The sequence below is a fragment of the Metopolophium dirhodum genome, chromosome 7 (assembly GCF_019925205.1).
Source record: "Metopolophium dirhodum isolate CAU chromosome 7, ASM1992520v1, whole genome shotgun sequence".
Lineage (NCBI taxonomy): Eukaryota > Metazoa > Arthropoda > Insecta > Hemiptera > Aphididae > Metopolophium > Metopolophium dirhodum.
In genome coordinates this window covers 22,567,316-22,671,184 of record NC_083566.1, presented here as the reverse complement: position 1 = coordinate 22,671,184, position 103,869 = coordinate 22,567,316, and the positions used below count along the sequence as shown (strand labels likewise).

General features: G+C 33.0%; 3 protein-coding genes across 4 annotated transcripts; 1 reads left to right on the top strand and 2 right to left on the bottom strand.

The window, feature by feature from the left end:
• Nucleotides 1-11,418: 11,418 nt before the first annotated feature.
• On the bottom strand, nt 11,419-19,305 carry LOC132949605 (uveal autoantigen with coiled-coil domains and ankyrin repeats protein-like). The gene is made up of 14 exons (XM_061020585.1): nt 18,825-19,305; nt 18,100-18,276; nt 17,898-18,023; nt 17,720-17,845; nt 17,481-17,615; nt 17,272-17,406; nt 17,044-17,178; nt 14,626-14,677; nt 13,695-13,755; nt 13,430-13,625; nt 13,180-13,288; nt 12,917-13,095; nt 12,527-12,711; nt 11,419-11,578 (listed from the first exon to the last, which is right to left on the bottom strand). The coding sequence occupies exons 2-14, from the start codon at nt 18,211-18,213 to the stop codon at nt 11,419-11,421; spliced, it is 1,713 nt and encodes a 570-aa protein (XP_060876568.1). The 5' UTR covers nt 18,214-18,276; nt 18,825-19,305.
• A 13,412-nt stretch (nt 19,306-32,717) lies between these two features.
• Nucleotides 32,718-81,544, bottom strand: LOC132949335 (neurogenic locus Notch protein). Of its 2 annotated transcripts, XM_061020183.1 has the most exons (19): nt 80,899-81,544; nt 74,941-75,028; nt 57,521-57,798; nt 55,395-55,593; nt 53,127-53,260; nt 49,902-50,258; nt 49,548-49,703; nt 48,150-48,332; nt 39,819-40,362; nt 38,969-39,735; nt 38,591-38,885; nt 36,961-38,514; nt 36,689-36,884; nt 36,450-36,620; nt 35,831-36,382; nt 35,422-35,760; nt 35,080-35,325; nt 34,733-34,952; nt 32,718-34,609 (listed from the first exon to the last, which is right to left on the bottom strand). In XM_061020183.1, exons 1-19 carry the CDS (start codon nt 80,987-80,989, stop codon nt 33,678-33,680), a joined length of 7,302 nt encoding a protein of 2,433 aa, XP_060876166.1. In that variant the 5' UTR covers nt 80,990-81,544; the 3' UTR covers nt 32,718-33,677. The 2 variants fall into 2 exon arrangements, with proteins under 2 accessions (XP_060876166.1, XP_060876165.1); XM_061020182.1 differs by having other exon boundaries at nt 32,718-34,952.
• Nucleotides 81,545-97,448: 15,904 nt separating this feature from the next.
• On the top strand, nt 97,449-103,385 carry LOC132949312 (uncharacterized). Its single transcript, XM_061020135.1, has 10 exons — nt 97,449-97,597; nt 98,179-98,300; nt 99,091-99,237; nt 99,307-99,399; nt 99,459-99,644; nt 99,708-99,823; nt 99,909-100,096; nt 100,520-100,697; nt 102,582-102,882; nt 102,969-103,385. The coding sequence occupies exons 1-10, from the start codon at nt 97,510-97,512 to the stop codon at nt 103,143-103,145; spliced, it is 1,596 nt and encodes a 531-aa protein (XP_060876118.1). The 5' UTR covers nt 97,449-97,509; the 3' UTR covers nt 103,146-103,385.
• Nucleotides 103,386-103,869: the final 484 nt, after the last annotated feature.

Here is a 103,869-nt window from a genome sequence, read left to right as displayed (position 1 = left end):
GATATGTGTTTGTGATATTCTTATGAGGCAGCAAAAATAATACACCATGTCCCTTAGTTCGATTCAATAGTTGTAGAAACACAATGTTAGTTAGGTACTATAATACTACTATTTTATTACTTATATTACGAGGCACATAGGTATACATATACATATACATCTGTATATATAAAATTTTTTTTCTCGATTTTATGAAATGATTGGTTACCATTTTGGGATTCCGTTAGAGTGTGAACAAAATATTACAAAAATGATTATATTTATAATTTTATAATGTGATTTATATTGTATTATAATATCACGTATAACTATATCGTATTACAACTATAGTTCCGGACTTGATTCAACCAAACACCAATAGCATGCTCCCCCAGTGTTTAAGTAATTAAATTATTCAAACACAAATTTTTGTAATTTTTAATCACACCTGAGAACCATATTTTCAATCAATTAGATTTGTTATACTATTTATTTTACTTTTCACCATGTGCATCGTGGCTATACACATTTAAATTTTCAAATAGGAATCAATCTATTTTACTGAAAATCGTTCAGGAAATGGTTTTTTTTTTAAATGTTTGAGTTAGTAAAATACGTCATATTATACTACAAAAGATAAGACTCCTTAAATGTTTTTACAAAATTATAAAATAGATATAGTATTGGATCTGGAGTATTTATCATAATCAGAATTCAAAATCATGTTTAATGTTTTGGTAGGTAGATAGGATTGATAAATTCATCATGACGGTTTTATTTCCTTTCTGAAAAAATATATTGCATTTTAATATGTTATTAAATAATGCTTGAAGTTTGTTAGGGTTTTTTTAATGTATATAATATTATGTAATATATGTATACTGTAATATTGTAGTTGTTAATTGTTGTTAGTTAGTACTCCGTCTAGTTGCGATCAAAAGTTTGTGAAAGACCCGATACAAACCACACCAACGTGTACAATTGACGTCTTACAAAACTCTCGTCATACTTGGTTAATATAAACTTGTGTAGTGATATTGAAATATTTGATTCAACCAAACTATTAATAATGGATTTCGTTGATGGATGTAAAATAGCTGATAATTCTGTATGGATTATTTTTTTGGATAGAAAGATGATGTGAAAAAACTGAAGGGTTATAATTGTAAATATAAATTGACTCATCATTTTCTGGTATTTGGATGTAATAATATTATGTTCATAGAATCGCCAATCGCAGTGGCTAGGTGACCAATATTCTGAAGAGTCAATTTAAAAATGATAGCCATAAATGTAACTTACGAATGGTTAGTTCGTAATTATAATGATTGTTTTTGTATGTTATATTGTAATTTGAAGCCAAGTGGTTTATATTTTTAATTTTCCGTTTTTTTTTATATAATAATATTTTTATACCAGCCTACTGATAGAATATTCAAAAAATCATATTGAACTGTGGGAGCTGCAGGGCGTAGGGTTTATGCTAAAACACGTTTTGGTATATTCTACGTAGGTTGCCGAGAAAGATAGAACTGCATTAAAAAAATATGTTTTGCGAAGATAGTTGATATTTTTGTTATTAATTGTAACTTAGACCAGGTCCTTTCTACTGGGAGTGATGACACAAACATGTTTTGTATATAATATATAATATATAATATAGTATAAAGTATATTATTATTTATTATAATATATAATATTATTTACCAAGATGTTTATTTATTAATATTTAAATACACATTTAAAAAGTATTGTTCAAGATCGTTATAATAAAAAAGCCTTCTGGTGATTTATATAAAAAATAAATTGTAACCATAGTATCTCAATTCAAAAAAAATGTATTGATGGATAAGACGTGAAATGGAACTCTGTATACAGTTTTATTTCAACAGCCTTGATTCTTAATAATAGTTTTAATTAATAACAAAAAAAATGGATTGTTGGTTATAGTTGCTGTATTGGCCTTACATTTGGTTGAATCTACATTAAACATAACGTTGTTCCTACGTATATTACGAATTGAATTATATAATAACAGAGTGTATGAAAAACGACAAAAATCCCGAGGCAATTTTCTCAACTATCCTTCGTTACAGATATTTTTATTATTCGATCAAACCCCCTCATAAAGAATTAAAATCAAATATTACGTGTACTGTGTACACAAGCCACAGGGTGATTCACTCCAATCATATTCACCCCCTTTATACTTTAGTAATGCATTCTTATTTTTTAAATTGTTAAGTAAACTTTAAGAGTTAAAGACTTTATTTTTAAATATGTATTTAGATTTTAAACCATTTAAGTATACGGCATTACAAGCTTCATTTTTCAATTGAGAACAACCTTTTTTACTGCAAATTGTTGATCAGATTTCATAAGCAACTTCTATACATCGCATGATTATCTTTGTTTCTTACAGTTAATGAATAAACATACTTTTAAAAATGTCTCACTCCAGGACCTAGGTACTGACCTATATACCTAACTATAGATATTATTTTTTCTTTTTAATTTAAGACTCATTTGATTTTTCACATAAATTAAATGGTTCATGAAATGTTAAAACCCTACTCTTTATACTACGTCAGTTTTAAGAAGCTAATATTAATACCTCTAATTTTTAATTATCATAATATCTTTTTAACTTATTATTGTGGACCATAATTATCCTTAAAGTAGGTTGTAGGAATTTTATGTTTAATAACTCAGAAACTATACTTATACCTATGCCCTAGGTAAATAAACCAAAATTCTTAACAATAAAAAATCATCTCCTCAACAATTTAAGATAAAACAGGTTTATTTTCGATTTGAAAAAAATTAAGTATGTATTGCCACATAAATACATGATGATCTTCTTTAAATAGTTAAATTATAAACAATCTTATCGTTCGTTTTCGTCATTAAATCTTTATTTTCACCAAATTATTTAAACAAGTTAACTATATCCCCAACAAAAACATAACAGTGAAAAAAGGCCAAGTTCCAAACTTCTCCCAAAAAAGTAGGCCTATCAAAGTAGTGAAATCTACATTGTGGCCAAGTCTGCTATTTTTTAATTCATAACCTCAATGCACTCCTACATTAAAGAGCAACACTTCTCTTTTATTTGTATTGTTTAACACAGTCAGTTTCTGAATGAGGAATAAACTAGACTTGGCCGCAATGTAGATACCACTACTTACTATGATTCGCTGTCTTTTTTGAGAAGAAATCTAAACCTTTTACTTTATTCTGAATCTTCTTCTCCCCATCACCCTCGTAAGTCATAAGTGAGCACATTCGATAATGATGTTTTTTATTCCTCATTCAGAAACTGACCAAGTGTTAAACAATACAAATAAAAGAGAAATGTTGCTCTTTAATGTAGGAGTACATTGAGGTTATGAATTAAAAAATAGCAGACTTGGCCACAATGTAGATTTCACTACTTTGATAGGCCGACTTTTTTGGGAGGGAGTTTGGAACTTGGCCTTTTTTCACTGTTATGTTTTTGTTGGGGATATCATTTATTTTTGCGGGCTTCAGCGTCGTGGACGACGTGTTGTTATTATTTATTTATTTTTTATTTTTTAATTTTAATTTTCTTAAATTTATTTTTTATTTTTTTTTATTTTTTTTAAATTAATTTTTTTATACGTCGTAGATTTTCTCTTGTAAGACCGTTTGGGTTTCTGTTGAGGAGCTGAGAAATTGGACTCTTGAGCGTTGTCAATACCAGGCAATGATACCCAAGTACGGTCTTTTATTTTTCGTCATCGAGACTTTTTAGATGGAATGTCTGTTAAGTCTGGCCTATACAAAGTTCTTAGACGGTTATGTTATATTATTATTTTTTATTTTTTTATTTTTTTTTTTTCGATCGTGGCTATTTCGGTAACTAATAATTCCATTCAATTCATAAGAGTATGCATTATGCAATTTGTCATCAATGTTTTTTGTGACGTTATCACGTAAAATTTCGTTCACAAACCGACGAATATTATTAGAATATTCTGTATTTGTATGAGTATATTATATTTTGTATTTGAATAAAATAAATGTACGAAAACATGATTATGTTTTATAAATATATATATATATATATATAAGTCAACTACAATTTCTTATTACCATATTGTAACGCTGTTTGAAAGTAAACGTGTATGCGTGCTAAGCGCGCCACTTCATACGTTTAGAAATACACACTCTGGAGAGCCATTCATTTTGAAAAAAAATTCAATTTTTAGATTTTTCCCTTTAGTTACATTGTAAAATCTACCTTTGTGCCAAATTTCACGTTTCTACCTATACGGGAAGTGTCTTATAATTTTGATGATCAGTCAGTGAGTGAGTCAGTCAGTCAGTCATTAACAATATTGCAAATTTTTAAATCCTGCCATTTTGAAATGGCACAATATTAAGGGCTCATTTTCTTACAGCGTGCTAAGCTACTAGAGGTTAATCTGTATTTTAAATTTCAAAAGTTTATCTTAAGAGGAAACAGAGATATATGGGTTAGAAAAAAAGGGCGAATTGGTTCGTGTAAAGATACACTGGCATTGCTGTAACTTGGCCTGGCGCACTTCCGTGCGCTCAGATACATTTTATTACTTTCTGTTATATAATTTAACCAATTTATACTATACCCAAGTCTAGAATAAAACAAGTTTATTAAATATTAGTACTATTAACGGATTAATAAAGGATTATAAACAGTCCGGGCCAGTTAACAACAGAAATCCCAAATAATATGGTGTCTTGGAATATGCGGTTTTAAATTGTAGGTATATTATTATCGGATAGCTGGTATGCGATCAGCTGCGAAATCTGATTTTTCTATTCCAAAACAACGGTGGGGGACACATCCTTGCGATGTCTGTACGTCGTACTAGGTCAATAAGCCCAGATAATTTATTGAGATATTACAATATCATGTTTGACGGGTTTTTCGCAGGGCACGCGTCCGGTGGTTTCAACGAGGAGGTCATATGGATCAGCATCGGCATGAGTATTGCCATCGTCATACTGATAACGATAGCTCTGTGCTATTTGGCTCGGCAGCGGTGCAAGAAGAGACAGGAGATAAGCGTACGCACTTAACATGGACAATATGTAAACACATACATCATACACATACCTAAGCATACCTACTACGACCACCTAAATACGAGTTCGTCGCTCGGCGGACTGCGTACACAGAGTTTATGTTATTTGGACCACCCCACTCGCGTTGTCATAACTAAATTATTATTATTAGTAGTAGTAGTATATTATTAGTGTCATTATTATAATTATTTCTATATTATTACTATCATTTTTGTTTTTACTATCGTTGTCGTATATTGAATGTTAGTCCTCGACTGAAGATCTGTATTCTTTGTCGTCCTTTACTTTCGGCGACCACGTGACACGTGTCTGAAAATCCCCCCACCCCCGTTCCAGCCATTTTTTTGTCAAAAATTGGTCACGCGGCATACTATTAACCTATACCGTAAGTCCCCCCTCCTCCCCCTCGCAAACATTTCCGTCACATAGTCACAACGTTAGAATAAATCACGTCACGCGTATAGTTACTATTGGCGACTGATAAACCCCAAGAGAACCGTATTTAACGCGAGACGTACAAGTTTCAACGTGTCACATCCTCCATGCGTAAATGAAAGATCCTTTCGACGTCAGACACGTCATTATTCGTTCGCCGTTTGGTGCGTATAATAATATACCTACCGGTGACATTATACATTTTGCAAAACACTCAAATATAATAATATAATGGCCATCGTTGTCACGTCGATATAGCACTTAATATTTATTTTACATAGATCATATTTTGTTATATTATATTCACGTGAAAACGTCACACGAATCCTAAGACATAGATTTAATATTACAATAACGATTAAAGTGATTTTATGTGTATCCCCCCCCCCCCCCCATACTTTCCGTAGTAATTAATAAAATATATTGATAGTATAATTTGTAATATTGGCTTATATTTCAATAGTGTTGTAAGCTGCACACCGCGACGAGTGATTATAAATTATTATAATAATATTATAGCACGGCACGCGTTTCTTTTTCGATTATAAAAATTTTATAATAATATGTATGCAGAAGACGAAAAATCATACATTTCAGGACGGTCGTACGGTCGTCGTTCCGTGAAAGCTTTGACGAGTACAATAAACCATGTAATAATAAAATATTTTACTATAGTAAATTGTCACCATTACCGCTGTGATGATTGATTTCATTTTTATTTATAATAATTCACATTATTCAATTAACGATTATTATATTTTACTTATTGAAATCCTGAAACTCCCGTGGCGTTACTCCACGTGATTGTGTTTAATATATTAATATAATAATCGCATCACCAAAAACGATTTATAAATGTAATACAATAGCATGTTAATAGCAATACTTCAATAGGTAAACAAAAAAAAAAATAATATTAAAAATTCATAGAAATGTAAGCGAAAAACGTTATATTATCTCCATGTAATCAAATTCAAAATCATAATGATATTATAATATTATGTAAGCACTGACAATTATAATTGCATGTATGTTTCGTATTGTATCCAAGTTCTGTAACATGCATATTTCGTATAAATCGCAGAATATAACTTTATTTTATAAGTTTCTTCAACGTTTCTATCAGTAGGTTATTCCAAAAGCTGTTACAAAATTGAAAAATATAAATAATACCTACTTTAAAAAAATTAGTTTAATTTATAAAATACAATGTACTAGTATTATGATGAGAGTGGAAAACGCATCCAAGCATAACAAATTAATAATATATTGTAGGTGTGCTATAGTTTGTATACTTTATACAACAACATGTGTACGTGTGCTGTGTTTATATAACTGTTTTAATATAATATACTAAGACCAATTAATATTAAAGTCATATTTTTAAAATTATTTAATTGTGTAATCTGCGATACAATATTATATATATATATTAGTGTATGTAATAGACATAAGACATATACTATTATAGTATCAACATATTGTAGTGGTTTACAATGGAAATTATAATATTGTCTTCTATGCCTAATAACATTTGATTGTAATAAATTATTATATTGTATTGAACCTGAAGCTGTCTGTTCGTTATTTATTCATAATAAAGTAAGCAAATAAACTAGCCAAGATACCTAATCAGTTTTCCCTAACCCCTAACGCCATCCAATAAACAAAAAAAATAATTTTTGTACCTGACAATTATATTAAAAAATACGAAGTCAACGATATTCTACAGTCAATATGACTGCTTAATGTGTTCTGCACTGGCCCAAATTTGTGAGTTTGGCAACACACGGGCGATATTTTACCGCACGACATTTTTACCGCGCCGTATTTTTACGGCGCGTTTTGTTAAAATGCATTAAAATGAATAGAGCACAACACACGAGTGTCGCGCCGTAAAAATAAGGCACGTCATTTCAAAAACTGTCGCTTGCACCTTGACTATACCGTCCGTTCAAAATAGCGCACGATAAGTATTTTCCGTTCATATGCACTAAAATAAATGAGCGGCATCACATGGGCCGTAATAATCGCGCGATAATTAAATAGTTTGTCATTTGCCTATTGTTGATCGTAGTAGTCGTACTTGTGCTTGTGCTGTTCAACATGTCTTCAGCAGAGGAAGAAATTCAGGTTCTTGACGAAGATATTTTGGATGTTGATCTTTTGATAACATTAGTAGAGGAAAATCCGTTATTATTATGGGATAAGACATTAGATTCATATTCAGACAGAAACGAAAAAAGGAAATGCTGGAAAGACATATTTTGTAAAATAAAACCAGGATTTGAAGAGATGGATATAAAGGATCAAAAAATTATAGGTAAATTATTAAAATTGTTTATATTTATTTATTTAGAATAGAATATTATGTTTTATTAGGTGTAGTGATATTTGAAATCTTAAAATATTATAATAATCACAAAATATTATAAAAAAAAAAATACTGAGTTTAAAATTATTGAACATAAGTTGATTAATTATTATAATGTGATAACTAAATAAATGGTTTTTGGACTAGGTACATTTTTTATAGAGTAACATTAGATATTTGAATAACATTATTTAAAATGTTTTTGTTCTATTTTATAACTTTTTTATATATCATGCTGCCAAGGTCCAACAGCTCCAACTGAAGAAAAATAATCAGCAAATGTATTCCTCATATCATTTGCTGATCGTGTGCCACTGTCAGATGTAGTGTTTACATCCTCTAATCCATTAATAGACAGAGTATCTTGAAAATGTATTCCGTTTTTTTCTCGTACATAGTTGTGTAGAACGCAAAATGTTTTTGTAATATCCACTGCTAATTCAGTTGTAACATTTATTGGCCGGTGAAAAATTCTCCATTTATTGGATAGTATACCGAACGCACATTCGACATACCTTCGCGCACGAGACAAGCGATAATTAAATATACGTTTATTTTTTATTAAATTCCTGCCTCCATAAGGACGTAATACATGTTGGGAAAGACCAAATGCCTCATCTGCTACAAAAACATAATCTGCATTGATATTAGTATTCAATATTGGACAACTTTCAGGAATATTAAGTTCATTTTTTTATAGCAGATTCCAAAACGTAGAATTTTTAAAAATTGTCGAATCTGAATCTTTTCCAAATCATCCTATGTCGACAAAAACAAATTTATAGTTAGAATCAACGATTGCTAGCAGGACAATTGAGAAATAATGTTTGTAGTTGAAATGTTGACTTCTAGTTCCCGATGGCTTTATCATACGGATATGCTTCCCGTCTATCGCTCCTAAACAATGGGGGAAATTAGCACGTTGTTCAAAATAATGTTTTCGTCTGCCATGGTTGACATGTCAGCACATACTGAAGAATTTTTGTTCATATCGCCAAGTTGAGAAATATTGTGCGGTAAAATGACGCTCGTGTGTTGTTCGATATTTTTACTGCGCGTATTATTTTTTGTTTATGCCGTAAAATGTCGCACGGTAAAATAACGCCTGTGTGTTGCCAGCCAAACTCGAAATCTACGATAATGTGTTACAAACTTGTGTAGAGTACCTTCAAAAGAAATATGATAATTTATTGTGAAACGAAATAAAACGAAATATACATTTAACGAGAATATCTGAGTAGGTGATAATTACATTATAAATTGTAATATTCAATGTATGTTACCGATTGTAATAGTTCCTAGACTTATGAAAAAAATTAAAAAGAAATACTACAAGAAGGTTAAATCCACGGGCATTCAATTTGTCACAGGATATAACGCCGTTGAGGATCAGGTAGTAATTATACAAAATAATAACTGATATCGATTTTAAAAAACTCTTATATCAAATATTAAAATATGTATTCAGTAATACAATATATGCATGCTTCCATAGGTATTAATCATAGTATTTTACAGTCGTTGACCATATTATTGTAATATATTGCATAATTCATAAAATTTTACTTAAATTTTACATGTAAAAGCATAGGGTCCTCCGGTATAGGAAATTCGTAGTACAGGCTCCTCCGAAACTTTTATTAATAACTCAATATAGGCGACCCGCAATAATGCGACTACATTTCTAAACAGATGGGAAGACACCTTCCGTTAATGATTTATTGAAAATACAGGTAATCGGAGCAGTGGTAACGTCGCGACAACGGCGCAGGAAATATGCAGAAATATTATCTGGACTAGATCCACGAGTGGTAGATAGCTAGTCAAGAGCGGAAAAGACCTCCTCTGTGGGGATATAAATATGGGAAGGAAGAAATGAAAATTGAGAGACTGTATACGTATTTAACTTGGTAATTGGGTTGACACGTGGTTTAATATAGACGGAAGAAAAGTAACTAGCGAATAGGTCGGAAACTCTATCTCCAATAATATAATAAGAAAACTGTATAATATTTTTATGTATGTCTATGTATGTATGAATGTATGAATGTATGTATATGTGAATGTGTGAATGTAGGTATGTATATAATATGCATGATATAGTCGATACAAATATACATCAGAATATTATATATATTATTTTTTTCAAGTGTAAATAAAAGGGGAGGTAATGTATTTTTGAAGGGGAAGGCGTAAAATATATGTCGGTCACGTGTCGGATCGGGTGACGGTTGTGTGAGTGACGAGTTGGTGTGTGTTGCGGGTTACCTATATTGAGTAATTAATAGAAGTTTCGGAGGAGCCTGTACTACGAATTTCCTATACCGGGGACCCTATGCTTTTACATTTAAAATGTAAGTACAATTTTATGAATTATGCAATATATTATAATAATATGCTAAACGACTGTAAAATACGAGCATAAATACCTATGGAGGAATGCATATTGTATTACTGAATACATATTTTAATATTTGTTACACGAGTTTTTTAAAATCGATATCAGTTATTATTTTGTATAATTACTACCTGATCCTGCACGGCGTTATATCCTGTGACAAATTGAATGCCCGTGAATTTTACCCTTCTTAAACTCCGTTAAATTTAAGCGACACAGGTTTGTAACATAGTTGTTTGAGTTGTAATCTTTCTTTTTAATTTTTTGCATAAGTCTAGGAACTTCTACAATTGGTGACACGCGTTGAATATTACAATTTATAATGTTATTATCACCTACTTAGATATTCTTGTTATATGTATATTTCGTTTTATTTCGTTTAACAATAAATTATCATATTTCTTTTGAAGGTACTCTACACAAGTTTGTAACACATTATCGTAGATTTAGAGTTTGGCTGGCAACACACAGGCGTTATTTTACCGTGCGACATTTTACGGCATAAACAAAAAATAATACGCGCAGTAAAAATATTGAACAACACACGAGCGTCATTTTACCGCACAATATTTCTCAACTTGGCGATATGAACAAAAATTCTTCAGTATGTGCTGACATGTCAACCATGGCAGACGAAAACATTATTTTGAACAACGTGCAAAATTTCCCCCATTGTTTAGGAGCGATAGACGGGAAGCATATCCGTATGATAAAGCCATCGGGAACTAGAAGTCAACATTTCAACTACAAACATTATTTCTCAATTGTCCTGCTAGCAATCGTTGATTCTAACTATAAATTTGTTTACGTCGACATAGGATCATTTGGAAAAGATTCAGAATCGACAATTTTTAAAAATTCTACGTTTTGGAATCTGCTATAAAAAAATGAACTTACTATTCCTGAAAGTTGTCCAATATTGAATACTAATATCAATGCAGATTATGTTTTTGTAGCAGATGAGGCATTTGGTCTTTCCCAACATGTATAACGTCCTTATGGAGGCAGAAATTTAATAAAAAATAAACGTATATTTAATTATCGTTTGTCTCGTACGTCTTGGAACTATTGCAATCTGTAACACACATTTAATAATACAGTTTGTAATGTAACTATCGCATATTTTTTTTTTTTTTTTTAGTTACTTTGGCATTCTGTTTAAACTGACATTTTTTTGCTTTTCTAAATATAATTTATCATATTTCTTTTGAAGATAAGCCAAATCCCGTATTACAGCCTTTAATTTGGATTCTAATTCCATATAGCCTTCTTCGGTATTCGAAAGACGTTTGAGCTTTAATCTAAAAATACAAATTCATATAGTTTTTATTTGTTTATATATAGCTGCAGTTTAAATATAATATAAACCCTTCTTAGTTAAATATTATACATTATACAATTTCATGATGCAATTAATGTGCAACACAGGCCACAGTTTTTGATTTTTTAAGTGAGAAGATTAATTGCGTAGAAAAATATTGATTAATCGTTGTACCCATCCATTCCAGTGGTGTATTTAGGATAGGATGGCTGATAAACCCGGTCACCCCCTTTTTTGTGTAGTATACAGGCCAGGCTTTATAATATTATATATATATATATGTGGTATTTAATCTAGTGGTTGCCCCCACCTTAGGAGATTTCTGGCTAAGCCACTGCATAATTTATGTCAAGTATAAAAAAAACATAACAATACTTTTATATTCATTTATCTGTTATCTTTATCTAGATACTTTAGGCATTTTTATCTATTATCTCTATCTACATTATATTTTAGTTATCTATTCCTAACACTGATTATCACCAAAATTAATAATCAAAAACCATATAGTAAAAAAGGTAGACTTAGACAAATCAAATAGTAAAATAACCCAAGTTTATAAATCTGTAATATTACCACCGAAGATAACTTTCTTACTAACCTAATATTCATTAAAAGTACTGAACTACAACATCTCAATTCTCAATTGATAATGACTCAATATAATGTTTCATTCATAATCAGGTTATTTTTGATTCATTACAGCTATTCATATAGTTTTTACTTGTTTAAATATCTATTCAAATATAATATGAAAAATTCCTAGTTCCTTTTTATAGCGATATTTAACATGTATAATATAAATTATTATAGTGTAAACAAATCTACAGTACTCTCTCCTACAGTACCACAGGCTAATTACCTAGTAGTCAAAGCCTTAACCCTAATAAAAATATATATATATATATATATAAATTACACTAATTACGTTAATTCATTTTTTTGGATTGACAATTTTGTGTTTTCACTTTTTGCATCTTTTATATTTTTAACTTGAATTTTGTAATTCAATTCACTGTCGGTCTGAAACTGCTTAAATGCATTTGTCAATTCTTCGTTTTTTCGTTTACTATTATTTAATTCTTCTTGCATTCTAAAGATTTTTTTCTGAAACTAAAATGTATTATATGTTTATTATTATTTAAGTATTAACTTAAATTAGCTGATTATTAAAGTAATATCATTTACATTATTCAATAATAAATAGATTTTTCAATAAGAAAACATTGTCTAATACTAAAATATATTAATAAGTACCTAACCTACGAGAATGTTTGTAAGTTAGTAACTCTATGTTATTTAGAGAAAATTGTTTTACCTCTTCAACAGTAGATTTCATTTTGTTCGCTTCTAATTGTTGAACCTTTTGGCATTTTTTATTATATTCTAATTGCCTTTTCATAACATCCGAGCATTTCTCTGAGTGTTCAGCTTTATATTTTAACTCTTCTTTGTTTTTCTCCACATTTTTAATGATTTCATTTACTCTCATGGAATCTGGAAAAATAAAAATAAACTATAATTTACACCACTTATTTTTATTATATTAGACAAATATTTAAATGACAAGGTAATACGTGCTTTTTCTCATGGAATATATTTTCTTATAATCATTTCGTACTTGTCTACATAGCAAAGTTGATTGTCTATTTGCTAATTTACGTTGATAATCACAACTATCCATTTGAATCTGTTAAAAAAAACACATTATTATTTAATGTATCTAACATAATCATTCTCAAACAGTTACAGTAAAAAAACAATAAACAATCAAGAAATTATTTTTTAACTACCGATAAATAGTTTATGGGAATTTGTTTTAAACATTTACCTCTAGCTTTTGAATTTTTGATTCTTTACCCAAGACATCCAGTTTATTATATATTATTTCATATTTTTGTTTTTCGAGCAATACTTTTGCCGCTTTTTCACTATCTTTTGCTTTTTTTGTATCATACAAGCTTTTAACCACTACGTCTCGATATTTTTTTTGTTCTTTCACTTGGTTATCAAATTTTATTTGCTTTCTATTGAATAAAACAAATAGCATATATAAAATTGTATTTTATTATGTATAATATAAGAATAAAACTTACGTTTTGATAATTTGTTCTAAAGCAAATATTTTATTTTCGTAATGTCTTTCTTTTATTGAACCTAGAATTAATAATTAATTCAACATTTAAAACGTGACAACAATCATAGAATAGGTATATTGTATAGATATGTAGGTATATATTGTACAAAAGTTCCTATCATTCATAACTAGGGCTTGAACTAAAAACATACTCAATATATACATGCAGTTATATACACAACTTACGCGCAAATTCAATATTAATTTAAGTTTACGTATATTTTTAGCATTGAAAATGATTCTAAGTTTATTTTTAATTTAGGTACTTTTTAAAATATAAAAAATATTAATTTGATTCCCTACTATTCACGCCTACTTACCTACGGCCACAAGATTATTATTAATTTATAAGTACTCCAAATAATTGTTTTATTATTATTTCACGATGTTTTTAATATAAATATAATGATACTATTAAAAGTTAGGTATATTAAACAACCAATAATCAAATATACACTAAAAAGTCATAAAATCAGAACGTACACACATAAAATCATAGTTAAAAGATATATTTAATTGAATAAAATGTATACAAATTCTTTAAAGTCATTAAATTTATTTCCATACTCTTTATCAATGGATAATCTAATAGTCACATAATTAATAACATGCAAATACAACGAAATTCAAACCCTAATTATGAAATAGTTTTTTAAAATTTTTATTAGAGAATATACAATCTATACACAAAGGCATAATAAGAATATTATGTACTACAATAGTCAATAAGTTTGAACATGAGGATAGGGTGAGGAAAGAAACCATTCAGTGATCGCATTTCTTTTTTCTTAAGATAAAATAGTTAACTTTTGAAATCAAGCTATTTACTAATTGTATATAATTATTATTATTATTGATAATATAGATGATAGATTTGTTATAGAACTTACCGCATTTTATTACCGGCTCCTCGTCTTCAAGTTTACCATGTTTTGACTGGTACTGTAAAGTAAAATTTGTATTACTACACTTAAATATCAACTTTCATTTTAAGTACCTATATAATATATAATACATAATATTATTATGTATGGGGTTTGGATTTGAAGGCAATATAATTAATAAAAAAGCGGGTCACTGTAATAGACGGTATTAAATTTGAATTCAATGATATAATCTCATTGTAAACGAAAAACGGTTCTCAGCGTGGACAGTTTATCAGCCTAGGATATTTTATATTGTATTTATATTGTTATTAATACGCTATAGCCAATTAAGTTGAATTATGCGTATTTGTTTAATATCATATTCATTATTTGTTGCAAATAGTTTGTACACAATAATATGCTTTAGCAGTTTCAAGTACCCAAAAATAATACTTTTAAAATATAACACAAAACAAAAATCAATATTCTTCATTTGAATATCTAATTTCGTCCAAATTTGAAAATAAAATATCTATAAAAAAAACAGTGATTTATATTTTTTAGATTTTTTGGTTACATAAGAACCCAACCTTGTTTTAAATGTTCAATCCTTAGCTATCAACGTTTATATAGGAATTGATAAAATAAACATATGGCGTAAATTTCAAGTATCTACTGGTACTCGTTTTATAATTACATCAAAATAATAAAATCGCTACATGACAAATAGATTGAATATTAAATGTTGTAAAAACGCTCATAAAAATTTAATTTACTATTCCAGTAGTTATTTTTTTTTTAGGTAAAGGTAGACATGAAGAATCTTGTATATAATTTTTAAATCTTAGATTTAAAAAGAAAATTTTTTACGAATTTCTAACTAAAATTTATCTAAAATTTGCAAATTTTTGTAATTTTTATTTATTTAGTCAAAATTTGAATTTTAAATGAAATTGGAAAAAATTAGATCAATTTATCAATTGTGACAATATATTTAGAGCCTTATATTAAGTTTTTTGACCCAAAAAATAACATTTTATTGACATTTAAAATTAAGAACTTAAAATGTTTGTATGTAAACAGTAGAAAACAAGTCAAAATATTTTGAAAATTTTATAATATTGTAAATAAAATGCTAATATTAACATTCAGTTAAATTATAATAACTTTAAATATAACATCGACAATGCGTAGTCATCAAAAGCTCCTATCGATTTGTTCTATTGATATATTATGTATAGAAAACTATCAGGTCAATTGATATTTAAACACATACAAATTAAAAAAGAGCAAAAAAACAAAAAAAGGCATATATAGGTAAAAAAATAAAAAAACAAAAAAAAATATTCACCCAATATCTTAGAAATTAAATGAAACACATTTTATTTTAAAAAATTATTTTTCTATTCTTATTAAAAAAAGGCATTTGCCTTCAAATCCTAACCCTAATTATATACATATGAAGTTGAGTACTCTTATAAGAACTATCACCTAATTCCAATATTCGCTTTTTTAACTAGGTGTTTGAAAAGAACGTCGTTCATGAAAGTCACTCGTTTTTTTTCAAATAGAACGTGAATGTGAACGAAGTTCACATATTTAACGAATTTGAATGATTTTTAAGACGTTCAAATTTATTTTATAAATATTGATTGATAATACTATTATGATAATATAAAATATATATTACGAATTAGAAAAAGAAGATGCATGGAATTCCAGTGGGCACGCTTGGACATAAAACAACAATAATATTATGATTTCCACGATTTTGTATTCATATTTAAACGATAAATAAAAATAAAATAAAATAAATTAAATGAACGACAAAATGTACGCATTCATATTTCCAAAGAACGTGATCGTGTCCATTTGAAAAAAATATGAATTTGAACATGAACGAGTTCCTTTTTTAAGCGCTGAACGTAAACATAAACGAATTCATATTTTTAGTTAGCGTTCCAAACTCTGATTTTACTTTGTTTTAAGATGTATATAATATACTTTTAAATTTAATCTGTAAACTTTATAAAATAAAAATATTAAAAATATCAAAACTAAAACATTCGTATATGAATTTAAACGTTTCAATTAAATTAAATAAATAAAAAATGTTAAATTACTTTTACGTAAAATAACCTTAGTTCTGATTCTTTTAACAGTAAACACTAGTTATTTCAAAATACGAAAAATATGTAATTATTTTACAATATATTTTGTTTTACACAATTTCAGTTTACTACAAACAATATAAAAAATATATATTTTCAGTGTTATCATTATTCATTATAGTTTTTTTAAGTTTTTAAATTTTTTTTATCGTACCTAATTAAATGACGGATATGACGGATAATACATTTTCCTTGATATACCTAGTAATTTCTTACGGATAAATAAAATAAAGATTCTACTTTCTAATAACTTGTTTGGATAATATCTTACGAAAGGACAATCAAGGTTACTGAATTTTTTTGACAAAATAAGATTCTGCTCCATACATTCTTCTAATTTCTTCTTTATTACTGTTATATCTTCTCCTGTATATATAAACTTTGTTTTTTGCTTCTCCAGTTCTCGCTAAAATACATATTATTATTATATATATATATTATATGCAATATAGGTAAGTTGTAAAATTAAATGTTTAAATGATTTTTTTTTTATTATTACAGCAATTTCTATTAATTTCTTATTTTCCAATTGCTCTGTGAATATTATTCGTTTAAATATGTTCATTTGTTTTTTAAGCCCACTTTCATTGTCTCTCAATATTTCAACTGTTAATTTCAATTGAGTTTCTTCATCCTAAAGGAAAATTTCATCAAGTTAATTATTTTATGATTATGTTTAGTAATTAAAATGTTAAATAAAATAATCACCAATTTTGCTTTTAAATTATTATTTTCATGAACTAGACTTGAATATTTAAGTTTGGAATCTTTGCATTCCTTATTCATATCTTGAATTGTTCTTTCCAGAGCTTTAACACGTGTTTCAGAATCACTCAATTTTTTCTGTAAAATTGGTTTGTGAAATATACTTAATTTGTTTCAAACATAATACACAATTTATTCGTTTGATGTAATATGAAATTGGGATACATAGTTTTCTAACTTACCAATGCATTCTCAAACTTAGTCTTATGAATTTTAAGTTCTCTATTCAATCCTGTTGCTAAAATATCTCTGGAACGTAATTCGCCCTCATATTGACTTATTTGTACTTGCAATGTTTTAATATGTATCTGAAATTATACGCATATAGTAATTGTTTACATTTTGAAATATCAAAAATACTTCAAGATTATCAGTCTTAGCTTTTTTTATTTCATTTTCAGCCTTTGTTCGAAGTTTATCTTTATGTTCTTGGGCTTTTTCTAGATTACATTTCGCGATAATTTTTTCAAGCTTTTGGTTTACAACCTATAAAGATTTATTTTATATTCATATCTTGAATAATATAATAGTTTGCGAATTGTGTTATATTATTATTTATTACTATTAAAGCTGTATTTTGCTCCGTAGTTTCTTTATATTTTTTTTCTATTTCTACACGTTTTTCCATCGAAAGTCTATTGGCCAATAATAAATTTTTTTTATCCGTGGTTAGCATAGATATTTCCTTATTGAATTCCGTTATTTTTGATTGATACTTCGGTAGTTTGATTGAATAATCCTAAAAAAAATGAACTAATAAATTTAATATATTATTATAATTCATCCGCGTGTACCTACGTGATCAACTAACTGAATAATAGCTATAGGCAGATACACGTTTTCTGATTCAATTTGTGTGTGCATTGTGATTATTAAAACAAAATGTTTATATTATGCTAAGAAGTGTTTTAAACACTACATTTTTTTAATCAAAATATTTTACTATTTTTTATTATAGGATTAATTTGTATTTATGTTATACATTTTTTAACAACTTCTATATAAATGTTTTTAATCAGAAGAAGAATACTATAGCAATTTAGTTTATGTGCGCGTTTGAATGGAACAACTTCGTTTAATTCAACAGTGAGTTATATATATTACGTTGATTATAGTTCAAACTTAGCTATACCTACACTGCGATTTGAATTATACGTAAGAAATATTATAGAGGTACCTACAAGCTACAGGTCAATACAGAATCTTTGTTGTTCTTTGAAAATATGTAAACATTAAATATCAGTATATAAAGCTACTATCGGAATTAGTATTTAAATGAATACCTACTTTATATTTTTTATGTAAGTCTATTTTCTCTTTCTCCTTTGTATTTATTTCTGTTCTTAATAGTTTATTTTCCGCATTAAGTTCGGAGCATTCATATTTAAGCTCAGCGTTTTCTTTTTTCACTTGATCTAACTCGTGCTCGAGTATTACAGGATCATAATATACTTCTGGTCTGAAATATTAATCAAAATGTTAAATCTTTGTTATACGGTTATACCAAACACAATATCACTACATGTAAATTTTACGAATAAAATAATAAACAGTGTATAATAAATGTATGGAAATTAAAGTTTTAAACGTCGGACACAATACGATCTACTTACGATTCTTCCCAAATAGGAATGAGTTCTCTTTCAAAATCCATTATTGTGTCATCCATCATTATAATAATACTTTATACTTAATAGGCAAATAACTAATACAAATTATTACACTTGTCAAAGCCAGTTAACTAATTAGATACAAATATAAAGCGATCTCATAAATCGCAATGCTTAACAACAAGTTATGTTTCAAACATAAAGCGTATCCATGGATATATTGGACTTTAAAAATAATATGAATCCGAATAAAAATACATAAACAATTTATTATTATTAAATATTTCATCGTTATATGCAAATAATACTTTTAATAAACCATAAGTAAGATAAACTATAATTAGAAATATGCTTGTACCTGATTTGCTCGATTAACAAATGGAAACCAATGTATAAATAAAATATTAATTTCTAACATTTTTTTTCTCCTATTACCAAAATCAATCATTTATAAACGAAAATGTCCATCGGAAATATCAAAATCCCTGTCTAACCTAACTTAACATCCCCGTGGTTGGACCTACTGGATCCAATTATGATTCTTAATCATCCCGGGAACCCAGGGCCGTCTTGGTGGATGTCGGGGCTATGTGTGAAATGTTTTTGAAAGGCCTATTTAGTTGGTGTTAGGTGTTACTTTATGGTCTCATAGAGAGTAAGCAACGAAAAGGTGCTTCAGGTGCCATGCCATCGGTCACAACACCAGTAAATGCACCGCAACCGACCGGACGGGGGTGTGTTGGAGATGTGGCGAAAAGGGTCACGCAATGAAGGATTGCATGGCTGGGGACAACCGCTGCCTGGCATGTGAGTTGGCGGGGCTGCAGAGAGCGATTCACCGGCCCGGGTCGGACGCCTGTGCAGCCAGAAGGAAGGCCGCAGGCTCAAAGACTTCCAACGATACAAATGTTTTTGAAAGGCCTATTTAGTGGGTATTAGGTGTTACTGTAGGGTCTCAGAGAGAGAGTCGGAATTCAAGCCTATATCGACGACTCTCAATCATTAGATGAATATATATGACTTATTATGGACCCGATAACTTATTTTTGCAACCGGTCGCGGGACGTTTCCATTTGCGGGGCCCTGTGACACAGCACATCTCGAACCGCCTTCAAGCCGGTCTTGCGGTCAAACTTCAAACACACACAAAAAGTGTCATCAAATTCGGTTCAATCGTTTAGAAATGCATAAAGAGCATACATTACAGACAAACATTAACTTATTATTGATATTTTTTAATAATTTCAGCCACGTAATTAATTTTTCCAAGTCAAATTTTACATTAAATCCTCCCCCGTCACTGATTTATTAGAGAAAACCTTATGAAAATCCGTTGATTACTTTTTGATATATGTGCGTAAATACAAAAGGTGCTTCTATTTTATAATATATAATATTTAGATAAATAATCCATGGAGCTTTTGTAAGATACGAGTTTACAACGAGCAGTTTCGAGCTCAAAAGGCTTGTCACCGGTCACGTCATGGAGTGGCTTCCTTGACGATAGATAGGATGAAAATAGATCGAGTAGGCTAAGATAATATAGTCTATAGACCATATACTACGAATAGGTATAAAATTATTGAAAAATCACGTACCTACATTATTTTTCAATAAACACCACTTTGCAATGAAAATCGTATCAGAGTTGAATGGGATGGAGTCAAACTTATTTCTAAACGGCTAATAAAGTAAGTATATCATAAGAGGATTTTATAGAGGATTTATAGTAGATAATCATAATACTATTATGATGACGACATTTGAACGATGATACTCTATTGTATGGTATAATAATCTAACGTATTACGTAATAGGCACTTCCGTTTAATAACAAACTAGATAATACGATTATCATCCAAATACCAAATTACAAGAACTATTTTGGTACTTTATTATTATATTATATCATAAATAGCTATTTACTAGTATCCGACAAACTTATAAATTATAGTATTAAAGAATTGACACGTATCACTAGAATGCAATTAATAACTATTACCATTTGAAAATGTTAACTCCTTATTGAGCTAAATAATTTGCCTTGTATATATTTTCTATGTTATATAAAAATATTATTAAGACTTAGTAATAATTAACCTTGAACTTTAATAAAAAACACCAAAGAAAGTTTAGAACTTATACGAATACAGCCATTCAATTTTAAATATTATGTATTATTGGTACCTATATAATAACGTGCATTAAGAAAATAACAATTGCGAGTCACTATATATATATAGAGAATAATAAATATTTCTTCCACGTGCCATAATTTTGATTAAATTGGACTATAATCCTTACTCCTTAGATCCAATCACTACAAAGTACATATTGACTCTGCTTTGGTGCTTATATAATATCACGGTGGTATTACTGTATTATATCACATCCACTGAAAGGAGGTCACATCCTAGAAGTAGGGTATTAGCTAAAGTGAAGTATAATAATCTGAAAATTGTAAAAAATGTTTTTAGTAAATACATAATGTATTCTTATAATAGGTACAGTCACATTTTCAAAGCCAAGTTTAAATATTCTATAGTATATTCGTTAAAAGTCAATTGAATATTACTGTATAAAAATCCTACGACCACGCGCGTGTAAAAAAATATTGTATTTGAAAACGTGCGACCCTTCAGGGATTCCAAATGATGATGATTGAAATAAGTTTGAAGTCGGTTTAGCAGTAAAATGATATATTCGTTTATTCTAGTAATATAATTCATATAGACATATTGTAATCGTATAAAAGTGTAAGTGGCTGAGTGTAGCGTGAAGTTGCTCTGGTCTTAACGGCTCTGATACATCTGCATATGCTGTGTTTATGGCCCTCTAATATATGACGCCGGCCAGTGGTGGTTATGGGGGTGAGGCAAGTAAGGCGGCGCCTCACTTGTAATTTTCAGGAAAATAAAAAATATATGTTTCTTTATATTAGTATCTTGTACTATTTTGAATTTTAAAATTTTAATCGTATACTTTAATTTTTAATTTTAATTTATATAGGTTAGGTATAATGCTTTAGAATTTAAGTTTAATAAACAACAATATTGAATATTATTTTTTTGTACAAAACTTGTACAGTTGTACCTACGAACGCGAGAACGGCTGCGCGTCGCTGTAACGTAACTTACGCGCCCGGTGCCGCCCCCACTAAAGCGCTGAGATCGACAGAGGCGGTAGCCGCCGTCGCCTAAGTTTGTGCATGCGAGGTGCGTCTACGCACGCACATGTAAGCTCGTAAAATCCATTATATCTTAGTCCGTGCTTAGCACAGAACACAGAGTAAGTTACTCTATGGCACAGAGCCACAGAATAGTTTTTATCATAACTGGCTAATCTTCCCGCTCCACGTTGATAACTCAATACCATTTAAAAATTTTTGTGCCTGTGGGCAGTGTTAGAGTAATAATGTATTTACCATTTAATATTTTTCCACCTCATGTAAAATTAAATGAGAAAACCGCCACTGATGTCGGCTCCTTTGGAAATGGATGGCTCGCGTATTTTGCCGGTGTCTTTAGATGTGGTCATTTCAAAAGTGGTTGTTTTCGTAGGGTTGTAATCGTTTAGCTTCTGTTGCTGCTATAATGCTAATTTTGTTATGTTTTCCGAATTATTAGAAGGGCAACTGGCTACATACCGTCATAAATTATAATACGCATTATTATATTATAATATATGTTTTAATGTTATTAACATCCTGCAGTATCATAATAATATTTTTATTATTATAATTATTGTTATAATTTATTACTCGGATAACGGATTAATAATTCAGTGGTGGCGGCGGCGTCTGGGAAAGATCCACGTATATGGATTTCCAAAAGTTACGCGTGAGCGATTGTCCTCTGGTAATCGATAATGCCGATCGAAGGAGGAGTGGCCGTCAAAGGTACACAATTCGGACGGATCTATCGACGGTAAATACTGATAGGTTAGGAGATTATTCGGCGCGTCGTTGTACTAAATTACTATGCGCCAAAAATTATTAAATTCCAGCTATAGGTATTTACTATTTAGTTATGGACTTTGAGCGGTAAATAGAGCCACAGGTTGCTTTTTTAAAATTTTTACAGGCATACGTAAGTGATATTCTCGTCAGGCACTATGCAGAAAATAATACACCGTGTTATTTAGTTTATTACAATTGCTTTAAAAATTTGTGTTGGTTACTATGATATTATTTATATATTTCACAACCATTATTACTACGATAGTACGATAGATACATAATAGTATATAATTTTTTCGTTTTTATGAAATACCTGTCGATATCAGTGAAACATAATATTAAAAATGTATACACTGTAAAGGTCTAATCCAACGATTATACTTCATGTTTATTGACATACCTACAAATTATATTGTATGTTTTGTACAACACACGTCATATTGCGTAAAAACACAAAATGTAAACTTATTTTATAAGATTCCAAAATCTGTTTAAAAAAAAAATATTACTTAAGAAAATTAGTTTAAATTAGTTTAGTTTATTAAGTATAATGCACTAGTATTAAGATGAGAGTTGCATCAAATCATAACATATTCATATATAGTAGGTACGTTATAGTTTATGTACTAAGACCAATTAATATTAAACTCATTTTTTTTTAAATTATTTAATTGTTTAATCTGCAATATCATATATTAAAATTATTCATATATATTAGGGTATGTAATAAACATAAGGCATATACTATTATAATATCAAATATTTTAGTGGATTACAATGGAAATTATAATATTGTCTTCTATAATAATATTTTATTGTAATAAATTATATTATTACAAACCTGTAGCTGTAGACTGTTCGTTATTTGTTCAAAATAAAATGGTAAACTATAAACGAGAAGAGAACACCGCACGAATAAAATAAAATAAATTACTTTTATGTTATCAGAAACACAAAGTTGACCACAAATTTTTATTGTAGTTGTTTATTTTATATTGACTGCTCAATGATTTTTGCAAGTGCTCAATCACAAAATATACGATTCATTGTATTTTTGTACACGACGGAGATGGTATATTATTATAATATAAATCCAAGTACTTTTACTATCCTAAAAGGTGATGACAGACACAAAAATAAAAAATAAAAAAAAAACACACATCTTTGTAAAATCAATTCATCCATCGCTTCGCTCAGAATCTAAAATCTATTACATAATACATAACGATCAACCTCATATGTATTAGATGTATACAAGGAATTTGGAAAAACATCCATCTGCAACTTTTTAATGGCTTGGTAGAGAATAAAAACAAAACCACGTGGGTCAGGGTTACACGTCAGAGTCTATGACGTGCATAATATATAGAGCCTCCGAATCGGACACACTCTCCTAACGCACAACTTCTTGATGAGTCAAAACGAACATCTATTATATATCACAGCTAATGTCAAAAATTCAAAAATTTCCGAAACCAATTCCACATCTCTGAATAAATGTGCCAAGCTGCTCTAGGGACTAGGACCGACCTTACAAGATACAAGAAACATAATTTAATTTCGTATCTCCGAACCGTGACTATAATATGATTTCGATATAAATTTAATATGAAATTGATATTACTATTATTATTAATCAACAAATAATTGAATTACAATTGCTCTAAAATCTATGTTCTTTTGGCGTAATAGTGTTACACATATTATAAAAGTGCCAAATTATACATGTTAGTTAAAATATATTGTTCTTTATAAGATTCATTTTATTATATTCATACTTTATTAGTACATTGTGATTGAAACAAAACAGAGAACATGGTCATTTAAAAAAATAGGAACTTAATATATCTATTATCAAAAAACAAACATAAGTAAATAATATAACCTATGTTTATTTTTTAATCATTTTTATCAACTGTCAAAAATAATTAGTTGAAGACTAGATAAATCTACACTATTGTTCCAACCAATGCTAAAAGTGAGGAATTTTCTTCTGATATTCTAAAGGTACTGGTGACAGACGTCTAATATAATATTATACGTACAGGTTAGTTTTATTAAAAACAATCATGTCGCGAGTGGCGACGCGACGTTCCGGCAGAACAAATACATATATCGTATATACTCGCAGATTCAGTTCATTTTCATTTAAAAAAAAAATGGGTTTGCTATGTTTATGTTGATATATTCGGTATTGATCTCACCGTTTGCAGAGATAGGAAATATATTTACTATAAAAGGTCACAGCCTCACTGGACGGGTTTTAATTTCGACGTGATTAAACACACTTCATTCAGTTACGCTCAACATTTTAATATATTTTTTTTAACAACAAACGAAGATTCCTATGTTATGCTATTATACGCGCACAAAGGCCAAATGAAGTTTGCAAAACAGTAATAAAAAATAAAAACGTGATGATTTCTAATGATCTTAGGACGTTCGTCTGCACGATGATACTCGTTCGAGAACTACGAAAATTAAAATAACTCTCCATAAACAAGACGCGTCAACATAATAAAATCCAGTGTGGAAGTTAATTATATATTATCTCTTATGAAATGAGAAAACCCAGAAACAAACGCTGTAATGAAAGAAATGTAAATCTTTCAGTTGATTATTAATAAATTTAAAATAAAAAATAAAATTAACTATTCATCAAGCCGCATATGTTTGGTAATCTCGTTGTTATAATCAAATATTCGTTAACATTTTTTTATTGATCATATTATCTTATATTAATTCTTTGGCAAACATATTCCATGATACATTTAATAAAATAATAGTTTGTTAATATAAGACGCTACACGATGGTATAAAATCTTAACGTTGAAAATATCATTGTAACATAATAGGTTTTAAAATTTGGATTAAATCATACTCTAGTTAAAATTGAAATTTTTTCAAAGGTAAATATATTAATATAGGTAATACGCATAAGAAAATAATTTACTGAGTATATCGTCGATTGTTTTTGGCGTTTAAATTTAAAATAAATTCATATTTGATATCTAAGTAAACATTAAATAACGAATTAAAATAACAAAAATAAACAGGGGACAGTAAATATTTTTTTAGTTTTCAAACTCGGTTAAAGGTATACATCCCATGCAGTATTATAATTTATTATATTAACTGTTCTATTACTAAAAATGTTAAAACAATATTATACGATAAGCGCGAATCATATCAATTTTCTTCAGTAATAGAATATTTTACATTCTACTGTATGATGGTTAATTTATCATCCTACCATATCTAAATTCGAACGTTTTGACAGACGTCTGTTGTATTTCACCTCATACGATGTAATATTATACAGACTTTAGTCACCCGTTACGACGTTAAGCGACATATTATATTATGAATACAAGAATACGAACATGTATGAAAGTATGAGACAGCAAGGAAAATCCATTAAATTGCTACTGAGTCGATCAGCTACATAGTTGGGCTATACAGTTTTTAAATAAAAATAAATATTTAAAATTCATTTTTACATTTTTATTGGGAACAAATTACGATTTTTTCGATAAATGAATCAATTTCGTATTTGAGATTATTTCGATAATCTAGATTATTGGTCAACGTGCAGACTACAGACCAACGGGCAACAACAACTACATAATCGCATTATGCAGGCTTGATGTTAAATAATTAAATTCTAAAAGATTTAAAGTATTAATGCAATTTTATTATTTTATGATATCTTATACATCACATTACCTAATGATTATAGTATATTATAAGGTATACCTAAATAGTATATAGGACGAAACGTAAAATAGACAATATATTTAAGTCATCGTCTATGATTAGCCAACGAATAAATTTCTAATGACATTTCATGGGCTCAGAACCAAAAGGTTGTATGTTTATTCTATGGGTGATATGTATCTCAAAATATAAAATTGTTCAAGAGAGCCATTTTAAACTATTTTAAACTTGAAACTTTATTATCTAAAAATTCACAATTTTGTTGTGCATTAGCACTAGCAAATTGTTTTAGATCCTGAGTGGAATGATGATTGATGAATGTATTGATTGTACAATGATGTGAGTTTTTTATTTTATTTTTTTTATTTTTGTGTCTGTCATCACGGTTTGGGGCAGTAAAACTGCTTCGATTTTCTTCAACAGTATCTTTTTTGATGGGAAAGTGAATCTAGTTGGTGCATAAGGGAGGTCAAATTTAAAAATTCTCAATAATTTTCAAAAGCGACGGGAAAAACAACATAAAAATTAAGGAAAACCGGGTTCTTTACAAATTCGTTTTTGGTTTTTGGTGTAACTCTAAAACAAATGTACATGACATTTTCACTGGTTGTTTATATTTGCATTTTCTGTACACGATAAAATTTTCAAAATATTTTTATTTGCTTTGAACTGTTTAGAAACATTTTAAGTTTCCAATTGTATTAGTCTTTTAGATTCTGAGCGAAGCGATGAATGTATTGATTCTACAATGATGTGTGTTTTTTATTTTATTTTTTTTTTTATTTTTTTTTTTATTTTTGTGTCTGTCATCACCTTTTAGGACAGTAAAAGTGCTTGGATTTTCTTCAATAGTAACTTTTCTGATAGGAAAGTGAATCTAGTTGGTACTTTGGGGGGTCAAAAGTAAAAATTTCCCAGTAGTTTTCACAAGCGACGTGAAAAACAAAAGAAAAATTAAGGAAAAACGGGAATTTTTACGCAAAATCTGTTTTCGAGAAAATCGATTTTGGTTTTTGGTGTAACTCTAAAACAAATGACCGTAGGGACATGAAATTTTGACTGAATGTTTATATTAGCATTTTCTATACACCATAAAATTTACAAAATATTTTGACTCTTTTTGAGCTGTTTACGGCCATTGTCAGTTTTCAATTTTTTTAGTTTTTTTTTCTATAAATATCAATAAAATTTTATCTGTTGATGAAAAAAGCTTGAAAATTTAATAGAAGGCTCCTAGGTTATTGTTTCAAAGGCAGATGAAAAAAATTAAAAATCCTTAGTCACAGTTTTTAATTATAAGCATTTAAAGTTCAAATTTTGACAAAATACGGAAAAATCACGAAAAATAGCAAATTATTTTGAGTTGAGAATTCATAAAAATTTTTCTTTTTAAATCTAAGATTTGAAAATGTAATATAAGATTACTCATAAGTTTGTCTACCTTTATCAAAAAAAAAATGTCTAGAAGAAACTTAAATTAAATTTTTATGAGCGTCTGAAATTTATATTTTTACAACATTTGATATTTACTCGATTTCTCATGTAACAATTTTCTTATTTTATTGTAATTAAAAAACGAATGACTGTAGATCCTTGAAATTTTCACTGGTTGTTTATATTTGCATTTTCTATACACAATACAATTTTGAAAATAATTTGACTTTTTTTGAACTGTTTACGGACATTGTCAGTTTTCAGTTTTTTTAAATTTTTTTTCTATAAATATCAATAAATTTTTATTTGTTGGGTAAAAAAGCGTGAAAATTTAATATAAGGCTCCTGATATATCGTTCTAATAGCAGTTGAAAAATATTAAAAATACATAGGCACAATTTTTTTTTATAAGAATTTAAAGTTCAAATTTTGACAACATTTATCAAATTTAGAATTTATTAATTATTTTGTGGTTAAAAATGTATAAAATGTTTAACTTTTATGGCTAAGGATTGAAAATTTAAAACAAGGCTCGACGTAAATAGGTTATATATAAATTACTTTATTCACAATAATATCATCAAATATACTTGGTAAAATCATAGGCTGACTGACTGTTTTCGCTCAGAATCGTTTTTCTTATACAATGATATTATATCATTGAATTCAAATTTAACACCATCCATTACAGTGACCCGCTTGTAACCTACTGTACAGCAGAGCGACATCCACTTATCCACCTTTTTTTCAATGAATGTCAATAAAACTTTATTTGTTGGCTAAAAAAGTTTGACAATTTAATACAAGGCTCCTAATATATTGTTACAGAGACATTTGAAAAATATTAAAAATCCAGTCTCAATTTTTTTTTATAAGCATTTAAAGTTCAAATCTTGACAAAATACGGAAAAATCACGTTAATTAACAAATTATTATGAGTAAGAATTCATAAAAATTTTTCTTTTTAAATCTGAGATTTGAAATGTAATACAAGATTATTCATAAGTTTGTCTACATTTATAAAAAAAAAAATGTCTACAAGCAAATCAAATTAAATTTTTATGAGCGTTTGAAGTTTATATTTTTACAAAATTGGATATTCACTCGATTTCATATGTAGTGGTTTTGTTATTTTATTGTTATTCAAAAACAAATAACTGTAGATACATGAAAATTTTACTGAATGTTTATATTTTTATTTTCTATACACCATAAAATGTTGACTCTTTTTGAGCTGTTACAAACATTATCAGTTTTCATTTTTTTTTAGTTTTTTTTTATTTAAATATCAATAACATTTTATTTGTAGGGTAAAAAAGCGTGAACATTTAATGAAAGGCTTCTGATATATTGTTACAATAGCACTTGAAAAATATTATAAATACATATGCACAATTTTTTTTTATAAGCATTTAAAGTTCAAATTTTGTCAATTTATAATTTAATAATTATTTTGTAGTTAAAAATTTATAAAATGTTCAACTTTTATAGCTATAAGGATTGAAAATTTAAAACAAGGTTCGACGTAAATAGGTTGTATATAAATTACTTTATTCACAATAATATCATCAAATATACTTGGTAATATCATAGGATGAACGTTTTCGCTCAGAATCGTTTTTATTATACAATGATATTATATCATTGAATTCAAATTTAACACCATCCATTACAGTGACCCACTTGTAACCTACTCTGTACAGCAGAGCAACATCCACTTACCCCCTTTTTTTTGTTTTAAATCAAAACTGAACGAAAAACAATTTCCAATAAGAACCGAAAAGTTCTTCAGATTTTTTTTTTTTTTTTTAATTTTTTTTATTGTAAAATATAAATAAGATGATTTACATAATATTAAAATGTTTACAATAAAGTATCTACCTCCTTTAAGAACCTATATACCTATGTACAAGACAGTACCCGTGATAAGGTGTGAAGGGTTTAACCACCGACCACCGCGAAGTTCTCTCAGATTATACAATCGTATAAATCAATAATACAATCGTATAAATAATTAATCATAAAATTATATGGTTTTAATTTTTATACCCACCCAACCCCTTTCTTAAAATTGGTTTTGAGTATGCCCATGCCTACTTAATTTATCAATTATCATTCACAAATTGTTTTTAGAAATCTTTGTTATTTTGATAAATGTATAATAATTAATAATAGATTGAATCATCGTCCATCATATTATTATTGATACAATGAACATGGGATAATACTTTTTGGTTATGAATAATTTATTTTATCATATAGAAAAAACCTTAAGGTTTTAACACTATCTATTGTTAAGAACCAAAAGGTGATATTTAGATTGCTATCAAATAACAAATGTGTAAATTTGATCGATTTAGCCGCACTATTTAGTTCTTGATAACTCATTTTTAGTATTGATTATTAAACATGTGTGTGTCTCAAAAACAATTTAGCACCTTTTGGTTCTGGCCAACGATTTATAGAAAAAAAACTAAAAATATTGAAAATGCCCAGAAATAGCTCAACATGAATCAAAATATTTTGAAAATTGTATGGAGTGTAGAAAGTGTTAAGCTGCTAATATAAAAATTCAAATAAAACAACCAGAATCGATTTTGTCAAAAACCAATTTTGAGTAAAACTTCCTTTTTTCCCCAGCATTTTTGAAAACTACTGAACATTTAATATGTTGACCTCGCGAATGCACCAATTTTTCCATCGGAAAAGATACTGAAGTTGAAAATCAAAACATTTTGTCGGCTATCTATCGTGCACACAGAAAAAACACAAAAAAATTTAAAAACACACATGTATGCATATTTTATATATCTGATATCGAGTATCAATCAAAACTGTCTGATTAATATAATTATATGTATATGAATAATCGTTTTAAGTATCAATTATCATTCAGTCGACCCCGGCCTTTGAACTTTACAATTATTATTCAAACTTACATAATAAGGACACCTCCCAAATAATCTACATTTACGATTTATCTGAATTTCAAAGAATGGAATAAAAAAAAACGAAACAAAAACATGTGATGTAGGTTCCCTGTATGGATTTAGAGTAGAAAGTTGTCTATATTATTACGAGGACTGTCTCGTGTATTTCCGGTTAAGATACAAATAAAACCGATGGTCGGAAACAATCATTTCCTGTTTCAGCGACAACTTCCGGTCGACGTCTTCTCGTAGAGGCCTCACGTCCGTTTCACTCGCCTTAATCACATGTACCATTCAGCCACCGATTGCATTAAACATAATATTACATATACTAAATCGTACATTTCCGGACGTTATTGACCCACATATTAGTGATAACAGCTATACCTATGCATTTATTCAAATTTGTATTTTTGCAGTTTTTAAGTTTACCTGAAGACCATAATTCTAAATATCTAGAGTTCTTATGCTATTTAAGGAATATCCTGTTGTTGTACAAACCTATTTTATTCAAACAATAAACGCACTTTTAACACTTATTTCATTTTGAAAATGTTGATTTATATAAATCAAAATTCGAACAAGTATTATCTGAGTTCTTAAACATTAAGTACGCACTAAAATACTTACAGGATAATAGTCCACGGACTATAATAGGTTCAGAAGATAGAGTAGCTATGATGATCTGAAATTATATTAATCACTAATATAGGTACCTAGGTTAATCAATTAACATTTAACAATTTGTAAGCTGTCTAAGTATAATCAAGTACTAGACTCAATATTAAATTTGTTAGTTTACTAATTAATGTATTCGAATGAATACCTTTAAAATGAATGAAAGACAAAAATGAAATAAAATATTAAATACTTTAAAAAAACATATTTTTATATTTATCTTCAATCGATTTGTTTGGTCATTTAGCAGAAGTTATCATTTGTTAATAAACCATCATATCAATAGGTATCAATAATTTTACAATTATAATCATGGTTATGGATGATGGACTGCCGCAAATGGTTAAAAATCTGGCAGACTAGATATATCAATTAACATGTAGGTATAGGTGGGGGTATATTGTATACCTCACCATACGCTAATTTTAGGTTAGGTAAGACATTCTTTTTTTTTTGAGAGAAGGTCAAGAAAAGGCCAACCCTAAGTAATAATATAGTAATAATATACCTGCCACAGAAGGTTAAATATAAAAAAGGTGCCAATGTTATACATGAGATTATTTATGGAATATGACTGTTAAATGTTAATATTACACTTACTAGAATATTGCTAAAATAAATATATTTCGAGAGATAACAACTATTCAATAATAAATGTATAGATTTAATTGTATTTTAATGTAGTTGTATTAAGTTTAAATACAAAAATATTACTTTATATTATTATAAAATATAAAGTACTCTATAATAATCCTAGGTTTAGGTCTATAAAGGGAGTAATGGGATTTTTGCTATACATTGAACCCATAATATAGTTCTTCTAACTTTACAATATAAAAATTGAGGAAAGGACTAATGATTTTATTTAAATTTATTATAATATTATATAACATACAGAATTTTATAATATATATATATATTATGTATATATATATACACATCAATAAATTTACATGTATTATGTACATGTATGAATAAAAATAAACAATGTATTTTTTAATTAATCTATTTGTCCACAACATAAAATTACGAGAAAAAAATTATTACAATAATATTTCAATAACAATAATATTAAAAATGTCATGTGATGAGATCGTGAACGAACAATCCCTGGATGATACAAAATGTTATTTACAAAAAAATAAAAATAAAAATACATTTAGATCCCTAGCAGTCTTGTCGTTGTGCTTATTAACCACCGAATAAGTCTAGTAGATTATTGTAAGATTGTTCGATAGATTGTTTTCCATATCTCGACAAGACAACGAGACAAATTAATCAAAAAGAGAACAATAATAATAATAATAATAATAATAAAATAATAATAATAATAATAATAATGATAATAATAATAAAAATTGGTAGACACCATGGCCATTATGGTACATAAATAATGGGTGGGGAGGGGGAAGAAATGGTATTCGATGTCAATATTCATAATAAAAATAAAAATGTACACGAAAGCGATAAAAATATGTATATGCATTTATAAATAAAATCTGTACTTTAAACAATATACATATGTACACAGGGTAAAGAGAGAATTCGTTTAAAAACATAGAAAAAAATTATTCAACATATTCGTAGGTTATAAACACAAAACATAAAAATGATAAAATAAAAATAATAATAATAATTGTAAGCTAATGTGGTTGGTATTGGTGACGACGGTCGCCGAAACTGTCGACGATGGCACCGAAACGACTAACGCAAGGTTAAAGGACAATAACAACGTTATAATTATTCACTCGGACCTGTCCCGAAAGGGGACAGACGCACACAGATGAAGACTTTACCTCGCCCATAACTCGTTTTAAATGTAAACGGCGTCGGACACTTTGTTCAGGTGACCGTTATTATTGTTGTTGTTGTTGTTGGGCGGCGACGATATGCCTTCTGACCAGTCAGAGTTAGAGTTGGGCGAAGACGAGGACCAGTGCCATGGTGAGTCGGGTGACGGCGTCGGGAAACTCTCGGGTGCCGCATCTGATGGGGGTGTCAGGTACTGCTGCGCATGCTGCGATTGAGGGGGTTGCAGCGATTGGGGCGTCTGCTGAACGCTGCCGTAGAAGTGATGGAACTGGCTGAAAGGGTCCACTGCCTGCATGGTGGCATGTCGGAGCGCCTGCATGTGTGTGGGTGACGTGGGTAGCGACGGTCGTGTCTTGCCGGGTGACGGCGACATAACCACACTGTGCGGCGGTGACGGTTCCTGGAACGACGTCTGCATGCCCATCATCTGCTGATGAATGACTCGGTAGTCGGGTTGCTGCTGTTGCTGTTGCTGTTGCTGCTGCTGCTGATGCTGTTGGTGGTGCATCGCCGCCCCGTAGTTGGCCATCGGTCTCTGGGACGCGGAGGGCAACTGCGACAGGCATTCCTCATAGGCAGGCGGCTGTTGCGGTATTCCACCGACACCACTGCCATACAGTCTAGACACGTCCAACGCCATCAGGTCCATGTTGTTGGGACCACCAGCGCACGTCACGTCCAACCCGAATGGTTTCTTGTTGCTAGGTGCCGCCGCAGTGGACGACATGGCTGACGACGGTGGCAGGGGAGGGGGTTTTTTCACGCTACCCTTCCGCTTCAACGACATGTTCGAGTCCATTGAGTCGGCAGGACTCGTCGGGTTTGACGGTTTTGACCTCTTCTTGCCCTTTGCCGTGCCACCACTACCTCCATTGCTCAACTTCATTCCTGGTATGTTTATGTTGGAATGGGCGGACATCATATGCTGCGAGTCTGTGAACAAACACATCCCAAGGTCAATCTCCGTCGCCGGCGTTGTCGTATTTGTCATCGTCGTTGACGTGTTCTTGGGTAGTGGCACTAACGGCCGTGAGACCCGGTTTCGCTGCGACTTACTCATGAAGTTGTTGTTGACAGGCACCATGGTCTGGGCATTGGGGTGAGCCACGTGCGAGTCCAACAATCTAACAATGTCGTGGTGCAACCGTTCGCTGGCCACATCCCGAGGTAACCTTTCCATATGGTCTGCAATCTCTCGGTTCGCGAAATTATCAAGAAGCGCTTTGCATGCTTCAAAACTTCCTTCTCTAGCTGCCAGAAACAACGGTGTTTCGTCCTAGATACAAAATAAAACAAAGAAATTGTTTAGAAAAGTATTCTAAATATGTGCTTAATGCCTGCAAAATGTAGAGCTTATTCGCTAATTGAATTAAAATTGATAAAAAACATATATATATTTTTACCTTGTCGTCTTGAGCGTCTTTGTTGGCGTTGTTAGCCAGCAAAATGTTTACTGCATCTACATTATTGACCGATGCAGCCCAATGCAACGCCGTTTTCCCACTATTATCTGGTATGTTGATATCGGCGTCAGCATGAATTAGGTCCTCTACCATTCCTTCGATGGCCAACCTGGCTGCTAGGATTAATGGTGTCGTACCGTCGTGCATCCTCGCATTTAAATTTGTTGACCGGTTCCTCAGTAAAATCTACAAATAAAATAAAAATATCATTAATCAAACTGTTTTTTTTTTCAACTACAGTACATTTTCTTGTGTGTTTAAAATTAAAATAAATTAACTTACTTGGAAAGCACCCATTGCGTCAGCGGCTACAGCGGCATGCAATGGTGTCCGGCCAGTGTGGTCTTGAAAGTTAACGTCAGCACCCATATCCAACAAGCGTTTGGCTGCATCTGCTCTAGCATATCTTGCGGCCAAATGCAATGAAGTTTCACCAGTCTTATCAAGCGTAGCGTTTAACTCTGCACCTTGTGAAACTAATTCTGATATCATGTTAGTTGTAGCGTCTTGTTCTCCTTCGTCTTCATTATCAATGCTCGTGTCCAATCCAGCACCACCAGCTACTGTCACATCCATCAGTCTCGTCAACCCACCAGGGAGTCTTTCATTAACTTCGGTTTCCTACGAAAAATAAATAAACCTTGTTTAGTAATATACATATTAAACATCAAAAACACTCTTAAAAACTTACTCTAGACGGTGGTGTGTACATGACAGTTGCCTTATTATCGTTAGAATTTAAAGTACAATGACTCCAAACATCATCGTAAGGGTTATCCAAAGGTTGTGACAATATCGGAGCTGGTCTATGTCGTTTTGCTGGTGGCATATCACCCTCGGCATCTTCGTCTGACCAAGCACCAGCACCCCTTCCTATGGTCATTATACCACTATTCATGTCCATACAGCTCAACGTCATGTTATTCTGTTTCATCGTTCGGAGTTCCTGTCCATCGGGTACTCTTCTTTGAGTACTTGTTCTACTGCTGTTACTACCAGTACGTAAGAATCCTTCTGGGAACCATGTTATACCATTTGCTTTCTTGCGATGAGTAGATATCAACACTCCAAGACTAAGGCCGACTACTAGTATCAAGAACATTCCAGTCAACACTAACGCTGTACTACTCCTAGGTTGTTCAATCGGAATTTGACTTCCAGGACCGACACCTTCTGCCTTGTAAATAGGAAATGATGTTGATAGCGCATGACTAGCGGCTGAAGCAGCTAAAAATCCAGCAGCCTAAAACAATGAATGCACACTATTAGTAAAATCTCTCTTAAAATCGATTTTTTTCTGGTGGACTTACCCCTGTGCCACTCGAGAAACATTCAACATCTCTGGTAATCTCACATTTCCTATTATCTATTTCTAAATAAACCACGACAGCTCCAGGAGGACTTTCTGCGGGGAATATCATCTGTTTTCCAGTCAATTCATCTTGTTTCACTCGGACTGTAGCTCGTAACTCTCGACCCACCTAAACAAGATTTTTTATGTCAAACATCTACAATTATTTTTTTTAACCATTTTAATGGTTCTACTTACCTCTCGCAAGAAAGAAGTTAAATTAGACAAAAGTTGATGATAGTCCATCCGTAAAATGAGTCGCATGGCACCTTCAGCGATTTTAGGTGGTTCTCTTTCACAATCCAAACCATCCCAATTACATTCGGCATTATTGCACCCATAATCACAATGTCCATTAGCATAATGACTTTGACAATATGCGTCATAGATCGGACTAAGATAAATTAAAACAAATTAATATAATGTCTTCATTAAACATTCAATAAATCAACAAAATATAAAATACATACTTGCAAGGCATTAGAGTTCTTTCACAATCTCTACCATCGTACAAACATTCAGGTGTATTACACTCCGCGTCACATCGTCCATCAGCAAAAACTTGCCAGCAATTTTTGGTTGTAGTACAATTTCTCCAAGGGTTCAATCCGAGAGAACAATCTCCACCGTCGAAATCACAGGCAGCTGTATTACATTCTTGATGACATCTGTTATCTTGAGACTTAGCAGTGCATCCGTTAGTTATACAAGCAGCAAGCTCTCGTTCCCAATCGTAATCTTTTTTTGTCATAATGCCTTTAGATGGGAATTTTCCCAGACCTCCTTTAAATTTGGAATCATAAATATTACAATTTTTTCCTGACCAGTAAATTGGACAGAAACACGCGTAGTCCCCGAGTTTATTTTGACAAGTACCATCATGCTCGCACGGATTACTTTCACATTCATTATAACTATCGACTTCACAGTGAATACCTGCCGTGCCCGGAGGACATTCGCATTGATATCCTCCATGTTCTAGTGAGTGACATAAACCATCACCTTGACAAGGACTAGAGTCACAATCTACTCCGAAGAATTCACAATTCCTTCCAGAGAACTCTTTTGGACATACGCATGTATGGCCACCTTCCACTTGAGAACATACACCACCGTTTTGGCACGGACTGCTTTCGCAGAAGTTTACTTTTGTTTCACAGTGTCTGCCCATGTATCCAGCACGACAGTTACAGTGGAAATTGTTGACTAATTGAACGCAGTCCAATGTCCCATATGGATCGCAAGGGTTTGATAAACATTCATTTATGTCTCCTTCACATCTGTGACCGACAAATCCAGCTGGGCAACGACAATCGAACCCTCCAACTCGATCAATACAAGTACCGTTGTTGTGACAAGCTTCGGGTGAACAGTCATCAATGTTTATGTCACAAATAATACCCAGTGTACCTGGTGGACATGAACAGCTAAAGCTGTTGATTAAATCACGACATGTTCCACCGTTTTGACACGGATTGGGATGACAGTCGTCAACGTTCAGTTCGCAATTTTGTCCCTGGAAGCCACGTGGACACTGGCAAGAGTATCCCGCAACTAAATCTCTACACGTTGCTCCATTTTGACAAGGTGCTGAATCACATTCATTGATTTCTTTTGTACAATAGCTACCGGAATAACCATCGGCACAATGGCACCTATGACTATTACCAATATCTTCACACACACCCCCATTATGACACAGAGCATCACGTCGAACACCTTTACGCAACGATGCATCGTTACAGGATACCATTTCCACGTCACATACTTTGCCCGTCCAACCGGGCTGGCAAACGCATTGGTATAAGTTCTGAATTTGTTTACATGTTGCTCCGTTTTCACAGGGTTGTGGTATGCCTCCGCCACCACTGCACCAGTCTACCAATGATTCGCAGTTCTTGCCCGTATAACCATACGCACAATGACATGTATAATACTTTCCGTGATCGAGGCATGTGCCGCTATTCTCGCAAGGCGACGAATCGCATTCGTTTATTCTAGTTTGACAATTTAATCCAGTATACCTACATAAAACAAATTAAATTGTAATTATTAATTGAAACGAAAATATTTAGGCAACAAAATAATGATTTTACTCACCCAGTTGGACATATACAAGTGTAGTTGTTAATACCATCGACGCAAGTGGCACCATTCATACAGGATGAATCAGTACAATCCTGGTCATTAGTTAAACAGTGCATGCCAGAAAACCCAACGGGACACGTACAAGTGTACGAATTTACATATTGTTTGCAAGTGGCTCCATTCAAACAAGGTTGAGATAGACATTCGTCGACGTCTACTTCGCAGTGACGACCAGAAAACCCGTCAGAACACATACAAGTATAATCGCCAATGCCATCCAGACATGTAGCTCCGTTTTGGCAAGGTGCTAAGATCAAAAATTAATCATGGTTAGAGAGATAAAACTTGGGATATCTAAATAACAACTTTAAAAACAGTAAATTAACTCACAAGAAGCGCATTCGTCAGTGTTAATCACGCAATCACGACCCTGAAACCCAGGAGCACAGGCACATTTATATGATCCGTCAGTGTTTTGACAAGTGGCGCCGTTCCGACAAGGTGCAGTCAATGCACATTCATCCACGTCTTCGTTGCACAAGCGACCTTTCCAACCAATAGAACATTCACATGCGAAATCTAAAAAGTTGCTGGAAGGCGAACACTTAGCACCATTGCGACATCTGTTTGGTGTGCATGGGTCCAATCTGCTTTGGCATTCCGAGCCAGTGAACGGTAGTTGACAGACACACTTGTAAGCGTTCACCAAGTCGATGCACGACCCTCCATTTTTGCACGGGTTAATGGCACAGTCATCGATGTTAACATCGCAGTTGTGCCCAGAATACCCGGGCTTGCATTGGCACGTGTAACCGTTTACACGGTCTGTGCACACTCCACCATGCTGGCATGGATTCGAACTGCACTCGTCGATATCAATGTCACAACGTTTTCCAGTGTATCCCGGCCTGCAGTGGCATATGAACTGGTTGAGGCCGTCTTCGCAACGCAATGCATTCAGAGAGCACGGGTTGCTGGCACATTCGTCGATATCGGACAAACACCGGGGTCCGTAGTAGCCACGAGGACACTCGCAACGCCAACCAGCCACTAGGTCCACGCAAGTTCCGCTGTTGGCACAAGGGCTACTAGCACATTCGTCCACGTTCATCTCGCAATGCAAACCAGTGAAACCTGCCAGACAGTCGCAAGAATACCTGTAAAAAAAAAATATGAACGGTTAGTGTGAGCAGTACATATACAAGCGTCGGTTGACGAAGAGGATGTAAAATCGTCTTACTTGTTGATTCCGTCGATGCACTTCGCCCCGTTCCGACAGGGGTTGGACACGCACTCGTTGATGTTGACCTCGCAGTTAGGGCCAGATGTGCCAGCTCGGCAACGGCACTGGTACCCGTTGATCAGGTCCTCACACGTACCACCGTGCTGGCAGGGCGCGGATGCGCACTCGTCCAGCTGGTCCTGGCACAGAAGTCCCGTGTAACCCGGATGACAGGAGCACGTGAACGAGTTCTGGCCGTCGATACATTCACCATGCTTGCACGGGTTCGACAGACAGTCATTGATATTGTTCTCGCAGTTGAAACCTGTGAAGCCCGGCGAACACTCACACTGGTAACCGGCTATAGAGTCGTGACATATTCCGCCGTGTTTGCACGGGCTGCTCACGCAGTCATCGATGTTGGTCTGGCACCGTGGTCCTGAGAACCCGGCAGGGCACGAGCACTTGTACCCGTTGATCATGTCAGTGCATACACCGCCGTTCTCGCACGGGTCTGCTTCGCACTCATCCACGTCGATCTCACATTGCGTGCCGGCAAACCCTGTTTAAAATCACCACCGTCATTAATAGTGGTTAAAATATTATATTATTACACCTAGCACAATATTATATTATGGTGTTGTGTGCGTCATTGTAGGTAGGTATCTATTTTATCATGGGAAATACGGCTAAAATAAAAAGTTACAGCGAATGTGTGTTCCAGATTACAGATGCAGGTCACATATCGCGTCGTACATAATATTATATCATATCAAACGTAGAGAGAGAACGCGCATAACAGGTGTGTGTGCGGGGCTACTGAGTTGGTGTGTATGTGTGTGTGTGTGTGTGTGTGTGTGGGAAATGAATAATTCCAAGGAATCGACGGGATCCAGTTCCACGTTTGGTAATTAAAGGTTGACGGTCTGGTTTTTAATCGCGCGGGAACGAAATTAATTATCCGACGCAGAACTGTCGCTCGACAGACCATCTGTCTCCAAGTTTGGTCGACAAGGACTGTTTGTTACGCGCACGTCCACGGAGAGACCTCAGTCCGGTTTTAGTACACAAGAACAATACCAAATCCAATAAAGACCGGCAAATTATTACAATGTTTCCCTACGATTCGCGTATTATTCAATCCGACACGTGAAGAAAATTACTAAGCTGTCTGCTCGCGACAACAGTAGTTTTATTTACTGCATTTTTTTTACCCGGCTATTAAATGCGGTATGATAAAACTGTTCACACGCGAAATATTCGATCACATAATAAGTAATATTTATGGTTATAAGTTTTTTTTATGTATATTTTCATCAGGCCATTATTGAATATTATTTAACATAGTTTTGGACTACAGCCAGTGTTAATAAAGACATTACCTAATGAAAAAGTATTTAATTATGAAACCTACAAAAAAAAATTCAAAGCTTTACTTTCAGTCTTGAATTCAAAATAAAAAATAATCCCACGGTAATTGTGTCATACATAATATTATTAAATATAATGTTATTCACTCATATTGAACTAATCAGAAAACTAAATGAATACCATGTTTATGAAGCATTTATGTTACAATTCTATAATTAATTTATACGGAATTGAAAAATCTAATTGAAACCCGATAGATTGGTTATTTCATTATACACATTATAAGTATAAAGATAATTATAAATGTTTGAATGTCTCGAGTTTAGATTACCTGAAACTTAATACCATGGTTTTTATGTAATCGTAACTTGTTTATAGTTTAGAAATCAAATCATTCACATTCATACATTTACAGGGCATGCTTTAATATTACATTCAACGTGAAAAATTACATTTAATTACATTGATAGTATTTTGTGACGCTGTATACGCGTATTTTATCAAGAATTATGACGTGCATGATGGGTGTGTGAATTATTGTTAGGTACGCATTTCAAGTAAACATTACCGATGTTAATATTTATAAAACCAAACTCTACAACCATATGTAATGAAAATAAATATCGTATTTTTTTTCCTTTCCGTCTCACTTGCGTTGGTAAAAAAATGATTTAGAGAGGAAACTGTCTTTGCGCTATACCGAACCAAACGCGATGCCATCTGTTCGTTTAATGGGTTCAATTTGAAACTGGGTTATATACATTTTTTTTAACGGCAGTGTAAAAGTGTTAAAAAAAATATAAGGATGTAATCCTTCTGCACATTTAGCTAAATATAAAACAATGTGGGAACAAAATATAATAACTCGTCCTCCGATTCGTTTCGTCGAGTCTGTTTAGCGTTAATGAATATTATTACGATACGCAATTTAGGGACCGTTTCTCGGGACAAAGACAAAAAAATGTCATCGTTGCGGCCCATTTGTATATGGAGCATATATCGTTGTCAATATGGTACATAACAAAGTGTATAAAATATAGTAATATTATGTGTAACGTCGTCCGTCGGTTACTGCAGCGATATAAATATTGTAAAAAAAGGCAAATGTTTACGTCGGGTCCAGGCCGAGTCGTGTAAACAACACACGCTGTACGTGGCTGCAGATGACGAATAATCGCCGATACCTTATCTCGAATGCGGTTCCGAGTAGAAAACACACACATAACATCGTTATACATAATAATAAAATATAAGATACGAGCAAAATCGCAGTGGAACAATAATATATTATTATTATAATAGTAATAATAATATTGTACGGAGAAGGAACGCGGCGTACTATGAGAAAACGCGCGTTGGCGAAAAACCCGAGTAAAAACCGATGTAATGTCTCTCCTCGGGACGTGTACCCACACTTGCACGCGCACTCGCACACACATTATGGGTACACCACACGCGTAATACACGACATACGCGTAATATAATGTCACGTGTAGGTACACTGCAAAGTCTGAAACGCGTTAGTGTGTGTGTGTGTGTGTGTGTGTGTGTGTGTGTGTGAATATTATTACATATTATTATCATATCATATTTTATACGCCATAGCTGGTCGTGCAGGACACTCGGCGAAACATTTGTCCTACACACGCTTACACTCGCGCGCGCGCACACACACACCACAACCTTATGCATAACACAATGTTATGATGGCATTTCAAACATTAACCGTCGTCGGTCTTATATTATTATATTATATTGCATAGGTACACACACCAACTACGGTCCCGCGGCGAAGACAAGACGACGACCACGGTATAATAATATATACCTACAAACGTGGCACGCGGTCGACATTTCGCGCCGGTTTCCATAATATTTTATAACCGGAGGTGTCGTCGTCGTCGTCGTCCGCCACCGCCGCCGCCCGGTCGTGTCCGGCCTGCCGTCCAGCGCGTACAGTCGTCGTGGTTATAGGTACGTGGTTATGGGTACAACACGGCCGTACCGCGGATGATATACGCTGCGAACCTGCAGCACGAAGTGTGAATAACGCCTATATCGTTCCTCGGCCGTCTCGTCGTCGCGACGGACGCGTTGAAATTTATGAACATATTTTATTATACAAATCCGCAGTGCCCATACGATAATATTATAATAATATAATGCCCGAGAAGAATATTATAATATAATACTATACACACGGCCGGTACCCGCGTATCATGTGCGTTCGATACCGTAGTGCGATACATACCATAATATAGTATAATATCAGATACGAACAACACGGGTACGCGAGTATCCGTGAGTGTACAGTACGTATATAATAACATGTCCGAGTGTGTGTGCGCAAGTATGAGAGTACCTATACGTATATATGTATATATATTACACGGTGTTGTAAACGCGCGCATGATAATGTTATAGACTCGCGTATAATAATAATAATATAATATTATGTACTCTCGGGCAACCGGTACATATATTATTATTATGTGCGCGTCGTCGTCGTCGCGCCGACCAGTTCTTCTTCCACTCCACTCCGCGCGGGCCGAGTGTCAATCACGCCGTGGTCGTCCGGCGCGCGCGTTATAAAAGGTAATGTAACACGCAACCGTTGTCGTCCTCATGTCTGTCGATTTATTCGCCCGTTTGATTTGTAGAACTCACTTACTCACTACCTACCTACACTATATACCTATACTAACTGGAATAGCCGTGGCTGTAAGGAATATAATATAATATTTTATTATATATTTATATATATAATAATAATAATACAATATAATATACGCGCCGAGCGAACGATAGAAGCGGGAATAATAATAATAAATAATATATAAAGCGTTCGGAATCCGGTTGGATCGGTAATGGTTTTTTTTTATTTTTTTTTTTCGCGTCGTTTTCTTTCCGCGCCATCACTCTACACATACGACCCTTTTAGGAATTGTATCCACTCGGGCCCCCGGGACCGGACCAGTTTGTACTTTCCACCAGGACTTGCTACGATTGGCGCATACTGAAAAGACTTGCGATCTGACACACACACACACACTCACACGCCATCCAATATACCTATACAATATATTTTATTCTGCCGGACGCGGCTAATCGTTAGCGCCGCGATCGTCCGTCGTCGTGAAAACTCAATACAAATGATATTCCATCGTCGCACACGCACGGCAATCACCGCCGGTCACACGAGACGCGATAACCTCGCTCCGCAGTGCACGGGACACGGCAAACGTAACGCCTGCGAGACGGCCGTAACGGATAAACGAATAATAATAATATTGTGTCCGCAGCTGATGGGCGGGGTATGCGATTCGTGATTTACCGTAACGACTGCGGGCACGACGACGGCCGGGACAACACCGCGTGCTTCGCGTTCAAAAATGATAAGACTTAAGTGTTGTACACAACTTAGACGACGGAAGGATTGGAAACGTCGAATTATTCAATAATATGATCATCAGCGCCCGATCGCGTATTATCGTACATGCCACGTGTTAAATGCTGCATCGCGGTCAAACACAGAACCCGCCACCTAACCAAAAAAAAAAACAATTTTATAGAACCAACAGCCACGATAGATTGTACAGTGGAGGTAACGAACACGCAACTGCAGTGATATCATTGAAATACTACGAACGACGATGGATGCACCGCGGCCATTAATATAATACGGACGAAGTTTCGTCGTCGCGTACGCCCGAAACCCGTTTTGTTTTTAATGCACCCGAAAACGGGCGCGGACAGACTCGGAACACGATTCCCCCCCGAAATACTTGTTTGCGGAACGATAAAATATTTACGACCCGGCTAACCGCTGCTGCAGGTGCCCGGGTGTCAAACAGTATAATTTATAACGAACCTTAAGAAGGTATTAATATTGTTATTTGGTTTTTTATTGTTACGTTTGTCGAAACGGAAACCGATTCGTCCGGAATCAGTCGTCTCGACTACGCGGCACGGTGGTGCGCCGTGTACACTCGGATCCGTACAAGTCACGTTGTTTTATGTCACCCATAAAACTCACGAGTCGATAATAGGTGCTATATAATATTATTATCATTATTGTGCTTTAACGTGCGAATTATTACGGCGCGCTCGTTGTGAAAAAGACTTTTATCGCGCATTATAATATATTGTGTGCGGCACCGAATTTCGCGTTCCGTAAAATATATCCGTTAACGGTTTCCGGTCGGGCCGATCGACAATAATCGGCATTGCCTACACTATAGCTCTCACATGCACACACACGCACGCTCACACACTGTAGCAATAATATTCAATAAACGGTAACAAGCGCGTTCGTTAGCGGCGGTCGCGCGACCGCTCGCGCCTGCCAGCGCCCGCTATACAACGAAGCAGCAACAACGCGATTCCGTGGCGTGGGCGTGATGGTTTTGTACGTATAATATTATATTATACGGACAACAACAAAGCGATAATAGATTAGGGTCAACGCGAAACACGGTGCTGGTATAAGGCGGAGAGGAAACGTAGAAGAGAAGGTAAAATAAAATAATAATAATAGTAATAAAACGATGATAATAATAATAATAAAATAACTACGTAGCAATATAAAATATACGTAACGAACGGCGATCCCGGAACAATGGTGCATTGTGTATGCATGTGTATACCTACACACACTCGCGGGTTTCGTACCGCCGCAAGTATTGTAGAGATAAATATTTGTATGCGGTACATTCCGGGCAAGCGTGTGGTTTTTTTTTCATTTTTTTAGTCGACGGATTTCGCGGGGGATAGGTACCGTCTGCTATCGTAGTTAGTGGAAGTCTCCCCCCTGTCGGGAGCAACATTGACGACAACGGCGCTCTTCCAGAAGATAAGCCCCTATATTATATTCTCCATAGTCAGAGAGAGAGGAGAGGTAGAGAGAGAGAATGATGATATAGAGAGCGGGACCATATATAATAATATTATTGTCCGGTTAATGAGGCACCCGGTATTACGCCAATAAAGGAGAACTTTACTTTACTATCCATTAGCGATCGCAATCTTCGTACGACGACTGGGTTGCCGCCGGGGAACCCATGTACATTATACGAGAAGACAACGTCCGCCTCGAGTCTCCTCCGACCTCTTATCAGCACGCCGCCGCCTGTTCGATTTGAAACGCGCTTATACTCGCACACAATATACAATGGACCGTAAATCTTGAAACAAATACCCAATGACAACGACCGCCATCGATTCCGTGTTGGTGTGCCGCCGCTTATAATATGTGTTTTAATGTGCCCGTTTTTTTTTTTTTTTATCGAAATAATAGTAATAATAGTAATCGATTGTAGTACTTGTCGTCGCGAACGCCACTAAATCTGTTTGGCTAAACATATAGGTACACCTCGACAGCACAAACAGACCATCACCTCTTCGGAACTTTACGGTGGACAAATAAAAATAAATGATCGTGATACGATCGACGTACCTATATATTTCCTCGGTCGGGCGTGTGCTTAAAAAATATGAAACGGCCGTGTTACGGCGACGGCTGCGGTGGGGCGAACGACCGTTCAGATGTGTTTATCTGGCCGGTCAGATCTGCGGTGCATGTATATACAAGATCACGCGAGATCTGAAAGATAAAGAGAGAGCCGTCGACAGAGCTTTTGTGTGTACCGGTTGGTTTGCTCGCCGCCGCCGACAAACGCGAGCGCAAAAGCAGTCGGGCACGACCCGAGTGACGGACGTCGCTACTCGACCGAAACGGGAAATAATATTCTCTGGAATAGCCACGCTAGAGACTTGAGTTTTTGCCACAATATCTCGCCGAGGATGATTTACACAGTTAGTTTAGTTTAGGACCAAAAATGTAAACTACCGACAACTACGTTGATGACGCCTACGACCGCAAGTCGTCGATCAACCTCTAGCAATCCTTCATCCGAAATCTTTTTTTTTTTTTGTAAACGCAAATAAATACCCCTCCTCCCCCTCACATAAAAATATACATCTCTCTGTCCGACTGTCTCTCACCATATATGTATATCGTCATAGTAAAAGTTCCAACTACACACAGATGGAATTTCAACGACTTATAATACCTATGCAGTTGGATAATTACGTTCAGTATAATAACATTTCCTCAGACAGCGGATTAAAAATTGTTTTCGACGCATATGTATAACGTCTAATTATTTTTAAGCGAGCACATGACGTCCGTCCATAATTCCGACATAATACAACGACCTCTGTACACGGCACAACTGCAATTATTGCTATAGATAGGTACACGCGTAATACGACAGACATGTTATATTTTCTAATAACCGTAAATTATCAAATTCCTAAATTAACCATTACATTAAAATATATTACTTTATAGGTACTTAATAACCAGCTATTGTTCCCACGCGGTATTGTGGTTAAATCTATATGAATCGATTTTGAAACGATTGTGCAAAATATAAATATAAATACATGTAATTTTTGAACCATTATATTATGTAAATCAGGAACGTGAATCATTTTTATTTTTTATTTTTTTTTAACAGTTTTTATAACGCACTGACATATAAATAAAGGATTCCGCGAAATCACGTTTACATAGATTATCACTAAGATAGTTCAAAGATAAAAATTGTCACCTCATCAGTTGATAAAAAAAATATTATTATTATTATTATTATTATTATTATATACATTCGTGTACTCATTCGTCACGTTACTACTATAATTCCTGCACGGAGGTACGTTGGTTTTTTGCTTCGTAAGCAAATTATAGTGTATAACGTACGGTATATTATAATATGATTATTTTACAATATCTGTTGATATTATCCGTTTACGTAGACTAGTTTTTATCTAAAATGTAAATTGAAAAGACGATAAATATATTATATAAGACGTATTTTTAGTAGGACCCTTCGGCGGAGACGCAACCCGCAGTATATGTAACAGAAGAAAGAAAACCAAGACAGTACGCTGAAAATGTTTGTAACAAAAGCTTACCTGGCATGCACACGCATCGAAAAGTTCCCGGATCGTCTAGGCAGGATCCTTCATTTTTGCATGGATGCGAGTCGCACTCATTCACGTTGGTCTCGCACCGTGGTCCTGTGAACCCTTGCGGGCAATTGCAGGCGAATGATCCAGGAGTGTTGACGCAAACTCCGTCATGTTCGCAAGGTGATCCTGTAAAAAATAGAAATAATTTATATTTTAATAACGACCCAGTGATGTGTACAATTCACAATAGAGACGTGTGAAAGCGATCCGTCGCCATCGCCACAGCCATGGATGAGAGGAGAGTTATATAACAAGACAGTGATGAAAAATCGCTGGCCAACTCACCGGCGGCGGCAGCCGAAAATCTATTACAATTTTTAATTGACTCGTTAACAGAGGCGTGTGCGCCGCTGTTTGTTCACTTGACAATTTAAAAAGATGACTATGTCTTAATTACAACGTTTCACGAAGTGTAATCCATCCACCGAACGTATACTATATCCATACCACTCTCTTTCTCTCTCTATCTTTCTTTTTATCTCTCGGTTACCGATGGGCTCGGCCGCTGACCGTTCGGTCAATCGCCGACAGCCCCCCCCCCCCCCCATCCTTCCATACCCATCTCAGGTGCACACACACTCAATCTTCCTGTTTCCGGACGTTGGAATGGCCCTGAAACGTCGAGGAAAACACCGATCGTGTACACGAGCAAGTGCGGATTATAATACGCGTACATGTATAGAGATAAAGATCGCAACAATGTCCACACGGTCACCAATATTATCGGTCTGACCGGTTAAAACCATGTTCACCGTCGTCTATGGGTAACTACGTGTACATACGAACACACATTGTACACGTGTCTGGTTTACCTGTACGGCTATACACCGCACTTGGAGATACCAACGCTGTAGTGTCAACGGTGTCAACCATAAAGCTGGAAAAACCGCTGGCGTTACGCGATAGCCGTACGTAACCATTTTAATTACCGGTCTCTTATCCAAGATAATCTTTCCCCTTATCCCCCACAATCAAATAACACGCACGCCATGGGAACAGGAAGCCGGTAGGCTATTGTTCGGCGGCTTGGATAATGGGGAGAGAGAGAGAGCGCGCGTGATCGGGTGACAGGAGGGGGATCGAGAAAAAAATATGTAGACGGAGTGAGAGAGACTTACAGAGCCCTGTGACGACGGTGTGGATTACAAGAATAGTAGAAGAAGTAGAAGAAGAGGTAGCTGTTCTTTTCGCCTCCATCCTCCCTCAACGGAGACGGCGGCGTGTGGTTTTATGTTGTGGAAATGCGATAGTGTGGGAACTTGTGAATTCGGGGGAGGATTCGTATTATATTATTATATTATGCGTGGTTTTATTATTATTATAAAAAAAATTTTATCATACCTTGTTCGCATTCGTTGATGTCTTCGGAACAATCGACTCCTTTGTAGCCGGAAGCACACGAACAAGTGTACGAACCGTTGATCGGACTTGTGTCGCATATGGCATCGGTGTGACACGGGTTGGACGTGCACGCGTCATCAAGGTGGCACAGGAGACCTGTGAAAATGCGAACATTTCGTGATTAGTCATTGCACGAAATAATGTGTCGTTAGCTGCAGCCAGAATACTATATAGGTACCATCACCGGTATCCTATATATATTCTGTCCAGCCGATACCGCTGTTGTACATTCGATGTGTATAACAAACACACGTCTGGTACCTTTGGTTGATCTACAAAATGATTGTCACTCACCGGTCTTGCCGTACGTGCACTGGCAGTGGAAGCTGCCGACCCGGTCGATGCAAGTGGCACCGTTGAAACAGGCGGCCCCGGCGCAATCGTCAATGTTCACCGAACAGTCTTGTCCGGTCCAGCCGTTTACGCAAATACAATTATACGATCCCAACGAATTGGTACACGTCGCACCGTTGTGACAGACGCTGGGCCGCATGGCACACTCGTCCACGTCCATCTCACACGAATCGCCCGTCCACTGGGCCGGGCACGAGCACGTGTAACTGTTCACGCCGTCCACGCACGAACCACCGTTCAAGCAGGCGTGCGGTATACAATCGTCGACGTTTTCTTCGCAGTTTTTTCCACGGAAACCTGTGCAGGAATACCAGAGAAAATGTGTTAAACAAATTTAATAATTCAATTAATCAGTAAATTGAGTCTGAGAATCAATAAATTACAAACGACAGCGTACCCGACCGACTTGGGTGTCCTAACACAGGTACAAATCGACCGTGTCGAGAATTTCGACATCACGCACTTCGGCACGCTGGTGGTAAACATTGCTTACAGGTCAACCCCTACAGATTAGTTCACTCTCCAATCCCCCCCACCCAAAAACATAGCTTGAGAACGATCCAAACACGGGCCAAGTGATTTTTCATCTATATTATGTATCCAATAGACATTATGGCGTATAATACGACAACGACGGAGCGTAATGGATCGCTAAATAATATTAAGAGGCACTGTAAATGTAATTCATTATGCATGTAATAATTATTATTATCAAATCGATCGACAACTATATGGTCGACGCGTCGACACGCAAACATTGCTCGGTGTCGGCATGTCGGCGCGTAGGTGGGCGAAACCGGTGTGCGTGTCTCGACGAGTGTAAAATATTATTATTTTATATTAAATATGCTTTAGGTATAATATGTATATGTAGAGCGAAGGGCAGGACGACCGATACTGCGTAAAATCGGTATTTTAATCGATTCGGCCGCCGAACGTCATTATCTGGTGGAAACGCGTCCGACGGATTTCGTTATTTTTTTTTCACACGAGCAAATCTCGTTCGCGCGAGCCCGTCGACCCACCGCACACCGATTGATAATAATATTATACATATTATATGCGAACAGCGGCTGCGCGTAAGGCATGTACATGGATAGAATATTATTATTATTCTAGCGACTACTGTGGCGCAATGGAAACGGACGAAAAAAATGCGTGCGGCGTCGAGACGATCCGTTAGACGGGTGTCGGACAGAGAGCATTTAAAAAAAAAATAGATACAAACGTAGGTAGGTATATAATAATATGTAGGTACGCAGATATATAGTATTATTATTCTCCGGTCACGATTACCGCGATAAAAACTCGGCGGATCGGCGGGCGAGTCGAATCGGATATAATATTATAATGTGCAGCATAATATGTATGGGCGAGGGCTCGGGCGCGTGTTCGTAAGGTATAAGGTATATATAAGGCGTAGGTATATACCGTGCGTGGCGGCCAAAGCGATCCGTTAGCGGGCTCTGACACGGCGGACAAAAGGGGCGGCGGTGGGGCGGTACAAATACGAACGGCTTAATAACGTCGTCGACAGATGTGAGACGATATTATATTATGCGAACGGTTTCGTGAGATGCTGCAGCGCGTTACACAGGCGGCGAGACGCGTTGCTGAAAGGTACGAGACCGCCCGAACCGTCAAAACGCTCAGTCGTCGCCCGATTGACGGGATACGAGTGATCTCGTAATACACTTGTGTGTGTGTGTGATCGATCGTAATGGAAAAAAATATACATATTATTATTAAATTTCGATCGACATCGCGCGGGCTTGCAGTTGAACAAACACTGCCGACTTTGCGCGGACGGACGGACGCGCTCCACTATTTTTACATCTCGAGTAGGTATATCATTAATCTCGTCCGACAGTCCACAAAACTACACGGCCGACGCCGTTGTGACCGTCGTAACGCGAGTTGGCCCGGGATGTATAATATTATAGTTTTACGGATATGATAGATACGGACGACGAACCATTTCTTTGTACCCGCTAAATGGAGAAAATGAATTACATTACAGTATTACACTCTGTTTTTGTCCATATTTCTATTCTCCTCGCGGTATACTACCAAATTGTGATGTCTCTGGGAAATATTTGTTTTGTAAAACACCCACGCGGGCGATTTTTCATTCCCGAGGTTCATATTCGGTTTTGACCCGGCCGGCGACACGTCGATTGAATACCGTCGACAGATATTATTAATAATAATGATATAATTCGGGGTCAGCGAGTCCACTGCACCCATCCCCCACCAACTACATCGCCACCGAGGTGGTTGTCAAATGTACATACAGGTGACGAAACCGGTCAATGCGCGAATATTTTTCAACATTGATTTTTAATGTTAATCTCGCGTGTTCCAGATATTGGGAAAAAAAAAAAGTTTTAATAATAAAATCAATTCTAATGACCTCTCGAAAATGTCGTCAACTATTAATTCCCATGGACTGTCGTCTGATAGCCAGTATTTTCCCACGAACCCATTCACCGCCGAGATAACGTAACCACACACAACTTCCGACAAATATCCACATTATTGGCGATTAAAAATTAAATACAACCGTTGAAGCCGGAAACTATTCGGATAAAAACGTAATATATCAATCTTTTTTTCGGTCTCATCGTGCGAAACCCGAAAGGTACACTTACGCGCACACGACCGGCAATATTTAGGGCATCGATAAATCATAAAACGGCCTTAGAGCTAATAACGTAGGTCTAAAAACACGTCGGTTTAGTCGGATAATCGATAATATAAATATTTTTCTTCATTTTTTCGTTTTGTTACTCACCCACCCATCGCGCGTAGTTATATCATTCATTCGCTGTATAAATAGATAAATAATTTGACGTCAGTTGGTACACTGATGATGTCTGAACAATACTATTATTTATATTGTCCACTGGACGTATCCAAGGTATGTTTGTCTCGTATTATATTCCCGGCGATATTTAAAGGCCATTGAGCGTGCATGTGTGTATCTCAACACAAGTAATAGTAGAACCCCCGTCGACTGACCCATGGCAAATATCATTTATATACAGAGATACCAGCCAATACCCGGTCGTTTTCAAATGATCAGGGCATACTTAATATTACGTATTTCGGTCGAATACACAGTCATGTATACATATTATGTATTACTAGGATAAATGATCGTACCAGACTTGCACTTGCACTCGTAATTGAGATCGTCGATCTGCATACACCTGCCGCTGTTCATACATGGCGACGGGTCGCACGGGACGTATACCATCTCGCAGTTCTTGCCCGTGTAACCTGGTTCGCAAATACACCTGAAACCAGAAATACAAGTTAAAGTTGTGTTTAATACATACATTACACTTCATAAACAATAATTCATTTTGCGCAGACTTCATTCCGATTTATCACTTTATAACGCGTCAGTTGCGAACTTAAGACTTAAATTATATGTGTTTGAATTACATATATATATTATACCATGTAATATATACAATCGTTCGAGTAAAGGGCATATACCGACTTTTTTTTTATTATTGGATTAAAACGAATAACATTTTAATTGCTATAAAATGTTTACTACCTATACCATAAAACATCATTATTAACGATATGATGAAATATTTATTTTTAAATACCTGCAAACTTAAGTACCTAGTTATTACTTTTAGTCAAATTTAAATCAGATTAAAGAATGATTTAATTTACATTATAATTTATTATATTGTAATTTATATTAAAGTAACAATAGACTATAAAATTAGGAATTCCTAACAGAATGTAGTTATTATGTAGATACATCTAGTTTTTCCCAACAAAAAAAATTACGAGCAATTAATAGTAAGAATAGAGTATAAATATTACTACGTAAATGCTTTTAACGCCTCCGCAAAATTCAGTATTTATAATACATTTTTTTCTTTATTTTTACAGAGAGCCGAGTTTATATTGTTTTTTTTTTTGAGTATTATATGATAGAACAACATGGACCCGAGACAATAGGCCAATTGTGTATAACCGCACTGAATGGTTGTTCCTAGCTAAAAAATCGTGTGAACCGAAAAACGAAATAGTATAAAAAATTAAAAAAATTATCGCTCACTTTTGCACACAAACAACAGTTGTGTAGTATTGTGTACGAATTTAGCGTGGGCGGCTATTTCTTATCTTTTGGTATGACAAACAAAGTAAACAAAAATTTTAAATAAAAATAATAAACACACACACAAACATATTATTACACTGTACACTGTAAAGTATACACTGCTAATTGTCCCACGACAATGTCCTACTATAATACCTATGTGTTTATTTTTTTTCTAAGTATTTTGCTATATTTTTCAGAAACGGTACAGACGTTCACCTATGACCCAATTTGGTGAAACCCAAACACACAAACACGCCAAAAACGTCAGTCCCAACGACAGGAATTTTGCAAGAACTAGGTACATATTATATAGGTATACTTCTATATATATATATGTGAGTGTATGTGTATGTGTGATCGGTGAACCGGAACGCGTGCGTGTAAAAGATTAGATGACCGAAGTCTAGACAAGATCGCGTGCTCTATCGTTTTTAAGATATTTTATTACTATGTATATTATTATTGGTCTGAGCGTTAAAATACTCGGATTTCCTGCGGGCGATTCGCGTATACGCACGTCAGTGAAGCTGTTGTGTACGCTACTTTAAACGCGGTAAAATATGATGTTTTTCCTTGTGCACGAGGTATGATGTATATATAATAACATTATATAGGTACATGCATATTGTTTCCAAAGGAACGGGGGAAGAAAAAATAAAACTCGCTCGCGTGGATCATTATGCAGTTATATGGTCAAGAACGCCTACGGAAAAGAAATAATTACACGTCCGCGGACGACTTAAAAATTATGGACCGTCGGTTTGCGTGCATTGAATTTTTTTTATATGCGCGCGCACACACGCACATAAAAACACATGCATATGCATGCGTGTATAGATACACACCAGAGTGTTTTCGTCTACAAGTTTTTTATCATTTTTGATTTGAATGTTCTTATACTCGAATACACATAATATTATAATATATTAGGAATGTTTATAATCCGGTTTTTTTTTTATTTGCGAGGGGTTTTCGACTCTAATTAACGTTATCCACCGAAATATACCGGATGACGGAGGTTATCGTCCATCTCGTCGTCGGTTCAATAATAACAACTGAATATAATATATACATAAACTACAGCGACAATATTTATTATATTATATTATCTATGCACGTTCCATGGGCAGGTACGTATACTACATTACTACCTACTGTGCCTAATATTTTATTTTCAAAACCGTTGGTAAAGCGTATCACCCGTGCGGTGTATTCGGTGTCACAGCGATGAGACCACGGACATAAATAATAACTAGTTTTCGAGAACAATATATAATACATAACTATTACAATATACTTACGCATACGATCCATGTGTGTTGACGCATTGTCCGTGCACGCAGGGTTCGGTTGTAGAACATTCCTCGATGTCTTCGGAACATGTTGTGCCCGTGAACCCTGGGGCGCAAGTGCACTCGTAAGAATCGTCTTTAGAGGCGCATTCTGCTCCGTTCTTACACGGTCCCGAAGCGCAATGGTCCTCCAACTCACAATTAGGTCCTATGACACAGAAAAACAACGAACACGTTAATCGAATATAATATATTGAAAAGATTAAAACTTGTAGACATTTTATACGATCCAATTTGGTGTGTAAAATTCAGTTATCAAAATAAGCCCAACCAGTTGGACGAAACTGGTCAGTGGTCAGTATATATAGAGGTAGTAGTATGCATATTATTATGATGGTGAGATAAATCAATTGACGCAGAATGTCAAATTTCAAATTAATTTAATGACCGTACCTATATTATGTTTATTTATTTACAACTGTTTTCTAGAGAAAAACTCAATATTAATATTATGACTGGCCGATATATCCCTATAGACAAAAATAGTTTCAAAGAGACGGGAAGTGTGCAGTAGAATAGAATTTTGAACAATATAAAACAATGTTTTTGTACAATATCCGAGAACATCTTTATTCATTAAGGTAATATTTATTATTTATCTGTCCTCGGCAACATTGCGGAATTGAGAGCCAGTAAGCACATATTATAGTCGCTGTGCGATATACTCGTTATATTATTATGTACCTGATAGTTGATACCTATCCAGTTATATGCAGTGTCAGATTAACGGCTTGAACTCGCTTTTCATTACGCGCTTTATATAAATATGTACAGTAGGTAGGTATATTAATATATTAATATTGTGTGTCGTATAGAGAGAAAGTCGGCAGGCTTTGTTAAAAACACATCGTCAAACTGTTAATAAATCTCAGACGGGTAAAGAGGATGCGCCGAGCGAACGCGGTCGATCATCGCTCATTAACATATTAAACCCATAATGATACATATAGATACCTAGGTATAGTAGGTATACTCGTGTCGTAGGGTCAGCATCAGACGTTACGTAACCAGAAGTGCACACATGTTATGTGCACACACATGCGTCGAATACGTTATCCAATACCGTTTGAGTAAAATATAAGCGGTTAACCCTCCCCACTCCGGTAAGGGTTGACCCGCGCGCAGAGAGCGTAAATAAAATGTGTTTTCGCGACCAGTACAACACGTAGTCGTGGAAATCGATTACGCCGGAACTCCGGAGATGATGACGGTTAAGCACATAAAAATAATAGCAAGTAGAAAAAGAAGACGAATCGTTGTGCGCGCGCTGTTTTGCCGGAAGAAAAAATAATAATAGAAATAACCGAGAAGAATGACCGACGGTATAACACGGCGACGACGACGGAGGCGTAACGACGTTGTATGTACACGTACAATTTGTTAGCTCGTCGCCGCCATGCAATAAAACGTTGCACACGACATATTATATTATATATATATATATAGAGAGAGAGAGAGAGAGAGAGATTCCACCGCGCGTTATACGGTGCGAGTTTTATCGGGAGGAAAAAAGCCGTGTTCACGGAATGCTTTTTTTTCTTTGCCGCATACAGCGATGCTCGCTATTATTTTTATTGTCTTTTCCCCTTACGAGTCAACAATACGATCATCCAAACCCGGTTGTTCTACGCTCGTCGTTTCCTACAATACTACCTATATGGATACCCAATACATTAATACCTCCGCCTATAGACGATATTATATAAAAAATTATAGCCGTGGATAGCCAAAGCGTCTATGGTGACTTCCACATAAAGTGACTTGAGATCTATATTATTATAGAAGTCAGACGATAATGTGTTATTATACATTTAATGGGGGTATAACGGTATATTTCGGGGCGGACCTGAGTGCCGGGTCCACCCCTATACGCGCCCGTGCATGGATAACTCTGCAAAGCGACGATCAGGCGGGAGCGTATAATATATATATTATTATGTTGTAATACTACTTCTCGTCAGATCATCCTCGTCGTACAATCATTATATTGTGATCCGGTTAGGCCACAGCCCCCAACTTTTATACTTTTGACTATCAAAAAGTAAATGAATGATACAAAGTTATATAATGCATACCTGTAAACCCGGGGGCGCAGTTGCACCGATGTTCCTTGATGTTGTGCAGCCAACACGTGCCGCCGTTTTGGCATGGTTTCGAGTCGCACGCGTTCGATATGGGTATCTCGCACAGGGACGCGGTAAATCCCAGCGGACATTGGCACGAGAATCCGGGCTGCGAGTGTGGTGACACTTGAGTGACCGCGCACGTCCCGGAGTTTTGGCACCGGGGCACGGGACCCGTGTGGCAGGGATTTTTCCATTGACAGTAAGGTCCGACGAACAGTCCAGTACAGCTGTAAACAAGACGAAAACACGTTAAGCTCGGTTGTGCAATTAATATTATGGTACATATATTGCTATGGTTAATTTGCCGGTGAGTTTGGTTTATCCGAAAGCAACTACCATTATGGTGCGTTTTGTTTATCCGAAAGTACCTACCATTATAGTTAATTTCATTACCATTTATGCTATATATACCCACGGTAGCTAACTCATTTCATTTCAAACTGTCTGTACCATAATTACACTTGTGAGGAATCTATCACCCCTCTCCCTCGATATATGAGCTTTCACCATCGCCAAATGCCGAGGGCAAATCCATTTTTCGTTAAAATTACTATATTAAATTGAGATGATGAAATACCCACCGTCCATAATCTCTTAAAAGTGACACGTTCGCAATACGCAGAATATAAGTTTCAATTCTATAGGTACTCGTTCATAAGTCCCGACATAAGGTGATGAGGTGGCTTTCAAAGCGTATACTTTTGGTCAACTCTGAAAACCCCACTGTACATACCGCGTATAACAATATTAATAAATTATAATATCGGTATTATTATTGTTATTATTATGTGTACGACAGAAACAACGATAGCGCATAGGTGGAGATACAATATAATACACAATATTATCCAATCGCGCGCGGGTGTGCGTGTGTGTACATTACACACGTATATATCGGCCGCCCGGAGCACGTTCTTCTATCCGCGCCCGGTCGTGTGCGTGCGCGCGCGCGTGTGTGTGAGTGAGCGCGCGCGCGAGCGTTGTAGACAAGGAGCGGTCACGAGATGCCGAGATAAATAAAATATTATACGCGGCGGCGCAGGGCGAGGCGAAGACCACTGGAAATATTGTTTAGAACAAAAAACCAGATCGTATCTCCGACCATAATATTCGGATTCGGTCGACCGGTTCCACGGCCGCCACCACCGCAGAGAACCTTACCACGTCTACCTCCTCTATGTATATAATATTATTATATACACGCGGTGGATCACCTGCGGGCGACTCGCGCATTCTCTCGCTCTCGCACTCCCTCTCTTTCTGTCTTATTATTATTATTATTATTATTATTATTATAATCGCGACGCATCGTTATATGGGTTCGTGAGGGTTTGCGCAACACACACACACACACAACCCTCACGCGCGGCATATACCCGAGGTTTTTTAATACTTTACGTTCTATACCCACACGTATTATACATGGTAAATGTAAAAGAACCTAAATTCTTCGTCGTTCCGGGTCAAAGTAGGATTTCGAAACAATTAAGTATATTATAGTGTATAGATATTGTATACGTCATCTTATAATATAATATAATAATATATATTGTATGCGTGTGATGTGTAGATGGCAAAAATCGTACGATGGTATATTTTACGGGATCATCTACAGTGAGAAAAACGTGATAATGGAAAAATGTATCCTCGAGTTTTACAGATATAGTTGGTAATGTATTTATATCTTTATATATACCACCATGTGTCCGTGTGCGTACCAATGTATAGAATGATGTATATAGTATGATACCTAGTAGCTGGTATATGGCCGAAGTGCCGACACGACGAAAACGAATTCGTTTCCGTTGTGTCGTTATAAACACAAAATCCACACCGAAAGCACACTGGCTGACTGTTTTGTCCATTAGCCTTCGGGCGGTCTCGTAGGTAACTAATATATTATTTATTCCTCTCTTTTTCATTCTCGTTTTGTCGTCAAACCTGGGCCTGCGGGTCGGATTACCACGCGGTGGCTCGCGCGTTAATGGATTGTTTCACCGACCGTGAAGAGAAATACGATGGAATAGAGACGACGGCCGACGGTCGAACGAAACAGCCTAATGATGCCGAGCCTAATATTTTAACAACAACAAACGATATTATATATATGATTTTTATATTTTCCCCTCTCTTCTCTTCCTCCTTCGGCGCGCGAGACAGGGCGAGAGCGCGCGCGCGTCTACCTCGCAGTGAAGAAAAATTATTGTGCTCGGTTTTGAACTCGTTTCGACAACGGCCGGAGACTTAAACGCACACTCATCGTTGTCGGCAGTCGGCACGATATCAAAACAAAATCCATCTGTGTATAGTTTTTTATTTTTTTCATCTCGCCTCGCCCGTGCACCACCTGTTATTATTTTATGACACTACGACAACGACTATGAAGCACGGGTTAATATAAGTAATACGTATTAATGTACAATATATGTGCACAGGGCGCCGCGCCATGTAAAAAGAGAAACATTCCAATAATAATAACGATCGGTCAATAACAGCACACAGGTACATCGATTTATATATACAAATATATTATAAATAATACAATATTTATAGGGTATACAGTATATTATACTGCCACCTGTCGATTTCAATATACGATACGACGTATCTATTTATTATACATAATATATTGTAGCATTGTACCTAACCTATACACACATTTTGAATTGACACTCGCGTGCACACTAGACTATGATATTATTATAATATATTATAGTGTTTGTATATAAAAGTTTTACGTAATCATCGGACAACCCCCGTCCGGCAATATAATATAGGTGATATTAGTTCCAGATCGACGGCGTCGTGTCCGGCCGTGACTTCTAATAAATTAACGACGCAACGGGGCGAAAGAAGTGTCCGCCGACAAGAGTTCGCGTTCTCCGATAATCAATTCCGACGCGTATAGTCTTCCAGTCTTTGTGCATAAGTATATATAATAATATACATACACGCATCCTTGATCAAAACACTCGCACATACTCTCATGAACATATTATAATATATACACACACGGTCACAACCAGAGACGTCACCGATGGCTCTGCCCAGTCTCGACGACAACCGGACGCCCTCTGCATACGAAATCACCTGCGCGTATACCCATGATAGCCCATAGGTGCCGCGCAATAAACGTATATACGTATACACAATATTAAACGACGACGTACGAGCGACGAGCGTGTACGACGCCAATTTGTTACACGCACACATACATGGTATATATATTTACGTACGAGGACATTAAATCACCCCACACGGGCGAACACCGTAAATCCCATAGAGCTCGGGTACGATATATGCAAAATACGCGCCCGCATGATTATTCTACCTACATAAACATAATACGCATAATATATATACATCGTACTGCTGCTGAACGGTTACGAAAACCGGAATCCGTGTGTACTGTCCCTCGGCGGTGCGTATAGTCTTTCCTCCGGAGTCGGCGCGAATTATCGACAGAGTGCCGTGTACATAATATAATAATATAATAGTCGTTACTCGTTTAGCGATCTTTGTGCACATTCGAAATGCCGCAATCGTACGCTGTGCCTCGTGCATGTTTCGCATATGTTTAGCCGCTCGTTTTTTTTTTTTTTTTATATAATATTATATTATACTATTTTACCCGCCATATATTATTCATCACGCACGAACGAATGCGCGTATACCTCCGTAGCATACACATCATGCAGGTACAGCCCCGTGTGTTAAATAAACAAAACCTCCATTACAGATTTATGACGGTTATACGATATTTGCAGTGAATTTCAATAGACTCGGCGTGCACCGTTGTTGATATTTTTTATTCGATGTTGCGCGTTCTTAAAAAATATCGAAAACAGTACATATCGAACCTATAGGCGGACACGGATTCCCGTGAAGCCGCGTAAACAAGCTTCTAGACGTATAGATATACCTACATACAATACTACAAAACTACTACCAATGGTCGGTCGTTCGGTCCGTTGGTGCAGAAGCGCATATGGTCAAATTATACATCTGACTCGACCGACTGAGCGCGTGCTGACGATGTGGCCCGCTTCAAAACAAAGGCCCCCTGTCACAGTTCGTGCATCACAAGTTACAACGGATTAAACGGTCGGTAATATTTCGACCACATGTCTCTATATGCGAACGATGTATATCAGGCGGCGATCGCAATGCGCATAATAGAACCCTATAGGCTACGTGCAAATACTATCATAATATAACCGTCATTTATTTCCGAACGCGTTTTACTCGCATAGCATAATTATTATATTGTATAATGAGCAGTAATGCAGCATAACATTATCATATTATAATGTATACACCGAACGTCATAATAACATTAAACCCGCCAATTTTTTCCGAAGACCAAAAATAAAAATGAACCACAGTCGCCAATTAGTTATTGGAGGGGACAGGGGGACGGCCGGCGAGCGAAAAATTACGGGTGGTGGGCGTGGCCGCCGGTAGAGCTAGCGCGAGCCATTCGTAAAATGGGAAAGAGACAGCGCACGCCGTGTACACTGCACATCTCCAGCCCGCGCTAGGTCAAAGTACCCGGACGGCGGCGGCGGCGGCGGTCCAAGAGAGACCTTCGGGCTCCCGGTATTGTACCGCTGCCACTATTATTATTAGCATTCTTCTGCTATGGATATAATATAATATACACGCCTCCGGTTCGTTGACGTCTTTTACGTTTATACGCACGCACGGGTAAAAAAAATATGTCCACAGGCCACCGCGTGCACAGTATATATACCTATGTAAGTTTATTATTATTTTCGTATATAATATTATGTATATATATTATATATAGCCATATAGGTACACAATGATAGTGCTCTATTGTTACACCGTACGGTTATAATAATAATATCATACTATATAGGTATAGGTACCACACCGCTGCAGTGCGACATAATATTATAATAATACATAGGTACGTATAGGTTCGGCGCGGTGCAGTGGGTATGGGTTATTATACAATGTATAATATTATTATTATTATAAGAGTTTCGGTATTGCACTTCGGCGGCACCGCGGCGGAAAACGACACACTATCTAGACATCGCGGTCGTCGTGCTGGCTCATTAGGCATACAACAATCAGCCACCGCGTGTGTAATTGCATTTACATGGCCAATTAATTAATTAACCGGCGGCGGCGGCGTACCGCGAGTGCAGAACGCGGTGCAGCGCGCGTTGCGTCGTGACAAATACTCTCGCGTGACAGATGCTCGCCGGTTGATAAGCGACAATAATAATAATAATACATAAACGGTACGACGACCGTCGTCGGCGCACAGGTACATATTATAATAATAAGTTTACGCGTACACGGGCAGTATTGTAATAATGCCGGCGACAGTCGGCGCGCGGAGCGGTCTCGCGCAGAGGGGTTATGCGCGCGTCCGCGTACCATCGGATATTGCGCGCGGAGAACGATAATGACAGGACGAGAAGGGTCCCGCCGGTCGAACGTGCGCCCCCGGAGGAGACCCGCCGCCTCCACCACCGCGCCGGCCACGGACGGACCGCGTGCGCCGCGCTATATTATTACGGGCCGCGGCGGCTAACCGATCATTTTCCTATACCAACCCTGAGCGTTCACGTAATCATCTCTCTGCACCATTATATTATTATTATTATCATTATACACGCATACGGCATACACGTCGAGGCAAGAGCTGTCCGACTGGAAGCTATATTACGATATTATCGTAATGATATATAGCAACGAATAGTTGAACGCGCGGCGAAACGGTCGCGTTTTTTCCTCTATATATACGGAACATAATATTGTTATTGATATTATTATTATTCGGCGTTGTTGTTGTACACTGCTGCAGAGGTTCGTTGAGTTTGTCTATAAGGAACCACCGACGAGTTTTGTCACTGCCGTGTGTATAATAATATTAATATCATACGCCATCGTTACTGCACAGAATACGGTGTGCACAATAATATAATATTATAGTGGGATCGAATTTTGAGCATATATTATATAGGTACGGAGATTTCGTGCGTGTACCTATCCATATTGTAAAAGACCCTATTGGTCGTTGTTCTCGATCTGATATAGAAACCCGGGGGGAGGAGGTTTCTATAAAGAAGCGAGACGCGTTTTATTACCAAACATCTGTCATTTTCTCCTGCTGCAAACCCGCCGACGTTGTTTATTCGTTCGGTTTTAATAAAGATATTGAACGTTTTACCGTTCTCATTCATTATTTGTAAACCCTCGAATTTGAAACGATTCACTGTACAAACTGCTATTATTGTTCCTATTCCAAACTATATACGTCTACATGTATTTCTTAATATTTTTTTAATCAGAGAAATTGCTAGGTGTACTCAACTATAGGATAACAAGTGTTCGTTTTATTTTATACATCAGATTGTTTAGAAGAAAAAAAAATAATTGGCCGATTTGAATACGATTCAACAACGCATAGAGCGTATAAAAACAGACGAATATTCGGGACGATACTTTTCAAAACGAAAATAAACCAATTCTCATATACTAGGTATATAATAATATAATATGTACCAATTATATAATCCTCAGAGTATTATACCACTAAAGTTCATCCACACATTTATAAATATTATGACACAGTATATTTTAAATGTATATAGAATATAAAACGAATAATACCACCAATTTACACCACCAGAAGGATAACGTTTTGTAATCGTTCGGATGATTGAAATTCCGGGACAATTGCTCCGTGTTGTTTTCTTTTATCGAGCTGCCGGTTTAAAGAAAGAAAAATGGAATGCGAGATAATAATTATTGTCTGCGGACAGTGGTTAATGGATATTGTGGAAGAAGGGAAAATCGGGTTTTTTTATTATTTTAAAACAATCTCCGACAAAGACTATGGAGTCATGTCCGCCCGAAGGCAAATGCTCGACATCTGAAAATGTGCAGAAAACTATGAGTAACCGATAGGTATGCATTTTTATATATATTTTTTTCATCTCGGTGACAAACAATGGACCGTCCGAAATACGAATAATAATCCCGCAGAAAAATATGTGTGTACACATTATATAGGTAGTACAATCGTAATATTATTATCATTATCATTATGAAGCCCTCCCCTTACATGGACAACATGCAAAATCACACATTGATATACGATATTCAAAAATTTGTTTACTGGAGTGTTGGAAAAAAATCATGAACGAAAAAACAGAAACGTTACAAAGGAATAATGCCGGCGGGAGACGATAAAAAACCAAAAGGTTCGTATTTATTCGACCAGAAGATATCGGATTCGAAAGGACAACCTTCGTTATATATTCAGATACGTCGTCGGTAATGCGAGAAGATGAAAACCCGTTGTCACCTAACACCATCGGCAACACGATAATTTATTACAAAACAGTGATATTGCTCGATCAACAAGTGGCGACACTGGGCCCAAAGTTTATATAGGTACATTTTTTTTATAGGTTTGTTAATTTTTTTGCAATGCATATAATATTCTTGAAACAATTATTCATTTTCTGTATTAAGAACATGTTTAAACTGCATAAAAACTGTATTTTAATAGTTATGTGTCAAATCACTCAAATATGAATAACGCATATACTATTGTAAATAACAAAATCCATATTTTGCTTTATCAACAAACATACCTACAGAAAATGTAAAATGAGCTTAAGAGTTAATTTATTTGTATAGGTACAATGTATACATGTTTGATCACAACATGTTTGGTTTAAAAATGTAAATACCTAATAGTCTTTAGCGATATTAAATGGATATAGCCTATACAGACTAACCTAGCATAATATTATATAACTTACAAATCAATTATTTTGTAAAACAATCATCGTAACAATAATTCCTTGAAGTCAAAATCAATAATCCACCATTAATTATTAGTGTAATAATAAATTCATATATTTTTTAATCCAAGTGATATTATAATATTTCATCGATTTATACCTTTCTGGTTATACCAATAAATCATTTGAATGTAATACATTACTATATGGCCGTATTAAATATTAATATATCATATACAATCGTGTACTTTACAGCGTTAACGAATATAGGAAATGTGTTTACTAAGCAGGATTTCATAAGCCTATAGCACACCCAAAACAGAGACGTGCGAAGTTCTGATGATAGCACACTTAGATATACAGATTTAAAATGAAGAAAGAACTGCAGTCCTGTAGCATGACTTTCTCTTTTTTCTATAGCCCACGACAGATACAGAAGAATATAAAGGATCTTGGGCAAATCAACGAATCGTGATGATCGATACGGATCATTGGTCTCGACTTTTCATAATAGTGTCATTACATATGACTATATGAGTAGGATACGCGAATTTTGGTCGGCCGAATATTGGAAAAAAAACCATTTCTCGCTACGTGGTGACTGTCTTGAAATTTCCGTTAAAATGCAAAACAGCTGCCGTTTCTGCAGCTCTGCACCCCTTCTCCGATCTCGGAAACCTCAAAGGGGCTCCACAATGTATGCGTGGTGCTCGGTAGTACCAAAAGGGTGAAGATAGACCGGTTACTTTACTACAACCCCTATATTATACTCCTGTATAATACCTATATACACTCCGGATAAATGATCATCTAGAGCGGCATCGGCGTGCGGCGGCGATCGATCGGACATGGCAATGATGACGCAACAGAATTCCAATGTCAAGACGATCACAATGTAAACACTGTGTGTGTTGGACTATCGAGTCTGTGCAGTGTACACTCGACGTAGAAAAAACCGTCACGGTTCGAGTGTTATACGGCCAGTAAAATAGTATAATATATTATATATCCTATCGAATTGGTATAAACGCGTCGTGTGTAGTAGAACAACGTTCCACAGAGGTTAGAAGACGGACAGTGTACATCATAATTCTTGGACGTGTATGGTAGCCATATACACAATGGACGTCTACTTGGGACGTGAAAGCAGCGGTTATCGCTGCTGACGGATTAGATATTGAAATAATAATAGAACGGACTTTTGAAATACGAGTCATTGTTTTCTCAGCGACTTTACAATTATTATTATTATTATTACTTTTTTTTTAACTCTTCCCATGCAATAAAATAAATGTAATCCTTAAACATTTAAACGATCACATGTGCCGAACACATGCATTCGTTTATTACACGTAAAAACTGGATAGAAAAAAACGCCCGTGTGAATGTACACAGTATATACACGTCTTGTATAAATGCGGGTGAAAAATCAACACTAAAATCGTCCAGAGTATCTGAGTATGTGAACTGTGGTCATTTAGGGAATAATATTTTGTGCCAAAATCAGGCACAGCCATCAATGTTTACTCCTACCCACACACAACGATGTCCCGGTGTTCCGAGAACATCGTATATAAATAATACGATACAAGTTGATAAAAATCGTTTATTTCGTGGATGGCCATGTTTTTTTTTTCCTTTGTACGCAATTACGTATTCATAAATATTATGAATTTATGATTGTCGTCCCGAAAATCCGCACGATTTATTAACCCGTCCGAGTGACTTACCGGTGGTGACAAAACAAGATAATTTTTACTCTCCGGCAACCCATCCGAAACTTATATCATAAAAAACCGGTTCGTGTCCCGTCGGGTTGCTGCCGCGTTATAGACGTTAGAGGCGCGCGCGCAACAGTCGATTTCAATAAACTTGTAATGACGACAACCAAATGATTAATGCCTCTAGATGGCCCCTGGGGATAATGAATATAAAATACAATATAAAAAGATATTTTTGTTAATATCAATGCTTTTAAGCGCCACCACCAAAGCGGCCACCCGCAAATGAAAAAAAGAACAGTAAAAATTGTGGCTATACGCTTTCCGGACAAAAGACGGCAGTAGTTAAATTCGAAGCTGAAAATTAATGACTTGAAGAATAACCCAATACAAACCCCCTTCTATTATATTCATCCAAATTACTCTAACGATTTACCCGAATTGTCTATATAACCTCAGTTCCCCGCCCGCCTCTTGCAACGTAAAACATGTCTTGTTAAGAGATTCACTTTTAATCAAAAACTGTAACCCTATTTATTTAAAATAAAATGTACACCAAGCTGTAAATAATATTTGAGTATAAGAATTATAATTTTAAACTAACTTACTATAATAACTGACTGAAAATAAATAAGACGACGTAGATAAGTAACAGTTAAACAAAATATGGCCACAGAACATGAGTATCCCCTTAAAAATATAAACTAGAATATTAATCAAATAATCATTAGGTATATAAAACAATTTCTGAGAATTAAAATGTATTTGAAATCGCCAACTAATCACTTAAACATATAATATCAGATACCATAAACTGTTGATGTATAAAATATATAATAATTAATAATTGCATATTATTTGGTATTGTTTGTAAAAATATTTTGAACCTTCTCAATAAAATCTATTACATAAACAATAGAATTAAACTTGATGAACTTAAAAAAGAAATCAATACCATTTAACTGTGGAAAATAAGGACAACTATGATTATAATAAAATATTCATCGTTTTCTTTGAGCATAATTAAAATAATTTTCATTTAAAATTTGTTGATCTGACTTATTCGAAAATGTTTATTGTGTCAGTCAAATATGCCATCATAATCACTTATCAGCAATATAAATAAATATTGATAAAACCAATTATATTGCGATCAGTATTAATTAATTTACCAACACCTAATATTCAACGTAATAGTTAAAAGTATGTTAGTAATAATTGTACCTAGATTATTAAATAAGTATACATCTATATAACTATTATTTTGTTGTGAATAAATTTACATTTGTTTAGTAACTTAATATGCTGTCCCTTTAGAATTTGGTCATCACAAAAACCGTTTGTTTAAGTAAAACAATGGGCCCGCGTCTTCATTGTCCTCCCCCTTCTTGGTTATAATACATTATGCTTGACACAGCATAATTTAAAGGATCGATGCTATGCATAAATCAATATTGTTGCTGACCATGGCGGTCTAATGGAAATCTTAGAACGTGATGATAAGCTAAGCACAAAACTACCAACAAAAAAATTTGCGTAAATATCTTTTAATGTGCATCCTACGCAAAAATCCTTTGTCCAGTGATACCCAAAAATAAAAAATAAAAACGAAACACGCTGTGTGCATACGAAACAACATTATTGTACGTGCAGCTATTGGTACCCGGAGGTCGCTATAAGGACACCATGAGTTGCGACCGTGCAAAGAATTTAGATTATATACTTAAAGTCTTAATGTTTTATTATAACTGAACAATAATAACCTAACCAAAATGTAAAAAAGATTTCTAAACATTTTCAAAGGAATGTTAGTAAAAAATGATTCAACGAAGTCTGACTATAGGTACTATACATTTTGTTTTTTACCCATTTTCCCAGCTAATTTGTTACACGCTTCTGTGCTAACTACTAAATAACCCCTAAAAGAAGGAGGGCATAATATAATCTCCTTCGCGCGTCTATACAAAACCAGCTCAACGTATTCGAAATGTTGCAGGTTAGCCTTCCAGCACGTTCGTATCGGCTAGTCTGAGACATAAAGAATAATAACTTTAAAAATAATAAAAATAATAACAACGAGTACTTGTTTTCTTGTAATCTGGCGAGAGGTCATAAGCGCTCTCGTGTGTTATGTCTCACTCCGGATTTATTACGACTATAACGTACATTTTTTAAAACGTGAAAAAACAACAAACCCCACTTATCATCCGGCCAAGAGTGTCGTTAGAAGTCACTTAACACAAGAGTCTATCCCCTCTTCGTATGCTTACATATACATTATAATATATTATGTATGCGTGTATGCCTAAAACGTCATATGTCTCTATATTATGATTGTAATACACGCGGTAGGGATTTCGTATGGATACAACAATTTCGCCATCTGTTGGGCCGACCGTGAGAAAGAGCTTGCCGACAAATCTAGATGTGTCACATATGGGGACGCAATGTTTTGAATCAAACTGGATTACATATCGAATAACTAATAAACAAAAATAAAATAAATAATAAACAATCGGTAAAAATATTTGAAACATATACATTGGTAAATTAGGTAAATGCTTAAAACAAATATTTATTTTTACTGAATATTTCGTATAAAATTCGTTTCATTGATTTGATTGTAACAATCAAAGAGTGTTTTTTATTGATAAAATAAACTTTGATTATGTATTAATTATAGATTAACTATAAATAACGTATTTATATATACGATATACGAATGATAAAATTAAGCGTGTCGTTATTTTAGTTCGCAATATCAATTGGTCAGCAATAAAACCCGCAGTTTTACCAAATCGTATAATTCAAAACTATAAAATACGCAGTCACTGTACTATTATTTTCGTGATACCGACAAATTTCGGATGGGTCAATATATGCACTTACTGATTTGGAAAGTTAAAACATTTCGGCACCGTTGTCATATTATAGTAGTTCAAGTGGTATTTCCTAGCTATTACGAAGACAAACAAAAGTTATCTGTAACGTCACGTTCCAGTGATTTTACAGACAGATAAGACGGGGATGAGTACGGGCAACCACATAAAAAGACGCGTACGGACCCCTCCGGTTCTCCCGCGCGGGGTAATGGCCACGCCGACCAAATTGCCGGGTCGGCTCGGTTTTCGCCCGGAGCCAAACCGCTCTTAAGTGGTTTCTATTTTTTTCCTTCTTCTTCTTAGTTATCCGCCCCTCCTATCAGGCTTATTTTAAGTGGCACGTTGCTCCGAACCCGGAGTAGGAGTAGGCGGTACCGGGATGACAGGACCTCTAACGGATACATATACAATCATAATTCTTCTGGCGAAATGGACTACCTTCCGAAATTATAGGGGCCGCCGAAATCTCTTCGTAATGGTTTTTGTTCTACCGACGTTTATACAGTATCGCTCCTATATATACACCTGCCTGAAACCTTTTTTTTTTCAATCACATACAACACAGACAACCGACACAGTTGGAATATTTATTTGAAAATATATGCATGTATTTTAGAATATGTCACCTCGTGTCCTGCAACACAATACCAAGCTTAATTACTTCGAAACATACTCGGTTAACCGTGACCAGATGGTTTGTACTCGAGGGCGTACGCTGTACGTTAAACTGCACCCTTTCATTGGTAAAAAAAAAAAAACTCAGTGGGGATCTGACGACGTCGATGTATCTACCCAAAATTGTATATATTTGTATGTGACGATAAATATTACTGTACACACGCGACAGATACAATGAACATCTCTCACGACTCGCATATTATAATATTTTTGGTTTACTACGAATCATGATTATGTTTGTACTTTGTTATAACATAAAATCTAAAATACGTAAATCCCCAATCGAGTAACGGTACTACGGAATATAACATGTAAGATAATAAAAATAATAATAATAATATAATCCCTATTGTCCCGGGGGACAACGCCTCCTACGCAGATGGCTGGCTAATTAAATAGTAACATTAATTATAAATGTAAATATTATTTATATGTAGAAATCTAATGTTTCGTCAGTTCTTGAAAAAGTACACAGTCCGCTTCCGTCCAGTCGGCCGGTTTCCATGTTGTAAATGAGGATTCGCCAGCATAACTATAATTACATGAGTCATTACGTATATTATGTAGGGGCCCAAGAATGAGTACCACGACTGCCAGTGCTGCCGCTATGTATACACTAGCAGACACGCAACTCATTTATATATATAATGTACTTGTGCAGGATCGCGATAATTCGGTATACACAACGCATTAATATAAGTAATAATCTATACTGTGTATACGAAATACTTTGTACAAATTCGAATACATATTTTTACGAATGCTCTTGTAGACAACGTATAAAAAACTGGTTTCTCCGTTGGGTTTGAGTGCCAAATGGTGTTTATGGTGCACGAGGGCGGTGATCATTTTTTTATCGTTGAATTAACCCCGGGGTGTACATACAGGAGGGGAGCTACGGTACGGCTCAGAGACTTCAATTGTTCCAAAACCCTCACATTTATTTCGGTACGCAAACGCTCGTAATCTAGTTGCCCCTTTTTCATACCGTATGTCAACCGATTTTCAAAGGTCCAATGACTTGCCGTAGTGCTATCCGTTACAAAACGAGATAATCGATGACAAAACTTCGATGTACTAAATTTATAAATGAATATCCTATAGACGATTTTATTTCAATCGCATACTAAAACTACTCATATTATAGAATCATTAAAGTTTTATTTCTTAATTAAGTGCCTATATAACCACACATATTTTAACAACTGGATATTTCAGAAAGTACGCATTAATTCGATTAACATAAATTCTATTGACTCAAACATGGTATACATTTATTTTTATATTCACGCAATCGTTTTTAGTAAAAACCAGTTTTATAGCAAAAAATTTTAATATGTTTTTTAAACCTCCAAATACCACTTTGATATACCTACTATAATTTTATTGCACCAGAACATGTTGACAGGTATTAGCAAAATGTCCAACTGATTTTTTTCTATCTTAATTATTCGATATTGCATTTGAAACAATACAAATGGCAACGCTGTGCATAGTCATTTCTGAAGAGCCCCCGGAAGGCTGTGCGCGCGTAGCTGCTGCTGCTGTTCACCTGACCAGGTACTATGGCCGACTGCTCTCCGTGGGAACCTCACGGACCGTGCCCTTTCTCTTCAAGAAAAGCCCCGCAGCAAAATTAAAAATAATAATAATAATAACATAACATATCCAATCGTTGCCATTTTGTTTTCGTCTCATTATTACTCATAATATTCGCCGGTAATAATTAAAAATGTACGAAAATTAAATTAAAAATCAAAAAACTGAAGATTTATATTTTTATAGATATATCTACACACCTACATAGTATATACGCTAACATATTTGTTGTAAATACGATGTCGTTAACAAGTCAACAAAAGGCACGGGCTGCAATTAAGGCCGACCCTATATACTGCAGTAAGACGCCACTGTTCGGATTACACCAGATTGATTTCGAGGACAATAAAACGTCGGGTTGAAGAACGTAGAAAAACTTACACGAATTATTATTACTGTCTTGTGAGAGAATCTTTTTAATAAAATTTAACATGGTGGGTATATGCATATGAGTTTTGTCATTACCGATTTGACTCGCACACACTACGCATCCCAAAATGTAAATCGTGTTGTTGTTGGCGCTGTTATTAGTAGTAAAAATGTGACGTTTTTTTCTTTCTTTCTTTTTTGTTAGAGTTACCTATTAGCTCCCACAATACACCGTGCATAATGTAATTTCCATCTCCCACGAAAGAATGCCAATCATAAAACTCCTGGAGTCGCCTCTGGTCAGGCCCGATATCTATCGGATGACGTCATTTATTTCCCATTGGAAATACTTGATAAAGTTTGATCGAATTTTAGGACGGTAAAAATTTCAAATTTTAAACAAACAAGATGATTGAATAACGTAAATTTGTATGGTACCTATAATAATCTTAGTTATTTCTTACTAATAGTTACCCACCGATCGTCAATGAAAAACCAATAATTATTTTTTCCCATACCGATGGCGTTATGTAAGGGATAAAAAAAATATTCGATTAACTTTAAAAGACACATGCACAAGATAATCGATTTAAATTTCTAGCCAGTTTTTCTTTTTGTTCGAAGCCACAGCCCGGTAATGTAAACAAGAGCACTATGTGTGTTTTACTCTGCGGCGTCCGTGACAAATTGTATTATCTTTGGTCAACGATCTCCTCCATAGATGATTACTGATCACCACCACGTTTTACGACCAAAAATTCAAGGTTGCTCGCCCACGCTGTTGCCGCGATGATTTACTGATCTTGGTAGGACTTTGGACACGGTCCACGGTATTACGTGTATGTTGTGTACATAGGTATAATAATATATGGAACTATAGAACGACGATAATTATTATCCTGGAGGAAAGCAAACCGTCCACAAAACGAGTTCATTTTATTTTTTTTTATTTCTAGTTATAATCCGAAGAGTGAATTTAAAAAAACACAGCACAGACAAAGATATGGAAAAAAAATTTATATTTAAATTATACATATTATTTTTCGAATATGGTGTAATACATAGATTATAGGCATACTGTATATACATATAAAATACCCTACATACACTCAACTTCTATTTGAATGCTAACATGGACAGATAAATAAATTTCGAAAATAGTTCAAATAAATATGCTCTAAAATGTTTAAGACTTGCGTACAGCAACAAATACACCATTGATATAATATAATAGTAATTATGAATACTACCGAAGTTTTCTTCAACAAAATTATTACACAGAAAATATATTAATATCGATATATTATTATTTGATCCCATGAAAATCAATGGAATCCTTAACGTATAGGTACAATGAATCGTCTTGAATGGATAATATTGAAGCTATTTCTTTCAGTAATTTCAGACCAATTTATAATATGTTTAATGTTTATGGTAAATTATATACACCTTATTCCTTCTCGCCAACCAAACAATAGATAATTGTATCTAATTTAATTTTAATTTTACTGAATCGTCAGGCATCAAACTATTCAAATACCTTAATGTCAAATAATTGAAAAATAATGATAGCAACATTTGGTTAACATTAAATTCTATGCCATAAAAGAATACGTTCGAACGAATGAATGGTCACATTCCAATATATTATATTCACTGGTAACTGGTAAATTATTGAAATTGTGAAACATATACGACTAAGATAGTATTATAATATATTTATATTTATTCACATTTGGATATAAACATATAAATATAAATTTATAAAAAAAATGTAATATACCTAATAAAAATTATCTCAAGATACTTTAAATGAAACCATAATTATATATTTTTAATATACTTAACGATAGTAGAATGATAAAAAATTAACAATTATCAGATCGCGTTACAAAAACATATCACATATTATGTTAACACACCATCGTAAACAGCTGGGTTAGTTATTTCATCATAAAAATATATATTAGTTCGACGCTATTAAACTATAACGGTATTTTAAATCAAATGCAATCACGATAATTCCCAAAACCAATTGAATAGTATATTTGTCCTGCAGCCCTCATTTTTATCTAAATTTGAATAGACTAACATTTAAATAAATTACTACAGTAAGTAAGTATTATTTCAAAAACACGTTCGGTCAATGACTGTTTTTTTCTATTATTTGAATTGTTTTTACAATCGATAATTAACCATGAAATGATTTTCGTATACTCTCAAGCCAAATTTAGCGATCTCGACATTCGTGCGCGGGCATTGGTAAGCACACAAAACAATGGAGACTCGACGTTTAAAAACTAATTGTTGTCCTTTTCTGTACTCACTTGCAAGCGTATTCTCCGGTCCTTTTCATGTAACAAGTACCTCCGTGAAGACATGGGTTAGGCGAGCATGACACGATCCCGGTAGACCCTAAAAATAAAAATATAATTAAAATAAATATTGTACATCGTTTTTTGTGTGTATGTACACAGATATGTGTATATTTTTTATTTATATATTCTGAATTAGCATATTCCTCAGAAAGAGTATATTGAGTTTTGTTTGTTCAGCGTTAAAAAACGAAGACATTCCGGGGCACACCTTTCAGCGGTCAAACAACACCTTGATTATTATTTTAAGTTAAAATATTAAATACGTTATGTACACACATGGTTCTTAAAAATTCCTGTATGACCAACGATTTCTTTAAAAATGGACACACACTTACTCAGCATGTAAAAGCAAATAGGGTTGTAAAACTTTATACCACGTACGCGTGAAAATGCATTACAAGAGGGCAGATTATTTACGATGGGTCGTCGTGGAACGAATTGGTTATGTTCCAAAGAAAGGGTTAACAATATCGTGAGAAACCGTGTCGCAGGGTGTCTGTAAATAATGGTATCGGTACTTCATACGACAACCGGTGATTTTTGACCTAAATCTGTCGAAAATGGATCATTGTACATTTATATTGACCAAATCCATGTTGCATTTTGTGTAAGCACGAACTAAAAAAAAAGGAAGAAAATTCAAATGTGTCGCGTGATCCTTTAGTGAGCCCGCGCCTGGCTAAATGATGAACTCATCCGGTCCAGGCCCGGGCAGGAAGTATTCCATTAAGCGATCGTTAATTCGCCAACAGCTAGGCAACTGTCCATGATATCATCAAGGCGGCGGTGGCAGCGGCGGCGGCTTAATAGAATGAAATAAAAACGAGTTGCTCAAATATATATATATATATATTATATGCCGTAATATACACATACGTATATTACTATTATAGGAGAGTGCAAAGACAAAGAATCATGGCCCGGTCGCAATTCAATTCACTCAGTCCAAACAATGCGCCAAGCGCAATAATCATTACACACAAATACACGATGGTACTTTTTTATCTTAGGTTTTATACATAGGTACGTATATATATATATTATCTACCGTTATTAGTTTTATTGCGCTGTTGATGAACCACCATCGAACTACACAGACATAGTGCAGTTTTATAGACATTAATAGAATATAAAAATAAGAAATTAAAAAATAGAAAATCAGAGGCTACATTCAGACACACACACATATACATACAAACATACATACATACATACATACATACATACATACAGACATCGTCTATCTTTATACATTATGTATAGTATTGTTGTGTTGAACACACGGCCGCCATGCAATAACCGACCGGATTGAATTGAACTTGTGTGTCAGTGTATACGTACCGATGTGACCGCATAATACAATACAGTATTATTATATACACTTATATATGTATAATATGTAATATACGAGCGGGACTGGCAACATGGCGGATGGAAGACGCGTATATTACGTACACGACTACAAGGAGACCACCGAAAACCTTGGCTATTACTACCTGTTGTTTGCCGCCGCCGACGACGACGACGACACATTGGGGGCTCACACGTGCTCATCCGTCGCCACTTTCATCGACAAAACTTCGAATAACCGGCAGTAATTTTTATACCTTTATAGGACATTTATAGGTTTTGACATTTAAAAAATTTCCTAAATAACAAGCTATAACGACGTATTATATCGATTGATATTTAATTAAATTACATCATTGTTCTCTAAATACTGTAGTTCAATAACATATTATATTATAATATATTATGTTGATGTATAATTAAATGTACACAACTCTTCGACAAACTGAAATGTCACTTAACCTACATATTATTGTACTATTAGGTATCATGTACTTTTGACGCATTGTACAGATTTAGATTTTAAAAGTAAAATATCTTTGTAAAACATTTTCCATCTACTAACAACAATGAACGTAATTAGTGTGGCTTGGTAGAGAATAATTACACAGTAATGTTAATACTGGAATGGATCATTGATATTATTTAGAAATTAAAATTGTGTATGAAGGTGGTAATCGTCAATCACACCCGTTTCGTTTGAAAATCCAAAAAAGCAAAAGCTATCATAAAATCATAAGCGTCCAACATCCCCTCCCGAATGAGACATTAATAATGTTAGGAAAATATACTAAGTAAATAAAAATTAAAAATGTTAAACTTTAGTACAATAGCTCGATATTGGTAATAAGGTGAATATTGAATGACTATAACACAATAAACCGTACGTAGAACCTAAATTTTATTGTGTTTCCTATTAGGTTTTTATACCACCGTGAAATACGTTAATACGTCGGTAGGTATATCTACATAATCAACATAATACGGATTATTAATTAAGAGACACAATGATGTCATCTCTAATAAAGCTGTTATCAAATAAATACTAATGAGTACCTACCTAATGGAAAATTAAGTCCCTAAGAGAACACACACGAAGAGATTTGTAAAAAAAAATATTGTGATTTGTAGTTTTTATCTGATTTACTTTTAAAGTAATTAAATTATTGAAAATATTCAATAACGTAAACACGTTTGCCGTCCTAATTAATCATCTAAAATAAATATAACTATTATAATTTATAATGCAGCATAAGAATGAATTTATCTTTAACCACTGAGTTTTATATTATACTGAATTAAATAATTAACTCTAGAGAAATGTACAATACGAATATTATGTAGGTACCTTTATGAATCTAACATATACAAGTATTTGATTTTTTTCATTTATTTATCAACAGCTTCATTACATGGGAACTAATCGTACATAATATTAACATATAATTCACGTACATTATACAATTAATTAAGAAGAGGTGGACGTACGTAATATAATAAACAACTTTAAGTAAATACAAAAAACTGAATTAATAAATATTTAAAATCTCTAATAATTAGTGACAACGTCGTGAGAACAAAATCAAACCACTCATGTCGTAACCCAAAATCAAATTTATTCGTATAGACTACTTATAATATTATTATCTCATTTAGTCTGAAGTAACTTTTTTTTTAACTCGTCGGTCCCGAGGGTGGTCTTTGCTCTGCTTTCTCGCAATCCACAAGTTACTCACATACGGGTAAGAGTACGTTTTGTAAACGGAAAACATAAAAGGAATGTGAAACGATTCAGTTTTAAACAATCTTTATCTATTCTAACACGGCGGGCATAAAAATAAAGCACATTACGCGATTATAAAACAGTTGACGTCTACGGATGGGAATCAATTAATTTTCACTCTGACGAGCGCGTATGGATGTCCGGGCTACAGAGATCGCGAGGTGGGTGGAGATTGGTGGCTAGGTCATAGAGCGAACCGCCCGCGTAAAAGACTAAAACGCGGAACACCGGGTTATTTTGACGTTGTCATCGCTTCGTCCGTCGATCACAGCGTGCTCGTTTTGTTTTTGATACGATAAATTAATAATAATCGCATAGTCACGAGCGAACGCATCTTAATAACCGCCACCACCACCACCAGTACTGTTCCGTTTTGACAAACGCGATATTTTTTGGACTGTTTTTCGCTGCATCCGTCTGTTTACCTCAATGATAATATATACCTATAATTATTGTAATATTCTTATTTATACGACTTATAAGTTATGTTATAATATAGATTATAAACACCGTCGCCGCCGACCGATCGAACCGACTAGCGCGGGACCCCCGATTTTCGGTTGGGTCTCTTGTCCTGTGTTTTTGCGGCACTCCGCATGAGGCCACTTGTTTGCCGAACGCGTGTTGGGCGGACGCCCGAAAAATACAGTGTATACATAATATGAAACAGCTGCAACTTCATACTCGGTGGCGGCGGTTACGGCACACATACCGGACGGAGGAGTGAAAACCGTAGAGAGAGCTGCATAGAGGTAGAGAGAAAGAGAGTTAGAGAGAGAGAGAGCGAGAAGAGAAAGAGGAGTTCGTCCTCGTCGTCGCGCAGATGTTCCGACGGCTGGGCGGCCCGACGAAAGCGGCGGGTAGGGGTTGTTTTGTGTGTGCGCGGCGCGTGAGGGTTTTTCGGGCGCCCCGACCGACCGTGACGACAATATTCACCCGGCCCGCGTGCAGCGGTGACGGCGGACAGGGATACCCAAAGCACTGCGCCCCGCCGACTGGAGCGTTCCAGACACGAGCACTTGGGTGGTGTGCAGTAAGGCCGTAAGGGGGAGGGCGAAAAACCGTTACGACTGGCCCCAACAAACAAAACGCGAATTTATAATGCGGGCGCGAGTTGATATGATTATTAATAATAATTATACTATCGTGCGTGCGTTCGCGATATAATGCGTCAATACGGTGCACTCGATTCACGATTAGGTATATTCATTTTATTGCTATAATATCATTACGATATTATATACGACACCAAATAGCCGCGCCGATGGATTATAAATATTATAATACGTAGATGTCAGGAAGCTTGGCTTAAAACTTCTATTCGGTCGAGTCATTTGCGATAAAGTTTAGATTAATTGTCACAGGTTAGGTGTCCAATCGAATCAGCCGTGTAAACAAACATAATATTATTTCAATTTAACAGCATATAAAATATTATAGTATTATAAATAATACATCGATACCGTACGGCGCGCGTCCGACGAGACGCATAATAATAAACGCTAATTGGACGATAACAATGTTACGCGGAGTGTGTGTTAGGTCTGGCGTGCAATTCACCAGCGGCCGCACACTAATTTAAAGCCAATGAACCAATTTAAACAGCCGATGGGTAACAGACGCCAACGCCGCGTGGTCACGGTTGAATATAAAATTTATAATAATATTATTATCATCATCGCCGTTGTCGTCGTCGTAAAACCGAGCGTCAATCGCGCTGCCAAAGATTACGCACACGGCGCGAGTAGGTTTGCGTTGACGAAATCGCGTCGATAGCGCACACGTTGGGAACACCTGAGTCCTGGAAGTTATTATATTATATTTATTTTTTTTTTTGGTTTCTTTGTGGTCCAACTGTATAATGATGATTAAAGGTACACACACGGTCTCCCCGTCGATCATCGATGTAACGACGACTGAGTACTGACACGCGCACGTCGAGGCTGATGTCACACAGGTGACTAGTTGATCGAAGACGGTACATAATAATATACATATTACATTGGATGATAATCGTTTTCAACCGAATAATATTGTTATGAACTTTTGACTATTATTATTATTATACCTACACGCCGAAAATGTCAACAAACGGCATAGCGATAGCGTTTGCGTCTTTGCGACGCCGATAACTCTGTCCAAATTTCAATCTGACAACGGTCTAAACCCGCAACGGTGTGTCTCCGTAATATTCTCAAAGTTGTGGGGGACATATTTTTCACCAAATCCGCCACCGGAAACGTCAAGAATCCAGCGTTCAAATCTCTAAGGTCAAAAGTCGCAAGTTGCATAATAACGCGTTCACAAACAGTTCGCATCCCAGTCTCACGAAATTACGTTTAATCGAAATTCAATGTGTTAACAACCATATAAAAATACGTTTATATACAACTATTCACATTTTTATTTCCCAAACGCCTACGTTGGATTTTAGGTCGTAACATTTTTGATAAATGAAATCGAAAAAATGTAACATAATATTATACGACGAAAATATTACATAATATTTCAGACGCATCCATTATAAAGGTTCGAGATTTGACCCGTAACAGCATGAAACCGATCAATGACAATAGACTAGAATACCCCGGGTAGGTCGGTCCAGGTAAACGACGATTTTATTGTAAAATGTTACACAATCTACTTGCATAACCCATAACTCGTACGGTCACACGAATTACTTTTATCAAGAGCAAAAACGCTGTGATTCAAATTCATAATTTCTTAAAATATGCCTATAACATCTAATAATTGTTCTTTTATTTTGTATTTACCTGATGCTCCATCGGGTCCCGCAGCTAACGTCCAGAATGCCAATAGTATGCACGTACCGACGAAAGTCCGGCCTGGGTTTCTTCTCCTCATGGTTCGTCGTATTACTTGTCGTATAACGTCGTAATCGGCGCACCAGTACGAGGTATAATTAAAATTAACAACAAAAAAAAAATTCTAAGAGATTTATCCGAACTCGATAGAACACGTCATGATTACCGTCCGCTTCGCACGCACTTTTTTTCGCACATGAACAACAAAAATACGCAACCGGCCGACGGAACAGAAATAATAAAATAATATATAATATTTAATTACAAACACACAAACGATTCGGATTAAAAATCAAATATAATTTTATTATTACTATTAATCATGAAAAAAAATGTAAATGCGGCTCAGACAACTACACGGAGCGCACGACACGACGGATTATTTGAAACTGGCAGACGGTCGGACCGCCATGAAAAATACCGATGCCGTATTCGTACGCCGCGGGATGGGGGCAAAGGACACCGGATGGGTCGACGAATTTCTGGTCAGAATTTGTTACCGTTTTCGCAGAAATTTAGCTTATGACGATGTTGATCAATTCGACGGTAAAAAATTAAAAAAAAAAATCGAAAAACACACGAAAACGAGTAAAATACGTAGGTACTGCTCTCGTTCGGTCCGCGGACTGGTTCCTTTCTTCCCTTGGGCGTCGTACGTTGCGCTGCCAAGCGGACGCCGTGCTCAACGACAACCACCTGCTCTTTTCGAATCCAGTGGTAATCAAAATGGTCGGTAAGCTTAACTCCTTGTGCTTTATTTTCTCCATCCGCCGCCGTCACACATGGTTGATTCGAAATGCTGAAAAATAATATTAAATGCACGTATGTAAAAATGTCATAAACTGACCCGCAAACAAAAGGAGTAGCTACAATATAAATTTAATATTAAAATGCGTGTATATTGATGTTCTACTTCGTGTCTTCACATAATTCCTATGTCTACTTCAAAACGATTATTATAATATTATATAAGATCTATACAGGCGTACAGTTTATATTTTGTTCGTAAAAGTTTAACTTGAACAAAATAACCAACAACGATTTAAAATTCTCGTTATTTTGTTTTCTACGTCATTAAAATTAGTTTTTTTCTTTAAACGGATAGATTAAATAGTATCATATGTTCATATTAATATAATATTATAATATAACCGGTGTATATGGTTATAACATAAATACTCATGGAATATGAGTAGGTACTGCGATTTTATTAATTTATTATATTCAGTTTATCGTTTTCTTTAATTATGAACTTATAAAACATAAATTATTGTCAACCTATTTCATTATTCCAATCCGTTATTTACTGTATCAGGATAAATACACTTTAAATTTTAAAGTAACACAGTTTTAAGCCCATACTATATAATATCAAGAAATTTAATTCATAAGTTGTATAATATGTACATTGTACCTAAATGATAATTCTATCATATTTTCTATTTCTGAAATTATAAATTAACTATAAAATTTAAATTATTAAATGCAATATTATTTAAATTAACTGCTCGTGAAGATATATTTTAGTAATTGAAGGGCTCCGTGCAACAACGAGACAAGTCCACTTTTTTCAAAAGTCACTTTTTGATGTTATCATATACAGATTTTTTTTCTTTACAATTGTATGCAACAACGAGACATGTCCAGTGATTATTTACGGAGTTATTGAGTAAATGGACTTGTCTGGTTATAGATATTATGAGCAAGAACCAGATAAGTCCGGACTTGTCTGGTTTTTACACAGAACAGTTGGCTATAAATAGTAAACAGTAGTATTGATAGTACTATTATGATAGTCATATTTATTGTTTTACACATTATCATTATTATAATACATATTGTTGAAAATATGTTACCATGTTAATTCTTGCATTTAGTTTCTATTGCTAGTTGTAAATTATTAGGCTGATTATACATTTTAATGTATTGTTTTGTAACTGCTCCATAACTGCTCCATAACGGGCATAGTGTTATTTAGTTTTTATTATTTTTCAAAATGAACTGTGATAATATAGCAAAACAACTTGAATATGATGAATCTAACTCTGACCCATCATTTGATTTTGATTTCGATGATGACACTCAAGATCCAGATTATAACATTTTTGAAAATAACGATCTCAGTGGCATACTGGCTTTTGATTCTGATCCAGAAAATAATTTTGAACCACTTTCAACATCACCCTCAGGATTGTTACTAGGGAAAATAGTATACTATTTTATATGTTATAATAATAATACCTATGTATTTCATTTTATTATTTATTGTTCAATTTATTAAAATGTTATATTCATTTTTTTTTTTTGTACATAAGAAAACAAAAAGTTATCATGTTATTTATTTTGATTTTTAAGATTTATGTTACATGGAGATCTCTATTTTCTATTTTTTTTTGTTAAAATGGTTATATAAATACTATAAAAAATAAGTCTTTATTGTTAAATAATAACATTTATATTATTACTAGGAAAAGTAATATACTATTTTAAATGTTATAATATGCATTTCATTTTATTGGTTATTGTTAAATTTATTGAAATGTTATTATCATTTTTTTTTGTACTTCAGAAAACTAAAAGTTATGTTATTTATTTTGCTGTATAAAATTAATATTACAAGGTGATTTCTATTCTCTATTTTTTTTTGGTTAAAATATAAATATTATAAAAAAAGTCTTTGTTGTTATTTAACACCCTTCACAACGTATCTTAAAAAGTTTAAATTATAGGTATTTAATAAAATATAACTCTAATAAAACATATAGGTAATACAATATTTCACATAATACTTGATGAATATATTTATAGATTATAGGTACCTGTTGATGGTTAAAATTGGAATAAAAAATTATTATTTAATTTTTAAAAAACCTTATAGCATACCTTATTACATAACATACTTACGAGCAAAAACCAGGTAAGTCCGTATGTTTTATATTGCAATACAAATTTTATCAAATTTCATTAATTTATTTTATTGATTAGTATTATAATTATTTATAAAACTGTCATTAAAGGATTTTACTTTAGTTTTTAAGAAATAAATAAATTAATTTATGGTAAAACACAAAACAAATACAATTTTCGAAAACTTTTTTACAATTAATGAGCAAAAAACCAGGTAAGTCCATATGTTCCATACTTGCAAGATATTTTATAAGATCTAAAATTTATTTAAAATGCAAATTCACTTTACTCAACAATTTACATGTAATTCAAGATACTTATGTTGTAGTTACAAATAAAAATATAAATTTTTAAAGTTTTGGTGAAATAAAACATGTCTCCTGAACAATTTCAAAAAGTGGACTTGTCTCGTTGTTGCACGGAGCCCTTCAATTATTTATTAAACATTTCTCTATAAATAACTGTCAAATATTTGCGTAGATACAACTTTTCAATAATTTATAATTATTCATTAAAACTCATTATAGTGGTAAGTTTATAATATATCATACGACTATATAATATTATAGTACACATAAATACATTTCATATGTTTATACTGCTTGTGATGAGAACTCGCTTTTTTTTATAAAATTATGAAAGTATTCTTGATATGTTACTATAAAATTGTTTTTTATCAATAGAAAAATCTTGAGTGAATAGCCATATTAGCATATTCATGAAGTGGATATAACTCACAATATAAATACATTTTGTCAAAAATCAATAACTGCCTAATAATATATTGTAAGACTTTTTAAAATTAATAACTTGAAAAGATTTTAAATACCTAATATTTACTTAAATCAAAATAAATGTAGGTATTCATTTTATTTTATAAACATAAATTTAAAACGCAATTTTACTAATATCTAGTCATAACCGAAATTTATTATTTTTAAAACAACTAGTCATCTACCACTTTAACTGTAGGTTTTAATAGATTTATTAAATATTTTATTATGTGTTAAATATTTATACCACCATTGAATCATAATTTTGAAGTGTTAGCAAAGTTTACGTTAGTTGAAAAATTCCCATGACACTACAGTTATATAGTACTCATATACCTTTTTAAAAAGCCAATCGGTTATTATATACTGGTCGTAGTATTTGAGTGGACCTGTCAATATATTATGTTATACCCGTTATAAGCGACCGTGTCTGTGTTATTTAGATGAGACACCCATGCACGAGTATATTATGCTTAATGCCCATAAATATTTTTTAAGAAAAATCGTGCGTGTTTCATGTATAGAACCAAAATCAAACGATATACAATTGATAAAAAAAATTTCAATTACAGATCATTATTAATAATTTATGATGTTTTGGATATCTCAGTAATTCATATTCGCTAAAATTTTTAAACAATGAACATCTTATTATTAGTAGTAAGTACAGTATTAGCTACTCTAAAAACTATAGTAGATACCTATGCAAGTTACAACAAATCTACAATCACATCTGATATCTGTTGATAATAAATTATCTATGATTTATAAATTAATTATTATTATACACACCAAGACACCAAATAATTATCTATTCTAATTTGAAATTTGAGCACGCTACACTCTTTATTTTTTTTTGTAGCGCCCAAAATCTGGAACAGGAAACGCGGGTACCTATATACTATAAAGAACTCGAATTTCGATATTATATTACAGACACGACTACAACATCATTACACAACGTGCGCTTAGTTGCTTACAGTGATTTTACTCTAAATAACTAGTGTCTTTTTTTTTCTATTTATTCATTATTTTAAATGTTTTTTACATATTACATTTATTTACAAATCGGTTAATTTGTTTCTAATAATCTAATCCCAAGAAGTCAAAATACTATTTGATTTATTATTGGTTTCAAATAAATGTAAAACAATGCATATAATATACAATATGTTTACACTATATTATTTAAGTGTATCTACCTTCCTATACACGATTTTAAGAGCATTTATTCATTTTCCTCCTATTAACATTTTAACACACTTTTGAACCTACCTATAAACTATACCTAAACTATAACCTAACCTATAAACGATGAGGTGTTTTATACCGATTATTAGTGTATTAATTAAATATTTGACCATATTAATATGTCTATTTGATTCCATACGCATCTAATATGTACCTATTGATATATTTTATTTTTCCTGTAATTGATAGCTGCCTATTTAGTGTTGTGTACCATGAACTTTTTATGCATGCTTAACGTTTTAGTCATAGACATATTTCGAACATATGCCATTTGATTAGGCAATATTATACTATAGGTCCAATAATCATTTTTTGTTACCTATATTTATTTTCATACTCGTAAAATAGGTAAGTATAGGTAAGAACTTGAGTACTTGACATGCTCATAAAGAGTGCTATGCTTAATCATAATTGTTTTTTATGTAAGTATACTAAAACGAAAGCCAACTTTATACATTTTTAAAATTTCATCTACTCAGATGATATGGTTTTATAATTGTCTTGTAATATGCATAACATATATTATGTCAATATTTAATAACTACCAATCATTTTGGACTTAGACACACTAATCATTCTTATTCCTATTTTTAACACATCCATTTATTGTATCCTTAATATTTTGTTCTATACTTTTGTCAGTATTGTAATAAGAGCCGCATTAATTATATTAAAAAAAAAACTATTATATTTATAAAGAAATAATAATAACATTAAAACTTTTAAACTTTTATAATATTGTTTTAACTGATAACTATAATATAGGTACCTACCTACATTATACCGTTATTACCTACCATATTATTTTTAACATATTTTATAATTTAGTATCTTAAAAGTAAAATGTTCAAAAAAAAATTAGGTTCATAATAAATGTTATATCATAGAGATGCATATAATCGGCGATATAAATTTCAAGTATTATCGCGATTCGCGGTTATCACGATTTGCGCATACTTTTTTATACGCTTGAAATATAATAGACTCATAACCATGAATAACTCAATTCCTTACAATTTGTGTACCAATGAAATAATAGTATACCATTGCATATAGTATATAATATAAGCGGTCATGTTTGCGTGTGTATTTATAATGAATAATGATAAACCGAGATAAGTAATGGAGACAGTTTCATGAAAATAACCTGTGTCCGCGTTTTAATTGTACAATATAATTCTCGTTTAATGTGCGTTTAATATACACTCGTTTCAGTCGTTTCTTCAATTTCAATGCTCGTTAAGCGACTAACATATTATTATTTTGTATTTCACTTGGGGAAAAAAATGTCGCTATACACTCGATACGTCTTATAATAGGTAATGTGCCCTGCTGACACCCTACTGCCTACATACCTAGAAGACATAACAGTTATGCTTATGCAGGTAGGTACTCAACGTTGCTACCTATACACTACCACAATATACGGTCAATACGAGTTTACATTACCCACTACAATCGCACCCCAATTTTATACACACACCTAAAATATTTGTAGTCATTAGATTTGTTTTACTTAATATTAGGAACGTTAAATATTATCTTGTGCAATAATGATCAAATCGTTTAATAAAATTACGAGCTCGGTCATAATGAATGCGACATTTAATTAGGTATAGGTAGGTATAAATTATAAAGTGTTTTACTTTTTCTGAAAAGTTATTAACTATCGTTTACCCACCTCGTAAATAAAGTAATCATTATAATCACGCACGGGTGTACGGACGAAATTTAAGCAATAACGATCTTGGGTCATTTTTTTTCCAAGTTAATTATGACGGTTTGAAAACACTCTCGGAACCTATATAGATAGATATTAAGCCAACTGTGTGAAATCACTATCTTAAGTGGGTTCTTTATGAGTTATGACTATAAAAAAATATATACAGTACATACATCAAAACACATAATTTTAAAAGTTAAAAATAATTTATAGATTTTATGACTCTGTATGCTATAAATGTATTGATTAAGAACAGTGATATGACGATGTATTTTTAAATCTTAATAAAGTAATTAAATTAAACAAACATAATATTATATAGTATATTGTGGTACATTGTATTACCTATGTTCTTTCATAGTTTTATAATACACTATAAATTATAGTTATAATATGAATAATGAGCTAACATTATTTAGAACATTTATTGTGTGTAAATGTTGAAACATTTTTGTTGTGTCTATATTTTTCTGTGACTTATAAAAAGTTTATTGTTATCCGTCTTCCGAGATCACAAAAAAAACGTACATATAATTTTTGTTCTCTGGCACCGTTATATTTTTACTGCCCTACTATAGTAACGTACGGAGGTAATTTGTTACCTTTATAAAAATCTTGCCTGTGACTATTCAAAAATATCATGCTTAATATAAATATATACCTACTTTATATAAATATAAATGCGTTGCATAGTATACCTGCAGAAATATAATATATTGCTCCAGTCGTTGTAACTCGTATATATTTTGAAATTCAAAAAATGTTAAGCAGTAAGTACATGTGTAATAGATCTAGCTTGAATATTTAAAAAAAAATAAAATATATGTTGTCTACACGTGACCATTTTTGTTTTAATAACTTACTAACAATACATATATGTAGGTATATCGATTATAGACATTTTATAGATATTGATTATAACTTATAAGTATATTATAGCTACGGACGATGTAATGTCTTTATACATCAGTTTTCGTGCCTTGTTACTTTATTTATAATAAAAATCGCTTTTGTTTTGTGTCCTTGACTAAATTATTGTCTATAGTTCAAGATTAATACCCAAGTTAAATTACCATTATCATTATTTGTAACTCCAGTATTGAACACTTATTGTTATAAAATAATAATAAATTAATAATATATTATTTAGTTACAATTTTGCTAAATATTTTATGATCTATGACATCAATCAGTAATATTTTTAAGAATAAATATGCATTAAAACCTTAACTATTTACCAGTTATTGAATATTGGGTATAATTTATTATACCTAACTATATAATATAGCACCACTCTTTATGAATATTTCAAAATAAAAATAATTTTTAATTTTTGTTCCCAAATTAAATAGTTAAAATATTAAATAAATTTTGTTTAAACGTTCGTGGGGATGTATATACGTATATCTTATAAGTATATATAGCATTATAAAAGATAACCAAATAAATATATATATATATAATATAATATGAACAGTTGGGCCCATTATCTTCTTGAAGAATAAAAAATAAATATAATGATGTATTATACTTGTTTAATAATTATTATATCCTGCGTATAACGACTATTGATTATAAAATCAAAAAAAATCAAATATAAAATGTGCATTGATATATTATTTGAACAATTAAGTCCAAGCGAATAATTAAATTAAATTATGTTTATAACATTGAATATTTCAATAATGGAAATCTTTCAGACATCAGCAACTACAGATCGTTTATTTTTCGTTTGAACAAAATATCATGAAAAATAACACAACACAAGTTATAACCATTAAATTACGTTTTTTATTATTTCATTAACATCCACTATAAATACACTATCGCACCGACAAATATGTATAGATAATTAAATTAAATTATATATGTTTTTAAACGTGTGCAGGAATAACAGTCTAATTAAAATATAGATACAAGAAAATTGTAGGTACCTGCCTGCCGTGTGCCAATCGAAAAATACACTAAAAGCTCATAATTATTTTTCATTAATTTTTCTTATTCTAAGTAAAATATAAAGTAAATAATTATAACTCATAAGTACCGTTATATCATTATTATACGCCTATATTTTTGAAGTTCAAAAATGATTTTGATTCACAATGATTTGTACAGTTATTTATTTATTTAATATATTCAACAGTAGGTATATTTTATACGGAGTGCAGCTTCCAATTACGTGCTTATAATATATTATAATAAAATGTTTTTGTTTTGCAGACAACGATTTGTAAGCCATTCTCAACCAAGGTTTTCATCTTGTTAGGCATTTTAATAGATTGTTTAATACAGATAATCGTCAGAATTATCTATCCACGAGATCTAGTAATAGTTCTTAAGCCCAACAATGAATAGTAGTGATTGACTTGTGCAGAAATTAAATTACCAAAAACAATAAACATCTGGTAGTTTTCTTATATTATGTCGAACTTATTATAAGAGACGTCGGTACATTTTTAGTTGATCCCGATAACCATCGTTTGATGTTCGATGCAGTGTTTATCAATCCTGATTGATGCGCAAATAAAATGTGTTCTTCAGGGTAATGAGGAATTGTTGGATGACTTTTAATGCATGTTTGATCAAAACGATGAAGTCAACCTGTCATTAGGCTAAAGGTTAATTGAAAGTCATTGGAAATCCGCTTTCTTTGTTAGACATTTAGTACGATGATATTTATCATGAATCGAAGTAAAGCCTTGAATAAGTCTATTTAGTGGGTATAATTATCCGTATCCATATTCTTTTAATCTTTTCGTAGTAGGTAATTATAATAAATATTTTACCAAATACATTTCAATAAACAAGTTTGGATTTTTCAAAAAATTTAATATTACAATTTCTCAGATATTATAATAAAATAGCATACAATGTAAATGCTTATAAATTATAATAATAGTTATAATATAGGTAGACTTAAGGTTGTTTATAGATATCATAATATACATTTAATTATTAATTACTATTACAAACATATTTTCATAAGATAACTTACTACAGTACACCTAAGAAAGTAATCAACTATTTTTGTAAAAAAAAATATATATATAATTTGAATGTATGATTACTTTTAAAAAAGATACCAACGCAAAAATAAAAGATATTATGGTCCTATAATCCTCAGACATGTGAATTCAAATAATTCAATCATTTTTTTAAATTATAAGAGTTTAAACCTGCAGACTCTAAATATTAGGTTTGATAAATTATACCCAAGGATTTTATGCAATCATTTTTGAGAAAAGAAAACCAGTCGTATTTTCGAACTATTCCATATTCAATGTCCATGCAGCCATACATAATATTACCTATATTAAATTAAACCCAACAATAATAATGCGAAACATTAAATAACCAACTTAAATCATTTTTTCTCCGGTATCTGAAGATTGACGGTTATATTTAAAATTTCACATATAGGTACTAGATAGGTACAACTGTATAGGTATTTATTTCGTTCTTAGTGAGTTGTAGAGGTAACCTATACTTAAAACAAATATATACAAATAAAAACACATTTCTAATTATATTAACGAATTATTTCCTCTGGTTATTGTGAATTTTGTTGCTATAAATAAATAGTAGTATTTGTATGATAATTATACAATAGTTATTATTATACTATAATATCACAAGTTTAGCGTTTAATCTATCGGAATTAAAATATTATTTATCTACCTACCTAACAAATACTTACTGTATGTATAAGGACTTTTGCACAGTCACTTGACAACCATAGTCATAAATATTTAATAGTATAATGTCGGTTTATCGTGTACACAAAATGTGCATTTAATAATAATGTAGACTGACTTTTGAGCCGTGACGTAACATTGGTGCCCAAATGGCGTCAACACACACATGTTATGAAACGGATCACCGATCATCCGTGTGATCTTGTATATAATATTATGTCCACATTGGAGTATTGAACACCTGATATAATTATAATTTTTTTTTAATTTATTAAGTTTGTTATAAATATAGTAAGTAAGTACATACTACATAGGTACTTGTAATTTTATTATTGAACAAAATCATTTAAATATAAATATTGAGTTTAGAATATTGTTAACGTTTTTAACTGACCAATATATCAAAAACGTTTTCTAATCATATCATTATTCATATTATTCTATACAGGCATACAGCTATAATATAAGTAGATATATTATAATATGTCTTATATAGAATATCCAATAGGAAACTTTTAAATACTTTTACGTTTTTAAAACCCCTGTGGGCCTGTGGCATATATTATGTATTCATATTTCAGTTTCGGAATGAAGATCAAATTATCAAAGTATTTACATATTAATACGTACGGTCAATTTGAAACATTGAAAGTGCAGTAAAGAAATACATACAATTACAAAGATAAATAACATAAAAATATTATGTCCATTAACTACGTTAGTTTTTATTTTACAAAATAATTAATACAATAACTTCTTATTTGCTTACAAGTTTCATGAATTTTCGCTTTATATCGAACGAGGGGCCAGGTTACATGACACAATAAATTCGAAGTGGTAATTTAATAATAGATATAATAATAATAATATAATAATAATAAGCTTTACGCAAACATAAAATTATGATGGATAATTATTAGTGATTACATGGGTACAAAATACAAATATACATTGTACATTAGAATTCTTAAATCTTAAGTAAATTCTATGGATAATAAATCTAAAAAAAATGAATCACATAATGTACCACCTACTAGGCAAAAAAAAATATCAATGAAAAATAAAATATATTTACGTTATTGAATATATCTATTACAGTCTACAGATTTAGAAACATACGTAGATATATGGCGAAAAATTAGATTTCATGTATATGAAAAACATACCTACATAGTACATATTATTATGTTATTAGTTACCTACCTATCGTTAAATCTTAAAACCGGTCTCATTCGATTACTCATGTCGAACTATAATGGAATATAACAATATAATAAACATATTGAGTGTAGATACATTATAATTTAGTACTTTACTCGATGCGCCGAGTACACGTGAGTCGTTCATAAAGAATGAGGATACTAAAATAACGGCGATGCTGCAGTCCCATATAGTTGCTGATTACGTCTTCAACCACGAGGTCAATATATACGTATTATTTTTTTAAACGTAAATAATTAATATTACTATAAATATGAATGTGGATTTATAAGTATTTTTTTTTCTGATTAATTGTACAGAATTACAACAGTTAATTGAATAAACGTTACATCGTTGCATACCTACAGGGGCGGAGTGGCCGGTCTGGAAATGGGAATTTTCCAGATGGCCTGGACCATACTATGGCCTGGTGGCCTGGCCATTTTGTTAGATTTTTTTTTTTTAATTTAATTTAATTTACAAAATATTAGTTAATGCTAAATGCTAAATGTGTCAAAAATGTGTGTCTATTAAACTATTGTATTACAAATATTATTAATGTAATAATAGAACATTGTAATAGCCTCGTACAATCGTATACTCGTATGAGAAAGCTTTGGATATAAAATTACAAAATATTTGGTACATAAATGTAGACATTAAATAAAATTAAAGCAATATTATATTGATATAGGCTGGTTATTTTTATAACATGACACCCAGATTCGACGTATTTTCACCTGTTGAACCGACAAGTTGTTTATCTGTACCCTTTTTCTGTAGACTGTAGTAGGACTGCAGAGTGGCGACGAATATAGCAATGCGCCAATGCCTAATGGCTAATAATAACTAATAATACTAATAATGTCTAAAATATTAGTATTTATAATAATATAATCAATATTAATGATAATACATATTAATTTTGTATTATTGGTCCCTTTACTTTGGTCATTGTTATTTTTATAAATAATATCTATAATAAGCCCAAACAAATTAGTCATTAGTGTTTGATATTTGTACACTGTTCACTTGTTGTTGAGCGTGTCGACAGTGTCGTTTATCCACGTTTTTCCTTTTATTAATCCAGCTGTTGTTAACATGTTAATTTGTTTGCTCTCTAATGAAAATTTAAGTTTTATATTATTGATCGTACGATATTATATTGTAATTATGAATAAAAAAAGGAAAGGGGTGGCAGGAAGAGATCGCGAAAAAAACAAAAAATTACTTGCAAAATGTGCTGAAAAATGTAATCAATTAGATTCATTTTTTCTAAAAGGTATACCTACCTAAGAACTGTGTAATATGTTGTTATAATGTTTTAATTAAATATAATTTATTTGCAAATGCTTACCCGACATTAACTATAGCATATCAATATATTTTAACCCTCCCTGTTACGCAAGTTTCTTGTGAAAGGTCATTCTCAACATTGAAATATTTAAAAAACCGGCTGATAAATTCAATGACCAATGAACATCTTGAGTCTTTTATGCTAATGGCCATTGAAAATAAAATTCTCATGGAAATTGATAATAATATTATCATAAATGCAGTTGGTGAGAAATCTAAACTATTATTTAAATTATTATTATAAATGTATAAACCATTTTTAATTTTTATAATATTGTTTATAATTTATGTATTTATTTATTACTTATTACCTTATACCTACTATACCTAAACCATGAAAACACGATATATAATTATTAATTATTAATATTTCGTTGGTTTCAACTATTAAACTATGCCTACAAATTTTATTTTTCAGACATTCAGGTATTAGTAGTATATTAATAAAAGGTGGGCAATTTAATGAAAATAATTAAGTCTGGCTAGTTAAGTTAATTCAATTAAATTGCTTTCAGGCTTCAGTTAAATTTAAAAGTTAACAAAAAAAAAAAAATTAACTTAACTCATTGAAAAAAATTAATTTTTTTTTCAAGTTATAAATTGCACTAGAATTAAATCTACTTATATAATAGTTATGAAATAGGTGAATAGAAAAACAAAATTCGAGCGTAGGGAGAAAAAAATTTTTGGTGGGTGGCCTGGATAAATTTTAAACTCCCGGCCTGGATTTGGTTCCCACTCCGCCCCTGCATACCTACAATATCGCTTGAAACTTGCGTAGCTTGTAGACCTTCCTCTCATTGAGTTAATCTCAGTAATAGATTTTCATGGTCTCGAATCATTAGGTACAGATACAATTATATTAATTAAGGATAAGTCCAACTTGTCAATCGCTAACAATTTTCACAAACTCAAACTTGTGAATCTTACTTGTAGTTGAATTTTGGAACCTTTATTAATTTGAAATAAAATACATTTTTGATTTCAATTAAATAACATTGCATACCTACCTACGAAATTTAAAAATAATTATAATGAAATTCTATTGACGGGTTACTTATACTGAAGTACTGGACTTAGTAGTTTCTGTAGTTTATACTATAATGTACCGAGGAATACTATAGCTATTTTTAATTCAAATGTAAAATGGCCAAATGGGGCAATCATATTTTATACAGTTGTCTCACAAATAAAGTAAGTTTACGCCGCTATTGCAGTTCTCAAGTTTTTAACTATTATTTATTGATAACATTATAATTCAAAACTATAAACCACTATAAATTGTGAATTGTGATAATCCAATTTTGAAATCCATAGCATAAGAAACAAGAACGAATACAAAGCTTAAATGTATACATTTATTTATAATAAGAAATGTAGAGTAAGAAATCTTTTTTTACTGCAGATGCCTATGTAATTAGGTTAGGTTAATTGATAATACCGATCATCAACTGTTAAAAAATTATTCAATTTACGTATAAGTTACGAAACTTTTTTGTCTATAATCAATCCTTGATCTCGGGAGTCCAAAATACAATACCTACAAGTACACTATATTGTTATATTATTCTAATTTTTATGAATATCTCATAAAATATTTAATATAAACATGTTTGTCATTAATATTATTTGTATTAATATATTTTTCACCGGTACTCTAAATAAAATATTAATTATAAATTTAATTACCCACCTCGTTTAAAATTGAAAATTTCCGAAAAAAAAGCACTTGTCGTTTGTCGATGTTGCAGTAGCAGATGTTATTATCTTAGATCACATAGGCATGTTACAGTTCCAAATCATTAATACAATAATACCATATTAAATTATTCCATTTATTCCATTTAGGGAGTACAATTTAAATAAAAAAACATCTCAACACATGATAATCACGTGTACATACTGTTATACTAACATAAAAGTATTACTTGGCATACATGTGTCGTCAATACTATGTAGAGAAAATACTTTTTAACAGAACAATAATGATGGTGTGTGTGTGTATAATATTTTTTAGTTAAATATAGTAAGATAAACAACCGTTAGGCGTTAAGCCTCTTAATATATTTATGTATTAGGTACCTGGGATGTTTTTGTTTCAAGAAATAACGACCTCGTTTTTCTTTTCAATAGCACAATGTCGATTTGTCTGAATATATTTATTTTTTTGATATACACAACAATTCATTATTGTACTTGTCCCCAGCAGCGCCTCGATCAGAATATCAGATAGAATTTGTTTGTTGGACGTGCTATGTATTAATATTTATGAATCCCGAATATCAAGCAAAAAGAACGCCCAATGACAGAATACGCCACTGTTCACTGTATAGTATAGTACAATATTATTATAATTTATTTTATATTATTATCTTTCGGCTTTCGTATCCTTCCACATCCTTAAAATATAAAATATGATAAAATAATATACTGTACTTATTTTCAACCTTTATTTAGAATCCTAGTCACAAACATATTTCTATTGATGAAGATATATTTAAAACAAATAAATACTTAACTAAAAAATCATGCTTACATAAATTAAAAAATTAAATTTATTTTATAATATTACAATATACTTGTATCAGTAAATATTATCGTTCTAACTTGAATGCAAATTAATCATATTTATAAACAGACTGTCTAGTTAAGAACTGACTAATTATATTATTAATAATGTATCAAGTATAATATAATAGAAACATAGCCACATAGGTATATCATCTATTCTATTATTCAAAGAGTTAGTATAATAAACTTTATTGTAAGATTATTAATATTGATTCGTATTTTCACACACAGGTACAACATACATTCACTATTTTATGTAGATACCTATATTATTCAAATTATGACTAAAGCACAATGAGATGTTTTATACTCAGAAGAGAGAGACGTATTGTCGGTATCATAAAAGTTTCCCCCCCCCCCTCCACCTAACCAAATTAATTTATATTCTAGCTATATTATGTTAAATAAAATTATTTATTTTAGTAATTATAATAATAAACAAAACTGGATAACTGCCCGTTGTAATGTTGTAGGTAATATAAGTAATTTAAACAATTCAACTTAATCTAAATATTTTTATAACGTGATCCTATATAGAAAATTACAGTACCTACCTAGAAGTAATAGTGGGAACGTCTAAATCTCATTATGATTAGTATTTTTTGAATCACAAAAAACCACTAATATAATATTTCGAGGAAAATTTGTTATTTTTGTTTTAAATTATCCAATTACAAAAAAATTGGAACTTTAAAATTGAAACACAAACAAAAAAAAAGTTTTATCAGTACATATAAGTTATATATATATAGTATTATATAAGGACAAAACAATTTACCTATTCTTAAATAGCTAAACAACTTATAACAATAACTGCGGAGGTTAGTTTATTACTAATTTTTATTATTATTTTATTTAATTTTTGGGGGATACCCAAGTAATAGAATACCGAAAAAAAATACTTTATAGATAGTAAACTGAGGTAGAAAGGGTAATAGTTTTTACGGTTCTGTTATTGATCAAACTGCATGTGCACCAAATCAAATGAACGCAAACAAGCAGTCGTTTCTTATTCAAATGAAATGTAACCACTGAGTACTGTATTATTTTAATGCGAATAATATTTAATAAATAAATAATAATTATGCCAAATAAACGTGAAAAATCATTGGTTCCTACCGAGGAACTAATAAAAAATATAAATGAGCTTAAAAAGAAGATTCAACTTTCTGGTAAGTAAAATATTATTCAACTGGTTACAATTAATAATAATTGTTAACTATAGATGCCGAATAAATTATATATCATTATTTATTAATGAATGAATGGATTATTTTACATTTTTTGGAAACTATCTGAATAATGATAATAATTTTTATCAACAATAAATAAATTTTAACATAGAAAAATTCACACCAAATATCAATACTTACAATAACATAAAAAATTTACAATATATACTTTATACATGTATGATATTAATATATAGAATATTGAAATATAGATAAAAATATTTTTAAATAAGAAGAACTATTGTTTAGAACAACAAATCCACAGTTACAGTTATATGTGTGGTTAACCGCTATCAGTCCAATCTTGTTTTCAAAATATAATATAAATTGAAAAATGCAGTATAGTAGTTGGATATACAATTTTCTCACCCAATTATGAACTAGGCAGTAAAATACATGTTGACCACCAATAAACCACGGATATATCAATAAAATGTATTAACCTTCATTATCAAAACAAAATAATAATTATGTACTATAACGAGATAATTTGTATTAAAATATCATAATTTACATTTTAGAGGGACAAAAAAAAGCGCAATACGAAGAATGCGGCGAAGAAAAGAAAAAAAACAACGAGAAGATTCAAATGTTGAAACGTGACATCAAAGAAATGTACCAAATCAAAAAACAAGAATCCACGGTGGGTCATAAACTCATAACTCAAAACTATAATGCTGTAATTCCTTAATAAGCCTTAAAATACAAATTCGGTTATGTATAAAATATTATTAAAAGTAGGTACTCTGAAAATATGCATTAAAAATCTGGTTTAAGTATATTGTACTGAAAAAATATGGACTCTAATCTATGGTACAACGCACTTTTATTGCTTATTTTGCGGAGTAGAAATAATGTGATAACGATTTAAATATTTTAACTATATATTATCAAATAAATGAAAACTAACATTTTATTGGTAGATAATATTTATTATAGTATACCTACTCTATAAACTAATTCGTCGTATAAAGCCATAAAGGTCAAAGTGTGGGCATCGTAATACAGTAGTGCCCACAATATGATTCACCAATAAAACATTATCTGATGATCATCAATATTTTTTTATTTTCGACAAATAATGTATGAATTTCAAAATATATATATAAGATATAGGTGTACAATTATTATAGCGAAATTGATATATGTAATTATAATTTAAAATGAATATGTATATAAAAATATGCAACCATAATTTCGCTTACGTAAGCGCCTGCAGTTATTATAAGTTATAATGTTTTTAGTAATATTAATAGTAATATTCAAATCAATTTAAGTCCCTAGGCCTTAATCATAAGTCATATATCTCGTACAAATTATAACAATAGGCTGTTTTGGTATAAACCCAAAAAAAACAAGTATTCATATAAAAATTTAAAATACAATTTCAATATTGATTTAAATAATTCTTATGAATAAATATATATTTTCAGTGTATAGACGCATTACCAGATGCAAAACCTCATGAAAAAATCATAGTTTTAAAGAGAAAAAAATATCACGAAGCAATAGATATTTTGGATATGAAATTGATAGACATGAAGAAAAAAACAGATCTAATTAGACATGATATCAAACAGGTAGGTAGTGCATAATAACCAGTTGTAACCTAGATCTGTTTTATGAGTTTCTTGACTGCGGTGTTATAGAAAAGGATCAAGTTGAACGACTTGTTCGGGAGATGGAGTGACGTGCGGTCAAAGGTTGTTTCTACTGTAGACAAAGATTCAAATACGACTAAGGTATTATAAAATATTCTTAATTTTTATATCTAAATTAATTTTGTGGAATACCTGCGTAGACGCTGTCGGCACTTGAAAATCGATCACATCAAATCGAGATGAGCCGAATGGAAGCGTCACACGTGACACGCAAATATAGATCCATAAGAAATCGACTTTTGGAAGACTCTGTGGTGTTTGATTCCACGTTGAACAAATTAGAAAAAACAATAAAGACACAACAACGCGAAATTCAACGTCTAGAAGTAATTATTCATATCATATGCAGTCAATAATTATTTACATTAATCTTAATTTATTGTATTAAGAAAATCAACGAAGAAGCCATTAAATCAAGGGACAAGACCCGGTTAGTGTTACAGAAAAAAGAAACTAACGCAGCTAATATTGCGAAATTTCGTATGAAACAAGTAGAACAAATCAGGTGAGTTGAAATCTTAAATTATAAAGTTTAACTAAGGACTATTAATGAATGTATACATGTCAATAATCTATATATTATTATATAGAGCGCAAGTAGAAGAAAGAAAAACGGAGTTAGAAAAATTGGAACGAAAAATATTTCCACCGGGACAGAGAGCTACACACCAGGATTCAATTCCTAGTTCTTCGGAAGAACAACGATTTGGAGATAATGGATCATCGGATAGTCAAGAAATTACTGACATGCCATATTTCAAACTGAAACAAGTCACTGGTAATGATTGTGTGAATAAGACTGTCAGAAAAAAGTGGTATGAACAACGGAGTTGGGTGGACGACTGGGGCGTGTGTCTTTCATTTTGAAAGCAATGATAAATCGTTTCATTGAAAAATGTGATTCCTAGTTGAGCTTGGTAACAAAAAAAAATGATGATCAAAGTATTCATAAAATAAATGTTTAAAAAAAATGAAAATTTACTAAACAAAGTACAAAAATACTTGCAATTCTGATAAAATACACATCAATATAAAATTCAAAAAATTTAAATTACCATACTCTTCGACTTGTTCAAAACTATAAATTATATACAATAATGTTATTAAGCATATTATTATCATTATTATTATAATAGTTGTATAAACTACATTTTATTGTGTATTTTTACAAATATGTAATTGATTTTATTGAATGACTCAGGTTCAATTGACAGCGAAGACGTACGAAGAAAGTTTGTATCTCAAAAAGAAACTAAAGATAGATTAACTACTTTAAAAACTAACACCGAGAATCAAAAAAAGGACCTTCAGATCAAATGCCAACAGCTTAATGAGGAATTTGAACAATGTCGATTTTCCGATGCTCAAGACAAAGAACAGTAAAATATCAAAAATATTTATTTATTTTCACTTTTTAAACCATATACTATTATTAAGTATAAAATTACCACTAAATGGGCTACGTAATTAAAATTACTTTAATTTATTTTGGTCTCCACTCGTCTAAATACTAATTGAATATTTATTTTGAAAATTTTAACTATTAAATTATAAATAGGTACCTATAGACATAAGTAGACCTGATTTTTTTTTAACCAAGTAATGCGGTCATAATCGAATCAATTTTTATAGTATTTACAAATAAATTAGAATATCCTCATACATTTTTTAATAAGTTTAATACTGATTGAATGCATTATGCACAATAGTTTTAGGAAACAAGCAGTAGTATAGATCTTTGTTATATAATAATTATTACAAACCAGCGTAGTCAAAATATTCTAAAATTCACCCTAAATTATTTTAGATTATTTTAGTATTGATTTTTACAATGATGTGTGTTTTTTTTATTTTTTTTTTTGTGTCTGTGTACACGATCAGTAGTCGACATAATGATTGGATTTTCAACATCAGTATCTTGTTCGATGGTAAAGTGAATATCGTTAGTGCATTGGGAGGTCAAAATTTAAAATTTCCAATAGTTTTCAAAAGTGCCGGGAAAAACAACATAAAAATTAAGGAAAAACGGAAATTTTTACGCAAAATTGGTTTTCCAATTAATCCATTTTGGTTTTTGGTGTAACTCTAAAACAAATGAACGTATACACATGAAATTTTCACTGGTCATTTATATTAGCATTTTCTATACACGATAACATTTTCAAAATATTTTGATTTGTTTTGAACTAATTAGGAACGTTTTCAGTTTCCAATTTTATTAGTCTTTTTTTCTAAAAATATCAATAAAAGTTTATTTGTTGGGTAAAAAAGTTTGAAAATTTAATACAACGCTGCTACTATATGACATTTGAAATATATTAAAAATCCTAAGTCACAATTTTTTTTTTAAGCATTTAAAGTTCAAAAATTGACAAAATATGGAAAAATCACAAAAATTACCATATTATTTTGAGTTAAGAATTCATAAAAATTTTCTTTTTAAATCTAATATTTGAAAATGTAATACAAAATTATCCATAAGTTTGTCTAACTTTATCAAAAAAAAAATGTCTACAAGAAAGTCAAATTAAATTTTTATGAGCGTTTGATATTCATATTTTTACAACATTTGATATTCACTCGATTTATCGTGTAACGATTGTCTTATTTTGTTGTAATTAAAAAACGTATAACTGTAGATACTTGAAAATTTCACTGAAGGTTAATATTTTCATTTGCTATACACCATAAAATTTTAAAAATATTTTGACTTTTTTTGAGCTGCTTATGGACATTGTCAGTTTTAAATTTTTTTGTTTTTTTTCTATAAATATCAATAACATTTTATGTGTTGGGTAAAAAAGCGTGAAAATTTAATGCCAGGCTCCTGATATATTTTTACAATAGGAGTTGAAAGTATTAAAAATACATAGGCACAATTTTTTTTTATAAGGATTTAAAGTTCGAATTTTGACAAAATGTATCAAATTTAAAATTTACTAATTATTTTGTAGTTAAAAATTTATAAAATTTTCAAATTTTATAGCTAAGGATTGAAAATTTAAAACAAGGTTCCACGTAAATAGGTTATTTATAAATTACTTCATTCACAATAATATCATCAAATATACTTGGTAATATCATAGGCTGACTGTTTTCGCTCAGAATCGTTTTTCTTATACAATGATATTATATCATTGAATTCAAATTTAACACCATTCATTACAGTGACCCACTTGTAACCTACTGTACAGCAGAGTGACATCCACTTACCCACCTTTTTTTCATTGAATATTTTTCCGTATTAATTATTGTTTATGCAGGAATGATGAAGACACCGAAAATCTTAAGGTTAAAATTATCGAAGAGACGGACAGACTCGAACGTTTACAAAAAGACAGGTCCGAACTGTCAAATCAAATTGACTCAACGCTTTTTAGACTATACGACATGTGCCTGGCATTAAAAGAAGCAGACAGCGCACCAGTGCCAGACAAATGTCCAAGTATTGATAAAGCTGACTGGTTAATATGCCTGTTACAAACCAAATATGAGAATGTAATAAGAAGTTATGGAACTACAGATAAGGATCAACGTAATGTGAATGGGAGGATTAAAAACAACGTATGTACATTTTAATGTAGTGCTATAAAAATCAAGAGTAAGGTAGGTAACATATAATATTAATAATATATTCTGTATGGTATTAGGACGTAGCAGTACTGTGGTCATTGGACGACAATGTCGTGGAATCGGCAAACAAGGATGAAGAAGAAAAACCCGTTCCCAATAGATATCTAATTAAGAAACAAGCACAAATCATGGTTGATTCTAAGAGTAAAAAAAAGGGGGTTAAGACGCCAAAAGGAGCAACGCAGAAGAATTGACATCAATTTGAATAATATACTTAAGGGATTTATGAAAACCTTCATGATAAAGCATTTATGCGTATTTGCAGATTATTACCGATATTGTGTTACAGCATTTATTAATCACCAGTATTATCTACAAATTATTGAAATAAATAATATAAAATATACTAATAAAAATCAATAACAGCATTTTCGTATTATTTTACGACTAATATAATTTAACACAATTATTATAATAGTAATAATTTCGTAACAATAATTTGTAAAATAAAATTAGCTTTAATACACACATAAGGCAATGAATATAATTTTTTATTAGTTACCCAATAATTTATATTTTATGTAGGTAGGTAGGTAATCATTGGTTATATTATACGATATAAGTTCACTCATATAATATTATAATATACATGGTACTTTATTAAGTCTCGTGTGATTATCATAGGTACGGATTAGGTACCAAAATTGTGTCACTATGGGTTTTCTAAAACCGAATAAGGTTAAGAAAAAATACCTTAAGGTAGAAATAAAACTGCATAAGGCCTATATACTTAATTAAATGTCAATAAAAATTAACAACATTCCTAAATAATAGTTAATAATAAATAATAATTAGTAAAAAGTAATATTTAATTGCATCGTGCAGGTTTAAAACAATAATAAACATTATACGTTTAAAGTTTAAACATACAATGTCACTGCCATTAGTCTGATACTTTTAATAATAATTAAATACAAT

Excerpts from the sequence above, each read along its gene's own strand:
- LOC132949605 (XM_061020585.1), bottom strand. The coding sequence starts at position 18,213 with ATGCTAACCACGGATAAAAAAAATTTATTATTGGCCAATAGACTTTCG. Across the intron at positions 13,626-13,694 it reads TTAGAACAAATTATCAAAAC|AAAGCAAATAAAATTTGATA; the intron begins GTAAGTTTTATT and ends TTTATTCAATAG. Across the intron at positions 13,289-13,429 it reads CAAAAATTCAAAAGCTAGAG|ATTCAAATGGATAGTTGTGA; the intron begins GTAAATGTTTAA and ends TTTTTTTAACAG.
- LOC132949335 (XM_061020182.1), bottom strand. The coding sequence starts at position 80,989 with ATGAGGAGAAGAAACCCAGGCCGGACTTTCGTCGGTACGTGCATACTA. Across the intron at positions 38,886-38,968 it reads CACTGACGAATGCGCTTCTT|CACCTTGCCAAAACGGAGCT; the intron begins GTGAGTTAATTT and ends TTTTGATCTTAG. Across the intron at positions 36,621-36,688 it reads TAACTTCTTTCTTGCGAGAG|GTGGGTCGAGAGTTACGAGC; the intron begins GTAAGTAGAACC and ends AATCTTGTTTAG.
- LOC132949312 (XM_061020135.1), top strand. The coding sequence starts at position 97,510 with ATGCCAAATAAACGTGAAAAATCATTGGTTCCTACCGAGGAACTAATA. Across the intron at positions 100,097-100,519 it reads CAAACTGAAACAAGTCACTG|GTTCAATTGACAGCGAAGAC; the intron begins GTAATGATTGTG and ends TGAATGACTCAG. Across the intron at positions 100,698-102,581 it reads GATGCTCAAGACAAAGAACA|GAATGATGAAGACACCGAAA; the intron begins GTAAAATATCAA and ends TTGTTTATGCAG.